At 45.8% G+C, this 118,035-nt stretch overlaps 1 protein-coding gene across 1 annotated transcript; it reads left to right on the top strand.

The window, feature by feature from the left end:
- Positions 1-24,042: 24,042 nt before the first annotated feature.
- On the top strand, positions 24,043-108,681 carry LOC142814443 (uncharacterized). Its single transcript, XM_075893202.1, has 5 exons — positions 24,043-24,654; positions 25,273-25,618; positions 26,221-26,705; positions 104,406-105,005; positions 107,770-108,681. Exons 1-5 carry the CDS (start codon positions 24,043-24,045, stop codon positions 108,679-108,681), a joined length of 2,955 nt encoding a protein of 984 aa, XP_075749317.1.
- The last annotated feature ends 9,354 nt before the right edge of the window (positions 108,682-118,035 follow it).

Below are 118,035 nucleotides of genomic sequence, written 5' to 3'. Positions count from 1 at the left end.
TTTTCTGGCCTCACCGTTGAATTGTTTGCTCGGGTTGTGGCTTGCAAACATTGCGGTTTTGGGCTTCGTATCATCTTGTTCCGTCATCATGTCCTCCAAGTGGAGGACATGTCGCAGTGTGAGGAGGGAGTACGACAAGGCGCTGATAGAATGAGCTATCAGTCTTACCAGGCAGGCGGTTGAGAGCGCACCGAGGCAGCTGACGCACACCAGCACTATCCGCTTCCTGTATAATACAGGCTAGGGAATTATAGAAACACCGAGCAGAAATCAACTCTTGTGCCTCTCTCATGCACTCACAAGGCGGAACCTGCTTCGAACACTGAGGACCGAGCTAAGCAACACCATGCGTGACGATAAATCATGGTCTCCTATTGCAATAATGATTAAGGCACGCATGCAACTTAAACCATTGTCACGCAAGATGAATTCACAACACCATCGAAGTGAACCCAAGGCACGTGCTGATTATTATGTATGGTACTAGCGCTAAATTCATGCAGAGGTTTAGTTGGCGCTGCAGTAGGCCTAGTTGAAGGAATGGCCACAGCTACTGCTGTGATGGAGAACGGGCTCCTTAACATCTTCATGTCGATTAAAACGGCTTACACCGAAATGGCTGGGAGTGTCGCGCTATCCTTAGCAGTGGCACATGCAGTTGCATATTTAACGATTACAGAAATGGCATACCGATTTCCAAAGCACCTATCAATACTTCCGTCAAGGCGTAGCACCAAACACTTTATCGCACATTTCGGGAAAGATTTCTTTTTCTCCCAATCTGGTGGCTAGGCATGACTACGCCCAAGAATAAGCATGTTATTATGTATGTCGGAGGTATTTCCATCTGATCCCTGAAAAATTATTTCCCTAAACCCATGGAAAAAAAAGAAAATGGAATTCGCACCTGTCATTACATTGCACCCCATCACAGGAATGGGATTAGATTGGCCTGGCGCTCAATACTCCCTTACGCTTAATCAGAGCTCGGTCTGGCACCAGTTCCAGACAAAACCATTTATAATCTCCTGTCTGGCACATCTGCTTTACTCTGCTCTCTCTCAACCAGAGTGCACCATGTACCTGAGGTTCACCCCTGGTGGATCTTTTTCACTGTTTGTGAATTGCACACAAAGCCCTTACTGGTAGATCCTATTCCCAATTCTTCACTATTCTCACGGGAGGCCACTCTTTGGGCAGCTTACATCACGACATGTGCGTGTCATGATGTAAGCGCCGTCTTTTTCAGAGTCGGCGCCATCTTTTCTTTCTCTTTTGCTCCTTCACTGTCCTGTGTTTCTGGTGTTGCGCTGCAAACAAGTGAATATGTTAAAGAACACCAGATGTTCAAAATTTGCTTCTCATTAATATATCGTGGTTTTGGGAATGAAAACCCCAGATATATTGAAAGAAGATGCATGAAAAGGGAAGGATGATATTGGAAACTGGCAAAAAAGGGATGACAGACTTCTTAAGCTATGCTGCCATTGAGATTTTCAGCTGTTCACGCAATTCTCACACGTGGCTTTGATGCAGCTATGCACATATCACACAAGCATGCTGACTGTACAGTTAGTGTAACTGCAACCTTCATGTACCCAGCCTTCATGTACCCTCTATGACATTTCAGAACATCTGAGTCAGTGTTAGCATCAAGTTATGTTCTTCATGCTGGGGAACCAGTGTGATGAGTTACCATTTCTACAGAATGAAGCCCTGTCTACCTGGAACAAGCTGCAAGATATATAGCTAAACGGCCTTTTTCAGGGCCAGTCAATCTCTGTCCGGCTTGGATGCATTAACTGATTCCCTTTATCATCAACCCTCAATAAAACTAGCAAATGTTTGTACATGTGCAAGCAGTGTCATTCAATATCTTAGGAAATGCCTGTGAAGCAATTTCAAGGAGAATCGTTTTTCTGATCTCATAGTGAGGCATTAGGAACACCTTAGTCACACCAAATGCCATTATTCAATGAGAGGAACAAGAGAAATAATTCACTGCGAACTATGAAGTAAAAAAAAAACAAATGTTTTCAGATACCGCAAGATCATTTCATAAAAAAGCTCAGAAGTTGCTATGTGTGGCCACATTTATTCTGTGCAAGCATCGTGTGGTTACAAAATTCTGTACCAAACATAGGTTCAGCTTTCTGGAATAGACCGCGCTGCACAAGCTAGCTCAGTGCATGCACTTCTGTACCCTGCCAGAGAATATTTTTACCACCAGTATGTTGTAACGTGAAGTGAAATGGTGATTGCATACTAGGGCGCGTCCTGCAGGACCCCAATAAAGTTGTTTCACTTGATCGGTTGGTGTGCTGTAAGCAGAACATTTCCAAGAAAAATCGTATAGTTTGGAGGAGGACTTAAGCAAGAAAAGGTGTAGATAAAAAACTGGATTCACTGGCATTATCCTCACCAAGTATAACATTGTTTTTCTGGTGAAGCTTTGTGTCTGAACAGCGAGCAGGATAAGCTGGTAAAAACATGCAAAATGGGAAGTCTAGCACAGCAATCTGTGCAGTACTGCTCATTTCATGGAGCATTATTTTCACAGGCTTTGCTCATTGTTAGCGTTAAGCCTATATTATGTCCACTGCAGGGTGGAAGCCCAATCAATGTTCCCTGTCCTGTATGAGCCAATTTCATATTATGGCTGATAATTTCTTGATCTCATTGGAACTAATCACCTGCCACCCTCTGCTACATTTCATGTGTCCTAATATAAATTAATTGACATTACTGACCTGTCAGCCATCTTTTTTTCTCATTCCCAACTAATGCATTCATTTTTGATAAACTCTGCTTTCTTCCCATGTCTTAATATTATGCTAGCCTTTTTTCATTTTTCTGAAACATTATCTTTGCTAAGAAGCTAGAAGTTATCAGAAAGAACATAACGACATTCTACCTCCTGAGCATATGGCATCATCAATACAAAAATTATCTATATAAGAGGCCCTAAAATACTACAGGAGGCAACAAATGAACTGGTATTTGTATAAAGGCAGTGACAAAAACTTTGACTACTGTCACTTATTCTGATTCTTGGGACATCTTTTTTAGTACATCATAACACATAATTACACATTTACACAATTTACACAGAGGAATTGCCACCACGTGCATTGAGGCCACCCTTCAGAAGTCATGTGAGCACAAGGATGAGGTAAGCCTTAAAAACCAGTATAAAAGGCTAAAGGATGCTGGATATCCCACAGCACCATCACACCCGTGTGCTAAACCCTCCTGCAGAAAGTCAAGTTAAACAAAACAGGACCAAAATAAAAAGAGAATGACCAAAGATCTTTGCATGCAATACCGTATGTACATAGGTGTTTCACAATATAAAGAAAATAGTGAGCGGATATGATTTTATCTTGATATTTGCCATCCCTTGCAAGTTTTCAAAAGTGTGTGTACTAAAAAGCAACAGGAATAGCCATTATTTCACCATTCGTCACGAGAATAGGTATACTGTATGCCAATATAATGTTGTGTATGAGATACTATTGACACGTGGAAACGTAAACATAAGACAAACTGGGCAATGCCCCAATGTTTGAGCAAGACAGCATGCTTAAAATGTTAAGAATGGCTATGGTAGTCGCATGGCCATACACTGTAAAGAATGTAAGTGCAGTTCTATGTTTCATAAAACACTGTTTTTGAAAAAAGCAAGAACAAGAAATGAAAGAGAGACTGTGAAAGCATTTTCTTGTCAGGAAGGCCATGGATCAGTGCATCAGTATACCTTCACTCATCTATTCGGAGAGAGAGTATTCTTTTCTCAGTTAAGATTATATTATCATGGTCTCACATGTGTCGTTGTGCATGAGCACTGTTCTTGTACTCTGTAAAAAAGTGGGTGTAGTACCTTCAATAAAATTTAGTTGGCAGTCAGCGCTCTTTCCTGTCCTTTTTGTCTCTTCCTGAACTTCTCTCACTGTTACTAGAACACAATCACGATGAACCAACTTGCCCAGATTAAGCTATTGTTGACGAAAAGTCAGAGCATGAAAATACTTCAGGGGCTCAGAACCTCCTCACTACCCGTCTAGTTACGGCCCTGGTCTATGTGTTCCGAGAGTGAAGCACTAGTGGAGCTATCTAACTACCTAACGGTGAGGAGGGTTTGTGTATACTCGAGCTTGTTTCATGACATGGTGAGAGGTGGCAGGTTGTTGAAATAATATGCTGTGTGGGAGGTCAAGATTTTGATTGAGAACGCTGAGTATGAGCCAGTGACATTAGGCATTCAAGACTTTTTGCGATATTTACTCTAGCATAGGACCTTGGTTGGTGGTTGACGTGTGCATTTGATCACATTGTAGTCTTCCATCATAATTTTTTTGCCACTTGGCGTCGACGCTCTTGAGGTGTACCAAAGTAATTAAGCATCCAGGTACAAGTATCTTCTGTCAGTGTTTCAATGAAGAGCTGAATATGAGTAATAGCTTCCATCGATACTTCTGGCATTGGTGTATGCACATTTCTTTTGAAGTTCTCTTGTAAAAAAGGCATTAAAGGTATGTTTTTGTGACTTTTTAGAGTTGGTCAGAACTGCTGGTGTGTCCGAACGGCTCTTCGATTGGTTGTGGTGTTGTCTTGTTCAGGGCCACAGAGCTTTCAGTCTTTTTTTATATTTGCCTTCACAGGAATGCTCCTTGCATGCTTCTTCAGTACTTTGTATTATTCCTAAAGCATTGACTTCCAGATTTTGATTGTGGTGCTTTAATCTAGTGTTCAACTTCACGCTAGCTTCATTTTCACACAAAGCAAGAACTCAGGAGTATGGTAACTTTTGCTATGGGTTTTCCCTTCATTTCATCAGTCTACTGTATTTTTGCCTGTGTTGTCTAAGCGCTGACAGCCTCGTGCGACAGCTTTTTTTTTGTGCACTTATTGTGTGCCAATGACTCATTTGCCTCCTCAGCTAAAGACTTTTTGTATTATAAGAGAAAGCTCTGTCTGTATTGCTTTTGTCATTTGCTGATGGTGTATCTTCAGTATCTTTTCTCAGTGTACACTATACTTGAATGGAAGAGCAGCATGACTACCTTCAGCTGTTAGCAGGCTTTTAGCTGCTGTAATACTGATTGATGCTGCTTTCTCGGGCGTTCTATTTTGGATGGTTGGCATGTCATTGCTTCTTTTAAACTTTAAAACTGCAGGTGCACCGTTTTCTGGTTACACCTGGTATATTTTTCCAGTGGTTATATATATATATATATATATATATATATATATATATATATATATATATATATATATATATATATATATATATATATATATATATATATATATATATATATATATATATATTATATATTGCTAACTTGAGAAACAAGGCCTCTTTACGTTAGGTGCACATCAGGTGGGAAGAGTACTTCTATTACTCGCCAAGATTGTGGCCCCTTATGGTGGGAATCATAATGCACTGTTGATGTGTCAAATTCACATAGCATAATTCCAAGGCACTCGATCAATATCCAAGGAAGAAAATTATGTTCTATTGCGTGAGTTTCAGCAACTCATAGTAATTTGTATGTAAATGAATACTTCATCATTCTTGGCTGTCATGTTTTATGGAAGCACATGTGCTTCGTTAATAGCAAAAAAAACACGCACGCTCACGCCACTGCAGTGGCGTGAGCGTGCGTGTTTTTTTTTGTTATTAACGATTTGCCCTATGCATTCACGTTTCTTCTTTTTTTGTGTGTCGTACTTCTCGTATCGCGCAGCATACCGTTTTGGGCACACGTAAAAAAAGTACATAAAAAAGATGCGTTCCACGCCGAAATTCGCGTTCGCAACGAGCTGGGCACCGACAGGGTGCCCTACGACGCCCACACACTCCGCAACACCTTACCAACCGTTCGCTGCGATGTTGTTGGGAATTCGTGTGGTCGTTGCATGAATATAGCGCGTGCGTGCGTGCGCACGCGCGTCTGTGTGTTAGATCACGGCAACTGCATATGTTGTATGATTCAGTCACCATAACGCAACTGACGACCCCCGCTCTTCCCACACGTCAAGCAGCAGCAAGTGCCGTTAACCGTACTGTGCTGTGAACGCAAAACAGATTCGAATAGGTTGCCTAGATAGCTAGCCCGACACATGATACGATAAGATTTGCGTCAGATATTCGACGTCTACATGTACGCGTAAGACAGCGGTATCCGCAGCAGCTTCGTCATACGTACGGATAGCACCGCATCGGACGTCACGTCTGACAGAGAAACTTGATCGGTAATTTTTCTCACTTAAAAAGTCTACCTTGCACAACTTCAACCAACGATTATGCATTTCAACGAGCTGTGCATGGTTTAATGATTGATTGATTGATATGTGGGGTTTAACGTCCCAAAACCACCATATGATAATGAGAGACGCCGTAGTGGAGGGCTCCGGAAATTTCGACCACCTGGGGTTCTTTAACGTGCACCCAAATCTGAGCACACGGGCCTACAACATTTCCGCCTCCATCGGAAATGCAGCCGCCGCAGCCGGGATTCGAACCCGCGACCTGCGGGTCAGCAGCCGAGTACCTTAGCCACTAGACCGCCGCGGCGGGGCATGGTTTAATGACGAAAAGATAGTTCTAATATTGTGCCCGGCACATATATTACTCTCTCTCTAACTTGAAAAATCGGCGCGTGAATTGGGGCCAGAACAGCGCCAAAAAGCAGCACACGCAGAAATTGGCTCATATTCTAATATTATGACATCGTGATGTTGACTCTTCAGCTGACGCCGGCAATAACGTTCAAACGGCGGGCCAATAATGCCGGTCTTATTGGATGGCTCCGCCCATATTGGCTGCTACTTGTACAACCTGGCCCGATGTGTCCGTTCTAATAGGCCGGCACAGCCTATATGGGCGGAAAGTTCTGAAAGCTGGCCCAATATAACCAATCTAATAGACTGGCACAGCCATCATTGGCGGAATGTTGTTAATGCTGGTCCAACATAGCCGTTCTATTCGGCTGGCAGAACCAATATTGGGGGTACGTTGTCAACGCTGGTCCAACGTCGCCGTTCTATTTGGCTGGCATAGCCAATATTGGCGGTACGTTGTGAAAACTGGGCCGTTCATGGGCCAGGCAATGCCGATCTATCCCCAATATTGGGCCAACCTTCTGTGCTGCCTGGGTCGTTGGGAACGTCGATCGGCTGAAGGTAGCCGGATGGAGGGCAGACGGCGTTTTGCGACGCTGACAGGGCTCACAAGCGGCGACATAGCGTCGAACAGAGTGGGCAAGTCCAGGCCAAAAAAAAAAACCGACGTCGTACTCGATTGTAGGTGCGAGAAACGCCCAAATGGCCCGTTATGGGAGCGTCATGGAGTTGACGCACGACAGAGGAACGCAGGTGCGCTGGGATGACAGGAAGTATGTCTGATCCGAAGGAATCAAAGTTTCGGCGATATAGGATCCCGTCTTTCACCAAAAACATTCGTAGGGACGGGTCGCGTGGCGTTGACTCCAGTTTGTCGATGATGGCTCGTAAAGAAGCATCCCGACGTTGCTCTTCGCCAATGTTTAACAGCTGCGACACGGAAAAAACGTCCGTGATAGCGTCGGTATCGGTTGCTTCGTCAACAGGGTAGCGGGATAAACAATCCGCATCCTGATGTAATCGCCCTGTTTTGTACATTACAGAGAACGTGTACTCTTGAAGGCGTAGAGCCCAACGAGCGAGACGTCCCGTGGGGTCCTTCAGGGAGGCTAGCCAGCAGAGCGCGTGATGATCCGTGACAACACGGAATAAGCGCCCGTACAGGTATGGGCGAAACTTGGCGACTGCCCATACAAGGGCGAGGCACTCGCGCTCCGTGATGGCATAGTTGCGCTCGACTGGAGATAGCAGTCGATTGGCGTAGGCTATAACACGGTCGTGTCCGCGTTGTTGCTGCAATAGCGCAGCTCCTATGCCGTGTCAACTGGCCTACGTGTGAACCTCGGTTGGGGCTAATGGATCAAAGTGAGCCAAGATTGGTGGCGTTGTAAGCAGTGTTGTAAGTTGCGAAAACGATGACGCTTGATCATGGCCCCAGGTAAACGAGGCGTCTTTCTTCAAGAGGTCTGTGAGTGGGCGTGCAATGGTCGCAAAGTCCTTAACAAAGCGTCTGAAATATGAGCAAAACCCCACAAAACTGCGGACATCCTTTGTGGTCCTCGGAACGGGAAAGTTCGTGACTGCACGAATTTTCTCTGGGTCTGGACGCACGCCTTGGGCATCGACAAGGTGACCGAGCACGGAAATTTGGCGACGAGCGAAGTGGCACTTGGAGGCGTTAAGCTGGAGTCTGGCTCGACAAAAAACGTCCAAAATAGCTGACAAACGATGAAGATGCGAAGCGAATGTGGGCGAAAAGACAATAACATCGTCAAGATAACACAAGCAGGTGGACCAATTCAACCCTTGGAGCAATGAGTCCATCATTCTTTCAATTGTGGCATCACCTTAACCTGATAAAGGGCATCACCTTAAACTGATAAAGACCATCAGGAGTGATGAATGCGGTCTTCTCGCGGTCCATCTCGTCGACGGCTATCTGCCAGTACCCTGACCGAAGGTCAATAGTTGAAAAATAGGTGGCACCGTACAGGCAGTCGAGGGCGTCGTCGATGCGAGGTAAAGGATAAACGTCTTTTTTGGTAATTTTGTTAAGGTGACGGTAATCGACACAAAAGCGTCATGTTCCATCTTTCTTTTTAACAAGGACGACTGGAGAAGCCCAGGGGCTGCATGAAGGCTCGATAATGCTTTTCGCAAGCATTTTGCCGACTTCATGTTGTAATATTGCACGCTCCGACGCCGACACACGGTAGGGGCGTCGGTGAATGGCGGTTGCATGGCCAGTATTTATGCGATGGGTGACAATGGTCGTTTGGCCTAAAGAGTTGCTGGCGAATTCGAAAATGCTATGATAGCCCTCAAGAAAGTGGCAAAGCGCTGAAGCTTGCTCAGACGTGAGGTCCGATGACACCATTCGCTCAATGTCGGCACCCCAAGAACGTGATGGAGTGGAACCACTGACTGAGCTGCAGCAATCGTCAACTCTGAAGGGCTCGACATGGTCATCTTGGAGAGCAGTAATTTTGGCCAGGGAGATACCCTGTGGCAGAACTCGGGTGGTGAGTGAAAAGTTGACCAGTGGAAGGAAGGTGCGGTTTCTCTTAATCGTCAGAATCATATGCGGCACAGCAACCCCACGCGTAAGCATCACTGCAGGAATCGGGGCCACCATGTAATCACCATCAGGTACTGGCGGCGTGGAGGATAAGTCGACATGTGTGACGGAGTTAGGAGGGAGGCGCGTGAAATCAATGCAGCAGAGGCTGATTTGCGGTGGGCTAGGTGGGTAGGAAAAGAGGGGTAAATCGAGATGTAGAGTGCCAGCTTAACAGTCTACGAGGGCAGGGTGCGTGGCTAGAAAATCCATACCGAGAATGAGTTCATTAGGGCAATGTTCGATAACGGCGAAAAGAACGACAGTGCTTCTCTCCCCAATAGACACTCGCGCAGAGCACATGCCAAGAATTGCGGCAGTTTCTCCATCGGCGACTCGTACAGCTTGGTTGAGGGCGGGCGTGACAACTTTCCTAAGTCGGCGGCGAAGGTTAGCTTTCATAATGGACACATGCGCGCCAGTATCTATCAACGCACTGACACGAACATTGTCGACAGTAACGTCCAAAAGGTTCCGCTTCGTTGTTAACGTTAATCGAGGTTTTCTTACGAAGGTCGTCAACGCAGCTCAACCTCCAGAAGCTGCACGGCCTAGTTTTCCGGTCGGAGATGCTGCGAATAGGTCGGGGAGGCAGCACAGCGTTGTGGGGGCGACCGGGACTGACGACGAGCAGGGGACGGTGACCGGTCGTAGCGAGGTCTGCTCAGAGGTGCTGTAGGAGCAGATAATGTGGTCGGCGTTGATGGAGAAAGTGATGGGGACGATTCGCGAGCAGAAGTGGTGTAATACTGAGGTGCATAATGGGACGGTGGAGCCCAGCGGCTTTGGCAGTGACGTGCGATATGACTAACGTGTCGACAGTTGAAACGTATGGGTGTGTCATCAAGGGTACGCCATTCGGACGGATTGCGTTCTATGCGAGGAGCAGAAGGGGGACGAAAAGAAGGCGCAGCAGAGTATACGGCAGGTACAGGATGTAGGCCGACATTCGATAGCTCTTGACGAACGACGGCTTGTATCAAAGAAATCGTGGTGGGGGAAGGCGTAGGCGTCGGTAGTGGCGTGGCTACCGGTTGTGCTGCCTCGACTTCTCGACGAATGATGCGTGTGAGGTTGTCACATGGAGGGGCCTGGTGGAAGGCGTCGTCACACGAAGAGGTGGCCGCTGTGTTCGGAAGGCGCACGATGTTTTGGGCTACACGGCGGGCTTTAGCTTGTTCGAGAGGTCGGCATTCTTTAAGGATGTTGTCGATGCTCGAGATGTTGTTAAAAACCAGCAGGTTAAAAGCATCGTCGGCAATGCCTTTCAAGACGTGGTTAACCTTTTCGTCTTCGGACATGGACTGGTCGGCCTTGGAACAAAGGGCCAAAACGTCAAGAATGTAGGAGACGTACGATTCGGTAGAAGACTGGGCCCGTGTGGCAAGAGTCTTCTTGGCAGCGAGCTGACGACCAGATGAATCGCCAAACAGGTCACGTATCTTTTCTTTGAAGAGATCCCAGCTCGCTATGTCGGATTCGTGGCTTTCAAACCATGTTCGGGGAGTGCCGTCCAGGTAGAAAAGCACGTTGGCGAGCATGAGCGTGGGATCCCAACGGTGAGTTGCACTGACGCGCTCGTACCGCTTCAGCCAAGTGTCGAGATTGATCGTACCATCACCGGAGAAAGTGCCGGGATCCCGGAGGTGCGGGAGTGTGACGTAGGTGGTAGCTTGGACTGACGAGGGCCGCGTAGAGGAAGTACCAGCAGTCGAAGCAGTCGAAAGCTCGCCATTGGTGCGACCGCTGCGCGTCTCCATCGAGGTACAGGGGTCGTCCACCTCCACCATTAATGTTACGAGTAACTTGTTTAATGATCGATTTAGAGCGCACAGAACTCGACGAGTAAGATGGCGCCAGACCAGCATCCAATAAAAACTGATTTCGTCCTCCTCTTTCATGCAGCCGTGTTTAGCGGCTGTTTTGTATCAATATGAATGTGTAGAGTTGAAAGTCCTGTTGTAGCCTTGTAAGTGTTATTTTTGTGTGTCGTGATTTTGATTGTGCCGACCTATCAGCTAGTTGCGGCTTACTAGCATGAAGTTCATAATCTGTGTGTCTATCTCACATGCTCTGCCAATACTCCTGAGCTTTCGTTTCACAAAAGTTTTCAAGTCAAGTGCAAGAATCGGTTTTGATGCATTGGGAGGGGTGTCATTGGCGGAATAGGCCAGCTTGTTGGCCAAAACGTTCCCTTTTATCTCATGGTGCCCTGGCACCCAGCAGACAAGAACATGCTGTTTTTATGGGTACAGTATGCACAAAAGTGTATAAATTGACACCATGTCACAAACGAGCGCTCCATAAAAGAGCGCGCAGCTGGATTCTGGCGACCAGGTGTTGGAGGGGCGCTTGAAGGTAAACACTAGAGAAGAAAAAAAAACAAGCATCCAAAGACTCCCCGGGCGTGCCGTCTCTTCCATCGGAAGCGTACTTTCGCCGACCAACCTCCTCACATCGGCGGCCGAGCAAGCTCTGGAAGGTTCTCGAAGGAAAGGGGCGTGGTGATGCAGAGTGTCGTCACGTGTAGCGGACGGCCCTCGAAACGTCGCGCTCTATCCCCAGCCTTGGCTGTGCATCGCGCCGACAAAACGATTAGAATTTTCTGGAATCTAGTAAGAAAGGTATTCAAGCGAGCAGCGGAGAAGGGAGATCAGGAGAAGAAGGAATTTAGCGCCAGTGTGCGTAAGGTCTTTCCACCGTGTCGACGAAGCCTTTTGTCCTCAAAGGAGGAGGACAAGAAAATCAGCACCAGGGTGCGTAGGGTGTTCGGCCTTTTCGGCAAAGGCTTCTGTCCTCAGTGACAAAGCAGGTGATGAAGAGGGTTTCCGCCCGAAGGGTGAAGGCTGGTGCTACGAGAAGAAGAACAGTGCGAGACTACTGTCAGAGAGCAAAGAAGCGTCCTGCAATCGCAACGCGTGGGAAGCTGACGTGTTACCGGTGAAGTTTGGTGCTTGGAGGGTGGGCAATTGAAGTCTCGAGGTTTCCTGGAAGAGAAACTTCGGAGGCAGCGGGTCGACAACAGCGCTGGACTTTGAGTGAGTAATTCTCGGAAGAGTATCATTGAGACTTTTGTTCTTAGGACTTTGGACTGAATAAGTTTTCGAACTCTTTAGTCTTTAAGTGTCTTGGATGTTTGATGAATGTGATTGAATTGTAGCGCCTATGGTTGTTTGTGTCCGTTGTTTCGAGTCTAGCTCATTGTACTGTGTAGTATGCTGTTTGATTGGTGACATATCGTATTCAACTATTGTCGAGTGTGCATATTCGTGTATCATTTGATCTCCCATATTCGAGATTTAAGTTTTGTTTTGTTTATCAACTATCGGCTCTGACTCATTCTTTGGGCCACAGCCGGCGTCCGCTGGCGCGCCAAATAGGACCACTTATATATTATCCACGCTTTCGTTGCGCAGTTCGGGGGGCCGATACCTCAGCGCTTGGAATCAGCCAGGCGATCGCCTCCCTAATTAACAGAATCTGTGACACACCAGCACGGGATTTTTGTGTTTTTATGAGCTTCAAGGGCTTTACCCTACCTTAGAGAATCGGTGTATATTACTGCCTTTTGTAATTTTATCTGTTTGATGTGTATTACGACAGCCAGTATTGCATAAGCTTTTCTTGTGAAAATACTTGCATCAGGACGAAGAACGCCGGCCTCGGAAAATGATTGGCCTACCGCTGCATATGACACAGAAGTGTGGGACTTTTAGGCATCTGTAAATAAATCAGGGCATGTGTATTTATGTTATAATTCTAGGAAGTATGTATGTATGTGTGCGAGTGGTGCGTGCATTGTGACTTCAACAAAAGAGACATCACAGTCTATAAGCTGCCACTGCCACGGCGGCAGATTTAAAGCAGGAGGCATTAAACTGTGTTCGAGAAGAGGCAGACCTGTTTCGTCGGCCAGGCCCCTTACATGAAGCGAGTAGGGCTGCCTAAACGAAGGACGGTTCTCGAACAAGCCAAAATAAGACAAATCGTTATTCGTGAAATGAGAGGGGTGTTTTTTGTCTGCTTTAACCTTCAGAAAGGAGAAAAGAAGACAGGTAACAACTTTGTAGGTGGAGCGAGCATTCGTTCGAATCTACGTACAGGCTCTCCACAGGGCTAGTTCAAAAAGCACCCGTAAAGAGGCGAATACCTGGATGGTGGACAGGGTCGAGAAGCTTTAAGTCTGATAGTTTTGCTGACTGATAGATTATAGCACTGTAATCTAGGCTGTGCGTATGAGGCTTTTATATACATTCATCAGACACTTTTGTCACTCCGCCACGTATTGCATTTCAACACTTTAAAAATATTCATTGCTTTCAAGCACCTGTCTTTAAAATACTTGATGTGTGGATGAAGGTTAGTTTTGTGTCTCATAATATTCTTAGAAGTGTGCTTGGTCTTGCCTGACAGAGGTTGACCATGCAGGTCAATTTCGGGTCTTAATGGAGGCATCTCTTTCGGCAGAACAAACACGCAAATGCTCTTTTGCGCGTTCAGTATAAAACCATTCTCATCTGCCCATTCAGATACCTTGTTCAACCCTAGTTGAACTTGACGTTGGCACATTGAGATGTTGCACAATTTGAAACCAATCTGTACGTCATCGACATATATGCAGTAAAACTATCACGTGAGAGAGACAGGTGCAAAAAGTTCGTTTTTTATATGAAAAACGTGCAGCTCAATACACCTCCATGTGGCACTCCTGTTTCTTGACAAATATTCGAAAAAAAGACAATGCCAACTCGGACATGGAATGTACGGTTGGACAGGTAGCTTTCGATGATTGTCAGCACTCTATCCCACACACCTAAATGCGACACGTCTTGCAGTAGGCCAAAGCGCCATGTAGTGCCATATGCCTTTTCCATATCGAGGAACATGGAAAGAAAAAAATTGCTTATAGACAAAAGCGTCGCAAATTCTTGCCTCAATACGGACGGGGTGGTGAGAGGTGGACCGAGCTTCTCAAAACTCACACTGGTATTGGTAAAGTAGGCCATTGATTTGAAGGAAGTGTATCAGGCAGCTCAAAAACCTTGCAAAGACAGCTGGGTAATTGGCCTGTAGCTGGAAACTGAGGCCAGGTCCTTGCCTTGTTTTAGAATTGGGACAATGATAGCTTCCTTCCAGGCTGAGGGACGCTCACCGGAAGCCCAAATCGCATTACACACGGAGAACAGAGCTTTCTTGGTTTCAGTGGGCAGGTGTTTTAGCGTATCATATACCACACTGTCTTGGCCCGGGGTATATTTAGTGCAGCAGGTAAATGAGGCTTGTTAAAACTGTTGCTTGGGTGAGTTCGTTCGTGATTATTTAGACTGATTAATCAGCGCAAAAAAGACGGCACGTTTAGAAAAGACACACACACACACAGCGCTTTACTCACAACTGATGCAATATTTCAAACGCTGGGCCTTCTTGTAGGCACGCATCGAAACAACAGAAGATAACATAATAGAAAAAGGGCAATGAAAACCACGTGACAACCCCTTGCCAAAAAAGACAAACAACCGAAAGCAATTGTCACGGGCGTGAGAGAATGAATGCAATAAATATGTTTACAAAATATACAGGGAGATTCAGAGGCAGCTGCAGCCAAGATGGATGAAGAGCAGCAGCAACAATACGAGCATGGTCGCTTTCATCGTCATCTTCGTCTATGATGCTCATTCCTTGCCAATGTCGTGTAATATATAGCCCCCCGCCGCTGGCAGTGCCGTCTTGGCGCCTAATGGAGAGCAGGATCATATGCAGATATGTACGGTTTGAGGCGGGTCACGTGGACGACGTCAGTAGCGGGTGTGGACGACGACGACTGACTATCCAACGGAGCAATTTCGTATGTGACATCGGTAAGCCGGCGTAAAACCTTGTAAGGCCTCGAGTAGCGAAACAGGAGCTTCGAAGAGAGGCCAACGTGGCGGCATGGTGGCCAGAGGAGGACCAATAAACCTGGAGAGAAGGAAACTACTCTGTGATGACTATCGTAGCGGGCCTTCTGAGAGAGCTTCGAACCAAGAAGACGTTCCCGTGCGATTTGGCGGGCAACTTGAGCCCGAGCAGTGACATCCCGGGCGTACTCGGTAACCGTTTGCGTAGTTGATGGGAGAAGAGTCTCAAAGGGTAACGCTGGATGGTGACCGAACAATATATAGAAAGGGGAGAAGCCAGCGGTATCGTGGCGTGACGAATTGTACGCGAATGTCACACAAGGCAAAGTTCTATCCCAATCAAGGTGATCTTTGGAAACGTACATGGGGAGCATTGTTGTCAATGTTCGATTTAGGCGCTCGGTAAGACCATTTGTTTGTGGGTGATAGGCCGTAGTGAGCTTGTGACGCGTCGAACACGAGCGAAGGATGTCACTTACTACTTTTGAAAAAAATTAGCGACCACGATCAGTCAGCAGCTGTCGAGGAGCGCCATGTTGAAGAAGTACGTCATGAAGCAAGAAGTCCGCGACGTCAGTGGCACAGCTTGTCGGTAGCGCTCGTGTGATAGCGTATCTCGTGGCGTAATCAGTGGCTGCGGCTATGCACTTGTTTCCAGTGAGAGAAGTAGGAAATTGTCCAACGAGATCAAGACCGACGCGGTAGAAGGGAATGGTGGGGATGTCTATTAGTTGGAGTGAACCAGCTGGTGGCAAGGTGGAATGTTTGGAGTGCTGGCAGGACTCACATGCAGCAACGTATCGGCGCACAGAACGGTAAAGGCCTGGCCAGAAGAATCTACGATGTCCCGTGGTTGGGGCTTCGTGAAGGTGTTCAAGTACAGCGGAACGGATAGTCGCAGGAACTACGAGTAGTAGCTCTGGTCCCTCGGCGCTGGTGTGTCGTCAGTAAAGAATGCCATCGCGTAGAAACAACAAGTGTAGCGACGGGTCGACGAGGGGCAAACGTAGACTCTGCATGATAGACCGCAAGTGGGCATCGCTGAGCTGTTCCTTGCGTATGTCGGTGAAAGTCGACATGGCGAAAACACAAGGGTCAGAATCACGCGCTCAAAGGTCAGGTGGGTTCACGGGGTGATGGGATAGACAACCGGCATCCTGGGGCATTAGGCCAGATTTGTATGCCACTTCGAAGCTGTATTCTTGTAGTTTGAAGACACAACGGCCAAGTTGTCCAGTTGGATCTTTAAGGGACGACAGCCAGCACAAAGCATGGCAAACTGCAATTTTCGAAAAGGTGTGGCCAAACAAGTATGGTCGAAATTTTCCGACTGGCCAGACTAGCGCGAGGCACTCACGCTCTGTAATGAAAAACTTGCTCTCCGAAGGAGAAAAGAGGCGACTGGCATAAGCAAGGACGCGATCCTGTCCTCGTTGCCGCTGGACGAGAACAGCACCATTTCCATATCCGCTAGCATCGGTACGAACTTCAGTATGGGCTGACAGGTCGAAATGGGCCAAGATGGGTGGGGAAGTAAGTAATGTTGTAAGGGTGCTGAAAACAGTTGCTTGGTGAGTACCCCAATAAAAATGGATGTCGTTCTTCAGTAGCTCCGTAAGTGGTCGGGCGAAGTCAGGAAATTCTTCACGAAACGTCGAGAGTAAGAACAAAGGCAGATAAAACTCCGTACATCTTTTCCGGAACGTGGTATGGGAAAATCTTTGACAACTCGAATTTTGTCAGGATCAGGTTGCATGCTCCGAGCAGTGACAAGGTGGTCCAGCACAGTGATTTCCTGACGGCCAAAGTGACATTTGGAAGAGTTGAGCTGAAGTCCTGCTTTCCGGAAAACCTCAAGAATGGCTGTTAGGCGGCTAAAGTGGCTTTCGAATATAGGTGAAAATACGATGACGTCATCGAGATAGCACAGGCACGTGGTCCATTTGTATCCACGCAGAAGAGAGTTCATCATCCTTTTAAATGTAGCAAGCGCATTACACAATCCGAATGGCATAACCTTGAACTGGAAAAGTACATCCGGTGTGATGAATGCGGTTTTCTCACGGTCTCGATGATCGACAGAAATTTGCCAGTATCCTGATCGCAAGTCGATAGATGAAAAGTAGGCAGACCCATGTAGGCAGTCGAGAGCATCGTCAATCCGCGGCAGTGGATACACTTCCTTACGTGTTACTTTGTTTAAGTGACGGTAGTCTACGCAGAAGTGCCAGCTGCCATCTTTCTTCTTGACTAGCACGACCGGCGATGCCCATGGACTGCAGGAAGATTCGATGACGTCTTTTCTGAGCATTTCTTCAACTTCGTGCTGGATAACTTGTCGCTCAGCATCTGACACGCAATAAGGACGTCGTCGGATGGGGCTGGCGTCTCCGGTGTCAATCCTATGAGTTACAAAGGATGTCTGACTCAAAGGGCGGTCATCAAAATCAAAGATGTCGTGGTAGGATTTCAGCAGGTGCCGGATGTCAGCTTTCTGTGCTGGAAGAATGTCCGGAGCGATCATCTTGTCGATGATGGCATCCGCTGCACTCATCGAGGATGAGAATGGAACAGAGGACGAAGAAGAATCGGCTACGAACGCCAAAAAAGGCAGCATCTATAGAAGAAACTTTTGCCAAAGTCATACCATCTGGGATAACTTGAGCGCACCAGCGGAAGTTTAGGATCAGAAGAGATGCTGTATTTCCCGTGACTGTCAAAAGTGTGTGAGGCACGGCAACATTTTTGTCCAGCAGAACGTCAGCATTAGGTGTCAACATGTAGTCACCATTGGGAACAGGAGCAACAGATCTCAGGTTCACGTAAGTAACGGCTTGAGGTGCTAGGCGAACGTGATCTGCAGAACACAGACGGGGCTGAGCTAGTGATGGGTCTTCATGGTAACACGGTAAATCAAGTTGAAACATGCCGGTTCCACAATCAATAAGGGCAGAGTGGGCGGATAAAAAGTCTATGCCGAGGATAAGTTCATGGGAACATTTTTCAAGCACACAAATGGCACTGTCAGAGAGCGAGCAGCCACACTTATACGCGCAGAGCACATTCCAAGCACGGAAAACGTGCCGCCGTCGGCGACCTGGATGAGTGGCACTGTTGGTGGCGTTAAAACTTTCCGAAGGCGCCAACGAAGTTCTGAATTCATCACTGACATGTGAGCCCATGTGTCCACAAGTGCAACAACGGGTGTGTCATCTACTTCAACGTCAATAAGGTTGCGTCGAGTCGCAGCATGGTCAGAGGATTTGGCGGGCAAGTGGTCAATACAGCATCACCTCCGGGAGCTGCATCATCTAGTTTTCTCGCGGCAGGTGGTCGGTCGGCGACGTTGGTCGGCGAAATCGGGGCGAGCGAGACGACGAGCGACGGGAGAGCGTTGAACGGGACTGGTGAGCATGCGGAGATGGAGAGCGACGACGATATGGCTGCATAGAAAGAACGTCTTCAATGGTGGCCTGCGGTGACTCCCGGTAAGTTTGAAAGCGTCCATTATCCCTCTCTGGCCGATGGGTATACCCATAGGATGCCTGATGCCAATACCACCGAGTGTTAGAATGTCGGTCCAAGTGTCCAATACGGTGGCAGTTGAAACAAATCGGGCGATCTTCAGCAGTCCTCCACTCGGCTGAATTGCGAGGGCGCGCCGGAAGGTTTTGACTTTGGGCATACGAAACAGGGGGTCGACGACGGTTGATCGGCTGAGAGGGAGCTGTAGTGCGCTCGGAGGCCAGTCCAGCATCGGAAAGCTCTTGTCGCACAATGACATGTACCAGTGGCACCATCTAAGGGCTAGAGTCACAGGCATGGGAACACGTGGACGCAGGAGACAGAGCTTCAAGTTCACGTCTGATGATCTTGGTCACGTGCTCTGCAGTTAACGGCGTCTGTAGTGCAGGCCTGTCTTCGCACGACCAGGTTGCTGCCGTGTTTGGTAGTCGAGTGAATTTATGGGTGATACGTCGACTTTTTGCGGCCTCAAAACGCTGGCACTCCTTGATTATGGCATCGACCATGTTGCAGTCCTTGCATATGAGAAGGTTGAAAACATCATCTGCAATGCTTTTCAATACGTGAGCGACTTTTTCAGTTTTGTCTATACCGTTGTCTGCTTTTCGGCAAAGGGGATGCACGTCTTTTATGTAAGTCACGTAGGACTCTGATGACGTTTGCCCACGAGATGCCAACTCCTTCTTGGCCGCTGCCTTTCTGCCCACAGACTTGCCGAAAAGGGCGCGCATCTTTTCTTTGAACGTATCCCAGCTTCCAAGTTCATCTTCGTGGTTCTCGAACCACACATTTGCTGTTCCATTCAAGTAGAACAGGATATTGGCTAACATAAGAGTTTCATCCCAGCGGTAATTCTTACTTGTACGTTCGTAAAACGGCAGCCATTCTTCGATGTTGACATCATCTGTGCCACAGAACGTGCCAGGATCTTTTAGCTGCGGAAGGACAACAGTTGTTGTTGTAGTCGCCTCTGCGGGAGCCGGTCCCTGGTTTGCAATAGTGGAAAAATCCAAGCGTCGGCCACTGCGGATCTCCGTTATGTCGTGTTGTACCCCGCACCACCACCAAATGTCACGGGGGTAAGAGAATGAATGCAATAAATATATTTACAAAATATACAGGGAGAGTCAGAGGCAGCTGCAGCTAAGATGGAAGAACAGCAGCAGCAACAAAACGAGCATGGTCGCTTTCATCGTCTTTGTCGTCTATTATGCTCTTTCGTTGCTGATGTCGTGTAACACAATCACGCTGCAAGGTGCACCCCAAATATGAAAAGAGAACAAAAAAGGAAACAAATTATGTGCTTGACGTGAAAACCAAGCGGGACGAACACTTTAAAGCCACAGAGGCCCAGGCAGCCACACGATCGACAAACAAGATCTAAAACGTGAAAAACTAAGAAAAGAATTATCAGAACAATATAAAGCACAGATTAAAACTATTGAAAAGAACTGAGCTGTAGGTAACTTATTTTCTTATTTGAGAGTGAAATGGAAGGCCTTGTTACACATTTGTGCCCCAGCCTCTGAATTTCGGCGGCTTCTAAAATTTCTCTTACATTTTGTTCGCCATTCCTGGTTGGACAAATTGTACCCTCAAAGTGCGTGGAGCTGCCAATGTCTCGGCAATGTATCGCTAAATGACTACGAGCGACCGCTGAGAGGCTAAGCAGGTGCTCTCTGAGACAGGCATTAAGACACCTGCCCATCGGTTGAAGATTGTACATGCCGCATGAGAGTGGCGTTGACTATACTACTCCTTGCTCGCACGGCATAAAGGGACGGCGGTGTTTAGTTTCGTGTACCTCCTTGTTCTCAGGATGAGCGTTCACCGCTCGGCACAACCTGGAGAGCTTTTCAGGGGCCGAAAACGCCACCCTGATGTCGCAACGCTGTGCAATCTCTTTCAGGTTGTGTGACAACCTGTGCATGTACCGCACCACAACAGTCCTCTTCTTTTGAGTTGGCACATTGCTCTTGCATCCGGTCCGCGCCTTTCAAGCCTCTGAGCATGCTTTCCCCAACAGCTAAATAGCACGTGGGATGGGTACCGTGCCAAAGCCAGGTGCTCTGTTTCCTCAAGAAAGCTTGTGTCAATAAAGTGCTCACCCGACTTACGCAAGTCGGTTGTGAAACAAGCTCTACCCAATGCCCTTCTTACAAGTTTGGAGTGCGCGAGTCGCATGGCAACTATGGTTTTCCTGTGCGACGCTCATACGAACAACAGACATTTTCGGGCTCTAGTATTAGCCTGAGGTCCAAAAAGTGGTGGCACGCATCTTGTGGCATTTTAAACATCACAACAAGCGGCGCTATACATTCATGCAAAATATTCAGCACATCATTAGGCTCTGGTTCAAATTGGGCATTCTCCGTATTGAACAGTACCAGATAATTGTCTACAATTGTGAATACTCGTGCGACAGTAGTCTGCTGTAACCACTCGGGCAACACTCTCTCTAGACTGGCCAAGTCCAAGTCGTTGAGGACAGGCGCTACTGATCAACCTATACATACACCGGTCCGCTCTAAATAAAAACAAACATCCCCACAATTTAAGAAAGTTGACTTGAGAAAAGTTGAAATGGCACGTACTGTCTTGTTTACGTTGTGGCTGTGAATAACATGGTACTTTGGGAAAGGTTAGTTTTGGTTTATTGAGCATGAACGTCTCTTCGGTGCACCACCTTTCAAGGACCGATAAGAAAGGGGGAGGGAAACATTTGCAATAAATAGACTGTAAAGTTTGGCAGTGGTGCCAGCCAACCACCACCGAGCCCAACCAGTGGACGTGGCAGGAGATGCTGGGCAAGTCCTGCCGAAGCCACCTGTACTGCGCTGCTATAACCTAATATGGAATAGCCAAGACTGGCCATCCACACAAGGTTAATTCTTGCTGCCGAGTAATTCGGAAGTAAACAGAAAAAAAAGGTGACAGGAGAGATAAAAAGTGTCAGAGAAAGAAGAAGAAGTAAGGAGGGAGAGCCAAAATAGGTGACTGCCGATTTCCCCTTGGTGGGTCAGGCCAGGGGTGCCATCTAGGTGAATCCAGGATCAAAGGGGTGTGTTGCCTCTGCCGGGGTTCCTCAAAGGGTCAATCACCCGACGTCCGCTCAACCCCTAGGATCCTTCTTTTCCCTGGACAAGGCAAAGCCAGGTACGGCTAGGTGAGGGAGAGAGTCGAACCCCCCTCCCCACGTTAGCTCGGGTCCGTGGTGTCGCTACACACCAAACGCCTACTTACGCAGACGCCCCTGCGGTGTATCGATACCTTTATCGAAACGCCAGGAGAAATAAAAGTCGTAGTTGGCTAATAGATAGATAGATAGATAGATAGATAGATAGATAGATAGATAGATAGATAGATAGATAGATAGATAGATAGAGAGATATAGATAGATAGATAGATAGATAGATAGACACCATCAAATTCGCCGAAATCCGCTAAGAAATGCTTCACAGTTAAAATATTTTTATGACCTCAACATGAATCCTGAGAGAGGTGATTTCAAAATTCTGCTAATGCCTAATTTTATGATCTCTTAGCTATAAAACATTTCTGTTCGAAGGAATGCCTGTTTCTGTAAGCTCATTCCTGTTTATTAAAGCCCAAAGTTCTTTATTGGCGACTAATATATATGTTAAAAAGATATATATCTTGCACGTGAGCATATTATGTTCGAACTTATTTCAATATACTGCCCCCCAGCATTTTTCGCAAAAAAACAAAATACAAATGATAAAACGTGCTATGGCGTATTTCACTATACCTGTATTGGGCATCTGGTGTTCTTTGCAACACACTATACATCTGAGCAATCATTTTGCGTGGCACCTTGTTTGTGAAACATCGCTGATTTTCTGCTTTGTACTTGCTTTCAATTTTTTTCCTACAGTGTAATGTGAATGGCGACACTGACCACCGTGTGCTTATAATCTAATGGGCACGTTATTTTGTGTGATAATCTCTATGGGGCGGTTATTTACAATCATGTAACGTGTTCGTTTTTTTTTCTTCTGCATGTCGGGCTCTGTCCCTCAAGCCTCCAAGTGGCTTTGATAGGCCTGGCCTATTTTACTGCTTTATTTGAAGAAATCTAATGGATATATATAATATTTTTTTAAATTTTTGACTCCGCTGTTGCTTCTCGTACTGTGTGACGTCAGTGCTTAAGTAAAACTAGAGGCCCTTGCATCTATCCAGGCACGCTCAAAACTCACAACCCTTCTGTAACAGACCGGACTATCTGCTATCAGCATTCGCCCTAGGCGATGTCATCTTCTCCTCCTCTCCACCGTTTTGTGCGCTTTACGTTCCTTCCTTTTCTTTCTTTCCTCCTTCCCCGCTTTGAGCACGGCTACTTAAGCCCAGCAAATAAACGGCCAGGGGTCTTTCGTTATGGCGAGGCCCAGCCACGTGTTCATCGTCGTCTTGTCTCTGAGCTAAACGATACATGGTGTCAGAAGTGGGGTACTGACGTTCGAAATGGACCTCGTCAAGCCCCCGGAACCGCTGCAACTGTCCGGCAACATCACAAAAAACTGGCTGGTACTCAAGCAGAAGCTGCAGCTGTTCATCACCGCTACGGAACTGGAGAAGCCCCGCCCATCGGCCGTAAAAGCAGCGATTCTTCTGAGCACCGCGGGGGACGGGGCGCTCGAGGTCTACAACAACTTCTCGTTTGCGGCAGGTGAGAGCAAAGAAGATTATGACACGTTAGTGCGGAATTTTGAAGAATATCGTGTCGACCAGGGTAATGAAGTCTACGAAAGGCACATTTTTCGACTGCGCAAGCAGGAAGAGGCCGAGCCCTTTAATCGGTTCCTGTAACAAGGTACATGCCCCCGAGCGGTGCCCGGCGTATGGAAAAACATGTTATGCATGCAAGAAACGAAATCACTTCGCCGCATGCTGCAACAATGCGCGCAGGATAAGCGAGGTTCACAAAGCCGAAGAAAGCGATGAAAATTTTGGCGGATTGGATGGTTCGCGGAAAAATAGCCGGTCAGGAGATACAATTCAAGGTAGATACCGGGTCTCAGGCAAATTTGCTGCCCCTAACCCTGTTCAACCGAATCGCCCACGCAAGCACTCCGCGAAAGAGCGCCGCTGTCCTCTCCGCCTACAACAGCAGTACAATCAAACACGTTGGCGTGGCGACTGATGATCTCAAGATAAACGAAGCACAGCATTCAGTCTCGGTCTTTATCGTGAAAAAAGGGGCGCCAAGCCATCCTTGGCTTAAAGACATGCCAGCAGTTTGGCCTGGTACCGGTGACGGTGGACGCCGTGAAGGTAGGCGATGGGCAAACGAAATTCCAGCTTGCATTTCCTGACCTCTTCAGCGGCACCGGCTGCGTCAGGCGACCCTACAAAATGGTGCTACGAGAGGATGCCGTTCCAGTCGTGCAGCCTGCCCGCAGAGTACCCATAGCGTTGAAAGGACGCCTGCGACAAGAACTGCAACGAATGGAAAAGGCCTCAATCATCGTCAAAGTGGATGAACCAACTGAATGGGTGAGCCCCCTGGTAGTTGTGCACAAGAAGGATGGTACCCTTCGCATTTGCATGGACCCTAGAGCAGTGAACAGGAGCATTAAGCGGGAGCACTATCCTATCCCTTCAAGAGAGGACATAGAGAGCGAGCTGGCAGGAGCACAATATTTCTCCCGGCTCGACGCTAATTCCGGCTTTCATCAGATTCCTTTAGATGAGGCCACTTCACGAATATGCACTTTTGCGACACCATTTGGGCGGTACCGTTTTTTGCGTCTGCCTTTCGGAATTTCCTCAGCCAGCGAGGTGTTCCAGAAGACTCTAACAGAGATGTTCGAAGGGCTGCCGGGAGTGCGCGTCTACGTAGACGACGTTTTAATATGGGACGACTCAAAGGAAGAACACGACGAACGCGTCATCGCAGTACTAAGGCGGGTGCAAGAGGAAGGGCTGACATTTAATCCAGCTAAATGCGTGTTCGGAACCACGCAGGTTGCATTCCTTGGCGACGTTATCGGAAGAGACGGAATTCGTCCGGACCCCGATCTAATCGAAAGCGTCCGTGTCATGCCAGCCCCAAAAGATAAACAGGGTGTGCGCAGATTACTCGGGGTTGTGAACGACTTTCGGAAATACCTACCAGCTTTGAGTGATAAAACGGCGTTGCTGCGTAGCCTGGTGAAAGAAGCATCGGTGTCTGAGTGGACAACAGCCCATGAGCGCGAATGGAACCAGATCTGCGCAGCGCTTGCTAATCCTACATTGCTGGCTCTTTTAGATTAAAAAAGAAACACTAAGATAACTGCGGACGCCTCAGGAACAGGTATTGGCGCTGCCTTATTGCAAAGACACGGGGATGACTGGCGCCCAGTGACCTACGCCTCAAGAGCGCTGACGCCGAGTGAAGAGCGATACGCCCAGATAGAAAAGGAAACACTGGCAATTGTTTTCGCTTGTGAAAAATTTCATCAGCTCGTGTATGGACGAAGCATTACGATAGGAACTGATCACAGGCCATTACTTGCGAATGCCGAAAAGAACATTGCAGATATGCCGCCCAGGATACAGCGGTTTTTTATCCGTCTTATGAAATATGATTTTTTGTTGCAGTTTGTACCTGATAGGGACCTGTTACTCGCAGACCTGCTGTCTCGGGCTGCACTACCAACTGGCGGAGGTGACCAAGTCGAGGACGTGGACGTCCATACAACGCAAGTAGTCACCAGCATCATAAGCAAAGCGACTATGTTGCGGCTGCAGAAGGAAACCCTCGAAGATCCGCTTCTCAGCCGCACCATGAAACAAATGGAAGATGGCATGGCAATAGACGGTGTACTGAAACCGTATGCGGAAGAGCTATCCGTGGTCAATGGAGTGGTGCTAAAGGGTTGCAAAGTTGTGGTGCCTAAATCAATGCGTGCGGAAATTCCTGAGCGAATTCACGATGGCCACTTAGGTATGAACAAGTGCAAAGCTAGAGCCCGTAGACTGGTTTTCTGGCCGGGAATGAGCAGTGACATTGAGCGATGAGCGCGAACGCGCAGCGTATGTCAAAAGTACGCATACAGTCAACCGAGTGAACCCCTCCTGCTACAGCTAACGCCCGACCGACCGTGGCATCGCGTAGGCATAGACCTATTTACACTCGCTGAGAACACTACGTAGTTGTGTTTGATGCCCATTCTAACTTTCCTGACGTCGAGAAACCCTGAGGTACCACGGCGGCGGAAGTAATCGACAAGATATCTGCTATCTTCTCGCGATACGGCATTCCCAACCAAGTTTGCACCGACAACGGGCCTCAATTTGCATCGCGAGAGTTCGCGTCCTTCGTGCGCCGATATGACTTCGAGCATATCACCTCAAGTCCAGAGTTCCCACGATCAAATGGCTTAGCTGAAAAGGGGGTACAGATCATGAAGCGTATTCTAAAGAAAACCCACGAGTCCCGGGGTGATGTATGGCTTGGTCTGTTGGCTTATCGATCTTCTCCCCTTGACAGCGGTCACTCACCCGGAGAACTACTGCAAGGTCGTCGCCTGCACGCCACTCTTCCAGAATACAACGTCGACGGAGGCATACCCGTATGGAAACAGCGACAGTCTTCCCGAGGCAGGCCACTACCACCCTTGGAAGCCGAAAATGTGGTCCGGATCAAACATGGAAGCTGGTCACGCCGAGCGAAAGTGGTACGAGAGACTGCACCACGATCCTACGTGGTAAGAACGGAAGACCATGGGCTCCTGAGACGGAACCGACAACACTTGCTGCGAAAGGACGAAAACTTCAACGACAAGGTCAGCCCCGAGGGTAATCCGAACCCCGACGCGAGGCCCCCGACGAAGTTCAGTGATGGACACCGCGGCAACATCACGCCGGACAACCCACTGGGGTGTCACCAGGTGCAACCAGCTCAGCCAGAAGAAGATTATAGCGCCACCATTTCTCCACACACTCCAGGAAGCCCACTGGCTGGCCTGCGCAGGTCAGGACGCCAGCGCAGCGAACCGAAGCGCCTTCACTATGGGCCATCCTTCCATCAAGTAAATGAGTTCAAAAGAAATCAGCGTTTTGAAAGTGTGTAAAGAGAAGATGTAACAGACCGGACTATCTGCTATCAACATTCGCCCTAGGCGATATCGTCTTCTCCTCCTCTCCACCGTATCATGCGCTTTACGTTCCTTCCTTTACTTTCTTTCCCCCTTCCCCGCTGTGAGCGCGGCTACTTAAGCCCAGCAAATAAACGGCCAGGGGTCTTTCGTTATGGCGAGGCCCAGCCACGTGTTCATCGTCGTCTTGTCTCTGAGCTAAACGATACACCTTCCACATCCGGCGCCCAACAAAGCGCAGACTAACTTCATTCAGAGTTATTTCTGAGTACCTTTTTCTGTCTGCTTTCTCCCTGGACTTTTGGTGTCTTCCAAAGCTTCTGGCATCGTGCTACAGCGCAGCTTAAGAGCGGTGCTGGTCTCTTTCGCGGCACCAGCCAGAGTCTTATTCCGTGAGCCAATAGCGGTGTTCCGCGGCAAATTGGATGAAGCGTCCCTAAAAACGCCGTAATTTTCCCCGACCACTGGAACTTATCATTGCCGCCAAAAACATTTTTTTTCTCGAACAATTTCTCCGCGGTTCTGCCTGGAATAGCGCTTTCTTCGTTTAGTGTCGTTGCGCCGCCCGTGGTGCAATCTTCTCTTCGATCCTCGAGTGCTTACTGAAAAGGAGGAGGTTAAAATGACTTCTCATCAATCAAGGCCAGATGGCATTAATGGCAACGGTAAGAGGGGAAGGAGAGGAGAGCACACGGAAAAGAGGCCCGTGGTAGGGGTAACAAAACGGATCTCAGCGTGCTGTGTTTTTTTGGCCACCTGCGCTAATGTTTTACGCGAAGCCGACGGTGTAAACATAAAATGTGCGTGAAAGCAAATATTTCTTCGCGAGCCTAATGCGCATGGTGTCGACAAATCGTTACGTCTAGTGAACGCTTGTCGTCGGGCTGAGTTTTTTCACTGATAGCTGGAAGGAGCACGCTCGGGCAGTGAAAGGTAAATAAAAAGAGCTTTTAAACGACACAGGAAGCGTAGAGATCTAAGAAAGCGGAAAGTTTCGTTGAGAGGCTCGTTTAAAACGAAGCGGTTAAGGAGTGCACTTTGATGGCGAGCTGCGATTCATGCTTTCGCTCCAAACGTGTCGAGTCGCAGTCACTTTACGGTATCTTCTTCGGCTGCAGACGCTTTAGTTTATATTTTCAGACAAACCGAGCTGGGCGTTGGTACTTTTGGTCTTTTTCTTTCCATCTCTCTTTTTTTGCGCTCTTTCTCAGTGGATGGGGCAGTGATGCTCCAGTGACGCTTCAAAATGAAGATATACTCAAATTAACTCAACCAGTTGAATTTATTGTGTAACATAAACTTGAGGCGACTTTTAACAGACGTATATGCAAGTACACGAAAAGGTTCACCTGCAATACATTGCAATTATTATATTTCATTTAAAATAGGTTTTTAAGTTGATAAGTTTCCTTGAGGCAAGAAACAAAGAAAAAAAAGAAGAAAAGAGAGAAAGGAATGAGGAAATAAAGGAAGAAGGAAAGAAAGAAAAAAAGAAATGCCGTTTGCGCAGGCTCTTATAAGTTTAGTATGCGACGCCACAGTAATGCTTATCAACACACATTCAAACAGTTTAGCTCAATTTTTAAATTCTGTGGCAGCCGTGCTGATAAGCTTCACATGGTTTCGTCTTTCCATTCTAATAGAAAAATCGCGCAAAAAACGTATGGTGAAGTGTAAGCTGTGGGAGGGCACTTTGCTTTGACGCGTCTCTTGAGGATCACTGGAGTTTCGTGGAGCGGGCGCGGATTGCTGCTTTATCCAGTGGAACCCCGAAATAGGCCCCACCTGATCCTCTTTAGCAGTAATTACGGTATACGGCGCACTTGATGCAATACATTATTCGTTTATTTGTATTCTTCCCACAAATTTATTATTCGTAATAAACAAGTAGTTTGAGCTAGTTGGTCAAATCCGTCTTCATAGGAAGCGCGTAACTACACAAAGAGACAGCAACAAATACACTACATCAGCGCTCATGCATAGCCATGCATCTCTATATGCTCGCGATGTAGCAACACTGAGTTAGCGAAGGAGGCAAGACTTCCTGCACCGTTCTCCCTCCATTTCCCCTCACAAGCATGCACGCGCAGGGTCACTCAGGCAATTATAAATGTATTCGCTGCGTGCACTCTGCAAATTCTTGCTATATAGTAAAATCATCCCATTCATCGCTTGCTCTATTACCTCGCACAACGGATAAATAAGCGCATAAATTTTTTCGGGGTTATAACGCGCGCACAGAGTGAAAGTTATTTCAATTTGTGGTCTACCAACAATGAGTCAATTCCAACTCACTCACCTTTAGGTACTACTACACAGTGCGAGCCTTCGAAGGTTTTCAGCAAGCATCGTCATATTATCTGTTCTCGCGGAAACTTCCTTACGTGTCAGCCAAGCCTTATTGGCCACTATTTCAACCTTACCAATCTAAATCGCAGAAAACTGAATGCAGTGTCAGACTTTGATCACTCACTAAGCTGGATTCACCCCAAACTTATCGGCGTGCGACCTTCGATGAGACTAGTTTGCTAACTACCGAACAGCGCATCGACAGCGCAATTCCACCTTGCTGCTTTCTGTTACATCTGATTTATTTTTCGGCGTATCTTTACCCAAATAGAGCAGAGCCATACTTATTAAAGCTTTTAGCGAAGCCACGGCAAAACTTTATCCCACTGCAGACGAGGCTTACGCTGGGAACTTGCACTTTACACTAATAACGCCGTGATCACTAACTTTTAGGCACTTAGGATTTCTACACTTCAAGCAGGTCTTGTTCTCACGACTGGTACGTAATATTCATTATAGGGGACCACATTATTCTCGAAATTCACTCTCCCATAAAAGATCCCTACGATTTCTGTTTCCAGTCTTCTATTCCCTTACTGTGGCTTACAAACTCCATCACATTTCAACTTAATGTAAACTCCAAAAGTAATTTTGATCAGTACTGAATAATAATGAAAGCAAAAGGTGCAGTTCCTGCAATTCAAATAAGTAAAGGAGCATATTGGCTACACATTTTGTCAACAAAGGTAATTTTGTTCTTCTGTGTTAGCAGGGTTCTACCTTTCACGTACTGGCTGTAGCCCAGACAATAGTACCTATCTCGGTAAAATGAGCTACGTGGTAGTTCTTAGTTTCCTAATTAAGCGTGAAAGTGCGACTCATTATAAAGAACTGGGAGACCCTTAAGCTTCGCCTTTAAGAGTTAAACGCGAAGGCGAAATCTCGCCCCTAGTGCGTTGAAATGGCATTTCCTTGAAGGGGCATAAAGAGTGTCACAATGCCTCACAGATAGCAGCGCATTACCTAGCGTGTGCCGTTTACTAGATAAATGCTTCTGAATAGGCATAATATTTTTTTTCCGCTAGATGGACATACCTCTTTATTTTTAGAGCTTTTTGAAACTTTGTGTTTTTAGCGGCGATGGCTGCACTGTCCCGGTCTTTTTTGACGTAGTTTGATGGCCTCCTAAATGCGCCTAAAAATCGCCAAATGGGCTTGTTTTCTTCGTGACACCAGTCATACAAAACGTGTTAAGGAGACTTCTTCTACTACATTACATTTGTGTAGTGTTTTTTCCTGAAGCAGCTTTAAATAACATAGTAATTTGGTGGTAAAACACCTACTTGCCTCGCGAACGGCCCGGATTCAATGCTCAACCGTAACAAAAATTTCATTTTTTATCTTATTTCATTTTTTCTCTAGTTTTCACTCACGAAAAAACTTTCGCTCCCAACTAAAGGTGCCGACACTGACAGTGGAATTTCTGCAACACAAGCTTTCTGACACTATCAGTTATTGTTTGGCGGTGCATTAGTACCCGAGATGAGACCCGCGAGAGACAAGGTCACCACCCAAAACTCCACATTTTTTTACAGTAGAAAAAATAAAACATCTGATACAGTTTTAACAAGACTCTTAATACAAATCACAATACCGGGAAACGGAAAAGCTGAGAAACAGTAAAAAATGAGGAATTATAGTAGCGGCGAAAGCCCCAAAGTGTTATTTCCGAATTTTCTTTCAAAGGAACCGTGCAGCCTCGCCTGGCGTATTTTGTCAAGCCGAATCATAACAAGGCATCCCAAAAGCGCCTGCTGAGCCATGTCGCTTTCGGTGTTCTCCCTTCACGCAAAGCTCCATAACAAATCCAGCTTTGTTGTGGCCGATGAAACCATCGGCTCCGTAAAAAGGATGACTTCGGGAAATAGAAACTACTGTCGGAACTCATCACTTCTGTTTAATGCATCAAAAGTAATTTTCAGCAGCGGAGAGACGTCATCGACTCCATGTTTATAATGAAAATGCCAATTTAGGAGGTCATGTTTCTAGGTTTCATATTTTACATGTCACCGCTTCTCTGCCTTCAACCATCTTGCTTTCTTTACATTTTTTTCTCGCGACTTCTCTCGCAACCTACAATGTGGAAATGATGGCACTGTTGCGAACAAACAGAGAGATGTTCAATTCATTGTTTCTTATAGAAGCTTGTCGGGTCCAGCCAAAAACTACGTAACAGCCCGAAAAGCAGAACCAGGGAATGTGAAAGGGGTGTTCTACTGCACTGTTTGATAACTCAAGTTCCACTGCAAGAGCGAAGGATTGTATGCGATAAAATCACTTTGAAATGGTTTACGAGGCTACCTATATAGCAAACATGGCGCCTACACCGAGCGAAGGAACCTTGGGGAGGTCTACTGTAGGAACACATACCTTGCGATCACCGCACAACGCGTGAGGAGCTCCTAATTGATGAGATAAACGCAGAAGCACAGGTGACTACTCCCTGTAGGTCAAGAAACCAGTAGAGCCCATTACCTCTCGAGCAGAAAACGGGCAGGGCGACACCCCCCAAAGCACGCTCTTAGGCTCTTTGCGCCATCTCATCGGTTAAAGTGAGCAAGATACAGCCACGCCGAAGTGCCTCACAGATCCGGGTACCACCAAAGCGATGTGGTGCGTCTAAATAGCTCTTCGTTAATATGCTGGAGGATGTGTGTGCTCACCGCTATGTAGTTAAAGCGTCACCCCACCAAGCGAGGAGTTGCACGCCATGAATACCAGGATTGCTCATTACAGGCATGTGACATGAAGAAAAAATAAAAATGGGTGATTCAGGTAATGTATACGTCATGAAACCATCGTAGTCAATTCGTCGACGCATACCAAACATATTTGCATGAAAGACGAGCGGTAAGGAATCGCACGCCACGACATGTCAGAAAGGCATTGGAGGCGCTTGAAGCATAAATGGCCCAAAAGGCATTGTTGCAATCTCTTTATTATGTTTATCTCTATGTGGATAGCCTAACACGAATAAGACGACAGCATATGCATGCCAACTAGAATATTACCAAAACCTGGGTAAACGTTCGGTCAGTGTTGCATACGGGTGCGGATTGCTGGCGAACAGTTGAACGGCACCGGTGAGTACTGGCTATGGGTTGGTAATAAACTACATGATTAGCTTGTGCTGACTACTCTTGAGTAATGCCTTCTAACGTTAGCTATTTCTGGCATAATTTGGGTTCAGTCGCAGTACTTCTAATCCATTCAAAAAGGTATTGCGGGCTAGTTCATAAAGTGCATCAAAACGTGTCATAGCGGCAGCAGATAGCGACAACGAAGATACATTAGAACAAATGCTAACTTCAATCTAAGTGTAGTCGACTCGTATAACAGCGCAATAATCGTTATCCATCCCCAGCAATGCACGCCTGAACAATCTATAGCATAGTTTTGCCAAACCCCTTAAGGATGCTCCTACGAACCATGGTTCTCCCATCATCATCTTATCACACCATCACACTGTGTCATACTTCTCACATCATCACACTATACAGCGCATGTAATAATTGAAACCTTCTGCACTGTATTCACCATGAAACCTTCCGGTGACCTTTCCCATGCCCTTTCTCTATGCTACCCGACCATGTGAAAAATTGTAATTTATGCCAATCGTATTTCGAAAATAATCGACACATTGAAGGTCACTTCATCAGTGGTTAAAGATGACATTAACATAAAAGTATTTACGAACACTGAAATAGTAACAAGTGTGGTGTTATCTTATATTTCTCAACAATCACTCTCATCTTGATTGGTGCCCCAAGACTGGAAGGTAGGCAAGGTCATTCCAACCCCAAGGAGAGGTACCCTGTATTCACCCAAAAATATCATATCATTTTGGTCACAAATGTATGCTCTGAAATAATGGAACGCGTAATCTATTCCCGCATAGTCAACTTTCTCGTACCTCTTTATTTCATTTATAACAAGCATCATGGCTATCAGAAAAGTGTCTCTTGTGACACTCAACTAGCTTTGTTTATTAACGACATTATATGTAGCATAGATGTAAGTACACAATTAAGCACACTTTTCTTAGACTTCAAAAAACCTTTCGACAAAGTTCATCAACAACGCTTGTTCCTAAAACTTTTCTGTCTGAACCTTGACCCGTTAGTTTTTTATTGGATTTGCGATGTTTAGTTAACCACCGGCAGTTCGTTTACGCTATTATTTCTTCGTTTTTACGCCCCGTTATTTCAGGTTTGCCTTGTTACGCCTGAGAGTTCACACCGAACGTAGTTGCGTCTGCAAAGGCAATCTGTGTCAAGGCGAGCGAGCGAGCCCGCTTAACGCCAAATCTCAACGACATCATCAAGTGGCGATGCCGGTTTGTCTTACGCAACGCAGAACGAGCTCCCTCAGCCCACGGGCCCGATGAAGCAAGCAGCGCCTTCCAGTCTGGCGAGTTTTACGCAATGCGTGGCAACAACACGCGTTCTTGGGTGCAACCCAGCGCAGCGGCTCCGGATTTGAGGATGATGAGTCCATGACGCCACCCAGCGGCGGTACCTGCCTGGAGAAATCTGACATCATGGCCAGTGGCACCTCTCATTGGACGTTGGTGACGTAAAAGTCTACCTGGTTCCTATAAAAGAAGTCAACGTATGCGTCAGACAGGAGAAATCTCGCCTGTTCGAGTCCCTAAGCTGTCTGCCCCAGTGCGGAATGTGTAACGCCTCTATTTATAGGCTGCACATAAACCATGCCTTAACTCACTGTCGTCTTGTCCGCTCGTCTAGCAGCTCTGCGCAGAAGCAGTCGCGAGCTGAGAAACACACGCTACCAAACAGCTGGTGACCTTGGCGGCAAGTTCCGTAGCAGTGGCGCCTTCGGGATCGTGTTGGCGTCACGCCTTCGTAACAGCCTGGATGCCCGGTTCTAGGACGTTTGCTTTTTCTTATATACATTAACGACTTGTCGAACGATACTTCCTCTAACATTACACTTTTAGCCAATGATTATGTCATTTATCGTCCAATAAAAACACATCAGATGTTCATCAACTTCAATCTGATAATCATAAAATTGAAACCTGGTGCAAAACACGGTTAATGTCCCTTAACGCAAACAAAACGTCACTCGCCGCTTTTCATCACCGACAGTACTACTTATCTCCAGCATAATTCATTAACAACACTTAAAATTCATGCGCAATTCTATACAAGTATCCAGGGGTCCATTTTTGTTCAGATTTAAGATGGTCTCTTCACATAACGGACATTACTAACAAAGCAAACCGTGCTCTTGGCTGTCTGTGCAAAAAGCTTCATCTATCTCCTACCTCTGTCTAGCTAATCGCTTATCAGACGCTAGTAAGACCAAAACTTGAATATGCGTGTGCTGTTTGGAACCCTCATCAGAGTAACAATATTAAACACTTCAAACAGTGCAAAGCCTTGCAGCAAGATTCATCTTTTCAGAATACTCACATGAGTCAAGCGTAACCAAACTTCAATCACGTGCTAACTTCGCTAGCCTTTCGTCGCGCCACTGTATTGCTCGCCAGTGCCTGTTTTTCAAATTCTATCATGAATCATCTCGTACTCCCTTCGTAAAGCCAGCCCATTGTCACTCAGACCACATCAACCACAGAAAATCTTATCACCCGCCAAGAGCACCCACCACTGCGCACCTTTCATCCTTTTTTGTCAAGATCGTACAAGATTGGAATGGCCCTCCTCGTCAGGCTGTGCACCCCTACAGTATACCAACTTCAAAGCAGTGATCTAGCATTTACTCCTGCAATCCAATAGCTCACCCCTCATGTAAAAGTCATTCATTGGGGCCTTTGTGGTATTGTAGATAGATAAATAAATAAATAGGCCTGACTAGGCCCACTGCAGGCATCTCCCATTTTCCGCCAATCATCCTGGTTATGTCCTTTGTACTACCGCGTTATACATGCAAACTTCTTAATGTAATCTGCCCACTTAATTTTCTGTCTCCCTCTCACGCATTCCCCGTTTATTAGAATTCAGTGCGTTACCCTAATCACCAGCGGTCATCCTGCGTATGCGCTATGAATCCAGCTCATGTACATTCTTCTTCTTGATTTCGACGATAACCTCCTTAATCACCGTCTGTTTCCTGACCCATTCCGCTCTTTTCTTGTGCCTTAAAATTACAGCTATCATTGTCCTTTCAATCGCTCACTGCGTCATCCTCAATTTGAACTGCACTTTAGGCTTCCGTTATGTAAAGAGCCTAAACACCGGTAAGGTTCAGCTGGTGTATGCCTTCCTTTTGAGGGTAGCTGGTAGATTACTATTCATATTTTAAAATATTTGCTGACTTTGTCCTCCGCATTCTCAATTATCTAGAGTTTTGGCTCTCATAGTTTCTCTCAGCGGTTACAACCTGTCCTAAGCAAACATACTCAATTACGATTTATAGTGCTTCGCCATCTATCACAAATGGCTATTTTTGGCCGACCCTCTTTAAGTTACCTTAGTTTTACGCACAATTATTTTCAGACCTAATTTTCTGCTTTCCGTGTCTACTTCAGTAATCATCAGCTGTAATTCAACCCGTGAGTTACTCATGAATTCGACGCCTTCAGCAAATCGCAGGTTAATAAAGCACTTTCCATTACCTCTTATTAATAGCTCTTCGGAAACTCAGGCACTAAATACATGCGGCAAAGCAACGGCAATTAGCATTTTACGAATAATGTCTCTCTGAAATACACCCTTCTGCATTGGCATTACGTAGTTTTCATTATGGAGGACTCTGGTGGCTGCGTAAGCACAGTAAATTTTTTCCAGTATGTTTCAATAGGCTTCGTCGATGCCTTGATCCCGCATCGCATGTATGGCTGCGAATGCATCGTCCAAATAAAACGCATTTTCGTAATGTTTACGATAAACTTTGGTTGTACGTTGCGACTTCTCTATTACCTGATTCATGGTATTATTTAGTCTATTGTTGAATATACTGCTCGAAATTTTGCTTCTTAAGTTGGTTGATTAAAGTGTGATTTTACCTAATTCTATTGCCTAATATTTTTGTGAATAGATTGGAAACAACACACAGTAAGCTGATCAGCCTGTAATGTTCGAGTCCGTGACATCCTCTTCCTTATAAATTAAGATGGTGTATGCATTCATCCAAGAATCTGATACCCTCCCAGTCAAGAGACACTTCTTTTACAGTGTGATCAGTTTTCTAACACGATGTCTCATCATGTTTTAACAGGTTTGAAAGCTTATTCTCACCGTCCCCTCTTTTTATTCCTCTTAAGCTTTCTTTGCTTCCTCTCTTTACTGCTGGCAGGCCAGATTTTTATAAACAATCACTGTTTCCTGTGATACCATTTAGGTGGTGTAGGCTGCTGTGCAGATCTTTGTAGAACTCTTTTGCTACGTCAACTACGCTATTCATAGTGGTTGTGATCTTGCCTATGTTGTCATTTAATGCACACATCCGAATATTGCCTATGCACAATTTTGCTTATTGATCATTCTACAGTCATATTTGTCACCTGTCCAGGCAGCTGAAGTTTGTGGGACCGCCATCTGGTAAAAAGCAATGGTTGGCAGGTTTGGGTACTGACCAAAGTATATTAGTATTGCTACGGGAGGCGTGCATCTGTTTGGCTATAACAGCGTCTCAAATCGCGTTGGAGTGCCTGAAGGAAAATAGAATAAGCCAAGTACTAGCCATCTTTCTCACGCAGCCTCGGTCTCGGTGAAGCGCGTATACGTTATGAAAATTTTTCTCACAGCACTGAACGCGTAGTGCGCCACCGTAATATTACCGCATATGCACTCTTCAGCTGTTGCGTTAATACTGCACTTTCCTTGTAGAAAATAGGAAATGCCGGGAAAAGTCGTGTAATATGAAGATGAAGGGTAATTGTTACCTCCGAGAGCCTATTGGTGATGGTTGAGGTAATTATTCGGGTAATTGGGTGCAACAAATGAAACACCACTGTCCATCCATTGCATACAGGCCCACAAATAACTGGAACACGCACTCTGAGCCAAGGAGACGTGAGCCAACGAAGCGGTAATGCACGACGGTATTTAATAACACGGCATCAAAATTGCGAGCCTTATCGATGATGACCCTATTCAAGCCTATCGAAAGATTCAGAAATGATCTAGAAGGTTGCCAGACCTTCCGGCGCAGTTCGCGCAGTTCCCCCAAAGACGAGTGTTACTTATCAAATTTATCATGTCGCCGACGCATTACAACCCTCTATATATTTCACAAGTCAGAAATGATCTAGAAGATTGCCAGACCTTCCGGCGCAGTTCGTGCAGTTCCCCCAAAGACGAGTGTTACTTATCAAATTTATCATGTCGCCGACGCATTACAACCCTCTATGTATTTCACAAGTTTTTTGACTCTCCCCTTAATCGCTCTCCTTACATTATCCCTGCAGCTCACATATCTCATCCACCGGCCATGCGCTTCAAGTTTTTCGCCCACGTGCCAATACTAAAACGTTTTCTGCTTCTTTTTTTTTCCAGAGCAGCAAAAGACTGAAACGGCCTTTCTCACGATATCGCCACAATCACCTCTCTATCAAGCTTCATGCATAACATTTCAATTGTAACTTTACTTTGATTATTGTGACACAACTATAGATTGTATGTTACCCGCCCCTTATGTAATACCCTCTCGGGGGTCTTTAGGAAAATAAAAAAGAAGTGAAAGATGAATAAAACTGGACACATAGACCCATAGCCCGGTTTTATTTAAAGCTCACGCTGCGAATTTTGATTGTTCAACAACACAGAGGAGAAATCTCCCACCGTGACTACTTTGGAGGTTAACATCCAGCGCCTCTATATACGGGCTGTCCAGTGAACCGTTGGGCAGCTCAAGCAGTCGTTTTTTTTTTTTCAACCCAGAAATTCGCTGGCAGACGATGCCTGCGTTGGAATTAGGCGAGAGAGGGAGAGCGTTGGAGATAAAAGAGGGGGAGAGGTGCGCATAAGGTGTAAAGAAGGTAACGCCGCAGATCGGAGTGAGCTCGACCGTATGCAGCCTCGCATCTAATAAATTGGCTGACCCTCCTCCGAGGGCCATCTTGAATTGTACTGCTCGCCACTATGCACGTGGTCATTGCAAACAAGCCATACATGTCGCGTGTTTGTCGTTCGGCATCAGTAGTGGCAGGTGCCCCGCTCACACCTGTGACGCGGTGTCGTATGTCGCTACCGGTGCGGCACTTCTGCCGGTCCCTCGCTGCCTCCGACAGCTCTTTTTCTCGATATTCTCCGTTCTTTGAATGCGTTGTGTTGATTTTGCTGGTCACCTGTCTTGAAGCCTTGAGTTCGAGCGAACGTGCACCTCTTAAGTAGCAATTTCGCCAGGTTCCGGACTTGACGCTGACAACACAGCCCTGTTAACGTTCGGTATACTGTTTTCCTAGGTACTATTTAAACACTGCTAGCGGGCCGTCTCCAGGAGCTCTGCGGAAGTAGGCTGCTTGCCATTTCAACAGTAGCACGTGCGTGCGGGGTGGTTGCGGATGGCCAATTAAAGCCGCCACTGAACAAGATTACACCGCTATGCCTGTTGTTGTGTAAGCGATTGCGCCACTGATACAATTAGTGAGGCGGTCACTTACAAAAGGCGATTACCTGCTGATTGAATATTGTGTCTGCACTGCTGAATGTACAGTCAGGCAGGCAGGCAAGGAGGGAGGCAAATACTTTTATATGAATCAAGCTAGATAAAGTTTTTTAGAGATGCGCTTTAGGTTATCAAATAACATTTCCATCGGCATTCAAGTGCGCAGCGTGCTTCTGCAGGTGGAAAGGTTAAATAAGAAAAAAAATAAAAAATGCCTGTGTACAGAGACGCACTGTTTAAAAAGGTTTTTGTTGCCCTAAACACGGCCGTTCTTGGTGCAAATATTCTGAAATGCGCCTAGCACGCACGTGGTAGCATTTTCAAATGCTTAAGGCAGTCTTCGGGAGTACAGGGAATGAATGCTCTAGACTTTCGACGGCACACGTTATTGCGGCCGCCGCCGCGTGTGCTGTTTTCCCTGGCTTCTTTTTAATATTTTCCAGCTTTGCTGACACTTTTGATGATGTTCGTCCTTGTAACAGAATCGAGTGAATATACGTGACTGTAGGAGCTATTTATGGTAGTTCTAGCATATGCCATGTCTGATGCCAACGTGAACGGCGTCAGCGCGCGTTGGCGTAGCTCAAGCACTCGTACGTATATGTTTATGTTTAATTGAGCATTTATACGTAATATGTTTATTTGAGCATTTAGGGATGGTTAGCACTTGTAAAACCGGCTGTCACTAACCACTCTCAAAGTGCCCCTGAATGCCGGAGGATAGGCTTTGTTGTCGGAATATGCCGGAGCTTACCCTTAAACCAAACTGTGAAGCGTAATTCCGAAGCACTGTCATACGTGCTAACTATTGGCTGAAATTTATTTTTTCGGGGGTGGGGGAGGGGCACTAGTTGAAAGGCTTGAAAAGTTTATTTTATTATTTTTTATCGACAAACCCCCTGCTTCATCTGAACTTCGCAAAGGGAGTGCCCCATCCTCCACCTCTCCGCCTGGCTACGGGCCTGGGCTATTGCGAAATGAAGTGTCCCTGTTCTTTTACGTAAAATTGTGTTTTCGTTGCGTATTCATTTATCACAAAACACTCATGTCAGTTACCAGTACGCAGTAATAGTGTTGACAGTCACACACGTGGAAGCGAAAATGTCGTTAGGCTTTTGCGTCTCACCGCTACGGGTAGGGAAATCAACAGCGGCGTTCGCCCTGTCAATGATACAGACTATCTTACATTTTCTTTGGTTAGACAAGACGGCGCAGGAAAAACTCACGTCCACGTGTGCTGCAAGTTTGTTACCAATTCACATGTTGCGAAAGCTGCCATTTAATAGTTGTGTTTAGCATGATAACGGCAGAAAACATAGTTTTTTACTTTCATTGTTTGAATTTCTTGTTTAAATTTATTCTCTTTGTAGTTCTCCTATTGGGTTGCTCTTGCTAACTCTTTATAATTTCATTTCCTCTTCTTTATGTCACGTTTTTTTTTCAGGTTCAATTTTTCGTGGGTGCTTACGCTGAACGGGAGCGACAACATAGCAAACCACAAGAGTGGTTCCAGCAGCCATCACAATATTGCGATGTGTTCATATTCGTAAGGAACAAATATGAAAACGCAATGCAGATATCTGCACTTTATTTTGCTCGACTTTACATGATGCAGTTCACGCCCACTTTTGTTGGCTATACTCATACGAACATTTAAATTAACGATACCACTGCCTCATTGATATTCACAAACTATGCTTTCGCACATCTTGTATTAATTTAGAGGAAATTGTGTGCTGATAAAAAAGCTTTCTCAAATTATGCTAATACTGAACTACTGTTTTTTTGTTATTGCTGAGCAACAGGGCAAAAATTATTATAGCTGCTTTAAGTGAATGTTACACTGTTTGCAGCACTATTCACGGAAAAGTAGTGAATAGGTCAATTGAGTATAGCTTAAAATAGCCGTACCGTCGCTAGACCCGCGTAGGAACATCGCCAGCAGGAGTAACCACTTTCCATGAAAGGGTAGTGTGATTCTTCGCAAAAGAGCCATTTCACTCTTTCTTAGAGCCAAGGGACTCTCCTAGAGCGCGCCGACTCGGACCCGCCAAGAGATTTATCGGGTTTCTCGGAAGACAGTCGTAGACGTGGCAAGTCAGAACCTTCCTAAAAGAGTCAGGCATACTTTTAAAGGTGATAGTATTTCTCAGAGACCTTCGACGCAAACAATTTGGTCTGTCTGTCTGTCTGTCTGTTTGTTTGTCTGTACATTTGTCTCTTTGTCCACTTTTAACGGCATCGGGTACTTGAAACGGCCGACCCCATCCGCAGCGCCCATCAATGTTGCTCAAGCTTCAGCGTTCATAATTTTCAATTAGGCAGCAATTATCACGCATGTCTGGGGCATCATAACAACACGTATATATTGTGCATGTGCATCTTTTACTAGAAAAGGAATACGTAAGTAATTTTAAGGACCGTAGCGCTTATCACGCTGCACTGACCATGTAAGACGAGTGTTTCCAACGCTTTGCTAAAACGAGACGGTGGTGGCACCTATCCGTCGCCTTGCGTTCTACACCTTATCACCTCTGAGACGGGCGCGCACACCCGTCTCAGAGCCATGCACTTCCTTTTCCAAGAAACCTCCCAGATGGTGCTCATGTCTCACGTCTGACGTGACTTGATGGGTTCGTTCGCCTCCACTGCACGCTCGAGGCACTCTAACACAGCGCCTTATAATTCAGCAATCTTGTGCAGAACATCAAATAAATATATTGTTCACTCTCTACACACTATCGTCTTTCGACGACATTCGCAGATTACCATGCAGATACGGGGCCAATTTTTTAGGGTTCAACAATCATGGTTTTTGAACCCCAAGTTCACCACATCGATAATATAAGCGATCTCGATCGTAATGTTGCTAGTGTTATCTCGCTTTTTGTTCGCCCTAACATGTTGATATTCTTCCAGCCAGTCTTTGATATCAGGATCGTCCATTCCACCAAATATTGTAAACCGCCGGCGTCGAAGCACACCGGGACACAAAGCATCATTGGAGGTGGGTATGGAATAGCGGCGAACACATGTCCTCTGTCATTGTGCGAACATGTGCTGAAGCGCAGGTGCGGCGCTCCAGGACAGTAAAAGGTAAGCCCAATTAAATTCACCAAATAAAACAGTGGAACAAGGCTGATGTTTTTGACAATGTATGCACGTCGTTTGGCAAAGGAGCACCAACGGAATTACTGGCGTTTTAAACTTCCATAGCTCAGCAGGCCAGCAGCAGTTTTTTCCAGCATCCTAAAGTGCCCGGCGTAACAGACATTTATTCAGTAGCCATGGGTGCTATTCGCTTTTCTTAGCTCTTTTTGTAGTCCGTTCACTGGCTTGGTGTAATGCAACTTGGTGAATCCATTGTTACGGTGCTCATCCCACACAAAAGTAGCAGAATCGCTGCCGGCAATGACGGTCACATTTCGAATATTGCGAAAAGCAATGACGTCAATGCTTGTTGAAGAATACCAGATGGCCAAAATTTCCGTAGCCCTCTACTACAGCGTCTCTCATAACTGTATGGAGGCTTTGAGGCCTTAACGCAAGGTAGTGTTAACGTTGCCTAGCTTAAATCAACGTGTACCAGAAGTGCGGCTACAACCGCATCTCTCTTAATGTGAACTTGTTTCAGCAGTTGAAAACAGAATTCGGCCCTACGGCTGCATTTTACGGCTGATATAGTAAACACAACTGCGCTCTAAATCTAACAAACTGAGTTTATACGCATTCGAAAGTTTTCAGCGTTCACTTTTTCCCATGCACTAGGCCTGATCATGTAAGTATAAACTTCTCTGGGACTACTTCGCTCAATTGTATAACGCAGATAGAAGCAATGCATCTGATCTTCGTCTGATCTTTACGGTTATCGCAGAGGCCATATAAACTTTGAATCACCTAAAACTTCTTTTCTTGTTATATTCCCCCCTTTTCCACGTTTTTTGCCTGGTGTAGCGTCTTTTTTGCAAATACGTTTCACTCTGGTTCATAAGCAGCTTAATGTTTCTGCGCTGCATCTTTTGAGCTGTAGCTCTAAATACTGCGCGTTGAGCTGTTTGTAAGTTTGAACAGGTCAGCCCTGCAGTCGGGTACCAAGCGCTGCGCAATGTGACCACCTGAGGAAAGAAGCATTCCTCGTTGCTCAGGTGGCCACATTGCGTTTTAACTTGGTTACGCGATGACGAATGGCTATTAAACACCTATTCGACGTATTTGGTCACCTCGAAATTTGTATATCTTACTTCACAACATCCTAGTGGGATGTTTTTTTTTTCGTGAGCATATCTACCTACAGAGATCAGGAATTCATAAATGGAGCTTTTCCTGTTGGGGACACAATTTATGGTAATAAAACTTGTGCCTTCATGAGGCCGGGGCTACGTTGGAATGATAGGCGTATGCAATAATTCTCGTCTTTAATGTTTCAAAACCACAATAATCTTACAAGGAAACGTATATTCGCGGATATTTACGATGCTTACGCGCGACGAGAATGGCTGGCACACTGGCGAGCTTGGACCAGGCTCTATCCACCTCGTAGTCTTTTCTTCCAGGCAGAGACCCTCTACTGCTTTACGCCACAATCCCACAACTGCATTGTGGCACTACTCCACGGTGTTAAAGCACCGACCCGGCCCTTGTCAGGAAAGGAGTGTTAAGTGACCGATAAGGCTTCAGTCTTACGACGTGCACAACAGTAAATGGTGGTGGCATTGAGTGCGCTTTACCGACGACTCACTGTATCTCGTAGGTGAGGTTAGTGACCTTGCGTAGGACTTTGTATTGTCCGTCAAAGCGAAATAAGAGCTTTTCTGAGAGGATGATGTGACGACATGGTGCCCACAAGAACACCAAAGAACCGGATGCATACCAAACTTCACGGTGGTGATGATCGTACTGATCTCTCCGAGCGGCTTGAAAATGAATGAGCCGTTCTCGGGGAATCTGTCGTGCTGCGTCGGCTCGTTCTACGGCATCGCGAACGAATGGGACAGGAGTGCTAGAACCAGCGGGAAGGAGTGTATGAAGAGGCAGTGAGGGTTCACGTCAATAAAGAAGGTAGAACGGGGAATAGCCTGCGGTGTCATGTCTGGAGGAGTTGTGAGCGAAGGTGACGTAGGGTAACGTTGCGTCCCAGTCGTGATGGTCTGGAGAAACATCCATCGACAACATGTCGGTGATGGTGCTATTCAGGCGCTCTGTAAGTCCATTAGTTTGTGGATGGTATGCCGTTGTGAACTTGTGGTTCGTGGAACAAAAACGTTCAATATCTTGGATCACGCGAGATAAAAAGTATCGGCCTTGGTCAGTAACGAGCTCGTAGTCTTGTCTTTCAGGCAGAGACCCTCTACAACTTCATGCCACAATCCCACTACTGCGTTATGACACTATGTAGATGATAGACGCCGTAGTGCAGGGCTTCAAGAAATTTCGACCACCTCAAGTTGTTTAGGTAAGCGCATAAAATTCTGTACGAGAATGTCTCCCATTTTGCCTCTATTGACACGAGACCATCACGGCAGTGATTGAACCCGCGTCTGTCGGGTCGCTTGCCGAGCACCACAACAACTACACCGTCAGTGCGCTGTCAGTGGACCTTCTGTGTATTATATTGATAAATATTGCGCACCATTTAACAAAAGACAACACAATAGACACTGAGTCATGGCTCATGCTAATTAAAACAAAATTAGCTCGGAACAGGTGAAACTGACTTGTGCTTTAAGCTTGTGCTCTGTCCTTGTCTATATTTTTGCGCTGTTTTTACTTCCCAATTATGAAATACCAACTACGCTAGTTGGTATTTCCTACGTGGCCCCGATTTTGATCTATAACTCGATTCAACCTCACTCCGCGTGGAGACAGGGGTGACTGTTCCAGCCCTGTAGTTCCGGTGACACGCCCATCCAAGCGAGAAGTTTCCCTTCTTGCCCTAAATCGATCAGAAGAGAGCACCAAAAAGGCAAAAGAAACAGAAATAAGTTTAGAACAGACTCAAAGCCAATCAACTTTAATAATGAAGTAATTAAGGAAAAACGAACTCTGGCCTTTGACATGCAACCACGCAGACAAAGAACGCGTGAGAGCACGCAAAAACATAGTATACCTTCATGTCTACCGATCATTGCTGTGCCACTAAGCCTACTTTAAATACAGTGAACACTCGACTCGATCACAGGCCATTATATGATACTTTCGGCACGTGAATTTCCTGCAGCGAAAGTAGACTCCTTCATGCAGAAGGAGTTCAAAAGAAACGCATTTTCTGCATAGAGGGAGGTGCCCGTATTTTACGTGCCAAAGCCATGATATAATTATTGTCCACGATCGAAGCAAGTGTTTAGTGCATTTATTGTAGGCTTAGCTGCACCGGAAAAGCTGATAGAAAGGTAGGGTGATGTTGATATACAATGTGCACACGTGGGCGTTTGTGAGTGTTTGTGCGCTCACGTTTTCTTTACCTGCGTAGTTCCACATGAAAGACCAAAGCGGACGTATACGCTAATTGAAAACTTCCTAATTAACTAACCTACTCCCATCTTTGATTGATTGATTTGTGGGGTTTAACGTCCCAAAACCACCATATGACCCACTCCCATCTTTCCACACGGCTGAGTGTAAGAGCATACGACATGGGAACAGCCGATACCCCGCTGTACCGTGCCGCGCCTTTGATGTATGGCTTGATCAATGTCCAGAACAGCGCTGCCCTTACAAAAATGGATATTGACCGTTTTTAAACGACCAGCCAACGTTCTTCAAACTTTATTGACAGCCTATAAAATTTGACGTTTTAAACAAACCGTTGAAAAGTTTTTATTTTTTTAAAGAACCTTTACCTAAAGAAAGTTTAAAGAAAGTTTTCTTGCTTTCGTTTAAAGCAACTTTCTCTAAAGAATGTTAAAATAATTTCTGCCTACATTTGTTTCAAGAAGCCTTCTCTAACTGGGGCATATACAGCCAAAAAAATATTAGCATGTTAACTTGGTTGTGACCAATAGTACATTATGTCTCAAATTTGTACTTATTACAACAGTCAATAAAAGAAATTGTTTTACTAGAGTTAAAAAAAGCCAATTGCGAATTCTACACAGAAACAGTTACTCACAAAGAGATAAGGAATACTCACAGATTCATATAAAGGTTTTTTCTGAAGCCACACAAAGTTTACTGTCAGCAGTCAAAATTTGTTCTGAGAAGTGCCATTAGCTAATAAAGCTTGAAAATTTTCATTCACTACCTACATTACTGAAAAATAAATCCGTCGTATCCAGAGCAATCTAACTAGATACTACTTATTTTTTTAACAAAACAACTCCCTCACTGTATCATCATTCTGACAAACACTATAGCAATTGACAAAAAAAACACGCATCTACTTAAAACAGGTTATAGAAAAAAACTGAACAACACCGTAATCCCACGTACAAGTATAATTCATTTATTACAAAGCAGAAAAAAGTTCAAGCCCCGATACTGTTGAAACATCTGCTCATTCAACAGATTGCAAACAATGTACAGTTGTTAAGAAATGATAGGTTTAATGCAAATATACAAACAAGCAAACAATTTATGCTCAGAGTTAGCTTATACAGGAATTTACAAATTATTTACATCATACAGGATTACAAATTGTAGTACATCTAATACAAAAAGGTGCCCCATAACAATAAACAGTGACTCCCTGAAGACTGGGCCGTAACACAAATTCATGCAATTTCTGAAACTTACACTTTACTTACACAGCCAAAAAAGAATCAAACACAATAACAAACAAGAAATCTTGAGCCCTAAACACCACATTGATATTAAGTACGTTTTACAAATATATAACGTACTGCAGCACCTCACATCAATCTTCAGGATGATTTCAACAAGGATATATAGCAATGGTGATGTCCTGGCAATCTACTGTCTGTTTTCTACTTATTTCCTACTTGACCTTTGTAGTTCTTCATCCTATATGTTGCCTGCAGGACACCACTTCATGTTTACGAAATCCTTCCTCTCCCTGTGGAAGGATTCCTTCTTGTTGCCTCTGTGTTTTGTCTTTTATGTTTACTGCAGGATGTTACCTGGCAGCAAACTATATGTTACCCGCAAGTGCAACTTAGTTCGCAAGTTGGTAAGAAGCGATAATACAAAAGTTAGCAGATCCCACGTACCTGGGCATCGACGTTATGCGAAGTAAGTGGAAGGAAGGTGACCGCGTTGCAATTTTTTCATTTAGCAACGCGTCATGTAGTGACGCTGAATATATGCACGAATATTTTACGCACAGCCATATGTTGAAGAGTTGCAGGTGTCTTTATACCCAGTTCCTTGCATTTGCGCAACGATGCCAACTGGAACATGCGTATTAGCAAAACCAGAAGCTGATATGAAGCACTGATGCTCGCGAGTATGCTGGCCCTGGACACTGCTACATAAATCACCTTCAGCGCATGGCAACTAGCCACAATAGACGTTAACACGACGTGACAGCTGTATCAAAGGAGTACATATGTAATGTTTATAAAATTGGGCAGGCAGCACTGCGACCACTATTGAAGTTTCAAGAAGATTAGCGTCTATTTGAAAAACAGTTCCGAGACTTGGACTAGCTGTGTGGTAAAATGCTTCATTGCTACGCAAATTGCTTGCGTTCGATTCCAGCTGGGACCCTGACATTTATTCTTTGGACTCCTTTGGTCGACGCTACCGAGGTCGAGTATTTCTTAACGCTTGCGCGTTGAAATATGCCCATGTGTGTTGTCGTCGTTCCTGGGTAGATACAAAGTGTCAATCACCTGTAGCACATACCCGCATACCAACGGCACACACCCACCCGTGGGTATGTGCCACTGTCTGGTGGCAAGTGTATGACGACCTACGTGAAGGGATCGTGACAATATTCATGTCTGAACAAGCGCGTCATATTCGCCAAACCATCATACCCTCTCATGCTAATTTTGGTTCACACCAAGCTAAGGGGGTGACCTCCAGAGCACCCAAACGTAAACGGCTAGATAGAGAGATAGATACGCTCAAAGTCACCAAAGTTTGCCAAGAAATGATTTGCAATTAAAACAGTTCTTACCAGTGCCGTAGCCAGAGGCGTGAATGAGTGTACCATTCCACCCCCCTCAATTTCCCGTTATGAGAGACACAAGCACGCCACACACTATATAGATATATATATATATATATATATATATATATATATATATATATATATATATATATATATATATATATATATATATATATATATATACATATATATATGTAATGAAACGGGGCAGACACGCGCACTTCCCATCGCGTAAAATTTGTGTTTGCAGTCTATTTAGTGTGACATCTCTTCAGGGGAGGGCGAAGTCAAGAAATGAGCAGATTTTGCACACCACCCCTTCAGGTTCTAGCTCCCTCTTCCTATTTTTCTATGTGTAGGCTGAGTGCGCCTCCCCCTATAGTGACCAGGGGGAAAACAGCCGTCCTTGCACCCCCCCTCCACATGGTGCGCACGCCTAAGCTTAAGAGCCATTAATCATTACAACAAAATCTCACTGCACATATCTGCATCAACAGTTTGTATAATATTTATTCAAAAGACTTGAGTGTTTTGTGGTGATTATGACCAGTGCTGTTCTTTTTTTTCCTTCTTGTGTTCATTATGTGAATATCATTATGTGTTCACCTGTGAATGTTTCAAATTTTGCGCTCTAAACTTTTTACTTTTTTTCCAACAAAAATAAATATACTTTACGCTCAAAGTATTTGTATAACATGTATTTATTATGTTGTTCATATTCAAATGCAGTAACAAAGCTTTTTTGCAATAACAAAGGCGCGTACGTCTACGGGGCTGTAATCATGATACTTGTTCGGGCATGTCGTGCTGCTTGCTGTTGCTGATGCAGGCTTCGGGGAGCATCGCGGTGTTTGGTTAGTCTTAATTTTTGCACTGTTTTGAGGTGTCTTTGCACTCTGTGTTCGTTTTTTTTTTTTGCGTTCTGTCGGTGCTGCTTATTACGAAGACGAGCTACACTCAAGCTAGAATGTGTGGCGTCGTATTCTGGACCTCTCACCAGGTATGTACCACATTTCTGCTGTATTCGCTTTGTTAACACCGAGAGCGTGGTAACGATGCCATGCTACGTTCTCGTAACATGTGAATAAGTGAAGTTCGTTAACGTAGCGAACCTGTTTGTCTGTATTGTGTCATCAGGATCATCAAATTTGTGCGAAGGTAAGCGTGGGTGAGCTTTTTCTTTCGATTGAAGCATGGTTCAATGTGTGAAAGAAGAAGCGCATGTGTGCGCAGCGGCAATTCATTGGCAGCTTTGAGCAGAGTTGTGGCGGTGCCCGAACCTTTCGGCAGTGGTGTTTGAAAGGGGCCGATGGATTACAATTTGGATTTACTATAAATTTATTTTTACGATCGACTACTATATTGGTTAAATGATTCTTTGGTGAAGACAGCGTTTGCTTCTTCTAAGCGTTGATCACGTCTAGGGCGCGCATGCTTGCATCTGTTAGTTTTTTGGGTTTTTTGCTCCCTATCTATGTTGTGTGCTATAAACGTGAACCTGACTAAAACAGTTCTATATGCTGTACGTTCTTTTTTAAATTGCTATCACAAATTCTGGCGGGTAGCTGAACGTATGCAGGTGTATGCGTCCGTACCGGCACGCATCTTTGAACTGCCGTGTTACTTGACTTGAGTGTTCGCGTGGAGCTTGTTGCTTCGCCTTAGGTAGGGCTCGCAAAGCTTGCACTTACGTTTAGGTGGTCATGCTGCCAGTTTAGTCAAATCCGAGCTTACAGTATACACCAGCAACATAAGTTGCCTGATTCGGCAACTTATATTGCCGGAACACGTGAACGGCGTGAACTCGTGAATTCTGAGCCGTTCGTTATTATTCAACTGTAATTGCTAACAAATCTTTCATGGCTGATTGTGGCTGAATCGCTGTATCTTAACTGTCCGAGCCCTAATTCGATCACTAGTCCATGCGTTTGAACACATGTGAATTTATCAGCTTGTTTTCACTATGCTTGAATTTTTTATTTTATTTTACTTATTTTTATTGTGTGTGCCTCAACCAACCTTGGTGTTCAAGCTTTGCTAAACACTTTTACATGTACAAACAATAAGAGCAGTTTAGGCCACCACCGCCAATAAAAATTTCTAATAGATGACAAGCTTAAACCCTTCTGGTCAGGTACAAACATGAAAACAATAAAAAACAAACCACACACTCACCGTGACTAAAAGCACAATGCTCTTGTACGAAGGCCAAAACGTCGCGGATTTTTTTGCTTTTAATCGTACCCATATTGTTGTTTTAATTGCTTTCACATCAGATGACAAGCTTAAGTAAACTCTCACAGGCATGTTCTACAGCTTTAGACAAGATCTGTAGTGTTTGGAGAAACAAATATATTATTTATCACTTAAAACTCACGATAATGTTATACATCACAATATGCAAGCATAAGGCATGCACGTGTTGTTGTCAAAGCCCGCCGCGGTGGTCTAGTGGTTAAGGTACTCGGCTGCTGACCCGCAGATCATGGGTTCGAATACCGGCTGCGGCGGCTGCATTTCCCATGGAGGCGGAAATGTTGTAGGCTCGTGTGCTCAGATTGGGTGCACGTTAAAGAACCCCAGGTGGTCGAAATTTCCGGAGCCTTCCACTACGCGGTCTCTCATAATCATATGGTGGTTTTGGGACGTTAAACCCCACATATCATTCAATCAACGTGTTGCTGTTAAAATGTAATTTGGACATTCCATTTATCTGAGAATTATGAATATAAACTGCACGTTTCGAAGCTGTTTACGTGGAAGCAATTACACAACGTTGAAAATTAGTGTCATATGATGTTTTTGCGTATTGCTAAATCACGGCCAGTAAATTCAGGATTCTGGTTACCGGTGATTGTTTCAGAAGCTTGCATGCTTTGTTGGGATGGTATGTAGTTCAAGATGGATGCCTTGTATGTCTTAGCATTTCCACTTTTTTTTTCATACAGTCATAACACAGCCTGTGATAAGAGGTATGTGAGGGATGACTGAGAGGCTCGTGGAAAACTTGGCTGCTGGTGCAGAGCAGCTACACATGGTTTCTGTATTCTGTGGAAAGGGCAGAACTACATTGTAGCTGAATTCAAGGAGCAAGCATGTTCAATGTGTTCGCAATTTGTTTTTTTCCTTTAAAAAAACAAGTCAGCGCTGTAAGTTATGTGTGTGAAAGCCATCTTTGCAGATAGCAATATATCCAGGTGGACTCAATGTGAGACAGTAATTATCGTTGCCAGCAGTGCTGTTGAGTAAGATTAATTAATCAACTGATTATTGACTGCAGCAGGCGGTCACGTATGTGTTATATATTCGAGCCAGTCACATTTCTACATAACTTCACTTGTAGAAATTCTAGCATGCCTGTGCTCAAATATCCTGCTGAAAAGTTTAGTTCCGGCTAGGACAGTAGGAACTAGGACAGACTCCCTGATGTGATTGATGCATTTAATCTTACCATAGGTCAAAGGCATAGGTGAGCATTATATAATGGTTACTCGTTTACTTTTGAATGGGGAAAGCAAGAACTGGCTGCTCGTCCCACCTTAGAGTAATACTTTGCTGATCCTCACTGCCTCGCATGCGTAATCATGAAAAGCAAAGTAAACTTTGGAACGGGATATCCAGAAACATAAACATGCTCAAAGCATTTGTCCAAGTGAGACTGTGTAGAAGCACGACTGCCTTCAACTTTCCATTGCCGACATACTCACTTATTTCAGTTACTAAATCTTTAACATTCTTAGTGGATTGGGAAACTGATAGTAATATTTTATTTCTTTGTGTCCCCCTGGACACAACTTACCTGGTAAAGTAGTTTTCTTCTCTTGGTGCTGAATTTCAGTTCAACCACAAAGCACATTTCTGAATGTGTCAGTGCTACTTACTAAGCATATTTAGTTTTTTAAATATCGACTGACTGGGTTGCCCTCCAGATTCGCATAGCATGTTTTAATTGATGCCTTATGTGCAATGAGGCATTTGCAAAAAAAACGCTTTGTATTGTGATAATAAAGCATCATATTATTTATTTTATTTTCACAGTAACTTTCACTGAACATTTTATTTTAATACGTAACCTTAGCTACTTCATTGTCTTCGAGAAGTTCATTTTATCTGTGCAATCAAGGAAATTCCTACTGCCTTATTTCATACTTAATCATACCTATTTTTGCCAATACCTATCCATGTGCGACATGTCACAGTGATACATACTCTCTTCGAACATTCTTAATGATAACTGATAGAAGGCATTCTGGAATATTGTAACTTGAGTCCATGGTTTGGTGTGGGGGGGGGGGGATGAATGGTAAGTTTTTTCAACTACACAGTAATATCTGGTTGCTTTTTCACTGTGAAGTGTAATAAGAAAAATATTTGATGAGTTTGTTTTACAACCACGATAAGGTTATCAGTAGAAACTGCAACTTTAGCCACGAAAAAATGATGTTTTAGGTGCCAGAATAGGCCCTAAAACTGCTATTTAGGCATAATAAGGCATTAAAAACTATCATTTAAACATATATAGGAAAATTCATAATTACTTAAGTAGCGTGTTCAGGACAAATATTCAACTTCTAACAAACACAGCAGGCAAATTCTGTGCTTTACGAAAGCTGAATTTATATTTTCTATGAAAAGGAATAGCTGAAGCACAATCATTTGAACTGATTTAGGTGAATGCTGGGATAATTTGGCATTGTGGGAAAGGCTACGAAAACTATAACAAACCACCAGCATCTCAAAGTTTTCGGTTTAAAATTGTGCTTGCTTTCAGTCAGTATTTGCTTTTATGCGAAAAAGAGCGCTCGACGTCCACTGAGGTTAGTGAAGCGTACTTGTGGCCTAGCACTTCCAATACTTTAATTGCATTCAGAATATCTGAATCAGCATCACTCGAAACTTTAGACATTTGCGTAAGCACATACAAGTTGGGATTCTTTCCAAGGCAGATTCAAGGTTTGAGGCAACTCTGTCAGCGACGGGTCTATTGGGGATGAAGCGAACCTTTCCTGTACGTTCGAAAGAAAATGGTTATCCTTAAGCTTTTCCTTTAAGCGTTCAACGCGATAGTGATCCTATCCTATGCATACTTCTACCACTTAGTGCATACCTTTCATGTATGATGTTACTCGACAAGTTTAAAGTGTGGATTACTATACAGTATGATCGGTAATGTTAAAAGTGTCTTGTGTCAGCGAAGCATTCACATATGGCTGCACTCTGTGTAATAGGTGCATGCGACTTCTGTGCATGCAAGTTCACAGATGTGGATTTAAATATAACAAAATGAATCTGTGTGCCCGTGGAATGACCATAAAATGCGTGGTATTCGCGCAGATTCATGGGTTATTTGAATAAATAGGCAGTCGCGTAACAAATTTTGGAAGATTTTTGCCTATGCGTGCTTTAGAGTGGACATCAAACTTAAAATATTGTTGACCTTTCCAATCTTTTCTTCCCAGATTCTCACATGGACCGTTTCTCGATCTATGGAGCAGCGCTGTGATTCACTGGTTTATTGCCTGAGAAGGCTATTTTACGGCTTTTCTTTGTTCCGCGCTGCTCGGCAGACCTCCGACAGCTGCCGGTATTAAAAACATAAATGCCAACTAAACCTTAGTGTAGGCTGTAGTCGGCAGCGCTAGGCTAGCAGAGTTCCGGCCTATTAGCCTATACGTTCTGATGCACTGTACTCTAGCCTCCCAAACGCAACCGCCAAGCTGCACTTCTCTCAAACCTAGGGATGGGGATCTTCAACGGGCAGTGGATACACTTGCGTTAGCCTCTCCTCGCTTCGCTACACTACACTCTAGCTACGCTCACGTGACCATGCTCCGCTACTCTCAAAACAAGCGAGGGAAATCTTTTAGGGGGCCTGCTAACGCTATAGGTGCTAGCCTCGCTTTTCATCGCTGGCTTACAAGCCCCGCTCACGTAAAAGCACGCTTAAAGTGCGATGTTGTCGGAGCGTTAGTAAACGTCACATGCGTCGGAGCGCATTAGCCGAGTCTATATATACGTTGGCTGTGGCAGCGCGTCGATATATGATCTGTTTTCGCCGATATAACACAATGTATGCACGCGTCGACCCTATGTCGAACCGTAATCGCACCTTACTAGTAGCTAAGAACATCAACGAAAAAAAGAAAAACTAGTGCGCTATGCACGCATTGTCAATATGGCCACAGGAAGTGCTTGTTTTCATTTTCATAGCTAGGCATTTTTAGGCACTGAAAAGCTCACATAGGCCCGAACCTCAAAATGGCCACTGCTAAGCACAATAAATATGTGATTAATATGTTTACCATCCCTTAGTTTGTGTTTATATGTGAAGTAGGCACCAAATGAACTCCACGAAAAAATAGGCATTTTGCCTAAAGTTCCCGTTTTTATCAGGGACGACGTAGTGGAGGGCTTTGGAACTTCTGCCCACCTGGGTTTCTTTAAAACACACCCAAGACTATAAGCAGACATGTCTCAACCATTTCTTCTTTGAACAAAATTACGGCCGCAGCCAGAGAAGGATTCTGCAGCTTTAAGTTCAGCAGTCAAGGGTTACGTGAAGGGTATACTGGTTGAGGGCTGTAGTCTTGCTTCCAATGATCCATGTTAAGTAAAACAGTTTGTTCCCAACCAGGCATCTCTTCTAGTGCTCTGAGGTTGTGTTTGTCACATTATTATTTACTGCAGTATTTAATTATTTTATCATGCACAAGTTTTTCAGCTGCTCTGGTTAGTGTGTGAAGATGTTTATCACATTCCATATTGAATGACTGTTGCTTGCACTCTAAAGTAGTTGTGAAGTTATGATAGTTCGTTGTTTTATAGTCTGTAGCGATGCATGCATTTTTTATTAGCCTGTCAAGCCCAACAAGTCATGGTGATACACTTTGCATATCGTACATGAAATTATCTATTTGGGCGTGCAGAGCCTGTTTAAGTAGCCCATAGTGTTTCGAATGCCTTGAAAATTCCCTTGTGATCAGTTGTTACTGTTGCTGAGTGTGTGTTTGTGAGAAGTGAATGTAGTCTCTATCACCCAGAAAGATGCTGAAAAAGTAAAAGAATTAGAATGTTAACGATCTGCTGAAGCTTCATGGGGTTAAAGCTGATCTGTTAATCTTATCTTTTTTCAGCCACCGACAAATGTACACTACCTGTTTGAATATTGCCTGTAAAATGCTCTAAATTGTTGTATAAAAAACAATAAATTGATAAATTTACGGAGCTTCGTACACATGTTCATGTACATTTCAAAACAGCAGCCATATTACGCGGCACTGTGCAGACAGTGCAACGGGCCTAATTTCTGGTCTGCATAAAACCTGACAACTTACAGGGCACATCCAGGACGGACAACTTGAGGCGACATAAAAGCGGCGACCGAATCGTGACAGTTGGGAGACATACAGGATGCTCATAGATGAGAAACATACAGGACGACGCCTTGAGGCAACATAAAAGTGGTGGCCAAACTGTGACAGCAGGAAACATACAGGTTGCGTCCTCATGTTGCCACCGGAAATTATACAGTACACTTACAGGACGTTGTACATTACAAATAAAGGATAATAAATTGACTTACTTAGAGTGAACGTATATCATTAGTGAACTGTCATTGATGCACAGTCAGTGGATGGTAAGGCAACCTCATTAACATAAATGAATGCCTAAAAACAGAGAAAAGAAGTATAGAAGAAATTCAGAAATCGCAAAATATTTTGTGTGCACGACGTGAACTAGTCCGGGCTCGGTTGTTTATGTTTAGTTCTTGTGGCCAATGCAGGGGTCCGACAGAGTTCACATCACTCACTTGGCATAAAACTTCGTACGGACCGAAATTCTGGCTCAGCAACTATTCACAAAGGTCAAAGCGGTGAACAGGGAGAACACCTAAATTCGGTCTTTTGGAATCTGGGGCACTTCTCAGCGGCTAATTTTCGTAGCTTCATGCAGCGCGCTACGGTGTCCACACTGCATGGGCCTGAATATACAACATATGTCGGTAGAACGCCAGCTTGACTATTCAACGAAATGCCCTCAGAGGACAGGCAGTTCATTCTCTTACAAATAGCTTGAGATACAAACTAATTTGTTGTTTGTCGATAGATCGTTGGATAAACGGTTTGAAGATGGTTAGTACAATGCTGGGAAACCGTTTTTATACTCTCTTTAGCACGTTAATGTGGCGTCAATTGAACGTTACTAAGGAAGTTTTTAGTGGTTATCGGTGGCCAATAGTCGATAGATCATTGGATAAATGGTGTGAAGATGGTCGATACAGTGCTGGGAAACCGTTTTTATACAGTCTTAAGCACGTTGATTTGATGTATATTGAACGTCATTGGGAAAAATTCTATTGGTTATAGGTGGCCAATAGTCGACGAATAGTTGGTGGCTGGTATATAGGACGGTCTAACAACTTTCAATTTACCGTCGCTAGGTTCTGTCGACTTTTCCCAATAATACGTTTATTGATGGTTGGTGCAAATGTTTGTAAGTGTGCTTAGGTTTATAGGCTTAATCCACAAAGGCGATTATATTAGGTTGAAAATCAAGACCAATGTTTTATACCAATAAGGCAGTATTACTCGCACATAATTGAACGTAACAGTCTCTCAAGTTTTACTTTTCACAACAACAGGGATGAACTAAGCCTCCTCAATTAACATTGCTTTCGCGCTTAAAATTTCACATGTTTACATGCGACACATCACCATGCTTCTTCTGCGCTGGTGATCACAACAGAAAAATACGTACATTTGAATGAGTGATCTTAAACTACTTACCTACAGGTCGACTAATCGTTTCAATTTTTATACCACGTTACCATGAAGCTCAGCCAGTGGAGCCCCGCCACGGAGGTCTAGTGGTTGAGGTACTCGGCTGCTGACCCGCAGGTCGCGGGATTAAATCCCGGCTGTGGCGGCTGCATTTCCGATGGAGGCGGAAATGTTGTAGGCCCGTGTACTCAGATTTGGGTGCACGTTAAAGAACTCCAGGTGGTCAAAGTTTCCGCAGCCCTCCGCTACGGCGTCTCTCATAATCACATGGCAGTTTTGGGACGTTAAACTCACAAATCAATCAATCAATAACACCATGCTTCTTTATTAGGAACCACTACAGCAGTGTACCAAGCTGTTGCCACTGAAGCACTGCTGTAGCATATGTCACTTGAGCTCTACATTAGACATTTCCTACACAAAAGTTTAATAAGAAGGTTGCCAATTTTAACCACTTCACCACCGCAGCACCGCCTTGTGTCTGCGTCGCTTCGCGGCCCTGCTGGTGTTAGGGATTGTGTGGTGGTGAATGAAACGTATACACTCTGTTCACGAAGTATTGCTGTGCTTTGCGGTGCGCTGGCTAAACACGACAACGCATTGCCAGTGATCATCAGTTTTAGTGATCGCTAAGCTTTCAGCTTTGAAATGGCTGGGTCGGCACGCAGACGTGCCTAATGAACTTTCCTGTAGCAGCGAAGAAGATAGACATAGGAGGCGAGCAGAATGCACAACTGCCGTTCTTAAGCAGCACATGCACACTGGCAAGTTGCTTCGTATATAGTCTGTTATAGATGCAGTTTTGAGTTCCTCAGTATATCACCCCGCCGCGGTGGTCTACTGACTATAGGGTACACGGCTGCTGACCCTCAGGTCGCGGAATCGAGTTCCGGCTGCGCTGCATTTTCTATAGAGTCAAAAAAGCTGTAGGCCAAAGTGCTCACGATTGGGTGCTCGTTAAAAAACCCCAGGTGGTCGGAATTTCTGGACCCCTCGACTACGGCGTCTTTCATCACCGTATGATGGTTTAGGGACGTTAAACCCCAGGTATCAATCAAGCAACGTCCTCGGCATATGTAATAGCGTGTACCTTAAAATAGCTCTTGGACAAACACGTCCAACGTATAACGAGGGAATGCGTAAACCATTGTCCAGCTGCAAGATTGCGCGCATTGGGGTTTAACGTGACGCTTTGCATTCTTGCCGTAATCATTCAAGATAAACGTAACTGTAATTTCTAGATAAATATCTGCTTTCATTTGGTACGCTGTACAACTAAGGGCCACAAATACCGATGCCCATGTTGATTAATATCAATGAAATTTCCTGTTTTGGCGAGCTGGTTTGCATCACAGGTAACATTTTTAGCGCAAGAGTGAAAAAAAGAATACAGAGAAAAGAAGAACACAGTGACCACGTGGTGAGCGCTAAGTATCAACTGACGTAAATGCCAAGGACAGTAGACCCCCGTTGCATTCGTGCCGCTGCCGCCACTAATGAAGCATCGAAACAAACGGACTTTACTTGCTAATGAATAATTGTACCACAGTGCCGCTGATTTCAGTAGTTTTCTTTCCAAGGTATCAGTGCTTCTACCCAGGGTCTTTATCTCGTGCAGTAACGGTGAACAAGGACAGGCAACGCATTCGACGGTTAAATGTGCGTTACTCTCATTTTTTCTAGAACATGCAACTCATGTTTTCTAGTATGGTTGCTTACACGTCTCACCGTTATACTTAAACAGGGCTTTGCACGCCATACTGGCATGGTATACACAACGCCGACTGCACAGTTTACGTATGGCCTGGCACGTTCTTTCTGACATATATGTTTTTCTTTTTCTTTGCATGAGTTATCAGGAATCCTAACAAAAAACAATGGCATCTGTATGAACTATTGCAGAGTAAAATGAGCACTGGTGGGGTAAAGAATGGCCTTCTGATCATGGACTCCGCCTGTTTTAAAAGTGTTGATAGCATAATTTCCAACCAATTTCCTTAGCCGCTTTCCATTTCGTGCTTACACCTATACTCTCGATTATGGGAGAGCCCACCATTCATTTCTTTCTTCGAAAACGGAACAACTGAAGATTTTGTAGCAGTTTCGAAAAACAAGGACATCGGGTACACTTGTCTCAACTGAATCGAAACGACCTTCTCAAAGCGGCACAAGCAAAGATAGCGCATAATGACGGTCCTCCAAAACGAACAAGCGCTTCGAAAGCATCTGCCGTTCAACAAGAGCTCCCTTCACCTTGAGAAGTGGGGAACGGCCCAGACAGGCACGGCGCCCATTTACCAGACACAGCTCGGTGTGGACGGAGACGACATGTTTTGAAGGTGATCAATCTGAATATCCTTTGAACAAGAAAGCCATATTTTAGGATAAACAAGCTTGGTGAGGCGGCATCGACGCTGAATACAGCTTTCGAATGTTATAAGTGCATAAAAGCCGGAGAAAGTTACTTGCTTGCTTGTTTTTATTCCTTGGCTCGTAAGCACTACTGGGGATTAAACATTACACCTATGTTTATTGTTATGGTAAAAAAGTAATTCCTAATTTTCTTGAAAATAACAATTATTCAGTCATAGAGGGAATATAAAAGTGGACAATGTTAATGTGACCTACCATTAAAGTTAATAAATAACTGGTATGTGAAATGCATAAATAAATGGTAAATTTAAAGAACTAGAATTTATTAGGTAAAAATTTCTTACAAGTCAACCTTCTTGTGTTTGTGAAAAGTTCACGAAAAGCTACGGAGACGCTCCGGTCACTGTGGCCCAGAGAAGAAGCTCTAAAGGAATTTATATCTTTAGAATGAAGAGTAATGCTTCATTTACTGCATGTATTTTCTAATTGTTCCTTTCTATGACTTCTGAAACGACGGCAAACAAGTAAAAATAGTTGATGTGTCTTTGGCTCTTGTTAATAAAGGCTAAAGAGAGATAGTAACTAACCAGACCTGTGTAAATAAAAATTGAGCGGTAGAATCTGGCATCAACATTTTGTGATGCACACTGCCAACTTGCAAGAGTGGCAGAATTTATTGTTCTCGGCCAAAAAGAAAAATGGTCAAGTGCGTGAACTGGTAATCTGATTTTCATGGAACTCTGAAGAACAGAATAGTAGGATATCAGGATTCAATGAAAACCGGTATCAGGTACGGTGGATGTACAAGATTATCTAGGGACTTTTGCGTCAAAGTGTCAGTCATTTAATTTATGCCTAGGTGACCTGACACCCACACCAACCCCATTGTTCTCAAGCGCTTTTTATTAAGGAACCGAAAGCATTCCATGGAGAAGACTTGAAAAAAGCTGAGGCTATATATATACATACGCAAAGCGAATCAGTAGCAATAACAACTACCGAATCAGTAATTGAACGTTTTCTAAGGCCTGAAATATTGGATAAAAGTTCTGCTTCAATTATAGGAGTGTAATACGGGAAAAGTACTGAGAATGACTGAGACAATGTCTCGGAGAACTTTCCTACCCCCACTTTCTCTTCTTACAAGGCTGCATCCCAAGCAATTACATTAAATTCCCAGTTGAAGTAAACAGTTTTTTTATAAACATATAAATATCGGTTAGGTAGATGGTTCGCATTAGAAGAGATTATATCATCAAATTTATTTTGCTTCTGTCAATAGGTCATCTCCAACACCACTGCGTATGTTAACGTTTAGAGGTTCTAGCTGCTCTTTAACAAACAAATTTCAAGGTCCATGTACACTAGACCAAGGCTCATTAAAGAATTATATCGCTTCGGAAATTCAAGCTTCCGGAAGAAAGCCAATTTAAAGTATGAAGGCGCCGTTACTTTTTTTATTCAAAGAAAAAGTCTCAGCACCCACCCCCCCATAACAAATTTACTTATTCTGAAGCAGGAATTTATTGTGTGCTGTCCGCATTCACAGGAACAAATGTAACAGAGCGAAGCACTTTATCTGCTTAAAAAACACCATACGAAGCAAAACTGAAAAATAAAGAAAGGGCTTATTTCTTAGAATGTCAAGAAGTTGCGCCTCGAGCTAGAAAGGAAGAAAAAAACAGGAAACGAAAGTAGATTGCGAAAACAAGTGAAAACAATTTTGGTACGAGCGAAAGAAACAAGGCTTGGCATGCTGTTTTTTTTTCTTTCTGGCCACTACTCCCTTCTCTTCATGCTTAGTTTACCTTATCTACACCATTCACTTCTTATCCCCTCATGGAGGCTGCACATGTCTCGAGGGTGATTAATGGCGAATGTTACGCGTTTACGCGATGGACAATATCTACTGCTCGGCTGCAAGCGTTGTTAATTCCGCCAACCGCAGAAGCTATGTGGGTTCTTTGTCTCTCCTCTCAACAAACAAATACAACAATGACTACCACGCAGTAGTGTACGCAGTAGGGCTAATAATAAAGATGCAAGGAGGGTAGCATTACCAGCCTTCACTCCTACCGCACAGCTTTGCGTCCCTTCTTCTCACCTTCCACCCACGCGTGGCATTACATTCAGCTACGGTTGCCAAGTGCACGATGACTCTCACTTTACGGAGCCGCTCTATTTTACCTAAGCGCTTCCGCATATTGCGCCCTTTTTTCCGGCACCGGTTATGGCATGTTATAAAAACTACATACATCCACTGTCGGCTCGTTTTTCACACTTGACATCGGTTTCTTTTTAGGGGCGAAGCTCCTTGAGACCTCACGATATCCGCCGTCTCCCGTACGTTCGTAACACCATGTAACATTAAACTTATAAGCAACAGAGGGCGCTGTGGTTAATTGTAGATGTGATAGCGCTGCTGTCAACGCTAAATATATATATATATATATATATATATATATATATATATATATATATATACGTTCTATTCCACACATTCTCTTCTCTCAATTGGACAAAGACAAACGCAGGAAAGCGTGACGTACTGAGTATCAGCATCGCCGTCGACGGGAAGCTACCGCGAAGAGAAAAGAGAAGGAAGCAAATGCAAAGCGGCGACGGCGACGACAAAGCTTTACACCACAGACTAGAGCTAAGAAAGCAAAGGCTAAGCGGGAAAAATGCCAAGCTGACGCGCAGTTGAGAAAACTTGAAGCGGATGCAAGGCGGCAATATCGACAAGAAAATTCTACACCAGAGACGGTAGCTAATGAAGTTGTGATTATGAAGACAAAACGTAACCCGGAACTCGGAACCTCATATCAGCTATAAAGAAGAATCACCGCTATATCACAATCGGTCTCAGCACTATCTCTTTGAATAAAAAAATATATAGGTATCACCACCACAATCAGTCTCAGTACTACCTCAACATTATTCACAATAATCACTTCCAAAAGCTTCGCTCTATAATTATCTTCAAGCAGCTTGAAATGCAGTAATTTTTTTTCTTTGTCTTTCTCACATACTTACCTTTCATTTTTTAGGCTGTCATTATGTTTACACTAGAGCGAGCTACATTTCTCGCTCCATTCAGCTCCTCAACCCAACAATCACTTTCTAGCTTGTTGGAATGCCATGTGCTTCATGTCTCCAAGAGCCTTCGAAAGGTAGCTCGGCCAATGCGACACGTGTGTGTTCGAAGTGCATGTTATTGTTCAAGAAATGACCTCAGCTAGGTCGCTTGAATGAACCTTTAGGAGCTCAGCTCTAACGCATTGTGACAATACTGTTAGCTTAGTCCTCCGAATTTAGAGGAAAGTTATGCTTCGGAAGAGAGCGACGAGTATCCAAGTCAAGCATTTATCTTTGATGATTCCCATTCAAACATTCAAAAATAATTGCTCGGGCGCAGAATGAGCATAGGTCAATGAATATGGTTTTTTGTGTTTATGAATAGAAAGAAAAAACAAGTGGTGTTTGTTTTAACTCGAAAGTATATTTTCATGGGTCCACGATAACGTCTTTACTGTGAATCGATCACGGAAGTGACGTCTGTTAACACGTACGCGAACCGATGACGAAGGAAGCTCAGAAGAAAAGTTCGGTTCGTTCAGATGGCCTGGAAGTCTAATACTTGATCTTTAGGTATACGAAGTCGGTGCCAGATACTACACTCCCTGCGCTACATTGTTAATGCAACGGGATTCACAAATACACCTTCCATCTCTCCCACCGTCTTCTTTCACAGTGATCTTGAATGGAGTGGTGTTGCCGTCATCTGAGAGTGCTGACATGAAGTGCTTCGGTAACTTTAGCGTAACAAATTGTTTCATCGTAGTTATGTATAAAACAAGTTTCGTATATTAGTCCATGCTATCACTCACATTTAGCAGTTGCATAGTTGGACTTTGAATTCATTTTGTTTATTTCATGTTTTGTTGATAAAAGTTATTGTATAGTTCTCCACACATAATACTACCACTTGCAGCGAGGTATTTCTAAATAAAAATAGATAAGTAAAATGTAGTGCGTTCTTTGCTTTTCGCGTCGAGCTATCTCATGACGCCTTATTGCAAGGTCTTTGTAGCTTTATATATATATGTACATATGGAATTTAACTTCTCAATACCACCAAATAGTTATGAGTGAGAGATGCCGTAGTGAAGGGCTCCTGGAATTTTGACCACCTGTGGTTCTTTAACGTGCACCCAAATCTGAGCACACGGGCCTACAACATTACCGCCTCGATCAGAAATGCAGCCGCCACAGCCAGGATTCGATCTCGTGACCTGCGGTTCAGCAGCTGAGTACCTTAGCCACTAGACCATCGCGGTGGGGTGGTCCTTGTAGCTTCCACAGCCACCAACGGTGCTTATTTGCCGTTTACTGCTTCCAACGCAACACCACCGGCTAATAAAACTGCCGCAATATTCGGCACATAAAAGTCATGATGTCGATGGGCGAATGCCCGGCAGTGAGAAGTTTAGTGCAAAGAGAGACCAGCTAGAGAAAAACAGAAGGACAAAGTTTTTGGGCTCAGGATCTGTTTCTCGCGTTCCTGAACCGCTATATTGTCGAGTTGCAGGAACGCAAGCCTACGATCAATTTGTTATCAGAGGGCATAGCTTTCCGTTTTTTTCCTCAAACAACAGCACTTCGAAAGAGTGCTTACTGAATGGCTAAGCTCCATGTGTTCACGTTGAAGCTATTTTTAGGCAGCATTACTTTAGGCAGCTGTATCTAAACTACTTTAGCTACCACATGTTTTAAATCGCGATCATGGACGTTGCCATATTGATGGAGACATGCAACAACGCGTCAACATGGGTGCGCACTCACGAAAATGCGACGGGGCACGGCCCCTGGACGCGACGGAATCACAGTGTCGCTCCTGGCAAATCTTCCCGACCAAGCACACCTCTCGCTACTCCACCTTATAAATTTGATATGGCACGGCTCTCCGCTTCCAATAGAATGGACCACATTGGTCGTGACATTCATACCCAAATCCGCAAAGTCCGTTAGTATCGAGACACTGAGATCCCTCTCACTTACGTCTCGCGCAGGCAAACTCATGGAAACCATGGTTAGCGAACGCCTTTCCGCCTACGTGGAGGCCAGGAGGACCTTTGCCGACACGATGTTTGGCTTTCTCCCGCATCTGTCGGCGCAGGACGTCCTGCTCCAGCTTCAACACGATATCATAGAGCCGACTACTATGCGCCATAACGATAAAGCCATGCTCGCTCTCGATCTCCGCGGGGCGTTCGACAACGTCAAACAGAGCACTATACTCACTAACCTGTCAACCACAAACTGCGAGAAGAAGACTTTCAACTACATTCGCGCCTTTCTATCACATCGCACCACCTTCATTCACCTTAATTCTACCGAACACGGCCCGTACTTATTAGGCACGCCGAGTACACCTCAAGGGGCAGTCCTGTCTCCTCTGCTTTTTAACCTTGTTATGACGAACCTCCCCTCTCTTCTACGCGAGGTCGAGGGAATACAACACGCACTATATGCGGACGATATCACAATCTGGACCAACATCGGCTCCTTAGCGCAAATCCAAGAACGCCTGCAAAAGGCTGCCCTTCTGGAGGACACCTACGCTGGTTCATGCGGCCTGGAGTGCTCTCCAGCTAAATCGGCTCTTCTTTCAGTCTCACCGCTACCGCCGCCTCGTATTTTTCTTCCGTCCGGGCCTGTCCCGTCAGTGCAAAATATTCGGGTTCTTGGCCTTTACCTCACATCGTCCTTCGATCCAAAGGGCACAATAGCAGGCCTCAGACGCACAAGCGAACAGGTGAGCTGCATGATACGGCGAGTGTCTACAAAGTGGGGCGGCCTCCGCGGGTCTCAGTCCCTCCGATTGGCCCACGCGTTTGTGACCAGTCGCGTCCTCTACGCCTTGCCTTACCTTCGCCTGCGTCGTCGACTTGAGCACCAGCTGGACCATTCGTATAGTCTGGACCCCAGGCCACTCAGGCCTGCCCTGCAACGATGCGGCAAATGCCGCTGCCCACGCTTCTCCTGTCCGGGCCGTTGCTCTCCATGTCCCGAGACAGAATTAGGCAATACCAACCTGACGCACTTTCGCGAAATTTTGGCTTATTACCGGGCTTCGCGCCGCCTCTACCCGGACCCCGCACGTGGTTCGGAGAAAGCGGACGAACGACTGCTACGCCGCCTGCAGACGAACACCTTTATCAGTCCGGCGGTCGCCAGGCACTTTTTGCCGGAAATCAATGGCACCTGCTCGACCTGTCATGTCCTCGCCGACACGTATCACGTCGTAGCATCGTGCCCAGTTAATCCCGTCCCTTTGTCATCCCCTTTTCCTATCCCAACTAGAGAGGCTTGGAAGGAGCGCCTGCTCGGCTACTCTACCTTGGCGGCGCAACGCTCCTTAGTGGAGCGTGCACGGGCAGCTTCCAGCTCCACTGGCGTCCCGGAATAGGGTCTAGCCACTCTAGCACGCCGATGGGCCACGTCGGCACTCTCTAGTAGACTTTTTCTGAAATAAATATTCTTACCACCACCACCATGGGTGCAGCTAAGCTAAACGGGGTGGCATCTGGTCAAATACTAGGAGACATTGTGCTAGCACTCATACACAAATGTACCATCAAAAACAACCTACACCTGTGAAGACACGACCCCTTTCATGTTACACTGATTCCGTAAACAAAGGAATCGATTATTGCATTCTGTTTTCTGGCGGCTGTATATAAATGAATGCTGCAGCCATCACGCAATTATATAATAACGCAATGGCGTTAACAAGCTCGTTTTACTGAAATTCTGGTGTCGTCATGGTGTCGTTGGTTGTGAGTAAAATTTATCATTTTATGCGTGACCGATAAATTGAGAGCGATGCAAACAAAATGAATAAATAATAAGAAACCCTTGAGCAGAGCGAGGATCAGATTAAGGTTGTATTCATCCCAGCGGGGATGAAACCCGGGTCGTTTGCGCGGCAAGCGAATGTTCTACAACACGGCCACGCTTGCGCGTCTGAAAACTGTTAAAAAGATCTTCCTCTGCTTGGAAATGCCGTGAAAGCAGCTTTCATGCTTCACAAACTCACGCACCCTGTAGAAACGCTTTACAATACAACGTGATATAATGGAGTAATATAGCGTGGTACAAGCCTCTTTCACAATATAGTTTTCGCAAGCCAAACAAAACAAGCCTTTATTGCCAACAGGTGTCAGAATATGTAGTTACCGTAATGGCCGCGCGATTGAAAGCTGGTACCACACTACAAAACGCACACAGCAATTGCACCCATTCCCCTAAGAAGACGTTCAGTGGGAGCATAGCGAATTTGAAAAGGTTTCATGCAATAAGTGTTTGAAATACGCACTAGGAACAGCATGTCGCTATCACAATTAACTCGTGAAGGCGAAGCTTTAAAGTCTCCTAATATTTACAAATTTTCTTTACCGAAAAGCATGGCAGATTCCACGTACAGTGGGAATCGATGATATTCGAAGAATGATTGATAAAGCTTGATATGTCAAAAGCTTGATATGGCATGACGAAATTAGCACAACGTTATGAGGCGGGCGTGAATTATACTGCACATGACTTCCATATTATGATTATCATGTTTACGCCTGGTATTTGCGTTTACCATCCATTCACGTCACGTAAGACCAAATTTGGTACATGTGAAGCATAGCGGCTGTGAGCACGCTATGAGCTTAGCATGTAGTCATGCTTTGCATGACACGCATATCCTAAATATCAGGTTTGGTAATGTAATTTGCCTTCGTCGTCTATTCACGTTACGTAACATCAAGTTTGGTATACTTGAAGCTAGCGAAATGTCCGTGAGTGTCCAATGAGCGTAGCATGAAGTTATGTTTTACATGACATGCATGTCATGATTATCATGTTTGAACGTGTCATTTACCTTGGTCGTTCGTTCGCATCATTGATTGATATCTAGGGTTCAACGTCCTAAAACCCCCATGTGATTAGGAGAGGCGTTTGTTCGCATCACATACTACAAAATTTGGTATATGTGCAGCTAGCGAAACTTCCACGAGCGCTTCATAAGCGTGGGATGTAGTCATTTTTTGAGACGACACGCATCTCGTCGTTATCATGTTTGCACCAGTTATATGCCTTCGTCATTCAATAATGTCATGTCATACCAATTTTGGTATATGTGAAGCTAGCGAAATGACTGCGAGCACACCATGAGTGTAGCGTGTAGTCATGACTTATATGGGACGCATGTCATGATTTCCAGGTGAAGCCCTGTCACTGATATTCGCCATGCAGTCATACCTACTATACCAGTTTTGCAATATGTTTAGTGAACGATACAGAATAAAAAAGACTATGACGCTTAAATCATTAAATTCATGACATATATATCACAATTTTTATTTTATGACATGTCACTTATGCTCGACATACAATATTGTTATGCCACACAAATTTAGGTATAGATCCCACTAGTCAAACGGACAGGAAAGCTAAATGTCATAGGCGGCAAGATAGATAGATAGATAAATAGATAGATAGATAGATAGATAGATAGATAGATAGATAGATAGATAGATAGATAGATAGATAGATAGATAGATAGATAGATAGATAGATACGGGCTTAGTTGGTGAAGTTTGTAAAATATTGCCTCGCCTTTAATGCTGCTTTCCACTGATTCATCAACTTGTTATACGCACAAAGCTACCACAACTCCTGCCACTACGGCCATTTCCGCTGCCGCTGTTACTGCTATAGCAACCTTTGATTTCACAGCTATCGCCACTCTACGTGTTGTTTCTTATGTGCTGTTCGATGTAAAGCTGCCTTAGGTGTCATAGGTACGATTTAGATAAGTAGTAAAACTGCACCTACGTGCGTGTTTCCAGCTCTCTAATGAGCGTGGGTCGACAGAAACAAAACCTGCACACATGGGTTGCAAATAGTTTGGTTCACCGACGAGTAAATTCAGCGGTTTCTAAGTACAGACTTTACACGTCGAAGTAGTGAAAAATCGGCCACAAACGTAATGACTCACGCGCGTAAGCTGTATAATACCTAATACTGTAGTTCACGTTAATTTGCTGCACTTGACACGCAATAACTATGAAACTATCAGCACATCTCTCAGCGAGTGGATTCTTCTGTTACCGTGGAAGCAATAAGCTTTTGGTCATGTCACTTTGCGTTCACTAATTATATCATCATCAGGAGTGGCCTCTGCGTTTGTAGCTTGTGAAACTCAATGAGTTCGACGACGAGCACTCTCTCTCTCTGCGTCCTGCTCTTCATCATCTGCTTCGCTACCAGAAAATCTGTGCTAAGTGCGGCCCGTATTCCACTGCACTGATTCATCCAAGCGTGCGATGAAGCAACTTGCATGAAATGGAGAGAATAAGTACAGGGAGAGAAAAGAGAAACACATTTTTGTCCAAAAATGTTTTCGAGGATGTGGAATGCTAATCCGCAATCGAAGATAACGTTATGGCCGTTTCGGCTATGCATGCAAGCCAGGATAGTGGCCTTTGGCCTTACAAACTATAGTATAGCGAAGCTACTGCCTTTCTTGGTATGTATAGCAAGGTTAAAAAATATGGTGCACCAAAGTGCACGACCAAGAATACAAATATATCGGGACGCCATTTTTCAGTGGTGGGACGCCTTAAACTATTCGGCCGCTGATGCATGCGTCTCATAGCATACTAACGGCAAGCTATTTTTATATATGAATTATCACTGATGTTGAGCAGAGCTTGGAAGTTCAGTTCGGCAGCGTCTACTACAATGTCAACTGTGGCAGGGTGAAAATCACCATAGAACGTGCTTTAAAAGGCATCGCCCTGTCCGTCTTTCGGCGTAGTCGGGAATCGCCACGGTTCTTTGATCTACAGTACATGGTCACCCGAGCTCAAGTGCTATATATCTTCTGGGAGATTCAACAGACAGGTATGAGCTTTTTACATGTTCAGCATTTATCGAAACGCTTACGTTGAAGCCGTAAACCGGACACAGGTCACTCCTTTAGCTGCAGCAGCCATACTTGGTATGAGTGAGTGACTCAGTGAGTGAGTGAGTGAGTGAGTGAGTGAGTGAGTGAGTGAGTGAGTGGATGAGTGAGTGAGTGAGCGAGAAAGTAAGTGAGCGAAATAATTTTGTTCGGGACGCAACATGAGTGAGCTGCCAGCCTTTATTCTTACGGACTTGCAATTCGTTGCTATCGTAGTAGCTGCGATAATCACAGGTTGCGGTAGTCACAGGTTGTGTTACCAAATTCTGTTTAGTTTAAAAAAGTGCTGAATAGCTAAGTGCCCTTCTCGCCTCTCCTGAGATGATTATAAGAGAAAATGAACGTGTCTTTGAAGCGCGCTGATGCCCGTTGTTATCGATCAGTGCGACAAATAATGAAGAAACAAGACAAACGTTTGGTCGGTGAACTTCACTATAAGTGCTACTCTGTTTTAGATGCGAAGCAGCTGATGGCAAAGCTCAATTGAATGTGCGTAACCATTCTTCCTGCGCATGCATAACAGCTTGCCCAAGCACTGCCAGAAGGTGCTGACGCGCTGGCGCATTCTGGCTCGTGTAAGCGGCTGGGTAAGACGCTGTGGTCTGTCCTATTTACACTCACAATGACGTGATGGCGTCGGGGGAATGAGCTTTCCTAGACGCACGATGAAGGAACGCGTTTGTCTTAGTCAGAAGACGCTGGCACGCGCCAGTACATCACGTGAAGCATTCACGTGATGTACTGGCGCGTGCCAGCATTCACGTGAAGGCGTCGCGCAACAAAATTTTGCAGATGTCCGATCAACGCACGTGCTCCTTGATTCTGTGGCGATAAAGTCGCCTGGCACGACTGAGTGAGTCCATAAACATTCAGTGGGTTCATCCAAAAGCGATAAAACGCACACCTGGCTGATCCCACAATAGGACCGCGAGCTTTCGCCTGCCGGTGCTATCACGGCCACGCTGGACGGCCAGCTTTCAGTCTTCATGGGCGGGACTTAGCAGCCACGTGTCCCACTCTTTCTTGGTGTGCATCGAACCCTACGACACGCATTCCCAGAGCATATGAGACAAAGTAGTAGCCCCACCACAGGCTGCGCAAGAGCTATTTGCGTGAATGTCTTGATATATTGACGCACGCAATGATATATTGTCCCAGGGTGTGCGTGGCGGCAACTGGCAAATCGCTGTGGATGAGCGTGACCACGCAAAGATGGCTTTTATTACTCCCAAGGGCCTGTACGAATATAAAGTCTTGCCTTTCGATCTATGCTCAGTGCCATCTACTTTCCAAAGAATGATGGATATGGTTCTCATGGGGATGAAATGGAAATCATGTCTGGTTTACCCTGAAGACGTCATGGTCTTTGTAGACACGTTCGAACAAAACGGTCAACGCCTTCAGGCAACTAGAATAGCAAGGCTTTCTCTCAAACTCAAGATATTCCATGTTATATACGAAGACCTGAAGTTTTTGGTCACGTTGTGAGCTATCCCGGCATGCACCCATACCCGGAGAAAATGCGCGCCGTGGCCGCCTTTCCCGTGCTCACTAATAAGCGCGACCTACGCCAATTTCTGGTGCTCTGTGCGTATTACAGGCGCTTTGCGAATACGTTTTCGAAGATCGCTGAACCCCTCAACTAGCTTACAAAAGACAGCGTTTCGCTTGTTTCGTTCATTCAGTAAACCCTCAAGAGAACGGGCTCACTGAACGACTCAATAGGACAACTGCAGACATGCTGTCGATATATGTGGGCATCGACCACAAAAACTGGAACGATATTCTTCCTTACGCAACTTTTGTGTATATTTATGTGGTACGAGAAAGCACAAGTTTCACACCTTTTCGTTTAGTCCGTGGTAGTGGGATAGCGACAATGCTCGATGCCATGCTCCTGCCCGAAAACCTAGGAATGTATTCTTCGGATCACCAAATTCTCGCAACGCGCAGAGGAAACGGGTCAACTTTCTCGTCACTGTATTCAGTGTCACCAAGCCACAGACAAACGCCGCTACATTCTTCATCACCGTGAAGTTACTTTCAAGCCTGGTGATGAAGTCTCGTTGTGGACCCCTAGACGACAGACTTGGCTGTTCAGAAAAGCTACTTCCCTGCTACTTCAGCCCTTACAAGGTCATACGACATCCCACGGACGTTACTTACGAGGTTACCACAGAAGGTACTTCGAGACGTTTCCGCCGCCCCCCGCAAACTGAGGTCATTCACGTTTCAAGGCTGAAACGGTACTTTTCGCGCTGTGAATTACCAGTGGAATGACTGACTTGTCTTGTCTTGTCGCCTAGGAGATCTTGGCTCATACCCACAAGGGGGATTGGCCCACTGTACCTCATAATAGATATTCTTTGTATAACGCTTGCTAAAATAAAAGAAAGAAATTATTTAAGAACAACAATAATGTTCTTTTGAAAAAACGTGAGAAGGCACAGAGTATTTCGATAAACCAAAATATATAAAATAAATTAACAAGAGTGAGGAAGAGGACTTTATTGGTGACTTCTCGTCATTCTTTTTGTTTCTTCTTTTTCTTACATTCTTTCCTGCTTTTTTTGTTTGAATCTTGACTCACAACCGACTACGTTATTTTGCTTTACGCCTTTCATTTTGCTTTTTAGTACCCTTTGTCCTATTGTATTTTTTCGCCTTCTTGTAGAGCATCGAGACGATACTTCTGGGGCGAGAGGGTAATGGTGCATGCTACCCTTAAAGGAAGAGCCGCTGTGGCTCATACTCGTTTTGGCTGTGAAGAACAGAACGTTTTCTTGCTGTGGATCTAGTCAACTTCTAGCTGTCGGTTTTCTTCCGTTCACGACAGTATACAATTCGCTTCTGTTCGCGACAATGCAATATGCACTTGTCCACGTCTCTTGTGTTAGTTGTCAGAAGTTTTTGCACTGAGAAGTTTAGTAATGCATTACCAACTAGCCCCATCCCACAATTTACTGCAATTGAGGGTAATAAATTTCGGTGTGAGTTATTTTGCCGGGGTCTAAGTCTGACCGCCTGCGGCTTCTGAGCTTGAATTGAGGCGGCGGAAACACTGCTATTTTATTGGAAAGTGATTTCACAACTTTATTGTGGGTGCTTGGTGCATTCCTGTGTCCGGAGAAAAAGTGGTGTGAACCGACGGTAGCGCAGTCGGTAGAGTCATGCGCAGCCTCGTGGGTCGACCCAACGAGCTTCCGAGCAATCACCTCGATTGCCCTGACGTGCGCAGTCGGAGTGACGAGAGGCTTCCCGCTTATATCTTTGGTGATTTGGGTGTTGCTATCCAAGTTCTTGGTTGGGGTGAGTCCGATCTCTTCTTGAATCCGCCTACTAGCCGATCTGGTCTCGAAAGCCGAGATTGTTGGGCCCCTTCCTCAGCCTCGGCAATCTCTTACATGGCCCCGAGCCGAAGGAGGTCCTCGGTGTGTGATCTTACTGGTAGCCCAAGTGCTCTTTAGGGCATTGAGTTTGTCCCACTCATCTCTGTGCAAGTTGTGCGTAGCCACCGTGTAGGGAAAGTGACAGCACAAAGACGTGAATTACCCGAAGCAGTTTGTTCCTTTGAGGACTCTGGTTTGGTGAATTGGTTTGTGACTCTTTATTGAGGCAAAGAGCACTGTCGGCTTTTGCAATGATTTTGCGCAATGCAGTGCTTTTGCAGTTACGCGTATCTGTGAACATATTCAGGCTCTTGTGATGTCATCCCTGGGTATCAGGTGGTCATCGACTGAGCAGATGAATGTCGCTCTTAGAGACTGGCTTCCAGTCCTTAGGTCTGCCCCCTTTTTTCTTTTGATAAAGCAGAAGTTGGGATTTGGTCGCAAAACACCCGTGTCCAGTGAGCAGCAGTTGCTGTTTCATGCCGTCTACGATCTCTTGCCTAGTACTTTCCCCTTTCTTTTCACTACCACTGTGCACCAGATCATGAAATCATCGCTGTAGGTGTTGTGGTTGGTACTTTTGACTTGGACCAACTCCTTTGAAAGTTTGACCCAGGCAGACGTCGAAGTGAGCATATGATATTAGATAGCCTTCCGGTGTGCCCCGTGGGCCCAGGAGTACTTCGTCAGACACAAGGTTGACGCAAGCGCTGCAACGCATGGTTCCCTTTTGTGAGAAATGATGCAATCTTTTGCAGAGCAACAAGGAGATAAATTAGGTTTGATGGCTGAGAGGTGGAAAGTTTTACATCTTTTGGCCTTACCATTCTACTCCGCATGAAATGGTTTTAAAAAGCAAAAAAGACCGTATGCGTGCCAAAGCGAAAGAGCCAACCGGAGAAACAGGGGCCTTATTCGCAGGTGTCCACTTTGGGAGATATCGCCCCGACGTCACTTTCAATACAATCTGATTAGCTAGTTTAGGCATTGCGGGCAGGCGTAGTCACCTCATTCACTCAACAAAGTGAATACAGGCTGTTTAAAGCGACATTTTCAACGAAGGTCATCGTCTTAGAATACGGCTCACCATACGACACTCTTCAAATAAGCTTCGAATTTGTAGAATGAAATCTTCTCAGAAATATTTGTACGAGTGCTCGAAGAGATCTTGTGCTACAGCAAGTTCTGATGCTTTAGAATTTATATTGGCGACCATATTAAATACGTATACGCATATTAAACTAGTTAGTAGATAGCCATACATAGGCCCTCCGATTTTTTTAGCATACCAAGTACCTACCCAACAATTGAGGCTAAAAACCGGTTCATTTCAACCAACGACTCCTAGACCTTAAAGCAAGCATGATATAGTTTTCAGCTATTCTGATAAAGTAATCTACAAACATACTATCGTAATAGACAGATTATGCTGAAGCAGCGTGTTTTTTTTTTCAAGTTAGTGTCAATATTCATAACTGAACTTTTACGAGCAGAACGCAAAAAAAGATTACAGAAAATGTAGAACGTCCATGAAAACGTATGAAATTTGCCCATCAAAATGACATCTCACTTGCAGAAAGGTAGCGTGGAACATCGAAGCATTATAAGAGAGTAACATTTGAAGATCAGGACAACTATTCTTGTTATAATGTTTGCGAAAAGCGTGGTTCCGGTGATAGCGTTAACACGCAAAAAAAGAAAAAAGGCAGCAGTGAAGGATAAGGTTTTGTTCTTCTTCTTCCTTACATGCCCGGTGTCGATTACCTACGACAAGTAGGGAAGGGATTTGTTTCTTCTGCACTAACATCATGAGCTATTTCCTAGGCTGACCACTGCCTTCTTTATTTTGTTTGCCCTGTGGCGACAGTTACTCTATTGTTGTGGTGTAAAAGCACTTTTATGTTGGCCCATGCCTACATTACACACCGTGACGACATTAGACGCTGGGAGGTCCAGGCACTAAGATGCTTTGGCACGTCATTATCACGTCAAGATTTTATCACAAATTTAGTTGACCTTGCGTGTTGATTATTCTATTACAGGAAGACGTCATCACGTGAAATAAACTTTAAAATGCACTATGACTACATGGCACCGTGGCTACAGGAGACACCTACAACCTGAGTACCCAAAGTGCTTCAGGGCGTCATATTCGGGTCATGCCTGCGTCACAAGTTTTGTTGACCTTGAGCTGGGATGATGCCCTAATAGCACGACGTCATCACGTGAAGTTTGCCTCATGGTGGGTTGTAACTACACGACACACCATGACAACAAGAGAGGCTGACAAAACTATGTCTAAGGTGTTTCGCTGGAGAAAGAGATACAATACTGGAGACATTTCGTTTTTGCAGTGAGTGAGGCCTAGTGGATGTCGCCTTCTAGCCTTTCCCGTAGCAAGATTGCTTGAAAAATGCCCCTTGCACGTGATATCAGTTTGGCATGTTAAGCGCTAGCTATATTAAAATAGTCTCGTTCACCGAAAGTAGAAATTACGCAGCGACTACTTCGTCCACCTGCCTTCTACTACAAACTGTTATTGATGCGAAAACCTGTACACTTCAGCGATTTCTTTTATCATATCAAGCTGCTTTAGCATAAGAAAGGCCTAGTAAACACATCAACAAAAGTCATTGTGAAAAATTAAATAGATGAAAGTAGAACTATTAACTCACAAAAGCAGGAGAGAAAGTGAGAGACGCATGAACTAATGTTGAGATTCACCGAGCTTTCCTTGAGAAAGCCTTTGGGAATTCAGTTTGCAGTGGAATCGTTCGCATCACAGAATATCATGAAGAAGTCTGCACACATGTAAATTAACTTGAACATAGCACACATGTTTTTATCGTGTACGTTATTTTTGTTTCGAAGACTCTTCTCTGGTCATATTGCTTTTCGAAGTCAAGGCTCTCACGCAACGTTATGACCGATAACAACTGGAGAATGAAACTTTAAGGCAGCAAAAATATTATGGCATGTGGGTGTGGCAAAGTTTGATGTAGTTGGTAACACTACTGTTGCATACCGTAATCAGTTGAAACTAGTAGCGTCAGTTTTCTATGACTGTAATTAAAAAGCATCGCACTGAAAGCGTTACAATGACGTTAAGAGAGCCACTCTGGCTGCGCAAACTTCATGAGGTCTATATACTACGCTGATGGGGCTGGGACGTCGTCCTATTTTAGTGTTCCTATGTCCTGTCTTGACAATATGTTGTTTCCGAGCCACGAATGTTACCCGAAAGGCAGCAGACCGAAGAATCGAAGATAACGTTGGCCAGCGAAAAACTCAAATACACGCGAATACTTTACTAGAGTTGAGGGCATGCCGTATACTCACCGTGTCACGAGTCGTTCACAGCGAGCCCGCCATGCTGAGGAGTGAAAAGGGGGAGAAATGACATCTTGTCGTAGTAGTGCATTCGGATGCCTTTTCGGTTATGACATATTTTTCTTTACAAGCACCAAGGTAGACACGCCTGTTCCTATTATCCCATTAGAAATGACCCTGGGATTGACAACAACGCTCTAATATCCCGCATGCACCTTCCACTGCACTATAAATCGCACTTGGTAACTGCAAACAAAGAAAACGACTGGAAAGAGGTAGAAGTGAAACACCCCACAAGACGTTCATGCAAGACGGCTAAAAGGACGAAGAGATAGAACAAGAAGAAGCTATTCTTCCACTACGACATTTTTCAAGCATCCCGTCGTCATTCATCGGCCCTTTTGGGAAGCAGGAAAACAGGAACAGCTCCCGCTATGCCCTACGGAGATCTAAGAATTCTACTTTTATGGCGGGCTATACTCGCGAGCATTTTTCCACGGCGAAGGGTTTTTTTTTCTTTTGCAAAAAGACCAGCAGAAAGTTCGCGTACGAGAGAAGTATAAGTGAGAATGCTCACGCCAGGGTCTTTACTAATCGTGCTCTGCCAGGGACTAATGACGATGCATAAAAAAAGGTACAGAACTGCTACTTAGTGGCAGGATAGCAAGCTTTGGAGTAAGTCATAAAAAATAAAAAAATCAAGCGTGCAAAGATGGTGATATGGATGGCGGACACGACGGAAAGTGAAAGCAAAACTTCATGGCAGCTTGCCGTAGCTGGAAAGATGTTAAGAGGAAGACTAAGTGAGAGGGCACCAAAGCGTTCTCGCCCATTCCGAAGTGCTCTCATTCCCAGCAGCGAGTGTGGGCTAAACGTGAGACTGTCATGCTCGCATCATTACCACCGCCGGAAAAGGAACGCAGCGACTGCTGGTGCTCGAGGTCACCCTGTATCTCGACGATAACGTTCCCGAACAAAGCACTGCCTCCACGGCCCACAGTCAATTAGGCTTTGAAGTTCGGAACGCACGCCGCGGAAAGAATGTGTGCGGCTAGCACTCCACTTTTGAAGGATAGCATCGATGACGCGGCCTCGGAGAATCGCCGCGCCGTCGTGCCCGCTCACCGAACTGCGCGACGGCCCGTAATCGTCACCATAGCTCGCTAACTCCGGGAGAACTCCCGCTTCATTACATTACCTGAGACTCTATAAAAGTACTACCCTAGCGAAAACTACCAGCTGTACCGAAGAAGGAGGGCTAAAAGAGAAAAAGGGAATCGTTCCCCAATTCGAGTTGGATACAAAAGGGACGTGGCACGATGAAACCCCGCGAGTTCTAATCTGCCCCATGCAGAAACGACCCTGGCGGCTTTAGCGCAAAGGCTCGCAACTTGAAGACAGCTCACGCAGCGAATTTGCCAACTTTCGGAACAATACGGTGCCATGCAACGGTGCGTGCTCGCTTGGTTTAATGCTTTAAGTTTGACGAGGCTTTGCAGAGTGATCCTGTCTTGCGCCTGCGAAACGCAATCTCGTCATTTGGTTCTGGCATCTTGCACCTACGCATTCACTCTTTTTCGTATTTCATTCGCATATTTTACACTACTCTTTATGTAAACAGAGAGACGTTCGTATAAATAATTCACGTCAAGCGCCGAGCCAAACCTTGCATCTGAGACGACCTGTTGCTCTTTTTTGGGGCCGGCACAAGCGAGGTTCTGGATTGGGGCTATCTATTAAAACTGGGACGACGTAGATTTGGTGGTGTTGCCTCTTACTTCAGTTAAATTTTCTCTTTAGCAAGACTTCCAAGTTCATTTTGCTGGCGCAGCATTCTTGCTGCTGCTCAAGCTCGGTACTCATTTTTCAATGCCTGTAATACGAGGGGGCTGTTCACGCGTCCGAAAAGATCCCGATGGCGTTTTGCCAAAGGCTGTTGCACAAGGGCCGTATCAGGTGAAGTAACGCTTGCATCTCACCAGTTTCGTTATTTCAAAGTTGTGTTTTTTTTACACGCACTGTCTATTATAAGTCTTCTACAATTGCTCTGTTCAAACGTTGCCTGAAGTGCAAGAATAAAGGAGGAGAATACGAAATATAGAAAAGGAGGCTTTTTATACCCTTGGTACGTACAGGTCAGGTCAGTCTGCTCAGTAACATACCTGACTTCGTGAGAGCACTAGATCTTAGATCAACACATCTAGAGAAGTTTCTCGAGCATAGCTCCACTCGAAATGATTAAGCATTCACCAGCATAGGCGCAATACCTTGATTCGCTGAGTAGATCACAGGGCGATAAACGATTATTTGTGATTGCGATAACAAAGTGGCTCAATGGATGGACGAATAGTTATGAAATGAATAAATGAACAAACGAACAGTTTTAGCAGTCAAATTGGGAGAGGGCACACAACACACATGGTCATCGAATGACAGCAGCTCTCCAGAAATGTGCACACACTTCAATTAAAATCAGTTAACAGATTCTGAGGGACAGTAGTCTTAGAAACATAGTTAACTCAAGAGACTGAACGTTGATAACATGTGGCAGAGCTTCAGTGTCACGTCTCTATCATTTTATTTTTCTGGCGAGCTTTTAGCAATTTAAACTGAGGGGTTGTGGTACTACAATTTATCGTAATTGATCTCGTCTCTTTATGACACATTCCTGAATAAGAGCGATATTTTTAATTAAAGCATATTGCGTTTGAGAACCCCCTTCACTAAAAGTAATGTTAAATACCTGCAAGATGTTTTGCACTTCTTATTCTCGTAACAAATAGCTGCCGACCTAAGGATGATGATGATGCTGACGTTTGGTGCTTTGTGGCGCAAGGGCCATTTGATGGCCAAAGAGCACCACTTCATGAGACAAGGGATGCGGAAAATTAATGCGATTAGCGGCTTTGTGAGGGCCTTAATACTCATCGCGCTAAGGCGGGTAAAAACATATAAGTAATTGTTACAAGCTGCCACTCTAGCGTCACCAGCGCGAAGTCGGCGACGGGAATGACAGCAGGTTGGTTCGTTCCGTACGCAAGCAGAGACAGTGAAGAGATCAGAGATGTGAGAAAACTAAACAAACTTTACTCTAATGATATTGCAGCACACGGGTTCTAATACAACACTTCAATACAACTAACAAAATACATCAACACTTCATACAACTAAAAACACATATAAAAACAATAAATCACCTTACGCGAGAGAACTATTACAAACTACACAAACGAACAACAATAAAACGACGGAGTAGAAAGTTCGAAGTTATAAACAGGTGAAGGCATACGTGTGATGACCAGCAGCGTTGCGTCCCCAACGATCGGATGCGAGAAGCCGAAGAGAGTTCTAGCACGACTGCGATGTCGGTGGTGTTGCAACGCTGGTGGCTCCGGCAGGCCAGTGCTTGCAGGTGACTTCGAGCAGGTTGAGCTAACTCGAGGCGAAGTCCCTATGTCCACGTTGCAGACGTTAATATCGCGTCACAACTAGACGAACGACTAAGTTTAGGTGGCCAGCCGATGCAGAGACAAACTAAAAACTTCTAGAAGAGATGCTTGTTGATTTGTTTCTACACCACGTTGGTGAGCGACTAGTCTGTCTAGCAGGGCGAAATCCTGCGCTTAAATCTCCCTCGTGTCTCCTCGCTCTCTTCCTTGGGGACAAGATACCTCTACATGGGTCCAATCATGCGCGTTTCATTGATGGAAACTCCGCCCCAAAATATATGGACCCCACCCCTTTTTAATTGGGAGAGGGCCCTCAACTAGCGAGAGTGACAACCTGTTGGGTTGTTGTCATACGGCTTGGCCACCAGAGGTTTTCCCACGCTTTTCCCCGTGGGAACGGTCAAACCGTTTGGCTCTCAGCCGGTGCGTCTCGTAGTCTAATCCTTGTTCGGGGAACATCGCGGCCTTCTACTAACTTGCAGACGCCGCCGCAGTTACAAAAGGATCAACCATCGGCGGCGACGTCCTAAGAAGAGCACCCTATTCTGCACTTCTCGGCTCTCTTTCATGCGCCCGCCATTCCCACGGTCAGTGGGGAAGTACGGCGCCCGTTAATTGCCGTGACGCCGGATCGCCAAAATTGGCCGTCCGTGACATTGCCCTCCACTTTCAGAATGTTATTCATAACATTTGTTCACATGGAGGGGAATTTTTCAACAACAAGGAACAAAACACCACCAACAAGGGAGACATGAGGACTGTCCCTCTCATACACAACATACATAGGCAGAGTGCATCAATGTAACAACAAAAGAAAAAAAACAATTGTTAGAGTACCAGCTTCAGTTACACGCAACAATATCAATGCGCCATACAAACAACAAAAAGAAATAGCCCTGTACGGCAGCCATCAATACTGAATACACTGCACGAATGTATACTACGAAACAAAACGGAACAGGTGCGCTCCTCTACTGTACTGAAATCCTTCAATGTGTGTTACAACATGTAAAAACAACCAATGCACCAAGTAAAAAGAAAATAACTCAAAATACACTTCTTATACAATAAAATCCGCACATACAAACAGAAAACAACCGACGAAAGGAAAAAAAATAACATGCTCATAGACCTCAAGAACAATATCCGGCTCAAGTAATCGGCTCCCACGTTTTCGCTATCCTTAATATGCGTAATGGTGAACTGGTACTCTTGGAGTAGTAAACTCCATCGAAGTACTCGAGCGTTCAGCTGTTTTGCCTGTTGGATATAACTCAGAGGCTAGTGGTCTGTCTGGACAAAAAAGTGTACTCCATCTAAGTACATGAAGAATTTCTGAATTCCCCATACCAACGCGACACATTCGCGTTCGATGGTACTATAGGAAGCCTCCCGTGGAAGCAGCTTTCGGCTGGCATAAGCTGTGGGATGGAGCTTGCCTTCGTTGGCCTGCATGAGCACGGCTTCGAGACTTGTGTCCGATGCATTCGTTCGAAGTACGAATCGTTGGTTGGTTGGTCTCGATGGAGCCGTAGTATCGGCTCCATCGAGACATGTTGTTTGAGACTTCGAAAAGCCTCCTCGTGGGCTGCTGTCCATTTCATCGAGTTAGCTTCGCCCTTTCGGGTTAAATCTGTAAGGGGAGCGCTGACTTCTGCGTAATTCACGATAAATTCCCGATAGTACCCGGTCAAAGGGAGGAAGGGGCCCACTTGTCACTTGGTTCGATCTTGTCGAGTGTTTTCCCCAGTGGTTGCAATGTGCCCCTGCCAACTCGGTGTCGCAAAAAGTCGATTTCTTCCACACCAAGTTCGAGTTTACTGGGGCGCACTGTAAGCCCGACCCTCTGTATGCGCCCAAAAAGCAGTCCCAGAGACCTCAGGTGCTCTTCCCATGTTTCGATGGCTACCAGTGCATCATTGTAGTAGTGGTCCACACCGGGTATACCTTCTGCAACCTTACGCATCAACTTAGCAAATACAGCAGGCGCTGTCTTGATGCCGAATGGCATGAAACGAAACTGATATAATTCCGATGTTGTCGAGAAGGCCGTCTTCGCTTTGGACTCTTCCGTCAGCGGGATCCGCCAATAGACCTTCCCGAAGTCGAGCTTCGAGAAATACTTCTTCTTTCCCACTGTAGCAAACACCGCGTCAGTTCTTGTCATTGGTTCGGAGTCGGCCACCAGAACGTCGTTCAAGCGTCGAAAATGAATACACAGTCGATTCGTACCGTCGGGTCGTACCAAAATGACTGGCGAAATATAAGGTGACTCTGATTTCTCAATGATGCTAAGCTTCTCCATCTCCCGCACCTCTTTCTCTACACCTTCCCGCGTTGCAAAGGGAAGATGGTATTGTTTCACATGGACGGGGTTACTCGTGGTGAGTTCGAGGTTGCAGTGGACCCAGTCGGTTTTCGCCGGCACATCCGAGAAAATACGAGCGTGTTCCCTGACAATTCTTTGCAGCTGTCCAATCTGTTGAGCGTCCAGTTTTTCGGAGAGCTTCACGTCTTCTTCCCCTTCTACTTTCAGTCAGTCAGGGGTTTCAATATTCTCGTCCTCGCTCGATTCCACAACACCAAATGTCACGTTGCACACCTTGGTGGAGGTGCTGTTTCTCTCCTCGTATCTTTTCAGTAAGTTGGCGTGGAAGATTTTTATGCCGCCAGCCATGTCTACGACGCAGTCAGCTTCACCTTTCTTTTCCCGGACTTCAAAAGGGCCCTTCCATTGCAGCAGCAGCTTGTTCGTGTCGGTGGGAAGTAAAATCAGTACCTTGTCTCCGAGGTTGAAACTCCGCTCCTTCGCCTTTCGATTGTACAGCTTTGTGTACCGTGGTCCGGCTTTTTTCAACTCCTCGTGTGCCAGGCGGCACGTTTCCTTCAAACGGTTCCGAAGGTCAAAGACATGCTGGTACGTCCTCTTAGCTTCTTCAGTCAAGTCGGCGTTCGTCCACAGCTCCTTCAGTGTCGCCAAGGGTCCCCTCACATGGCGGCCGTAGAGAAGCTCGAAGGGTGAAAACCTCATACTGGCCTGCGGAACCTCCCTATAGGCAAAGAGGAGAGGTGCCAGGTAGCGGTCCCAATCTCTCGGTTTTTCGGCGCACATGCGCTTCAACATTACTTTTAAGGTGCCGTTGAATTTTTCCACCAAGCCATTCGCCATGGGGTGATATGGCGTGGTGTGGAGTTGGCGCTCGGAAAGGAGCCGCGCTACTTCCTTCATCAGGTCCGATGTGAAGTTCGTGCCACGGTCGCTCAGTACCTCGCGGGGGACGCCAAATCGGGAGAACATCTCGAGCAGAGCTTCGGCCACTCGCTCAGTTTCGATACTCGGGAGCGCCACTGCGTCTGAATACCGGGTGGCATAATCCATCAAAGTCAAAATGTATCGGTTCCCATGCTTTGAGGGCGGGTGAATTGGTCTCACTATATTGATCGCCACTCGCTTGAAAAGGTTGTCGATTATGGGTGCCCTCCCCAGTGCAACATGTGGTACACGGCCCTTTGGTACGGTGCGCTGACAAATGTCACATGAGGCAACGAATCTTTTTACGTCAGCTGTGATGCCTGGCCAAAAGAACTCCGTCAGCTGTGATGCCTGGCCAAAAGAAAGGTAATGGCTAGATAGGATGGTCCCGTGATCTGCACAGCCGGAGGCCACCTCGTGTTGCCAACGGGACGATGCACAGCACGAGTGACTCTCAGTGGACGTACTTACCCAGCGTGCTTCATAGTCCTGCAGCAGTGTTCCCGCGATGTCATCTTGGGCATGGATTTTCTGACCGAACATCGAGCAATCATCGACCTTCAATGAAGACAGATCACACTTTCCACGGGCCAAACCATTCAGGCGAAGACCACCCTAGGGCACCACGCCATCCTGCGTGTTCTAGATGAAGAAGTAAGCATTCCGCCATGGTCAAGCGTCATAATACTAGTGGTTACAGGCATGACCTAGGATGTTGAAGGCGTAATCGAGGGAAACAGGCAGTTCCTCTTAGACCAACAGCTTGGCGTCGCCAGAGGCATCGCTTACTTCAAGAATGGACAGACTGACGTGCTCGTAACCAACTTCGGGAGGGAACACCGACACCTCAACAAAGGCAGCACGATTGGCTTCTTAGATGAAGTAGGGGACATTCCAGGCACGTTCGCTATCTCCGACCAATCCCACCAAGACTCGTCAATGCAAAACCAGCCGCCTGCGTTCGACATCAACCCTGAGCTTCCCAGCGACAGGCAAAATCAGATCTGCATTCTCCTAGAAAGCTACGGTCACTGTTTCCCAACCTCGTCCAAGGTACCGAAAACACCAATTGCCAAGCATCGGATCATAACCAGCGAGCACGCCCGACCTCTCCGCCAAAGCCCGTACCGTGTGTCGCCGCGAGAGCGTGAAGCAATTCGGAAACAAGTGGCGAAATGCTTCGCGATGACGTCATTCAACTTTCGAAAAGCCCTTGGGCAGCACCAGTCGTTCTCGTACAGAAAAAAGACGGAAGCCGCCGGTTCTGCATCGACTATCGCAGGCTAAACAACATAACAAAGAAAGATGTCTACCCGCTCCGAAGAATAGACGGCAGCCTAGACCGACTCTGTCATGCGAAGTACTTCTCGTCCATGGACCTCAAAATCGGATATTGGCAGATTGAAATCGACAAAAGGGACAGAGAAAAGACTGCTTTCATAAATGCGGACGGGTTATTTGAGCTTAAGGTCATGCCATTTGGGCTTTGTTCCGCACCGGCAACGTTTCAACGAGTAATGGACACGGTGTTGGCAGGCCTGAAATGGCAAACCTGCCTCGTGTATCTCGACGACGTCGTAGTCTTTGCGGCAACCTTTGACGAACACATGCGAAGACTGAGGGCAGTACTCAATGCAATCAAGTCTTCAGGACTTACCCTAAAGCCTGAGAAGTGCCGCTTTGCATATCAAGAGCTGTTATTTTTTGGCCATATCATCAGCCCGGACGGTGTACGACCCGACCCCCAGAAGACGTCCGCTATCGAGCATTTTCCGCGGCCGACAGACAAGAAAGCCGTACGAAGGTCCCTTGGCTTGTGTGCTTACTACAGAAGGTTTGTGAGAAATTTTTCATGCATAGCTGAACCTTCGACGAAGCTAACAAAGGCTGATGTACCAGTTCAATGGGAAGCGCCACAAGAAAAAGCCTTTAAGGACCTCCAGTGTCGTTTACAGTCCCCTCCCATTCTTTCACACATCGACGAAGATGCCCAAACTGAAATTAATACCGACGCAAGCAGCGTGGACATAGGCGTGGTCCATGTCCAGAAAAGCAACGGGTTCGAGAGAGTGATCGCATACGCTAGCCGTTCGCTGTCGAGGCGGAGAGTAACTATTCAACTACCTAGAAGGAGTGTCTCGCAATCATGTGGGCGACATCGAAATTCTGTCCTTACATTTACGGACGACCATTCAAGGTAGGATGGATGGATGGATATGGCTGTACCCTTTAGATCGGGCGGTGACTAGCGCCACCAAGCCGTAATACTTAATGAACCAAAAACTAGATTCATATTTTGTTTCTTTAGAAAGTGAGTTTGAGGATTGGTACTTTGCAGTGAAGGGTTTAAATTTCACTCGTGCCTTGATTTTAGCCACCAATCAGATAACCTCCTTCTAGTTAAGTCTACCCGCTTAAAGTCTATTTTGCCTTCCCGGTCCCTAAACCCCAGTGCTTTGAAAAACTCTGCGCCATCATCCTGAGCTATAAGGTGAAACCCTTTACAGAACATTATCAAGTGTTCGGCAGTTTCTTCTTCCTCTCCACACGCACTGCATACTGTGTCTGCTCCTTCGTATTTGGGCCGATATGTCTTGGTTCACAGTACTCCCGTCCTGGCCTCAAACAGTAGAGAACTACCCCGAGTATTATCATAGATGCTTTCCTTGGCAATTTCCTGCTTAAGAGTTTGTTAGATCTCTAGTGCGGACTTCTTAATCATGCCCATTCTCCACATGTTAGTCTCCGTTTCCTTCACTTTCTTCTTAACCGATAGTTCTTTTCGATTTGGCCACCAGCTGTTTTCTAAGTATTTACCAGTCAATTTCCTGGTTCACTTCCTCCAATTTGTATCGACATTCTTCATGTACAAGTAGCTGAAAACCTTCCTAGCCCGACGCTCCTCCCTCATTTCTCTCAATCGCTTCTCAAGTTTTATCTTGCTGCTAGCTTCCCTGCCCTCAAATAATGTCCATCCCATATCACCTTGTACTCCCTGATTTGGTGTATTTCCGTGAGCTCCAAAAGCAAGCCTACCTATTCCACGTTGTTTAATTTCTAATCTTGCTTGAACTTCTGATCTCATGCACGAGACCTCATTGCCGAACGTCAGCCCAGGTACCATGACCCCTTTTAATTTTTCTCTCAACACATTATACCTATTGTAATTCCACAGTGCCCTATTTTTCATCACTGCTGCATTCCTGTTACCATTAGTCGTCACGTATATTTCGTGTTTCCTCAGGTACTCGGTCCCATTGCCTATCCATACGCCCAGATATTTGTATTTATCTGTTATCTCTAGCGTGACCTCTTGTATTCTAAGCTCACTACCTTCGTTGTCATTGACAATCATGACTGCTGATTTTTCCTTTCTGAATCTAAAATCTAACCTATCTCCCTCATTACCGCAGATGTCCATCAGTCTCTGCAAATCTTCCTTGTTCTTGGCCATTAGCACTATATCATCTGCGTACATTATTGCTGGTAGTGCCTGATGAATAAGTTTTCCTTGTTTGACTAAAGAGAGGTTGAAGCCAAGTTTACTTCCCTCTAATTTGGCCTCTAATCCTTGTAGGTACATCATGAATAATAAGGGTGACAGGGGACACCCCTGCCTAAGCTCCCGTTTTACCTCTGCAGGTTTGGATACCTGTTTTTTACACTTTATAACTACCTTGATGCCTTTATAGATATCCTTTAAAAGAGTAGTGACTACATGTTCCACGCCTAGTGTGTCCAGTATTCCCCACAATTCCTCTTTTACCACGCTATCGTACGCTCCCTTGATATCCAAAAATGCTAGCCACAGGGGCCTGTGTTCCTTTCCTGCTATTTCGATGCACTGCGTCAGTGAGAACAGATTTTCTTCCAACATCCTGTGTTTTCGAAACCCATTCTGCAGTTCCCCCAGCACCCCCTCATCCTCTATCCATGCCTGCAGTCTTTCCTTTATAATCTGCATCGCCAGCCTGTAGACCACTGATGTCACTGTTATAGGACGGTAGTTGTTTATGTCAGCTTTGTCCTCCTTTCCTTTATAGATCATGCTCATCCTGCTAAGTTTCCATCCATCGGGAACTTCACCATTGATTATTATTTTGCTCACTGCCTCTCTCAAAGTCTGCTTAGACTTCGGACCTATTGTCTTTATAAGCATAACTGGAATGCCATCTGGGCCTATTGATGTACTACTAGGAACTCTTTTCTCAGCCCTTTCCCACTCTCGTTGTGAAAATGGAGCCATTGCACCACTTGATTCCTCCTTGTCGATTGTGGTGCATAAAGTGCTTCTTTGTTGAAATTTTTCTGTCACCCTTGATCTTCTATATTCAATAGCTTCGTCCCCTTCTAGCCTAGCGCCTTGGGCTGTAGTTATAAAACTCTGCTCTAGGCTCGTCTCATTTCTTAGAGAGTTTAGATGGTTACAGAATTTCACAGCTGCCTTTCTATCTTTTTTATGTACTTCTGCCAGCCACTGGGCTCCCTTTCTTCTAATCTTTTCATTGATCAGAAGGGATGCATCCATTCTATAGCTTAGAAAGGTTTCCCATTTTCTTTCAACATCATCTGTCGGTTCACCCCGCTGCTTAGCATGTCAGTGTTGCTTAGAGGCTTCCTGACGTTTTGCTATGGCTCTCTTAACTTCCTCATCCCACCAACTTTTGGGTTTGTGTCTTTTTTTCCGGGGTGACTTGTCACGCGTCTTAGCAAGCTCTAGCTTAAAGAGTCTAATTAGATTCTTGTATGTCCACACTGTCTTATTAGCCTCCGTGATTACTTTCTCCATTCTTTAGTGGCTATTTCAATTTGCCTTTCTGGATAAAATTTTTCCTGTAGTTGCTCACCTTGTCTTTTTCCCACTTTCACTGCTCTTCCAAAACTTAGCTTGATACGTTTGTGATCACTACCCAGACTTCTGGAGCCAACTTCATCTATGTGCATTCCCGTGAGCTTATTATACATCCTATGTGACATCAGTGCATAATCTATCGTCGACAGCAGCCTTCCTACCTCCCATGTAATTTGCTCTTCACACTTCTCGGTACTGTTGCAAATGATCAAATCAAGCCTTTCACACAAATCCATGATCATTTTGCCTGTCGGGTTGGTATACCCATCTATATTTTCTATGTGCGCATTCATGTGTCCTAGTATAATTATCTCGCACTCTCTTCCTAACTCCTGAATGTCCCTTGATATACACTCTACCATTGCCTGGTTTTCCTCTCTGGCCTTTGCTCCCGTCCACACGTACACAAAACCAAGGAGTGTCATTAGACCTGCCCCTTTTCCTTTTAGCCATAAATGTTTCTTGCACTCCTCCTTGACCCTTTGCCAGTCGGTACTTTTATCAATGAATGCCCCAATACCACCCCCCTTTCTGCTGCCTTCTGTTCCATTAAAATATTCCCACGCGTAGTCCGGATTGTTCGGAGGTTGTTCCATGTCCCTGAGATGTGTTTCTACAAAACCGTTTACCATCGGCCTCTCATTTTTTAGCTTTCTTCTATCTCTTCCCACTTCAGCCTGTTCCTACCACCCTGCATGTTAATATACCCGATGTCTGAATTGGCTCGGCGCTCGTGGCTACGTCTATTTATGTCCCGGACTCTACCTATCTTAGATATTGGTGTCACTTTGGAATCGTATCTGTCCATACCACCTGTAGAAGAGTCTCCCTGGTTGTTTTCCTCGTTACTAGCTATACTGCACCATGAAGGGCTCGCTTGCCCGCCAAAAAAGCTACTGCGCGTCCTGCAAGTTGCCAACCCACCTCATGACCTAGCCGCCCATTGAAGTGAATTCTGTCTCGTTGAAAACCACCCCACCTATGCACCTCTCTGTTTATTTGTTGTGAGTGACCATCACGCCTTCTGCTGGCTTGCAAATTTGAAAGATCCCTCCAGCCGCCTCGCTCGATGGAGTTTTCGTCTCCAGGAATTTGATGTCACCGTAACATACAAGTCTGGGAGGAAGCATTCGGACGCAGACTGCTTGTCAAGGGCCCCTGTCGACGAAGCCCCAAAGAACGACGACGACGATGACAGCTTCCTTGAACCTATCACTAGCAGCACTTTTGCGCAACAGCAACGCGCGGACCCTGACCTCAAGCATCTCCATGAATACCTGGAAGGCAAAACTTCATCACCCCCTGAATCATTTAAGCGGGTACTCTCATCCTTCTAGTTTCAAAACGGCATCATCGTAAGGGAGAACTTTGCGCCCAATAAGACTACGTATCTTATTGTCGTTCCCAGCAGCCTTCAAGAAGTTATTTATAGGCTTCCCACGACGAACCGACTGCTGGACACCTTGGATATGCGCGCAATCTTCGCCGAATTCAAGAGAAATTCTACTAGCCACGACTGCCCACCGACATCGCGCGGTACGTAAAGTCTTGCCGTGAATGCCAACGAAGAAAGAGGCCACCGACCAGGCCAGCCGGGCTGCTGAACCCCATACCACTCCCAGCAAAGCCTTTCCAACAGGTTGGAATGGACCTTCTCGGTCCCTTTCCGACATCAACTTCTGGCAATAGAATGATAATCGTAGCAACTGACTACCTCACCCGTTATGCCGAAGCAAAAGCCTTGCCGAATGGAACAGCAGAGGAGATCGCAAAGTTTTTTGTCAACTGCATCCTGTGGCGACACGGTGCCCCCGAGATCTTTATTACGGACAGGGGAACAGCGTTGACGACAGAGCTAATGCAAGCTATTCTGCACCACAGGCAAACCAGCCACCGGAAGACTACTCCGTATCATCCGCAGACAAACGGCCTCGTGGAACGGCTGACCAAAACTATCGCTGACATGCTTGCCATGTTTGTCGATGCAGAACACAAAACCTGGGACAGCATCCTTCCATTCGTCGTATTTGCCTATAACACTGCAGTACAAGAGACCACACGCATGACGCCTTTAGCCTCGTCTACGGCAGAGAGGCAGCTACAACGTTGGACGCGATGCTCCCAGATGTCACAGAAGAGAACCACAACGTCGCCACTTACCTTCAACGTGCAGAACAAGCCCACAAACTTGCACGCCTGCGGATTAAGGAACAGCAGTCCATCGACGCTCGACGCTACAACTTACGCCGCCGCCATACGGAATACAAACCCGGTGACCAAGTGTGGATTTGGACCCCCATTCGCCGCCGAGGACTCAGCGAAAAGTTCTTGTGCCGTTATTTTGGACCTTACAAGGTCATACGTCGTGTTAGTGAACTGGCCTATGAAGTTGTCCCCGATGGTGTGATGACACCGCGACGGCGCCGCGCTAACCCAGAACTTGTGCATGTCGTGCGCCTTAAACCTTATTACATGCGGTAATAGACCTTACAGTTTGCAATGTCAACTGCGAGTTTTGATCTTCCTTTTTGTTCTCGTGTGTTCTTATGACACTGTTCTCGGATTTCAATGTTTGCTCTTTTAGGAATCGGGCCGATGCTTATTTAAAAGGGGAGTAATGCCGCAATCACTTGCCATCCTTCTCATTTGCTTGTGACGCACGTGGCTAGTGTGTATCTGCGCTCCATCATGAAGGCGTGATCCGTGAACTTATCTTCGTGCCAAGTTTTATCGGAAAACGCCTATCGCCAATAAGCCGAGGGCAGCCGTGGGCACCGCCATCTGTACGGCGGTTCACTTGTTTCTTTCGAGCGCAGGTGAGCCCAGTGAAATAAAAGATTGTTGCGGGTTGCTCCTGATGCTGTCGTGCACGTTCCTTCATAGTCGCGGCTGCGTGACAATATAAATTATTGCTTTTTGTAGTTTTATTTGTTTATTGTGTTTAATGGCCGGAAGTATCGCATAAGCTTCGCTGGTGAAAATGCTTGTATCAGTGGGCAGAACGCCGGCTTCTGAAAGGGATGGGCCGACGGCTGCGTACGTGACAGAAGTGTTGGACTTTCAAGCATCCGTAAAGAATTCATTGCATGTGTATTTCTGTTGTCGTTCTAGGAAGTAGGCCAAAATGTCTGCAACTGGGGCTTGCCTCGTAACCTCCAAGAAAGACACGTCGCAATCTATCGCCTGCCACTGCCATGGTGGCAGGCATACTGCGAAAGCCATCAAACGGTATTCAAGTGGCACAGCAGTTTCCTTCATCAGGCCTCTCACACACAGTGAGTAGGGCTGCCTCATAAAAGGCCGTTTCTCAAACACAGCAAGGCTTGACATGTCAATAATTGTAGAATGAGAAGGATTTTCCTTGTCTGTGTTCACTATAAGATGGTATTTATAAGATATGTAACATCTCTGTAGGTGGAGCCACCACTCGTTCGATTCCACGTACAGGCTTTCCACGGGGCTAGTGCGAAAAGCACCCGTAGAGTGGCGTATGCCTTGATGATGAACAGGGTCAAGCACTTTAAGGGCAGTAGGTGTCGCAGACTGATATGCTATTGCCCCATATTCTAGGCGGGTACGTATGAGGCTTTTATATAAGTTCATTAGACACTTCTTGTCACTTCCCCATGTAGTGCGTGACAACAGTTTTAAAACGTTCATGGCTTTTATGCACTTGTTTTTTAAATACTTAATGTGTGGTATGAAGCTTAGATTGATGTCCAAGATTAGGCCTAAGAGTTCGTGTTCCGTAATTATGGAAATACGTTGCTCATGCAGTGGAATATTGAGTTAAGAATGAATGCCTCTCTTCCTGGAAAACAAAACACGCGTGCTTTTCTGTGCATTCAGTCTGAACCCATTTTCGTCTGCCCAATTGGAGACTTTGTTCAAACCAGGCTGAACCTGCCGCTCACTCATGGCCAGATTACAAGATTTAAAAACCAAGATGAACGTCGTCGACATATGTACAATAAGAAATATTGCAAGGAATGAACAAGCGCAAAGAATTCATTTTGATAATAAAAAGTGTGCAACTCAGTACACCACCTTGTGGAGCATCTGTTTTTAATACAAATGTTTGAGAAAGAGAGCTGCCCACAGGAACATGGAATGTCCGGTTTGACAAGTAACTTTCTATTACAGTAAACATTCTGCCACACACGCCAAAGTAGGACAGGTCTCTCAATATTCCAAAGCGCCATGTTGTATAATATGCATTTTCGATATCGAGGAACACAGAAAGGAAGTACTGCTTGTGGAGGAAAGCGTCTCTGATCTGTGTCTCAATACGAACAAGTAAGGTGGTCGGGGATGGATCTGCCTTCTCGTGACCCGCACTGAAATGGGTCGAGTAAATTCTTCGTTTCAAGGAATTGTGCAAGTCGGCAGTTTATCATTTTTTCGAAGAGTTTGCACAACCAGCTTGTAAGTGCAATAGGCCTATAACTCGAAATTAGAGAAGTGTCCTTGCCGTGTTTTGAAATGGTAATAACAATAGCCTCTTTCCAAAAAGTAGGAATAGCGCCAGAGAACCAGATAGCATTGTACAAGCAAAGTAGGGTTTTTGTGTTTCAGTTGGTAGGTTTTATAACATTTAATACACCACTCGGTCAGAACCTGGGGTGGAATCACTGCAGGAGTTTAGTAATTTTTCAAGCTCAGCTAAGCTGAAAGCTTGGCTATATGCGTCGTATCCAGTACATTCGTGTTAGAGTTCCTGCTTTTCTATATTTGTTCTGCTTTTTTTTGGAAAGCATCAGTATAGTGAGACGAGCTGGACACACATTCGAAGTGTGCACCAAGGAAGTTCACCTGATCTTCGCAGGTGTGAACCTATGTGTTTACTAGTGGGAGTGACTGTACTTGTGTTCCTGCTACCCTACTAACCATGTTACAGAATTCAGCCTCCTAAGTATATGAATTGATCCCTGACAACATCTTCTGCCAGCTTTTTCTTCAGGCCTGCCGACGCATTCTTCTGCCTTGAGACTTCATTTTCCTAAAACTAACAAGGTGTTCCGCTGTCGTTGAGTTCCGAAGAAGCCTCCCTGCTTTGTTTTGCTCTTTCTGCGCGTTTCGGCATTCAGAGTTCCACCATGGCACACGTCATTTTTCAGGGTGTCCATTCATTTGTAGGATGCATGTCGCTGCAGCATCAATCAAGAACGCTGTGAAGTAGTTGACAGCAGCATCAGTGCTCAAAGTACATATATCATCCCAACCTAAACAAGCGATAGTATAAAACTATTCCCAGTCGGCTCTGTTTATGAGCTATTTGGGAGCCTGTGGTGGACACTCAGTTGCTGTAGCTGTGCTCAAAACTAAGGGAAAGTGGCGAATTCTGTAGGAATTACTGATGACTTTCCACTAGAGTGAAGGCACAAGAGACGGAGACACCATGCTTAGGTCTATGGAGGAGTAGGTATTATTAGCGAGATTCTAATATGTTGGTTCTTTTCGATTCTTAAGACACGCGCTGGATGAGAGAAGGAACGGTTCAATCAATCGACCTCGTGCGTCACAACTAGGATCACCCCATAGCCCGCTATGCGCATTCAAGTCTCCAAGGAGAACATAAAGCTCCGGAAGTTCGCCTATTAAAAACTGAAAGCCATGTATTTTGTAGGCGATAGCTCGGAGGCACGTAAACAGTATAAATTGAGATCCGTTTGTTGAAAAGAACAGCTTGAACAGCCACTGCCCCAAGAAATGATTGGAATTGAAAGTGTGTGCATGGATTTCCTTGATTCACTATAATGGCAACACCCCCGGAAGATGTCACAGCATTGTCACGGTTCTTTCGAAAAATTGCATATTTACGTAGAAAGCTTGTGTGTTTTGGATTTAGGTGTGTTTCTTGTACACACAGCACATTTGGTGAGTATTCTGTAAACGTTCTTGGATAAAATCAAGGCTTCTTAGAAGGCCCCTGATGTTCTATTTTTATAATTTGAGTGTTCATGGCGAAAGTAAATTAATGCTGTGTGTACGAAGAGCGAGTGGCTGTTTAGGCAGGAAGTTTGAATTCAAGTAACAGTGCCGTCACCAGGCCCTGTTATCTGCTTTTTTGTTTTCTTGAAGCACTTTAAGGAGCCACGCCACTTTTTCGGGCAAGGGTGCTGACGTATTCATAGCCTCCTCGAAGGCACTGGATAACCGCACGTACGACCTGGTAGTTGGAATTTTGGGCCTGAGGACTCTGGGGTCTACTATCTCTACTCGTGAGAAGACGGAGTAGGCTGAACTAGTGCCGCCTTGGGGGCAGGTGCCACAGCCGATGGCTCATTCTGCGCTGGCTGATGGAGCGGCGAGGACTGGTGCGACGCTGCCCCCTTACGCGCCGAGTCAGCGTAGGTTGTGCCATAAAATGGCAAAACTCTTCTTGCTTCTTTAAATGAGGTATTCTCCCTCATCTTCAACGTGACAATCTCTTTTCCGTTTTTTTTTCAGAATAAACAGAACCATGAATAGGCAGCATGATTCTGTCACAGTTCACACAATGCGCTGGTTCTTTGCAGGTATCGGACTTGTGGCCAGAAACTCCACATTGGGCACAGGTTTACCGACCACGACAGCTTTTTGAACCGTGTCCGTATTTCTGACATTGGAAGCAACGGCGAGGGTTCGGAATGTATGGCCGAACGCGAAGCTTTGTGTACCAAGTTACAAACGTCTCTGGAAGAACGCTGAAGCCAAACGTAATTATGATGTGTTTAGTTAGGGTATCTTTGCCATCTCGATTCATAATAATTCTCTTGACATTGACTACATTTTCATCTTTCCGTCCGTCAAGAAGCTCTGTCAAGTCAGCTAGATTATCCTCCAATACAAGTCCTCGGAGAGTTTTCATTGAACGGTGTGCCGGTATAGTGATGGGGACATCACCAAAGGTCTATAAGTTGGATAATCTTTCATATTGTTCTTTGTCCCCGATATCAATAAGAAGATCTCTACTAGCCACTTTCGTAGCTTTGTAACCTGTTCCAAGTGTGTTTATCAGGCACCTTGAAACTAGAAACGGGGACAGTTTTCTGGCTGGCTTCGTAGGTGTGTCACTGTGAATAACATGGTAGCGTGGTAAGTTCTCTTTGTTGAGTTGAAAAGGTTGAAAGTTTGCTTCGGGGCGCACCCTATTCATGGAGCGATCAATGGAGGGTTGAAAGTTTTTTTGCCATAAAATATGGATTGCTTTCCGTAGCAGTGGCAGCCACCCACCACCGATCTCAAAGAGGGGACGCTCTGAGACACGAAAAAATGTCTTGCATACGCCAGCTGCACACCGCCACTATAACCTGATGCGACGCATCCCAAGGTTGGGTGAACACACGAGGTTAACCCTCCGCCAGGAAGAACCAGAAGTAAACAGAATAGAGAAGTATACACGACAGATAAAAAGTGAAAGATACAGACGAAGGTGTAGGGGGAGAGAGGTAAGAATAGGCAAATGCCAATTTCTCTTGGGTGGGTCAGCCCAGTCTAGCCGTCTACGTGAAGCCGGGGCCAAAGGTGTGTGTTGCCTCTGCCGGGGGGCCTTGAAGGTCCATTTGCCCAGCGTCATCTAGACCCCCCGGATCGTTTTTTCCGCGGGCACAGCAGTATGCCACGCACAGCTAAGCGTGGGAGGGAGTCAAGACCTCCCCGTTAGCTCGGGTCCATGGTGTCGCTACACACCAAACGCTTGCTTACGAAGACGCCCCTGCAGGGTAGTAGTCGACTAGCCTACATCAGGAAAAACACTATATCACATTTTCTCGCGTATACCAGCGGTCCACTTTCCGCTAAAGTCAGCAAAAGAGGGGTCGGGACACTGGAGAAGATATGACAACTCGTGAAAACACATGAATTAGTTGGCGATACAAGAGCGTTTGAGGAAAGCAAAATAATACACACAGAAGAATTTCGACAGCAACAAAAATTGCCAGATCCGACGTACAGTGGGAATCAATAATATGCGAAGCACGAATGAGGAAGGTTAATATGCCACTTTAAAATAAGCACAACGGTACGAGGCGGAGCTAAATTGTGCCATATATGACTTCTACGTCAAGATTATCATGTTTAGATGTGTCATTTACCTTCGTCGTCTATTCACGTCCCGAAATCTCATCATTTCTATTTGTAAACGCACATGCGTCAAAGCAACGCAGCGCAGTGTGTGCCTGCGAGTATTCGCAATGTTTATAGGCTGTCGTGCCGCCGAGTGGAATTCAGGAGCGTTCTCTCAAATATGATCAGTAGGCAGACGCCTCAAACGCTCCTTGTTCGGTGGCCCTAGCCTCACTATTAACGTGATAGCAAGAAACGAACACAAACCACTTTGTGTGTTTCGTGCATCAGTGAATATACCGGACCGTGCCTGACGCGATAAGCTTGATTAGTGAAAGTGCGTGGCAAATCACGTTTTTTATTATAGCCCACGAGATATTCTGCAGCCACGTTGGATAGGAAAATGTTATCGTCTGACCTTTGCAGTTCAAAGTCGCCTTGTTTTACGTGCGTATAGCATTCGCCAGGCCTTTGTATTGCATGAATCTCATAACGTTGATTGTACACAGAAAGTAGCGCAGGCTCGCGATTCGCTCTTCCAAACCATGGCCTACGCTGCGCCTTTAAAATGCAAAGCATTTCTTGGCAAACTTCGGCGACATTGAGCCTATCTATCTATCTATCTATCTATCTATCTATCTATCTATCTATCTATCTATCTATCTATCTATCTATCTAGCCACTTACGACTTTTAGCTCTCCTGGCCGTTTGCATAATGGTAGCAATACCAAACTTGGTAGGATGTAACATGACTGTATGACGAACACACTTGACTAGCCTTAACTTCAAAATCATGACATTTATGTCATGATTGTCAAGATTTACACTTTGTGATCTTGCTGCTTTTGCGGTGGTTTCATTCGCATGTCACGTTGCAAAACTGTCTTGGTTTGACATTACTGCATGGCGAACACAAGCTACAGACTCTAATATGAAAATCATGATATGTATGTCATGTAACAACATGACTGCATGCTACGCTCATGATATGCTCGCGGTCGTTTCACTAGCTTTGAATTAACCAAATTTCGTATGAGGGACGTGAATGAATGACGAAGGTGTTTGACTGGTGCAAACCCGATAATCATGAGATGCGTGTCATGTAAAAACTTGACTACATGCTACGCTCATGATGTGCTCGCGGCCGTTTCGCTAGCTTCACCTGTCCCAAATTTGGTATTTTGTGACACGAACGGGCGAAATAGATAAATGACATGTCCAAACATGATGATCATGGCATGCGTGTCATGTAACGAAATGACGACGTCACATACTGATGATGCGCTCGCGGCCGTTTCGCTACTTTCACATAAGCGAAAATTTGGTATTACTTCATTCGAATTCATGACGAATGTATGTGACGGCCGCAAACATGATAATCATGAAATGCGTGCCATGTAACAACATTAGTACATGCCACACTCAAGGTGCCAATACACTTCGTAGTGAACCAGCGTGCGTGAGCACCGGCATTCGTTTTATCGCATCACGCCGACGATGCCACGCCAGGCGCTGATTTCGCCCTAGTAGAGATCAGTGGATCTGCCCACTGACCAAAATTGTGGATTTGCATGCCTTATACTCGCAGGCGTGTGCCGCGTTGCGTTGCTTTGACGCATGCGCGTTTGAGCGTACACGGCTTCCCTCCGTCACGAAAAGAGGCACACGCTGTGCTACGTAGCGCTGGTTGCCACCGGGCCGCGCCGTCGGACGTTAGTCGCGCCGGTCGCACCTGGCATCACACTTTAGAGTGCTCGCGTTTTGCTAGCGTGGCGTCGCTGCGCCCAGCCAGCGTATGCGTCAACATTGCATCGGAATATATTGGGCCCTTAATGACGCGCTCGCTGCCGTTGCGCTAGCTCCAAATGTACCAAGTTTGGTATAACGGGAAGTCAATAGACGAAAGATAAATGACACGTCCACACCTGACAATTATAATATGCATTTCATGTTGAACATGGCTACATGCCACGCTCATAGCGTTCTCGTGGCCGTTTCACTAGTTCCAGATTTACCCAATTTGGTATTACGTGACGTGAATGAACGATAATTGTAAATGACATGTTCAAATATGATATTCATGATATAGATTTAGTGTAAAACATGCAACGCTCATAGCACGCTCATGGCCGTTTCGCGAGCTCCATATGTACCAAAGTTGGTATCAGGTGCGGTAATAGATGACGAAGGTAATTGAAACGTCCAAACATGATAATCATGACATGGAAGTCATGTACGGCACAATTTACCTCCGGCACCTAACTTTGTGCTTATTTTAAAGTTATTTATCACGCTTTCTTATTCGTGCTTCGTATATCATCGATTCCCACTGTACGTGGGATCTGCAAATTTTTTTCTTTAAAAATTGTTTTTCATAATTAGGTAGTGTTAATGTTACAGCGCCCTATACTTGGGAGAAATAGGTTAATGAATTCTTTTTGAACCCAGCCAAAAAACAAATTTGTGTTCAAAAGTAGCTTGAAACCGCCACTTCCAATATTTTTTCGCATTTTGTGTGTTTGTACTTTCTGTATTTATGCAAAGAGTGCCATCCTGTGCGCATTTTAATTTTTTCTATGTTTCATTCCTTATTGAGCAAATTTAACTATGCACTTAAGTTTTATTTACATGTTTATGTGATCTTCTGAATGCTGCCGTTTTTTCTGCCTTGTAATGCTTAGATGTGGGCCTAGCTAAGGTGCATTTATATCATACCTTTTCTTCTTGCATCCCACGCCGCAAATTGTATCTGCTCTCTGCACAAGTGGAACCAATGAAAGTAAACATTGTACCACTGTTGTAAACAAAACTAAAAACACCAAGTGGCAAAATCACAACGTGATGAACAACAGCAAGAAATGCGTTAACTGGACGAGGCTGTTCAATGCACAAAAAAATAGAACAAAAAGGACAAGGACCTGGCGAAGATGTGGACAGATCAGGGTAGCATCTTGAGTTTGTGTGCACACCACTCGTGCTAGTTTTTGAGTGATGTAGCAATAAAGGAAACAGAGACATTGAAGAATGGGAGCCGAAATGCTTCATAAGCACGTGTGTGGTTAGACGTGAACGAGCATGGGTTACTCTTCTCTTTGAATTCACCAGTTGACAGGCGCATATTCAATGGGCGCTTGCAATTGCAAATGCAATGTTTCGGTAGAATACTGCACATCTCGCAGTGATGTGTGAGAGCCGACACGTTTCTGCCTTTTTTGAAGCAGATGAGTTTGCCTGGCCTTTAGAGATGCAGTGGAATGAAATCTCGTGATCTAGGCTGAACCTCATGTTTCCGGCTAATACAAAACACTTACAGCGGCGAAGAGTATTGTCGGCATAAATCCTGTTGTTGCTCTGGGACAACGCTACGCTCGGCATGAAAATAATGAACGAAGTCTCCATTCATTTGTAATATAATACTCATTCCTAGTCGTCGGCACGCTTCATACTTCTAGGTGACTTGCATTCGTTAGCGCGGACCAAACGGACACCTCTATATGGTGGTTGCTGGCATTGATGAAATAAATTTTGTCACAGTGTGTGGGTCACTGAAAAAACAGAGGTCGGCTATATTTTCACAACACTATTTCTGTGGGTGTTTCTCAATTTGTTTGTGGATTTTTCAAAGTTTGTGTGGGTGCTTCGTGCCCCTCGTGTACAATGCTGTGACCCCATTTTCTGCAATGGACCACGTCTCTCTAAGCGAGTTTCTGCAAGCGCGATTCAGCCTGCATATAACATGTGTTTTGTTTGCACGTTCAAAAATTTCTGGCGTGAACATGTTTTCGAATAGACATATATATCGTATAACATCAGCGTATGAAAAATTGCCTACTGCGCCTAAATGTGAGGTATTGAAAGTGGCAGCAAATGATTTATCCGCGACGAAGTTTCTTCAGAACATGTAATTTCGAAGTGTTACATTAGTGGTTCTTAAACACAGATCCGCGGACTCAAGGCGCTCTTTATAGTCATTTTTGGTAGTGCGCGAAACCCTCCTCGAAAGAAAAATCGCTTTTTGGTGGCAGACTATTTCAAGTCAAAGTAGCCCTCCGTCTGATATTGGTGCGATTCAGCACATAACAATTTTGCATTTCCGCACGGTTGTAATGTTTTCCTTCTACATAGGACGGCTGTAAAGCTTTCGCTGCAGTTTCCTGTGAGATATGCACACTAACTTAGTTTTCGTACCCTTGCGTATTTCAAGAACAAGAATAACTACAAAAGAGTTGCATGTACCTGCAGACTTTAGCACTATTCGGCAGAATGCTGTAATTGAAATAGCGGAGCACTTTACTTTGTCCATTTATCGGGGGGTGAGGGAGGGCGGTACTAAAAGACACCTATTCAGAACTACATCTTGTTTACGTAGTCATCACCCCTCTTCACTACCTCATACTGCTAGGGGTCATTCGTCAAATTCACTATTGTACAAGGGATCGCCGAAACATAGATGGTTGAGAACCGCGCCATTGAATTACTATACCATCAACAAGCGCGACACCAAAACAGTTCACAAAATGTCAGCGAACGAAAACTGTCAGCGTGCAGAATTCAGTGCGTAAAAATGTCGCACAGGTTGTTTCTATAAACTTGGAACATATCAAATGTAGTTAAATGCAACTGAACAAAACCAAGATTATACAAATCGTAATAAAGGATAGATAAATAGATAGATAGATAGATAGATAGATAGATAGATAGATAGATAGATAGATAGAAATTACTCTCGCTTCGAAACAATGCTGCATCAAGAGGTAAGCAAAATTTATTCGTGTATGCTGCTTCTTCCGAAGGACTAAAGTAATTTTTCTTCTTTACGTGAAATGAAAATTTTTTTGCTTGCCTAATATGAAATCTTAAATGAGCGCACAAACCTACTCCAACTTCAAAGCGGCTTTTTCTCTGCAGTTTTGCTCCTAATTTCTGGTAAAAGAGCCTTAGAACCACCTCAGGTCTCAGAAACGAGCTGCATTTGCTTGGAAAGGCCGAGGCACGATTTCATTTGATCTCCAAATCAATCTGGTCAAGTCGCCACGTGTCTCTTAATGCGAAAGTAAATAACATAGGCTTATTGCGAACTCTGATTAAGGCAACGAGTTTGACAAAAATTACGAATGAGAGAGAAAGAGATGTCGCAACACACCGAAATTGAACACAGATATTGTCAGAGTGCAGAGGATAAAGTGGCATGTATTCTGATTGGTTCATAATAATATATGCATGAACACTGAAGGGTAAATGTACGCCGGGTATATAGAAGCCTTTATATATGGTCTAAAGACTATATGCGGCGCTTGTGACTCCAAAGATAATGACCCTGGACACTGCTAGGCAAATAAGCCTCAGTGGATGGCGCTTCACTACAACTGTCGTAAATTCGACGTGACGGCGTATAGAAAGGAGCACATATGTATTGTTTATAATATTACGCAGCCAAAACTGCAACGAGAATTGATTTTATTGGATATTACGGTTTACTTGAAAAGCATTTTCGAGACTTGGTGTGGTCCTGCGTTAGACAACCAAAACTAAAAGTGAACATCTGCAACACTAAAAATTGACAGATACCTCGTACTGCGGGAATCGATGATATGCGAAGCGCAAATGAGCAAGATTTATATGTCGCTTTAAAGTTATCACAAGTCTGCGAGATATATGTAAAATATGCCGTGCATGCCTTTCATGCCATGATTACCATGTTTTAATTGTCATTTACAGTCGTTGTCAGTTCAAGCCACCTAATACAAAATTTTGTATATGTGGAGCTAGCAAAACGACCCCGAGCACAAGTGAGCGTAGCATGTTCTCATGTTTCACCTGTAAAAATGTCGCACAGGTTGTCTCTTTAAAGTTGAAACATTTCAAATGTGGTTAAACGCAACTGAACAAAACCAACATTATACAATTCGTAATAAACGATAGATAGATAGATAGATAGATAGATAGATAGATAGATAGATAGATAGATAGATAGATAGATAGATAGATAGATAGATAGATAGATAGATAGACAGACAGACTGACAGACAGACAGACAGACAGACAGACAAACAGACAGACAGACAGACAGACAGACAGACAGACAGACAGACAGATAGATAGATAGATAGATAGATAGTTAGATAGATAGATAGATAGATAGATAGATAGATAGATAGATAGATAGATAGATAGATAGATAGATAGATAGATAGATAGATAGATAGATAGATAGATAGATAGATAGATGCGCTCAAAGTCGCAGAAGTTTATTAAGAAATACTTCGCACTTAAAAGGTATAGGAGGTGAAACTGCTACTTCGGCTGGTTTCATTTACTCACTCTGCCTCTCAAATTATTTAAATGAGCAAAGAGCTAGGCGTGGTGCATACTGGTGCGTACGCCCTCATTGAAAAACGTACCACAACATTGACTATACTTTGTTAGCTCACAGCCAATCGACAAGCAAGAGATCTTCCACGTGTCGCAAGCCCCAAAGTTGCGCCGGGAAAAGCGTACATTGAGGGTTGCGAACATAAAGGAAAGAATGGGAAACGCTGGAGAGGTCAAGAAATACGCAACACTTGCGACAGCTCAATCGCTTAAACAACCTCGCCGCAATGCAAAAGGACCATTTCTTAGTGCTTAGGGGCACTCGGTGAAATCTGTGGTGCTACGCAACGGTGGTCCTGGGCAATAATGCGTCACTTTACGAGCAAACACTGACTAGAAGCTGGAGAAACGCATCGACACTTTTTTAAAACGCTCCCAAGCAGCCGTCTCTCCGTTTAGCGGCGTAGTCGTCAGTATGCCGTAACCGACAGACGTGGAAAAGTATGCGATACACATAAAAAAAGAGAAGAAAAAGGTTTGTCAGATCCCACGCACCTCGGAAATTGGCGTTATGTGAAGCACACAGAGCAAAGGTGACCGAGTTATACTTTTTATAGAGTGACTACATATGTGGCACTCAATGTATGTATAATAATTGTAATATATGTAAATATACGTAAAAAACTGACACTAAATTTATGTATAAATGTTGTACGCCCGAGTTAAGCTTAAAAGCTGCACTTGTTTATATAACCAGTCGTTTGCACTTTCTCGTCAATGCCAACAGGAACAACAGTGTTAGAAACAGCAGATGTGATAAGCTGATGTGAAGCGTTGGTGCTTTCGAGGATGGTAGCTCTGGACACTGCAACATAAATCAAATTTAGCGCTAGGCACGTAACTACAAGTGACATTAACCTTACGGGACGACCTACCGTGGTAGTCTAGTGGCTAAGGTACTCGGCTGCTGACTTGCAGGTCGTGGGATCGAATCTCGGCTGTGGCGGCTGCATTTCTGAAGGAGGCGGAAATGTTATGGGCTCATGTGCTCAGATTTGGGTGAACGCTAAAGAACCCCAGGTGGTCGAAATTCCCGGAGCCCTCCTCTACGGCGTCTCTCATGATTGTGGTGGTCTCGGGACGTTAAGCCTCACAACTAAATCAATCATCAACCTTACGGGACGGCTGTACTGTAGCAGCAATTATGTATTGTTCATAGAATTGGGTAGGCAGCACTGCAATTACAATCGACGTTTGGAGAACGTTAGAGTCTCTTTGAAAAGTAGTTCCGAGACCTGGCGTGGCTCAGTGGTATAATGCTGCACTGCCACGCAGAATGCTCGTGTTGAATTCCTGCTGAGGCCCCGACATTTTTATTGTGTACGTAATCTCTACTTAGATAATAAGTGTCAATCAGCTGTGGCCCATACGTACATACAAGTTGCAAATACACGTCTGTGGTATACGCCACTGTTTAACGGGAAGTGTTGCCGACGAATGCGACATAACTGTGAGATTTGTCTTTCCTTAACCAGCGCGTCCCCCGCCGGTGTAGTCTAGTGGCTAATGTACTCGGCTCTTGACACGCAGGTCACGGGCTCATCCTCGGCTGAGGCGGCCGCACTTTCGATAGAGGCGCAAATGCTGTAGGCCCGTGTCCTCAGGTTTGGATACACGTTAAATAACCCCAGGTGGTTGAAATTTCCGGAGCCCTCCTTTACAGAGTATCTCATATTCATATGCTGGATTCAGAATGTTATACCCCACATGTCAATGGGCAAGTGTGTCATATTCTTCAAACCATCTTGTGTTCTCGTACAAATATTTGTTCAGCCAACACGAGGTTGTAATATATGCTGAACCCTCTTTGTAAGCCTCGAAGTTTCTGCTCCGTACGTTCCACTGGTAAGATGCAGATGTATAATACGTTTACCTTGCGGGTTAGTAGCAGATTACTATTCTTGAATTCAGAATGCGTGCCGATTGTGGTGCAACGCATTCTCTTTATTCTAGTTATTCCACTTTCGTGGTTCGGCTTTGCGGTTACTACCTGTCCTTAGTAGACATGACCCGATAGAACTTCGATCGTCTCTCCAGCTGTCACAAGATGTTTTCTGCCGAGAATGAAGGAAATTCCTTTAGTTTTGTGCATGAATATTTTCAGACCTACTCTTCTGCGTTTTATGTCCAGTTCAGTAATCGTAAACTATAATTGTTCCCCTGAGTTCCTCATCAAAGCAATGTCATCAGCGAATCTAGCGTTCTAAGATACTCTTTATTAAAGCTTGTCTTTTACTCTTCCTAATCTAGGGCTCTGAAAACCTTCTGTAACCAGGTGGTGAGAAGCATTTGAGAGGTGGTGTCTCGCAGCTTTACACAATTTTCTATTACACTGTAGCTGTCTTTATGGAGAAGTATGGTGACTGTGAATTCACTTTAGCCTTTTCCCAGTTATTTATGTAGGATTTGTTGATGCCTGAGTGCGTAGTGCCTAGATTACTACTGATGTGTCGATTGAGTCTGTGGCCAAACGGTTCGGTGCCGCTTCTGCACCGCTTCTACGCCTGAGCGTCGCGGCAATGCCTCCAAACACGGGTGCCGGCGATAAGAACACATTCGCCTGTTAGAAGCATTAAAACTGTGTGTGTGCCCCATTGAGCGACAGTTGTAGTAGAGCCTTCAGTGCGGAAACAATAAAGTTATGTTATCCTACATCTGGTGGCCTGGAATACGAACGTACCGCACCGCCATGGCCGATGAGGACAACCTTTCTGCCCTTCAACAACAAGTATAACAACTGCAACGACTGCAGGCCCAGCAGCAAGTGATCCAGAACAAAGAGCAGCAGCTCCGGGAACAGCAGCAGCACAATGAAAATGAAGCGCTCCCGTCCAACGACCGTGCACCGCCCCACTTGGGCCACGCCCCCCAAAGTTTCGCTCCAGTGGTCCCTGCCATATCGGGCGCCTCGATTGCTGCGGCCGCCACCGACACGGACGTCTGTCACGTCGCCTTCAAACTTCTTTCGTTTTGGGCAGAGGCGCCTGACGTGTGCTTCGCTCAGATCGAGGCGCAGTTTTCCACGGCACGCATCACCCAGGACCAGACGCGCTATGACTACGTCGTCATCAATCCAGACTCTCGCTATGTGGCTGAGGTTCACGATATACTTGTAAATCCCCCGGCTGATGATGGTGACCTACACCTGAAGAAGAAACTGACCCACCGGCTTTCACTTTCACAAGACGAGAAGGTGCGTCACCTACTCCAGCACGAAGAACTCGGTGACCACAAGCCATCGCAGCTCCTGCGTTACATGCGTGACCTCTTGGGCAGCAAACCGGTGGATGACTCCCTCCTCCGTATCATCTGGTGTCAGCGTCTACCCTCACATGCGCAAGCCATCCTCCAGGTGCAGCCGAATCAGCTGCTTAACCTGCTCTCTCACATAACCGATCAAGTCGCCGAGATTTTGTTGCCAACATTGCCTCTCGCCGTTAACGCCGTTGACACCCGACAGTCCAGCAGCGAGCTTGCGCGCCGTGTCGACGAAATCACCCATCAACTGGACTCTTTTCAAAGGCGCCTGGATCAAAGCTTGAAGTTGCGTCCACAAAAACACTCCCAAAGCCAAGACAACAACACCAATTCATCGCACGGAAACGATAACGGCCCCTGCTACTACCATCGCCACTTCGGGGACAAAGCCCGGAAATGTCAACCACCTTGCTCAACTGGACGTCAGGGAAATTTCAACAGCAGCCCGTAGAAACGGCCGCGAGCTGCCAACTTAGAGGTCGTCACATATTTGTCACGGGCCAAGTCACAAAGCGGCGGTTCCTCGTCGACTGTGGCTCCGACATCTGTTGCTTTCCCCAAACCTTCCGGCGTGACAAGCGTCCTTGCACGTCCTTTGAGCTCATCGCGGCGAACCATTCGACCATCAAGACCTACGACTCACTCCGCCTTAACATCAATTTCAAAAGCCTGTGTCGAGATTTTTCATAGAATTTTGTCACCGCCGACATCGCAGAGCCGATCATTGGGTCCCACTTCTTGGCGTACTACAATCTTCTACCTGACTGCCGATATGACCGACTTATCGACGTTACAACAGGCCTCTCCACACCGGGCCAACGTGCGACCACCAACAGCCTAACGTCAAGGCACTAACCATTGGGAACCAGTCACCATACCATGACATCCATGCAGAATTTCCCGACCTGACTCGACCTAGCGGGCGTCCACGAGAGGTGCGCCACTCAACCGTGCATTACACTCGTACTATTCCCGGCCACCTGGTCTCATGCCGCGCGCATCGGCTAGCACCGGAACGCCTTCGAATTGGATGGGCCGAATTCGAAGCCATGCTTCGCGAAGGTACTGCCCGCCACTCGAAGGGACCTTACGCCTCACCGCTTCATCTGGTACCAAAAAATACCAATAGCTGGGGCTCCTGCGGAAATTATCATGCCCTCAACGACCGCACCGTCCCCGACAGATACCCCGTCCGTCATATACAGGACTTTGATCTTCTCAGTGGTGAACCTCGTAAAGCCTTACACACAAATTCCTGTAAACGCAGATAACGTCCCATAGACCGCAAGTATCACGCCTTTCGGCCTATTCTAATTCTCTTTCATGAGTTTTGGCCTCCGCAACGCGGGGAAAATCTTTCAACACTTCATCAACGACGTCGTCCGCAGACTGGACTTCTGTTTCATCTACCTAGACGACATCTTGATCTTCTCCCGCAACGAAACGGAACATCGCCAACACCTTCGTCAACTATTTCAGCGTCTCGACGAACACGGCTTACTCATAAGCGTGCAGAAGAGCACGCTCGGCGCCCACGTCGTCACGTTTTTTGGTCATGAAATCTCTTCAGAAGGAACTAGACCCTTGTCTGACCGCATCCTGGCCCTTCAAAATTACGCGCTGCCTTCCACAGTGAAAGACCGCCGCCGTATCCTGGGCATATTCAACTTTTGCAGGCACTTCGTGGCTAAAGCGGCCACATATCAGGCCCCTCTTCATAATGCGTTGGCTGGCCAACGCGGCAACCATCCTGCCACTTGGACCCCAGCCTTAACGCAAGCATTCGAAGACTGCAAAACTGCCTTCTGCAATGCTACGCTGCTTTCTCATCCCAAGCCAGAGATGCCCCTGGGTCTTTTCACAGATGCCTCTAGCACCGCCGCCGGAGCCTCTCTCATGCAGCGGGCCCCACCGTGGTGGTCTAGTGGCTAAGGTACTCAGCTGCTGACCCGCAAGTCGCGGGTTTAAGTCCCGGCTGCGGCGGCTGCATTTCCGATGGAGGCGGAAATGTTGTAGGCCCGTGTGCTCAGATTTGGGTGCACGTTGAAGAACCCCAGGTGGTCAAAATTTCTGGAGCCCTCCACTACGGCGTCTCTCATAATCATATGGTGGTTTTGGGACGTTAAACCCCAAAAATCAATCAATCAATCTCTCATGCAGCGTGTGTGCAACAACTGGTGCCCCTTGGCGTTCTTCTCGAATAAACTCTCTTCCCCGGAGCCGCCGCCACCGCCTTCCGGCAGCATCGGCGATGCAACCTCGCCCCCTGTGGAGACGACCTGGCCAGCCTACTAGAGAGAGCTACTTGCCATCTACGAAGCAGTCCAACACTTTCGCGACATCCTCGAGGCACAGCACTGCACCATATACACCAACCATAAACCTATCACTTACGCCTTCTCCCAACGCCGCGAAAAACTTTCACCGGTCCAGCAGAACCAGCTCTTCTTCATCGCTCAATTCACCACAGATATCCACCACATCAGAGGAAACCAAAACGTGGTCGCCGACGCACTCTCTCGCGTCTCGACTGTCGAGCTACCAACTGTTACAACCGACGCCCTTACCGAAGCTCAGAAAACAGACACCGAACTCCAGCAGCTCCTCGAGAAAGGCTCTTCCCTTCAACTGCAAAAAGTTACCATCCCTGGGTGAACGGACGCTCTCTACTGTAACATTTCAACAGGACGAGTGAGACCATACGTTCCTACTTTGCATCCCCAAAGCCTCTTCAACCAGTTACACCACCTCAGTCATCCCGGCATCCGAGCTTCTACCCGCCTGTGACTGATCGGTACGCGTGTTCCTCAATGCAACGGGACTGCCGCACCTGAGCACGCACATGCGTTCAATGCCAGCGCGCCAAAATCACCCGGCACGTCACGTCACCACTCGGAAAATTCCCCCTGCCGACAGAACGGTGTCAGCACGCCCACATTGACATCATTGGCCACCTCCCACCAGCCAGCCCTTACCGCTATTGCCTCACCACCATCGATCGTTACAGTCGTTGGCCCGAGGTGTGGCCGCTCGAAAGGATCACCGCAGAAGACGTCGCATCAGGCTTCTTCTCCGGCTGGGTTTCACGCTTTGGCACTCCTCGTCGAGTCACAACCGATCAAGCAAGGCAATTCGAATCTCAACTCTTCAGGCTTCTCGGGCTCTCCACCGTGTTCGAGCCTTCACGGACAACTAGCTACCACGTTTCCACCAACCGGATGACTGAACGGTTTCACCGGCATTTCAAGGCAGCCATCATGTGCCACCATCAATCAACCTTGCTCAAAGCTCTCCCCGCCATCGCTATTGGTCTGCGCGCAACTTTCAAGCCCGACTTTCAAGCCACGCCCGCGGAATTTGTCTACGGGGAGCTGCTTCGCCTACCTGGAGAACTCCTCTCCACTCCGACCTCTGATGTAACCAGCTCGGACCCCGCAGACTTCGTCACTCGACTCCGTCGCACAATGGGCGCACTGCGCCCCTCACGAGCGGCTCGCCACACCAAGCCAACCCCGTTCGTGTTTAAAGAGCTGGCAACATGCTCGCATGCCTTCCTCCGCGACAACACCATACGCGCACCTTTCCAGCTGCCTTACTCGGGACCTTACAAAGTCATCTGTCGCGACGACAAAACATTCACCCTGCAAATCAGTGGAAAGGATGTACGCGTTTCTATTGACCGCCTAAAGCCATCATACATCCTTTTCCCAGGAGCCTACCGACCCCCGCACGCCTCCCGTAATTCGCCGACAAAAGCCCGCAACGCTTAGGCTCGCACCCTACACCACCCGCCTTGGACGCCAGGTGCGGGTCCCCAAACCTATTCAACCCTGATGGCTCCTATCTGCGTGGGGGGGGGCGAAACGGTTCGGCACCGCTTCTGCGCCGCTTCTACGCCTGTGCGTCGCGGCAATAGAGGAATTTAGTCTGTCCGGCGCACCGCTATACAGAAATAAAGTTTGAGGATACCGCTTTACCGGCTCTGAACTGCGCATGCGCGTGCCTTACGGGCGTTTACAGGACACTCTTCAACGCCCAAACGCCCGACATGCTTACAAGGTTGCCATTGCCGGCTTCCCTTTGAGCCGAGTCAACTCGAGTCAAACAAAAAAAACCAATATGGCTACTTCGAGACTCGCTATCAGCTTGGCGCCGCAGACACGCTACTCGCCTTCCGACGATAAAATTATACTCGAAGAAGTTCTCGCGCTAAACACTTTCGAGAATGCTTCGTGGTGGCACACAATCACTGAAAAAGTGTTGTAGTGCCATCATCACCATCATCATCTCTCAATCACCGCGCCGCGCCTCTGGCGCAGCTGATGCTAGCTCGAGGATTAGAACGAGCTCACGCACCTGGCGCGTCGGACGTGGACAGCCACCGCGGCTCCGCTTTAGGCGTGGAATAAAGTAGCGAGATCAGCACGGCCCCGTCTGCCACCTTCGACGCCGTCTCACGTCTCTCTTCTATCGCCGCTACATTGGTGACCCGGAGAACACGCCCTTTGCCGAGTGGCCCGCGGCCATGTTCCCGCAACTCTGCCCGCCAGTGCCGCCGTTCCAATCGACCTACCCCAAGGTATGGCTCATGCAGCTCGATGCCGTTCTTGCGCTGAATGGCGTCACGGACCAGCCGCTGATGCACGCCATTCTTCATGACGCCCTTCCGGTAGAGTTGCGTCATAACTCTGCCACTTCAACCTCCAGCCAGCAGCCTTACGATGACCTCTGCTTTGCGGTGCTTGCCAGCTTTGGCCTCACCTACCACCCGCTGCCGTTCACCCGCGACTTTCAGGTTTTCCCTGCGTCGCAGCCTGCTGAACCCTCCGGCCCGAAGCTCTCATCTAACCGCAACCTAACTTCTCCGACAACGTCTCCCTCCACCTTTGGTCCGGCCACTAGCGCAGTGATCCTCGCACCCGGTCACAGATCCGACAAGGTTCTTGAAGTCGTTCCTGCTGCCGACAACCTGTCCACCACGAAGTGCGTTTTTTCGAAGTCCTCGGCCGATGGTCCTTCTGGAACGCTTGCTACCTGCACGTTTTCCACAAAAGCGACGGCACGCGACAACGTGGTCCCACCAGACTTCATGACGACCACCTTGCCGCCCGCCTCGAAGTCTGGCACAGGTGACCTTATTGACTTCCCGACCTCGAAGCTTTCGCCTTTAACAATGTCCAATAAACGAGACTTAACCTCTCGTCTGGCCACTAGCGACACGTGTCCTGCGCCCGACTGCCCATCCGCCAAGGTTCCCGACATTTGGGCTGAATGCAACCAGTCAGCCACGAGGTTTGTGTTTTCATCGTCCTCGGCCAAACGACGCTGCAGGCATGCTTACCACCGGCTCGTCTCGGCCGACCTCCATGGCTCACAACACAGCTGACACGTCAGGTTCTACGACGGCAACATCACCGAACGCCCTGGTGGCTACCACGACTATGGGCATTGTCACCCCCGCTATACACCTCCCGGTTGCGGAACCTTCACCCTCCCCGATGTCCGAAGGCGACTGTCGACCAGCCTCAATGCACCGCACGTCCTGCCAGCAACGACCGCCATCGTCCTTGCAGTTTCCCGCAGCTGAAGTTAAAGCCACCAGCCATCAACCACAGCCAAGCTTCCAAGACGCTGCGACTATGACTGACGCACTTAAGGACGACGTGCCCGGTCCACTTCAGACAGGGCTCACCAAGCATACCACGCCTGTGGTGGAGCAATCTAGGGGGTGTGGGCTAGAGGCAGCCATCAATTATACAGACCTGCACGCCAACCCTCGTGCGCGGACTACCGGAAGTCATTACACGAGCACACGTTCCCGTCCAATACTCTGGGCGAGCCCACTCTGACTGGGTTCCACCACCACCATTCCCCGGAGCCTTTGCCTCCGGACGGCAACAACCAGACGTGTGTCCACAACACCAGCTCGTGTGTCACAACCGCGACGACGCTCATACCTCACACGTGTCTAGCACCCATTAACCTACGTCGGCCACGACAACGTGCTTGGCGTCACACAGTGAAGCAACTTTTGAGCCGCCCTGCTACGCAGCCACGAGTTGCAGTCACAGCCCTGAAGACGGCGCAAGCACCTACTCGGCCTATCCGACGCAATGTCCCACCACTAGTCGTGTACCCGACTACCCACCCTACACTTGGCGGCATTGTTAAGACATGTTCCTGCGTGCGTCGGCACGTCTATCTATACCGGCACGTCAGACGCCGCTCGACTTTGAGGTCTGTGTTGCGTCGACCCCAACGTCAAAACCCGCACTGCCGACCATCTGCCGATGTTAGCAGCATGACATCGCGACACACTGTCCACTCTCGGCCTGCCCGACCACGTCATCGTGAGACCCACTTGTCGGCGACCACAGCGACCCGGCACTTCCTTCTTCGTCCCTTGCACTTCTCCCAGAGTCGCCCACAGGAGACACACTGCTTACCGATGGCCCATAAACGTTCACAACCTGGACTTGCCAAATGAACACTATGGATTGTCGTTGATGTATATAGCATTTGTCGCTCTCTTTCTTTTTTTCATATGCCTTAAATCGCGCAAAGCGCTAGGGGGGGGGGAGCCCTGTAGTGCCATCATCACCATCATCATTTCTCAATCACCGCGCCGCGCCTCTCGCGGATTAGAACGAGAATGCTATCTCGAGGATTAGAACGAGCTCGCGCACCTGGCGCGTCGGACGTGGACAGCCACCGCGGCTCCGCTTTAGGCGTGGAATAAAGTGGCGAGATCAGCCCGGCCCCATCTGCCGCCTTCGACGCCGTCTCACGTCTCTCTTCTATCGCCGCTACAGTGTCAATGCTAACGCGGCGGACACTCGTGATGTCGATTCTGATGCCGATCACCGTAATGCTGATGTTTTCTTCTTAAATAGATTTATACCACAGCGCAAGTAAAGAAAACAAACAAGGTATGTTTTGTAACAAAAAATTCATTGGCATTCTCCATTTTCTTTCTTTTCAGATTTAGTCCGTAATCGCGAAGACTTTCTACTTTGCGCATACGCAGATGCGACGGCCACGGCCGCGAAGGCGTTGCGGGTGTTTTTGGGGCGTATTTTGGGCGGTACGAGCTAAAAGTGCCAATAGCTCGCTTCAACGCTATCTGGCTTGATGCCCTCCGGCAACCCGGTATACGCAAGAACGTACCGGAGTGCCGGACAGCCCCGCCACGGTGGTCCAGCGGCTAAGGTACTCAGCTGCTGACCCACAGGTCGCGGGATCAAATCCCGGTTCTGGTGGCTGCATTTCCGATGGAGGCGGAATTGTTGTAGGCTCTTGTACTCAGATTTGGGTGCACGTTAAAGAACCCCAGGTGGTCAAAATTTCCGGAGTCCTCCACTACGGCGTCTCTCATAATCAAATAGTGGTTTTGGAACGTTAAACTCCGCAAATCAATCAATCAAGCAATGCCAGACAGACTAAAATCCTCTAATGCCTCAAAACACGGGCGCGGGCGAAAAGAACACTCTCGCCCGAAAGAAGCAAGAAAAGTGTGTGTGTGCCCCAACTGAGGGGCAGTTGTAGTAGAACCTTCAGTGCGGAAACATTAAAGTTATGTTATCTCACAAGTCAAACGCCTACTCGTAATCTATGAAAGCTAAGTACAAGGAAGAATTGTATACCGCGAATTTCTTTTATACCTGAGTGATAGTATGAATATGGCTTGTGGCAAAATAGCCTGAACGAAATCTTGCTTGGCCCTTTGGTTTACTGAACATTATTGTCGCCTGAACTCTACTGACTAATAATTTGTAAGTAGTTTGTGGAGAACGAACAGTACCTGATTCGTCACTAATATTTCAATTCTTTGATGTCTCCTTTCTTACGAATTTAAATGAAGTTGGTGTTCTTTCAAGATTCGGGTACTCTTCCCGTCAAGGGACACCTCGTATATAGGTGGCCAGTTTTTCTAACACATCTCCGCCATCTTTTAGCAGGTTCGTTCTTACTTTATTATCTGCAGTGCATTTGACTCTCTCCATTCCTTCTAGAACCTTCCTTACTTCCCTTGTCCTTGCTGGTAAAATGTCGAATTCCTCTGGGGTATTATTTCTCCTTACAATATTGTCACAAATCATGACGTGGACGAAGGAAGCGGAAGTGGTGAAGTGCGTCGGCATTTATACACGTGCTGTTGAATATTCTAGCGTTATGGCCAGTGGCCACGTAGAGTCCAGAATATTCTGTATTGTTCCCGGAGTGGGCGTAATCTTAACGAAATGATCGACTACCGTCCCGAAATTTCCCCAACTCTGCAGGCGCGGTTTGCACTGAGAATTACGTACAGTGTAACGGGGTGATAAGGGAACTTGAAAAAAAAAACGAGGTATTATCATTTTGGTTGTTTCGGGTTTTGTAGAACTTTCCGCCCCCTCAACTATGATATCCATAATTTTTATGACAATGCATTTCTTGTTCCTTAATGCATACATCCGAATTCGGCCTATGCATAAGTTTTCCTCTACAGCTTTATGTATCTGCCACACTTTGCAGCCTGCTGAATTCACTGCTTGTTGTACTTTCTGATGTCAGCTACTTTGCGCCTATTCAATAACTTCTTAACGTCTACCAGCTCTATTTTGTCGATTACACTTGAGGCTCCTATGATTTGTCGCCTCCTAATAAGATTTCTTGTCTCCTGAGATAGTTTGCCAGTGTCCTGTCTACTCGTTAGCAAAGGGTCTGAATTTAGTACTTTATGCAATTCAAATAGGCCTGGTGTCGGCAGTGACTGTACCTGTGACTTCCATTGGATACTCTTTGATTATACTAGTAGGATTAATGTTCACTGTGTCAACGCTGACGTCGGTTACTTAGTTTAGAGCGTGGAATCTATTCTGAAGCGAAACTGTGAATTTCTGTATTTTTTCTCCCGCCGCTAGCTCATTCCTCGTCTTCTTGCGTATCAGTTTCTGCCTTTGCTGTTCCAATTCTAGGTGAATACGAGCTCTTACCATTCTATAGTCATTGCATTGGATCTTATCAGCTACTGCTACATCCTGTTCAATGCCTGGGTGTGCAAACGAAATGCAGTCTATTTCTTTTTCAGTTTCGCCATTAGGACTTCGCCACATGCACTTACGGTTAGCCTGTTTTCTCACAAAGGTATTCAAGATGCGCAAATGAATACGTTCTGCGAACACTACTAATAACTCCCCTCCGGCTATTCGAGAGCCAACGGCATGCACTAGCCCGCTCATCTACACCGGCCCAGGTGAAAGGGAAGAAAGGTACTGCATGTTAAGTGGAAGGGAAAGAAGTCAGTATGTTTGTTCCCGTAAGGTTGGCGCCGTGCTACAGACGCGCATCTAATTCAGTGGCTTCTAGGAAAGTTATGACCTCTATTACGGCCACCATTTCACTAGTGACATCATGCCAAGGACACTACAGAACCTCCGCAGTCAGTGGTATACTACGCAATGTCTCGGCAGAGAATATCAGTTGCTGTTGCTCAGGTACATATGCTGGACAGGTACAAACTGTGTCTTCTAGAGTTTCTGATACTTCAAATTGCTCACAATCAGGGCTGGTGTTGGCATAACGTCTTGTGGAGTCCACATCGAGATGATTCCGGTGAATCAGACTTTCAATGTGTCGTTCTGATTTATAAGGCATGCGGAAACTCATTTCTAGTTCCCGTTCGCGTAATCGCTCGTGGCCTCGCTTCGGTTTTGTCTAGAGTTCAAGCGCGAAGTCGCGCATTACGCGCAGAAGCAGGGCGTTCGTGTGTGACCATTAAGCCGAATGTGAACCTCAGGGCTACTCGTTAAGCCTCTTTCAGCTTCAACGTCTTCATCTTCATTTGTCATAACGCCGAAGAGTGCAGGAATTTACTGGATGGTGAAGATGTGGCCATAAGCAATGTGAAGAATTTCTTCAATTTCTATAACTAGAATATGATATGGACTTTTTATGATGACGCTGAAGTTAAAATATACCTTCACTCCAGGTAGTGTTTTTAACAACAAGAGAAAATTATTTTAGGCTAATCAAAGGTTGAAGAAAAATATGTTATGACCCGCATCCCAGTGTGGTGGGTACTTTTGTGGCTCCGCGTTTTTTTAACGTATTGGTATACATACGAGTAGCATCATATGACTGTGATGACATGAACATTTGGTAAAATTGATGAGCAGCCACATGCTTTACATGAGCTCAATAAAAATAGGTTGCTGGTGTATCATGCTGCGTTTATATTAGCGCGCATTGGAAACACAGCACTATGAAGCATCTGGAGGACCCTTGTACGAAACTATGAAATCGTTATAAAGAGAAACTGATTTCAACCTCCACGCATACAAGGAAGGGAGAGTAGGAAAAGACTTACGAATTTTGAAGCACAGTTATGAAATATATGAACAAATCTCGAGCATTCTTGGCGTCCATAGTGAAGCGGTACTATCTTCTCACATTACATGCACACATTACCATTCTTCTAGCATGTGGCTCAATGTATGCGCCAGTCAGCCACAGTCTCAACAGTTCCATGGCGCGTGGTATATAGGCCCCAACGTGGTGGTCGGGTGGATAAAGTACTCGGCGGCTGACCCGCAGGTCGCGGGATCAAATCCTGGCTACGGCAGCTCCATTTTTGAGGAAGGTGAAAATGCTGTTGTCTCTTGTGCTCACATTTAGCCCCACGTAAAGAACTCCAACAGGTCGAAATTTCTTGAGCCCTCTACTACAAGTCTCTCATAATCTTCGGGTGGTTTTGGGACGCTGAAAATCCACATACGAATCAATCAAGCAGGTATTTAAATAAAGCAAAGCTTGCCTTCAAGCGTTCGCAATACCACAATGCTACTTTTCTTCGTCAGCAAGTTCTTTCAGTTGCATTCGTACACAGCAATAACCTCTGTTTAGGTTACTGTCGACATAGTTTCCATTCCTTCGGTCGTCAGCTAAAAGATCATTTAGTGCTTTACCCACAGTGAAAGCAGCGCATTTTTACGTTGTGATCACAACGCGCAGTCTATAGATTAGGGCTAAAAAAAAAGGAACACTGACTTGCGAGGGGAACTTTTATACGAACATACCGTAGCACTAAGAAGCAAGGAAATAAAATACCATGAAATTTGATATACTCCCAAAATGACATGAATGGAGATGTTTTATGCAGACATAAATAATACTTGCTTGTAACTACAACAATGAATCTATGCGTTTTCTATTGCGTCATCACACCGAAGCTAGAACAGCTTGTCATTTATTACACACCTATAATTACTTATTAAACCTTCGTATATCAAAGTATCACACTACCTCAACCCTGCATTAGTTGCAAATGCTACTAAAGCGAAATTAAAGTTTACGAGTGTATGGTATCGTATTGACCTGTTCCCAGTTCTGCCTTTTTTCTTACCTCCTCCAACAATCGTAATTTTTCACCCTTTTCTCAGGCAGGCGTAAGTTGTGCGATGAGAATTTTCCCGACTCGTCTTATTTAGATTTGAGTTGAGATATCGTGCTCCTTAGCATGTCCAAACAGGACTTCGTTATACCGGAACTTCCGCAGAAAAGCAGAGTTTTCTTTTTGCCGAATTCAAGCCTGTAATTATCAAAGAACGGAGTTGTTTCGGAGATCTTAGTATATAGTGAAAAAACGTGAGAGGGTGGAAAGAAAAATACCAAATCTATAAACTCTATTATCTCTAACCAGTTTAAGTGGGACCCTGCGGCTATGTATACACTCTCAAAAAGAACGTTTATGATAGTGTCATCTGTCACGTGCATTTACGAAACGAAAAAACACCAGATACTCGTCTAGACCACGAAAAGCCATAGCACTGAAACAGATTATATAAGTCTCTTATGCGCATCACCTAAATAGAGGTCACATGAAGGGTATTATATATATATATATATATATATATATATATATATATATATATATATATATATATATATATATATATATATATATATATATATATAATGTTAAGACGTTTATTGGCGGACACTCGTATGATGCACGACAGCGACAGTCAATGCGGGGACCGACTCTCTGCACGAGCGGCTCTTCTCATGAAAAGGGCGACCCACTAGAAGGCACTAGAGAGGACGACCCACTGTTCGAAGGCTTTGCCACAACTACCCCGGGTACAAAAAAGGAGCCGCCTGGCGACCTAACAGCTGGTTACAATGAGCGGGTAATAGTAGGTCTTGAGGCACTCCACGTTAACAATGTCGTGTCCTCGACGGCGCATGACCGAAGATGGTTCGATGGGTTCAATCAAGTTGTTGACAGGGGAAGTGCATTTGACGACACGATAGGCGCCTTCGTATTTGGACAATGGTTTTGAAGATAGGCCCGTTGCAGTGGAAGGGATCGAGAGCCAGACGAGCGCTCCAGGGAGAAACGTGGGCGCAGTAGTGGTGGCGTCAGCGCGAATACTTTTTTGCCGCTCTTGATCATGCGCAGTAAAGGTCTTTGCAAGCTCTCGACACTCTTCAGCAAGCTTTGCTGTAGCAGAAATAGGCACCCACTCGGACGGATCAGGCTTGTACGGAAGTATCGTGTCGATGGTGGACGGGTGCCTTCCATATAATGAAAAGAAATGTAAAAAGCCAGTAGTGCTCTGAGGGGTGGTAATATATGCGTAGGTGATGAAGGGTAGAATGAAATCCCAATTTGTGTGATCGGCGGCGACGTACTTGGAGAGCATGTCGCCGAGCGTATGGTTGAAGCGTTCGGTGAGGCCATTCGTCTGCGGGTGGTAAGCAGCAGTTTTGCGGTGAACAACGTTGCACTCTTTGAGAATGGCTTCAACGACTTCAAACAGGAAGACACGGCCTCGGTCACTCAGCAGTTCATGGGGTGGACCGTGGCACAGAGTGAATTGTTGGAGCAGATAGGAGGCCACATCGCTCGCTGTGGCCGCAGGGAGAGCGGCCGTTTTGGCGTATCGCGTGAGGCGGTCCACAGCGACAATGGCCCAGCGGTTACCAGCCGACGTTAGTAGACGTGGTCCATACAAGTCGATGCCAACGCGCACAAAAGGCCTGGCTGGGCAAGGTAGAGGTTGCTGACCTACCGATGACACGTGCGTTGAAGCTTTGTGGCGCTGACAATCTATGCAGGAGCGAACGAATGTTTGCACGTA

The sequence above is a fragment of the Rhipicephalus microplus genome, chromosome 4 (assembly GCF_043290135.1).
Source record: "Rhipicephalus microplus isolate Deutch F79 chromosome 4, USDA_Rmic, whole genome shotgun sequence".
Lineage (NCBI taxonomy): Eukaryota > Metazoa > Arthropoda > Arachnida > Ixodida > Ixodidae > Rhipicephalus > Rhipicephalus microplus.
The sequence above is the reverse complement of the archived record's forward strand: the minus strand, read 5'-3'. Positions and strand labels throughout refer to the sequence as shown.

Coding starts and splice junctions, on each gene's coding strand:
- LOC142814443 (XM_075893202.1), top strand. CDS start 24,043: ATGGTGCTACGAGAGGATGCCGTTCCAGTCGTGCAGCCTGCCCGCAGA. Junction 25,619..26,220: donor AATTCACGATGGCCACTTAG/GTATGAACAAGT, acceptor CCACTCTTCCAG/AATACAACGTCGACGGAGGC. Junction 26,706..104,405: donor ATGGGCCATCCTTCCATCAA/GTAAATGAGTTC, acceptor CAACGACTGCAG/GCCCAGCAGCAAGTGATCCA.